The sequence below is a fragment of the Oncorhynchus mykiss genome, chromosome 22 (assembly GCF_013265735.2).
Source record: "Oncorhynchus mykiss isolate Arlee chromosome 22, USDA_OmykA_1.1, whole genome shotgun sequence".
NCBI classification, from domain to species: domain Eukaryota; kingdom Metazoa; phylum Chordata; class Actinopteri; order Salmoniformes; family Salmonidae; genus Oncorhynchus; species Oncorhynchus mykiss.
The window spans coordinates 32,854,294-32,998,472 of record NC_048586.1 but is presented as its reverse complement, the minus strand read 5'-3'; the positions used below and the strand labels follow the sequence as shown (position 1 = coordinate 32,998,472).

The following is a 144,179-nucleotide window of genomic DNA, read 5'->3' as shown; positions in this document are numbered from 1 at the left end:
CTAGCTATATAGAAATACAGGTTGAAATGATTCAAAACAAATCCTACAGTCATTTTTGTATACTATGTGCATTCATCCCATTAACTGGGTGTCACGACTTCTGCCGAAATCAAAGCCTCTTCTTGTTCGGGCGGTGCTCGGCGGTCGATGTCACCGGTGTTCTAGCCATCATTGATCCATTTTTCATTTTCCATTGGTTTTGTCTGGTCTTCCTACACACCTGGTTTCAATCCAATTCATTACCTGTTGTATATTTAACCCTCTGTTTTCCCTCATGTCTCTGTCAGAGATTGTTTTATGTTTTGTATTTGGTGCGTGACGGGTCCGCGTACCCACTTTGTTTCATTGTATCTCATGGTTTTGGAGTTATGTTTTTTAAGTTATTAAAATACTCCATTCCACCTAGTTTTGATTCTCCTGTCTCTGACTTCCCTGCCACCTATACACACACACACACACACACACACACACACGACTGTGACACGGGGAAATGTACAAATATTTAATTGCAATTTAATTCTAAAGAAGAAATGTTTTTACAATTCCAATTCAAAAAGTATTATTCCAATTCAATTAAAATGTCATTATAATTGACCCCAACACTGCAGTGCACTACTTTTGACCAGAGCCCATAGGGAACCTTCAGTTTGTCCTCCTACTGAACAACGTGCAAACACACACACACACACACACACTGGTCCAGAAGTGACCTGCTTTTAACAGACAGCCAGAACCGAGAACAGTGAGCAGAACGGGGCTAGCTCCTCCGCAGCACTTGCTAGACATTTAAAAGAGCTGGAATTCACCTGTGGGTTTTTCATTGCAACATAGCCTTTGCATATTTAACTATGTAAACCATATAACAGACATTACTGTAATACCCCTTTTATTTTACACAACTTAGCCATTTAGCAGACACTCTTATCCAGAGCAACTTACTGTAGTGTGCATACATTTTCATACTGGACCTACATGGGAATTGAACCCACAACCCTGGTGTTGCAAGCACCATGCTCTACCAACTGAGCCACACAGGACCCTCCAAAGCAGATACCATTAACCCTAGTGACCTGGTTCACTAAGTACACAGTCCTTGTGGGCAGAACACATACGATACACACACACACACAATGATTTACATAAGCATGCACATCAAACTAGGTCTATGCAGCTATATATAATCCACAAGTGTGCAACGTGATGCTTCACTTCAGTCCCATTTCTCCTCATGTACCAAAGGGAGAACAAATACGTTCATGTCTTGCCATGGCTGGCCAGTAACAGAGAGATGTTCACACAGACCAAAGGCAGACAGGCTCAAATCCCAGATAAGAGATGTCTATCAGTCAGTAGAGAGCTCAGGCAGAGGAAACCAGCAGGAAGACTATAACATCTAGAGTCTTCAAGAGGTCTCATGACAGAGACAGGACCTGACAATAACAAAGTCTGACTGATCACCAACCACCACTCCCCAGAGTCGAGAGACAGAGAGATACACCGAGAGAGAGACCCGAAGAGACTCCATTCTAATCCTGAAAGATTCAGGCCATTAGTACCTGGACATAAAGACAAGACCATAACCACCATGGAGGAAATAAATCAATATAGCTTTAATATCATGTCAATCTGATTAAACTGGAGAGTATCTACATTCCAATCAATATCTGTTTAGTATTTAAATAAAGTCTCAAGGGTTTACTTTCAGCCTGATATATTGTTGTCACATACAGTACACACACAGTACAGGCCTCTAAAATGGACGATGGCCGCTTCAGCATCTAAAGAGCCCCACAGTATTAGTCAGCAGTGCTCTAATTCTCTCTCAATAAAGGCTTTCGAGATGAACGCAAAGGACACTCCACTCCCAGTACTGTAGCTGTGTTGCAGAGGCAGTGGAAGCACATTCATAGCTAGCCTGGATGCCAGTCTGTTTCTGCTCTCTTGCCAACTCCTTGTCTCTCATTGCCACTGTCATACCTTATTTCCATGAGGAGTTGGCAAGAAAGCAGAAACAGACTGGCATGCAGGCTAACTCATAAGAGCTCTCCTCTGCTCAAGCTACTGTATTGTAAAGGCTGTATGACAAGGTAAGAAATAGATTACATCATATGTCACAATATTCATCCTCTGTTGTCAAGGGGGATTCATTTGAACAATGTTTTCTACAAGAGATTGTACACATGAAATGATCCAGTGTTAAATCAACACAGAGTGTTAAATTGAACACTTACAGAGTTAATGTAACACCTGAATCAACACTAGTAATGTTACTAGGTAACATTGGCCAATTTGCTCTATATGTAATCCCACTGTAACATAGTGATAAGAACATGATAATAACATGCATTTGACTGATCCATAGTGAAGACCTACATGGAGGAAAACAATAAAGCTCCTACATATGAAGTAAGGTAGGTTATTGAAGAATTACCATGAGAATGAACCAATAAATTCTTGTGACTCAGCATCGTGTGTGTGAGAGAGAGGCAGACGGACAAGACGACAGAAATATAGACAGACAAAGAGAGGGGGGGAAATACCAATCTCGCCTAGCCTCAAGAACCTTCTATTGCTTCCACCGTCACGAATCATAGATCGGCTATAGCCTACCTGCTAAGCTCAACTATAGCTCTCCTAGTCTAAAACGATCCAAAAACTGTAGCCTATCCATAGAAAATGAAGATGATATATGTCTAAATCAAACAAGAGGCCCCCTTGTCTTAACAATAGAAACAAGTAACAGTTAGCATAAACCAATTCAAAACATCTCCTGTAGGCTTTTTGAACGAAACTGGGGATAAGGATTTGATAGCTTACAGATTCGGTTATGAGTTAACCGGGACCGCGGATGTTTCAGCACCTTACGTGCTGGACCTAATAGAAGCAGCGCGTCAAATGCACCGGCGTTCTGCAGACCGGCTGGTTGTGACATCGACCGACCGTTCTCTCTGCAGCGCCGACTATGCGTTCACAGCAGATCAGCAATTCACATAAATAGGCTATAACAGCATACAAATTCTATCAATAATATTTTATTTCGTGTAGCCTACCAAGATAAGATGATTGATTGGTTGGTTCAATATGCTACAGCCGCCAACAAACTACCAATAAACAGTTCTAGGTGATCCATTATGGGCAAATTTTGCGAGTCCCCATCTTCAAGTGTGACCTTTTAAATGAAACAAAATGCTAAGATGTAGGTGGCGTTGGAAGTGACCACAAAATATGTCTAGCTGCCCTGCACTATTTAGCAGTTCCAACAGTGGAAATGAACAATGAATCCTTTCTCTTGATCGATTCACTGGGGTAGCTCACATTATTTCTGCTCATGCACTGATGCACACAATTAGATAACTTCATAGAACCAACACGGTGATGTGAATTAATAAAATACTAGAAGATACAGGCAAAAACACCCGACCATTTTCACTTAGTCTACATTCTGTTTTCAATCATTATAAATAGATATGTCATCTTTACCTGTTCGGTGCAGTGTCTGGCTTCGCAGTAGAACTCGCTCTGCCGGAGCGCAGACTGGCAAAGGAATCCTGGGCCCATTTAGCCCCTCCCGCTACTCCCTGACTACCGTAAGTATTTCAACAGGGGCGCTACAGAATTCACACTCAATGATAACAAGTCCATTAATATTTCATAAACCATTCTAACCCTCATTAATTGACTTTAAAAAAAGGAAATTATTATAAAAAGCAAATTAATCACAATGGCAGTTGGTTAGGTGATTATTTAGTTATTAAGGTGCTAGACAGATGCTAGACATTCAAAATAATAGGTGCTAGACTGAGTGGAGTATCAGTTTTGTCCCAAATTGCATCTTATTCCCTTTTTTATTGATTACCGTTATTTTACCAGGTAAGTTGACTGAGAACACGTTCTCATTTGCAGCAACGACCTGGGGAATAGTTACAGGGGAGAGGAGGGGGATGAATGAGCCAATTGTAAACTGTGGATTATCAGGTGACCGTGATGATTTGAGGGCCGGATTGGGAATTTAGTCAGGACACCGGGGTTAACACCCCTACTCTTACAATAAGTGCCATGGGATCTTTAATGACCTCAGAGAGTCAGGACACCCATTTAACGTCCCATCTGAAAGACGGCACCCTACACAGGGCAGTGTCCCCAATCACTGCCCTGGGCCATTGGGATATATTTGTTATAGACCAGAGGAAAGAGTGTCTCAACACCACTTCCAGCAGCATCTGGTCTCCCATCCAGGGACTGACCAGAACCAACCCTGCTTAGCTTCAGAAGCAAGATCTGGTCTCCCATCCAGAGACTGACCAGAACCAACCCTGCTTAGCTTCAGAAGCAAGCCAGCAGTGGTATGCAGGGTGGTATGCTGCAGGGTGGTATGCTCCTTTACAGTGCACTACTTTTGACCAGGGCCCAAGTAAATAAAACAAACTAATTGGGCCATAGGGCTATATAGGGAACAGGGTGCCCTTTGGAATACAACTATGATGTTCGTTATGACTCACTGAAAATACAGTACATTGGAGCCAACAGCTTTTCACATTATGACAGATCAATACCACAACAATGTTTCAGGTCAACCCTCAAACAGCAACACAGCCACACATTGAAAGGAGAGTCAGGGTCACCTACTACTACATACAATAGTTAGGAACCTGGGTGTTTGTCCCAAATGTCACCCTTTTTCCTATATAGTGCACTACATTTGACAAAACTCCAGTGTGCAAAAAGTGAATAGGGTGCCACTTGGGCCGCACCAGGCTGGTTAGGTCATGTTGATGTTTTTTTTGCTGGTCATACTTAGTAGGCCTATTGTTGCAACACTTTAAACCATTGTGCTGTACATATAATAAACTGTAAAAAAATGTGCTGCTGATAGAAGCAGCTCAACACTGAGGAGAAGATCAAAGTTGAACAGTTAAAGAACTGACTGGACACGTGGGTTTAGGAAACTAAGCTCCGAGTGTGAAAGATAAGTTTGACAATGACAGCAAGAAAAATAGTAATTATATGTAGAGTGGAATAATCACCCTATCAGAGGCTAGGCCTATTTAAGAAGCATAACTAAATGCTTGGGACTCCCTCAGGCCTTGGCATGCATTCATACCACATTTTTAGGTCCTCTTACCTAACAAGTATGTGTCTCACTAAATTCTTATTTGCAAATAAAGGACAACAGCCCCACACTGTGTTCAGCGTGGGCCATTCAAACACCAGGTAATGGGTGTTTTTGCAGTGATTACAAAGTAACTGGTTTGACCACTCAATACTATAATAAAAGAACAAGACACATGAATGACAGTCGTGTGCAATAGATCCCCTGCTGGGCGTCAACGAACGGTAGGGATTCAACATGTGGAATCATTGGGCCGATGTTATGTGGTCAGAGGCAATAGAACGACCATCCCGTTACCTTTAACCATTCATCGGCACAGTCTGGTTTGTCCTTAATAATGTGACAGTCAGACAGTGGCCTGAATGATTTTAATGACTTGTGTTCAACAGAGAATACACCGTCAGACGAGAAGTACACCAACTAAAAAAAACAAAACAATGAAAATACTTCACCTGTTTTTTCTCTGTATAAAAATGATCACTTACGGAAAAATACAATCTGTTAACCAAGAGTAAAACTGGCGAAAATCTAAAAATACCTACATACACTTTGCATTTTCAGACACGTCTTGAAACATAAATAAATATCAAACAACAACTACGTACATACAGTGGCTACGATCGGTTGTGCACTAGTACACAGATCTTAAATAAGAATGCAGGTCAGGGTTACTTTTAAAAAAGTACACATTTAAAATGTTGAATATCCAACACAGTCCACACCAATATCTTACAATAGAGGAGAGAAATTTAAGTAAATATAAACACTCTCCTAATTTTGTTTTTTTACCAAATTAAAACATCACTGTATTCAGGAAATGTAGCAAACATTAGGTGTGACATCTCCTCCAGGTAGATCATGCCTCCTCTTGTATCTTTGTCCCTCAGTTCTCCTAATCTTCTGTGGAGACCTGTTGAAGACAGGAAACAGGCACTTAAAAGGCGTGTGGAACACACTTTCCATTTAAGAAATAAACCATTAAGCAATGGGTCAGTGAAAGGTAGTTGGGCATGGCTATGCTCTCCATTACACTACTGCTTTATGACATACCCAGCACACATCAATAGACTGGTTGATACATGCATTCAACAATACAAAATGCACACTTCTATAAGTAACTGTATATGCTACCTGTGCTGTGCAGTGGTAAATCCAAGCCATCTCAGGTGACTCTGCTGTCTGCTGTAAGACTGTTGTTCCCGTCATCTACAGCAGGTGGTGGTGTTGTACTAGACCGGGTTGAGAATGGGTGTGACTGAACAGATACACTGTTCTCGTCTGTGCTGCTGGTGGGCTCTGCCATTGCTCTCTCCTCCCAGCGAGGCACCTCATGCTCCTCTTCGTCACACCTCAGAGCCGCATCCTCATCCTCACACAGCGGGAACACACGACTCTCCCACGGGAAACAGGGCTGGTTAGGGGAGGAAGGAATAATGAGGGCAACATACGAGTACATTACATTTATCACTTTCATCTGTGGGTAACACAGCATGGGCAACTGAATGTCAAAAATGAGATTGAGCTAGTATAAACACACACCGTACATCATTCTCCCGTGATAAAGGGTTAGATTTAAAACCAAAATTCATGCAAGGCGAGTATGGTCCCTGTGACCTTCACACCCACATCCTGCGCATCAGGGAGCCTGCAGCCTTCCCTCAATGTGTGAGAGTGGGCACTCTCCCTACCTCCTGACAGACACCACCACTACTCTATCATTACTAGAAGGGTCGGGGAGTAACGGATAACATGTCATGGATTTTTTTTAAACTGTAACTAATCCATTACCAGCAAAAATAGTGTAATCGGATTACAGATATTGAAAAACTAGATGATTACTTCTAAGATTACTTTTAAATGCAATAAAAAAAAAATATGACACCTTTGTTTTCTCAATGACATTCAAATCAGCATTGAAAAAAAGGCGCAAGTTTAAGTTTGTTCCACCTGAGCGAGTCTGACCACAAGTCAGAGACCACTATGATGACACACCGAATGTGTTTGATGGGTCGCGGGGAAAAGAGCAGGAATAGGTTTTTGTAGGCTACAGTTCAAGCTGTCTTCCAATGGTGAGACTGCTGTCGGCATCCAAAGATTATCCAACTTGAATAAACACTTGGAGGTAAGGATGACAGCAGTGGTGTAGTTCACAGGCTATACAGATATCACCTATTATTGATGTCTACATAGCGCAATGATGTGAATCACACTACTGCTCTCTCATTTAGCTATTTGTACCTTACAGATTGTGGTTGTGTTTTAACAGTAATGGTTGAATTGAAGAAGTTTAAACTGCCTATCAATCATTGATTTTGCAACCAGTGGACAGCCAGTGAAAAATGTGATCTTGGAGCAGCTGCATAGTGCAGATCCCAATCTATGGAATAAAAGTTTGAGGCCTCCCTTCTAAACTCCTCCATGGTATTGTGCTCCATACTGTCAAAAACAAGTTAAAATTAGGAAGACCACGAGTGGGGTTTTAATTGCTCAATCTAATTCATGCTGCACATGACTTTGACAGACTTAAACAGCTGCAAATTATCGAGATAAAGGTGTCTACAATAAAAACATACAGAGCATTCAGAAAGTATTCAGAGCCCTTCCCCTTTTCCACATTTTGTTACGTCACAGCCTTATTCTAAAATGGATTTTAAAAGTATTATCTACACACAATAACCCATAATAGCAAAGCAAAAACTGTTTAGACATTTTTGCAAATGTATGAAAACAAAATATCCCATTTACATCAGTATTCAGACCCTTTAAATCAGTACTTTGTTGAAGCACAATTGGCAGCGATTACAACCTCAAGTCTTCTTGGGTATGACGCTACAAGCCTGGGGAGTTTCTCCCATTCTTCTCTGCAGATCCTCTCAAGCTCTGTCAGGTTGGATGGGGAGCGTCACAACTATTTTCATGTCTATCTAGAGATGTTAGATCGGGTTCAAGTCTGGGCTCTGGCTGGGCCACTCAAGGACATTGAGACTTATCCCGAAGCCATTCCTGCGTTGTCTTGGCTGTGTGCTTAGGGTCATTGTCCTGTTGGGCGGTGAACCTTCGACCCAGTCTGAAGGCCTGAGCGCTCTGGTGCAGGTTTTCGTCAAGGATCTCTCTGTACTTTGCTCCATTCATCTTTCCCTCGATCCCGACTAGTCTCCCAGTGCCTGCCACTGAAAACATCCCCACAATACGATGCTGCTGCCACCACCATGCTTCACCGTAGGGATGGTGCCAGGTTTCTTCCAGACGTGACTATTGGTATTCAGGCCAAAGAGTTCAATCTTGGTTTCATCAGACCAGAGAATCTTGTTTCAGTAGGCAGCTCTCTCATCCATTTATATGCAGATGATACAGTCTCATACTCAAATGGCACCGCCCCAGATTCTGTGTTAAATGCTCTACAACAAAGTTCTTAGTGTCCAACAAGCTTTTTCTGCCCTTAACCTTGTTCTGAACATCTCCAAAACAAACGTAATGTGGTTTGGTAAGAAGAATGCCCCTCTCCCCACAGGTGTGATTACTACCTCTGAGGGTTTAGAGCTTGAGGTAGTCACCTCATACACATACTTGGGAGTATGGCTAGATGGTGCACTGTCCTTCTCTCAGCACACATCAAAGCTGCAGGCTAAAGTTAAATCTAGACTTGGTTTCCTCTATCGTAATCGTTCCTCTTTCACCCCAACTGACAAACTAACTCTGATTCAGATGACCATCCTACCCACACTAGATTACAAAGACATAATTTATAGATCGGCAGGTAAGGGTGCTCTCGAACGGCTAGATGTTCTTTACCATTCGGCCATCAGATTTGCCACCAATGCTCCTTATAGGACACATCACTCTATACTCCTCTGCAAACTGGTCATCTCTGTGTACCCGTCGCAAGACCCAGTGGTTGATGCTTATTTATACTACCTCATCCCCATATTATTACTTACCCTCTTGCTCTTTTGCACCCCAGTATCTCTACTTGCACATCAATCACTCCAGTATTAATGGTAAATTGTAATTACTTTCACCTCTATGGCCTATGTATTGCCTACCTCCCTGCATTTGCGCACACTGTACATAGATCTTTCTATTTTTCCTTTTCTTTTGTGTTATTGACTATATGTTTATGTGTAACTCTGTTGTCACACAGCTTTGCTTTATCTTGGCCAGGTCACAGTTGTAAATGAGAACTTGTTCTCAACTGGCCAACCTGGTTAAACAAAGGTGAAATAAATTAAATGTAAAAAATAAAACCCTCTTAGGCCTCACTCCCCCCTATCTGAGATCTCTACTGCAGCCCTCATCCTCCACATAACACCTGTTCTGCCAGTCACATTCTGCTAAAGGTCCCCAAAGCGCACACATCCCTAGGTTACTCGTCTTTTCAGTTTGCTGCAACTAGCTACTGGAACGAGCTGAAACAAACACTCAAACTGGACAGCTTAATCTCAATCTCTTCAAAGACAGTCTTACTGACACTTGTGGCTGCTTGCGTGATGTATTGTTGTCTCTACCTTCTTGCCCTTTGTGCTGTTGTCTGTGCCCAACAATGTTTGCACCATGTTTTGTGCTGCTACCATGTGTTGCATGTGTTGCTACCATGATGTTGTCGTAACGTTGTGTTGCTACCATGCTGTGTTGCGATGTTTTCCTGCCATACTATGTTGTCGTCTTAGGTCTCTCTTTATGTAGTGTTGTGGTGTCTTGTCCTATATTTGTATTTTATTTTTAATCCCAGCCCCCATCCCCTTTTGGTAGGCCGTCATTGTAAATAAGAATTTGTTCTTAACTGACTTGCCTAGTTAAATAAAGGTTTAATAAAAATCAAATAAAAATGGTCTGAGAGTCCTTTAGGTGCCTTTTGGCAAACTCCAAGCAGGCTGTCATGTGCCTTTTACTGAGGAGTGGCTTCCGTCTGACCACTCTACCATAAAGGCCTGATTGGTGGAGTGCTGCATTGATGGCTGTCCTTCTGGAAGGTTCTCACATCTCTGGAGCTTTGTCAGAGTGACCATCAGCATCTTGGTCACCTCCCTGACCAAGGTCCTTCTCCCCCGAATGCTCAGTTTGGCCGGGCGGCCAGCTCTAGGAAGAGTCTTGGTGGCTCCCAACTTCTTCCATTTAAGAATGATGGAGACCGCTGTGTTCTTGGGGACCTTCAATGCTGCAGACATTTTTTGGTATCCTTCCCCAGATCTGTGCCTCGACACAATCCTGTCTCGGAGCTCTACGGACAATTCCTTCAACCTCATGGCTTGGTTTTTGCTCTGACACGCACTGTCAACCGTGGGACCTTATATAGACAGGTGTGTGCCTTTCCAAATCATGTACAATCAATTAAATTTACCACAGGTGGACTCCAATCAAGTTGTAGAAACATCTCACGGATGATCAATGGAAACAGGATGCATCGGAGCTCAATTTCATAGCAAAGGGTCTGCATACTTATGTAAGAAAGGTATTTAGTTAATTTTTTATAAGCAAAAATGTCTAAAAACCCGTTTTCACTTTGTCATTATGGGGTATTGTGTGTAGATGAGGATTTTTTATTTACTTAATCAATTTTAGAATAAGGCTGTAACGTAACAAAATGTGGAAAAGGGGAAAGGGGTCTGAATACTTTCTGAATGCACTGCAAACAATAGGTCTGTAGCAAATGCAGCATTTGGCATCCATTTTTCACATGCAAATAGCCTTTTTCAGTGGTGCTCAAAGCATGCTATTCCATGACAGCAGCATTTATTTCTCAACTCGAAGCAATGACCCAATCAGTCCATGACAACAAAAATCATAAAGAACAGTAGGCTAAATATGTCCTTACACTTGGGTTATGCTCAGGTAAAATAATTTGGCTAATCTACTGTATATTACCAAGTCCTAGTCTTGAAGATCAAGGGGTATTAAATTAAATGGAATGACTGGGAATCTGTCACACTGATTTTGTATGTAATTAATAGCTTATATCAGATTATTATCTGTGGTAGAAACCAATGGGTTAGAAGAAGCCTACATAACAAACCTATAAAAGTCAAATGCAACATCCATTTATGACCAGCGATGTAAACGCTAACATTGTAGGATAAATCAATCTCTTACATTAAATGCCCAATCTCCATATCTCACCCAAGTTATAGACGGTTTTCTCTGTTACCGCACGGCAAGCGGTACCAGAGCGCCAAGTCTAAGACCGAAAGGCTCCTCAACAGCTTCTACCCCCAAGCCATTAGACTGCTGAACCATTCATTAAAATCACCACCAGACAATTTACATTTTATTTTAACCTACTTGGGCTTGTAAGTAAGCATTTCACAGTAAAGTCTACACCTGTTGTATTCGGCGCAAGTGGCAAATAACGTTTGATTTGATCAGGAAAGTCAGCGAGTCATATTTTAAAAGTAAAACCTCTAATTCAGCTTGATCATTAGAAGACTTGTGTATAACAAACTAGCATTGTTTCTGCTAGCAACTCCTCTGCATTATACTTAATAGCTTATTGATTAGAATGTTCCTCAGTTAGCAGCAGGGTTAATAGATGGTAGTACCAAGACTTCATACTCAGAATGTAACAAAGAGCTGAACCGGGATCCAGACTTTAGGTTGGTAGAGACTAGACAGTGAATGTCCTTTCTTACCACCCACTCCTCTAAGGCTCCGTCCGTGTCCAGATGGCTCCAGTCCACGTGAGTGCTCACGTCACCTCCGGTGTCACCCCTGACAGCACAGTCCCATACAGAAACACCTGCTCCATCGTTCCTACTGCCAGACCTACAGAGAGAGGCGATTCATTTATTTATTTTAAAAAATACTGCAACAGAGCAAGAGAATGTCAGACTTCATTCTCAAAGGAAAAAAAACAGACACTGTGTATTGAATTGAGACCCAGTGAGGTAAGAAGATTTACTGCAGGATCAATCAGCAACAGCAAGGTGATGTGTGGTGTGCCCAGTCCCCACCTGGTGGTGCGTCTATAGTGTCTGGTCTTGTCCCAGGAGGTCCAGCGGAGTTTCTCTCTCTGCTCACACTCCAGGTGCCTCTGGGAAAATGTCTTGTCACACAGCAGCTCCCCTTCCTCCTCCTCCCTCTCCTCCAGGGGTGGGTTATCAACCACTCTCCAGCTACAGGGAAGGAGGGAGGAGCAGAGCAATGTGTAAGGTGACGGAATACACTACATGGTCAAATATATGTGGACACCTGCTCGTCTGACTTCTCATTCCAAAATCATGGGCATTAATATGGAGTTGGTCCCCCTTTGCTGCCTTAACAGCCTCCACTCTTCTGGGAAGGCTTTCCTCTAGATGTTGAAACATTGCTGCAGGGACTTGCTTCCATTCAGCCACAAGAACATTAGTGAGGTCGGGCACTGATGTTTTACGATTAGGCCTGGCTCGCAGTCGGTGTTCCAATTCATCCCAAAGGTGTTCGATGGGCAGTGGTGTAAAGTACTTAAGTAAAAATACTTTAAAGTACTACTTAAGTAGTTTTTTGGGGTATATGTAATTTACTGTTTATATTTTTGAGAACTTTTACTTTACTACATTCCTAAAGAAAATAATGTACCTTTTACTCCATACATTTTCCCTGCCACCCAAAAATATGTTACATTGTGAATGCTTAGCAGGACAGGAACATGGTCCAACTCACACTTATCAAGAGAGCATCCCTGGTCATCCCTACTGCCTCTGATCTGGAGGACTCACTAAACACAAATGCTTTGTTTGTAAATTGTCTGCATGTTGTACTGTGCCCCTGGCCATCGCTAAATAAATAAAAATATAAATAATAAATGTGTGTGATCTGGTTTGCTTAATATTAGCAATTTGAAATGATTTATACTTTTACTTTTGACACTTAAGTATAATTAAAACGAAATACTTTTAGACTTTTACTCAAGTAGTATTTTACTGGGTGACTTTCACTTCATTCATTTTCTATTAAAGGCATCTTTACTTTTACCACCATTGTCGATGGAGTTGAGGTCAGGGCTCTGTGCAGGCCAGTCAAATTCTTCCACACCGATCTCAACAAACCATTTCTGTATGGACCTGAAACAGGAAAGGGCCTTCCCCAAACTTGCCACAAAGTTGAAAGCACAGAATCATCTAGAATGTAATTGTATGCTGTAGCGTTAAGATTTCCCTTCACTAGGACTAAGGGGAATATCCAGAACCATGAAAAACAGCCACAGACAATTATTCCTCCTCCACCAAACTTTACAGTTGGCACTATGCATTCAGGCAAGTAGCTTTCTCCTGGCATCCGCAAAACCCAGATGTGTCCCTCAGACGGAGAAGCGTGATTCATCACTCAAGTGTTTCCACTGTCCAGAGTCCAATGGCGGCGAGCCTTACACCACTCCAGCCGACGCTTGGCATTGCTCATGGTTATCTTAGACTTGTGTGCGGCTGCTCGGCCATGGAAACCCATTTTGTGAAGCTCCCGTCAAACATTTATTGTGCTGATGTTGCTTCCAGAGGCAGTTTGGAACTTGGTAGTGAGTGTTGCAACCGAGTACAGACTATTTTTACACACTACGCGCTTCAGCACTCGGTGGTCTCATTCTGTGTGTCCTACCACTTCGCGGCTGAGCTGCTGTTGCTCCTAGACATTTCCATTTCACAATAACAGAACTTAACAGTTGACCGGGGTAGCTCTAGCAAGGCAGAAATTTGACAGACTTGGTGGAAAGGTGGCATCCTATGATGGTGCCACGTTGAAAGTCACTGAACTCTTCAGTACTGGCCATTCTACTGCCAATGTTTGACTATGGAGATTGCATGGCTGTGAGCTCAATTTTATACATCTGTCAGCAACGGGTGTGGCTGAAATAGTTGAATCCACTAATTTGATGGGGTGTCCTCAGATCATAGGACATCAAAGAACACTCATTTCTTGGGAGGTTTGATCAAACTCAAAATACAGTTAAGCAAAAGCTAAAGCCACCAGTTTTTGCTTGAGAAGTAACTCAAGCCAAAGAACAAGCACCAGAAGCCATACCTGGGCGTTATAATATCTCTGTACTGAAGTCTCTCCACCTTGGTAGTGGCAGCCAGGGACATAGGGATGATGATGTTGTCAATGTTGTAAACACTCTCTCCCTGACGTCTGCGGATTGGGCCCTGAGAATAGAATAGCATAAAAAAAAATACTGTAGCATAGCTCACTAATCAACAAGCGGGCTATATGCCTATAATGCACACCGTTTGTTCTAAACTTCTCCACTAGATGTCAGTATTCATTACAAGGCAATTGTCAAGATATTAGTTGGTTTATCTATCCTTCTATTTCCAACATCCCCATGAGGACAAAGACTATTTTAAATTGAAGGGTTAGGTATAGGGTGAAAATTAGGGATAGAATTAGGGTATGGTTGAGGAGTTATGGTTACGGGTTAAATGGTAAGGGTTCTAGGGAAAATACGATTTTGAATGGAAATCTATTTTAGGTCCCCGCGAGGATAGAAGATCATAACGTGTGTATGGTACCCGTTTGCGTGTGTGTGGGGTCTGGGGTGTAACGGCATCCTCCAGGCTATCCTCAGGACTGTCCTCAGGGTCTGACAGCTGAGACAGGAAGTCCTCCTCATCTAGAGACCAACAACATCTAACTGTTAACGCCATGGGTCGCTCTGTAACAAGCTACATAGCATACATGTAATGACCACACTCGCAGGCTACATGTATGTAATAACTAGTTGGATATGTGTAGGACAACATAGGAAATCAGGATTTGGCTAGAGGTTAGGTCTTTTTCTAATCAAAATTAATGTTGGATAGATCTCAAAACAGCAGGCATTCCTGATTACGGAGTAAAAATCCCATCCCAGGGATCATGCATACCTTCCATGGTCCTGTGGGTATGTCTCCTCTTCCTCCCCCCGCGATAGACTCTCCTGTGTGGGGTCTGAGCAGAGCCCGCCCACCTGATATTTGACACACCCCTGCCCCCTTCCCACAGGTGCCTCCCATGCTGCTTGTGGCGGCAACCTGGAAGCACACAGCACCCATGTTAAAGTGGAACTGACAGCATTCTAGCAACATGAAATCTCATTCAAATACAACCGAAGGAAGAATTACACTTTTTTTTGTATTATTATTGTTATTTTTTTTTACATTTTATGACAAGAGAGCAGATATGGTCATTTTCACGTTTTCATAAATTCATAGTATACGGAATTCCCAAATATTCTAAGGCATTTGTGAAAATTCTATAGCAATATAGAGTGGGAAAGCGGGTGTGCGTTTGGACAATTAACAGACACTGCAGCAAATAAAACCTAAAAAAATCATCTGTCTCATCCAAAGACAAGAGTCTACACAGACAAATTCAATTTCTCTCTGAAACCAAGCCTTAGTGTACGTCATGGAATGTTGAGTCAAATAGAACCTATTTTTAAAACCTCTTATAAAGTTGGTTTTGTAGCATAAACTGGGAATTGTATCTTTTTGACTGATACTATGATTGTCTGTTTCATATCTGCAAACTAGTTAAAATGCTGTCAGTTCCACTTTAACTCAACAGCGAGGGATTCCCCTCGTCTGAAGCCATCCGTCAAACCCCCCCATAAGATTAAAAGGCTTGGTTAGAGAGTTGCCTATAACAACAAGCCAGCATTATGTTTAACTATCAGTCCCATTAGGTTAAATGTATTCCTTCTCAATGCTCTCTCACCAGCTCTACAGACAATCAACGTCTATGTCATGGCCCTGTTTCATTGTTAGAAGAACAAACATGTTGGGGGGCTGATAATTACATAGAGCTTATCGTAATACACAGTGTGAGCTTTAAGGCTGCAGGGCTGAACAGGACAAGTGGTGCTGAATCCAATGGCAAACCTCAAACTTCCACCACTGTGCTTCCTGCCTGTCAGGGCAAGATTAGCAGGACAAAACCTGAAGCTCTCATCTCTCCCTCTCACACACAGTCGCCCCCTCTCTCACACACACACCGTAGCCCCCTCTCTCACACACACACATACCGTAGCCCCCTCTCTCACACACACACACACCGTAGCCCCCTCTCTCACACACATACCGTAGCCCCCTCTCACACACACATACCGTAGCCCCCTCTCTCACACACACATACCGTAGCCCCCTCTCTCACACACACCGTAGCCCCCTCTCTCACACACACATACCGTAGCCCCCTCTCACACACACACATACCGTAGCCCCCTCTCACACACACACACACCGTAGCCCCCTCTCTCAAACACAGTCGCCCCCTCTCACACACACATACCGTAGCCCCCTCTCTCACACACACACACACACCGTAGCCCCCTCTCTCACACACACACACACCGTAGCCCCCTCTCACACACACACACACACACACACACACACAGTCGCCCCCTCACACGCACACAGCATCGCCCCCTCACACGCACACACACACATCGTCGCCCTTCTCTCACACACACAGTCGCCCCTCACACACAGTCGCCCCTTATCTCTCCCTCTCCCACACCACATAGCCCCTCCCTGTCACACACCGTCGCCCCCTCTCTCACACACAGTTGCCCCCCCTCTCTCACACACACCATCGCCCCCTCACACGCACACACACACACATCGTCGCCCCCTCACACGCACACACACACACACCATCGCCCTTCTCTCTCACACACACACCGTCGCCCCCTCTCTCACACACACTTCGTCGCCCTTCTCTCTCACACACACACCGTCGCCCCCTCTCTCACACACACACCGTCGCCCCCTCTCTCACACACACACCGTCGCCCCCTCTATCACACACAGTCGCCCCCTCACACACACACACCGTCGCCCCCTCTCTCACACACACCCACACCGTCGCCCCCTCACACACACACACACACCGTCGCCCCCTCACACACACACACACACACCGTCGCCCCCTCACACACACACCGTCGCCCCCTCACACACACACCGTCGCCCCCTCACACACACACCGTCGCCCCCTCACACACACCGTCGCCCCCTCACACACACCGTCGCCCCCTCACACACACCGTCGCCCCCTCACACACACCGTCGCCCCCTCACACACACACACCGTCGCCCCCTCACACACACACACAGTCGCCCCCTCACACACACACAGTCGCCCCCTCACACACACACAGTCGCCCCCTCTCTCACACACACAGTCACCCCCTCTCACACAGTCACCCTCTCTCACACACCGTCGCCCCCTCTCTCACACACACACCGTCGCCCCCTCACACACACACACACCGTCGCCCCCTCACACACACCGTTGCCCCCACACACACACACACACCGTCGCCCCCTCACACACACACCGTCGCCCCCTCACACACACACACACACCGTCGCCCCCTCACACACACCGTCGCCCCCACACACACACACACCGTCGCCCCCTCTCACACACTGTTGCCCCCTCACACACACACCGTCGCCCCCTCACACACACACACACACACACACACACCGTAGCCCCCTCTCTCACACACACACCGTCGCCCCCTCTCACACACAGTCACCCCCTCTCACAAACACACCGTAGCCCCCTCTCTCACACACAGTCGCCCCCTCTCACACACACATACCGTAGCCCCCTCTCACACACACACACCGTAGCCCCCTCTCTCACACAGTCGCCCCCTCTCACACACACATACCGTAGCCCCCTCTCTCACACACACCGTAGCCCCCTCTCTCACACACACACACACACCGTAGCCCCCTCTCACACACACACACACACACAGTCGCCCCCTCACACGCACACAGCATCGCCCCCTCACACGCACACACACACATCGTCGCCCTTCTCTCACACACACAGTCGCCCCTCACACACAGTCGCCCCTTATCTCTCCCTCTCCCACACCACATAGCCCCTCCCTCTCACACACCGTCTCCCCCTCTCTCACACACAGTTGCCCCCCCTCTCTCACACACACCATCGCCCCCTCACACACACACATCGTCGCCCCCTCACACGCACGCACACACACACACACACACCATCGCCCTTCTCTCTCACACACACACCATCGCCCCCTCTCTCACACACACATCGTCGCCCTTCTCTCTCACACACACACCGTCGCCCCCTCTCTCACACACAGTCGCCCCCTCACACACACACACACCGTCGCCCCCTCTCTCACACACACACCGTCGCCCCCTCACACACACACACACACCGTCGCCCCCTCACACACACACACACACACACACACACACACACACCGTCGCCCCCTCACACACACACCCACACCGTCGCCCCCTCACACACACACCCACACCGTCGCCCCCTCACACACACACCGTCGCCCCCTCACACACACACCGTCGCCCCCTCACACACACACCGTCGCCCCCTCACACACACACCGTCGCCCCCTCACACACACACCGTCGCCCCCTCACACACACACACACACACACACAGTCGCTCCCTCACACACACAGTCGCCCCCTCACACACACACAGTCGCCCCCTCACACACACACAGTCGCCCCCTCTCACACAGTCACCCTCTCTCACACACCGTCGCCCCCTCTCTCACACACACACCGTCGCCCCCTCACACACACACACACACCGTCGCCCCCTCACACACACCGTCGCCCCCACACACACACACACACACACACCGTCGCCCCCTCACACACACCGTCGCCCCCTCACACACACACACACCGTCGCCCCCTCACACACACCGTCGCCCCCACACACACACACACCGTCGCCCCCTCTCACACACTGTCGCCCCCTCACACACCGTCGCCCCCTCACACACAGTCGCCCCCTCACACACAGTCGCCCCCTCACACACAGTCGCCCCCTCACACACAGTCGCCCCCTCACACACAGTCGCCCCCTCACACAGTCGCCCCCTCACACACAGTCCATCGCCCCCTCACACACACACACCGTCGCCCCCTCTCTCACACACAGTCACCCTCTCTCACACACCGTCGCCCCCTCTCTCACACACCGTCGCCCCCTCTCTCACACACACAGTCACCCTCTCTCACACACCGTCGCCCCCTCTCTCACACACACACACACACACCGTCACCCCCTCTCTCACACACACACCACCCCAACACACCACACACCCACCATACCACACCGCCCCACACCACACTGCCCCAACACCACATCGCGCCCACACACCCACAGTCACCCTCTCTCACACACTGTCGCCCCCTCACACACACACAGTCACCCTCTCTCACACACCGTCGCCCCCTCTCTCACACACACACCGGCCCCCTCTCTCACACACACACCGTCACCCTCTCTCACACACACACGCGCACACCACCCCAACACACACACCCACCCACCACCCCAACCACACACAAACCACCCCAACCACACACAAACCACCCCAACACACCGCACACCCACCATACCACACCGTCCCACACCACACTGCCCCAACACCACATCGCCCCCACACACCCACAGTCACCCTCTCTCACACACTGTCGCCCCCTCACACACACACACCACCCCAACACACACACCCATCGCCCCCTCAAACACACCACCCCAACACACACACCCACCACCCCAACACACACCCACCACACACAAACCACCCCAACACACCACACACCCACAAACCACCCCAACACACCACACACCCACCATACCACACCACACTGCCCAAACACCACATCGCCCCCACACACCCACAGTCACCCTCTCTCACACACTGTCGCCCCCTCACACACCATCGCCCCCTCTCTCACACACACAGTCACCCTCTCTCACACACCGTCGCCCCCTCTCTCACACACCGTTGCCCCCTCTCTCACACACACACCGTCACCCTCTCTCACACACACACACACACACACCATCACCCCCTCTCTCACACACACACCACCCCAACACACACACCCACCACACACAAACCACCCCAACACACCCACCATACCACACCACCCCACACCACACTGCCCCAACACCACATCGCCCCCACACACCCACAGTCACCCTCTCTCACACACTGTCGCCCCCTCACACACACACACCGTCGCCCCCTCTCTCACACACAGTCACCCTCTCTCACACACCGTCACCCCTTCTCTCACACACACACACACACACACACACCACCCCAACACACACACCACAACCACCCACCACCCCAACACACCCACCACACACAAACCACCCCAACACACACCCCCCCCACCCCACACCACTCTGCCCCAACATCACATCGCCCCCACATCGCCCCACACACACCCCCACCAGACATCCCTCCCACACCTCACCCCCCCACACACCCATATCACCCCCCCACACACCCACATCGAAGCTACACACACACCCACCACATCGCCCCCATACATTGCCTCCACAAACACCACATCACACACCCCCCCCCCCCCCACACACACACACACACACTAACATCTCTCCCTTACCATCTCCCTCTCTCACAACATCTCCTCCCTTCCCACCTACAGCAAACGAAACCCAAACCCACAGATGGTGGCAAAAGGAGAAATGGCGATCTTCCACATAATAATTGTCAGTAGAATATTCTTATGGTGTTTGTGTTGTTTGTTTTTAGCTCAATCAATGTCCGTGGGGTGATATTCAGGTTGACAGGAAATCGACTGGAGCTGTGTGAGTTACGGCTCTAAGACAGTGCTCTCCTCATCAGCCACAGCCCAGTGCCCACAGCCCCTCTAGCCAGCCCATAGCTCCAGCCACGGCTCACTGCCACAGAACCCCTCCCTTCTGCCCAGCGAGGATCATTGGGATTGTTTAGGATCATTAACCTCCCTGCAGGGAATAGCCAACAGAGCAAGCAGCGAGGAGCAACAGTAGATTAATGATTAGACTGGCTGACTCAGAGCATGCTGCTGTGAAAGTACCCCAGTAAGATGCCAAAGAGAATTACTGTTAAATCATTTCTCAGAATACACTGTTCTGTATTCTATTTTCACACCTATCTTGGTCAATGTAAATGAACAATGAAGTAAAGTATTGTATGGTACCCTTCACCCTCATCTACCTACCATCAGAATATTATAGCCATTTCCAGACAAAAGAGTTGAAGCATACAGCTCAACAGTAATTATAACACAACAGTAATCACTTGCATTAGTTAACCGAAGCAGACATTTCCATAGCTATGCTGTTTTATGAGAGATGTGCCTACCGGAGGGGAGAGAGAACAGGGTGTGGTACAGTAAAGTTAGCTTAACACAATAGCACATACAATATCATAATGTCTGTCCAGCACAGTGAGAGATGTGCCTACCTGGGGTGAGACAGAGAGCAGGGTGTAGTATAGTGTGACTGGTCCTGGAGGTCAGGGAGCTGCTGGAGGAGCAGGCTGGGTCAGAACACAGTGCCAGGGGATCACAGGAGGCACAGGTGAGACAGAGGGAGGCTGGGTCCTACAGGAGAGAGAAAAGTTCTAGAATAACTTACATCCCAAGACCAGGTGTGGATACCACTGATTTAATGCAGGACATTTTTATGAACTCAAACCACCTGTGGCTCTTGAAGATAGTAGCCTATTGCTATCAGAGAGTTACCAACGACCACCACAAACTCATTAGCAAAGAAATGACCCAGGGGAATGTGTGTATATGTTTAAACATACAGACGTGACTTAGCCCCCCCTCAGCTGGTTTCTCAGCTCTGCTAACATTCAGCCTTACTATGCGGTTGCTGTGAGTCACTGTGACCTGGAGGAGCAGCCAGTCGCTCGGCTAAATCACACTAATGAAACTAGTTAAAGTCGTGAACAGCTTTCTTCTCTTTCCTCCATTAAAATCTCAGTAGGCTTGGCACATTGCCTTCCTCTGTAATAACATCAGCTAGAGTGAGGTGTCCCTGGCTGGCTCGCTTTGTGGCTTGGTGGGGAGAAACTGGAGGATTAGTAGCAGGACTGGAGAGATGGATACACTGACTGGATGTGTTCCAAATTGGCACCCTACTCCCTATATAGTGCACTACTTTTGAACAGAGCCTTATAGGCAGTGTGTTGCAGGTTGATATTTAGAAGTCAGAACAGACTAAATCAAGGGTTTGGAATAGCTGTCATGGAGGGTGTCACATTAAAATGAACTGCTCCACTCTGTGTTTTGTTAAACTGCTGGAGAGAGCTCTTCACAGCACCATGATGAGACTATAACATCTCAGACACACAGCACAGGGTCCCTTTCCAAAGACTACAGCTACAATTAATACTCCACTTTAAATAAGCCAGCAGTTCACAGGTTAGTAAACCTTTGTTCTCAAAGAGTTAATATCATCCCTGTTTTTATTTATACATTATTTATACAGACAAAAACACTAATATGCAAGAGTTTCTATAACTCATTCTCCAATGTCAAGATGAGTCCCTCTGCATAAACAAATAAGGCCAGCTTGATTTACTCTCTTATCCTTCTTTAAATGTAGTATACGTCAATCATCTGACATTTCATTATTGGCAGCAGGTGTGTGTGTGTGTGTGTGTGTGCGCATGGTGTTGAGGGATGCTACCTGCTGTCTGTGGCTGGTGTGGGTAGTGTTGAGGGTTGCTACCTGCTGTCTGTGGCTCGTGTGGGTAGTGTTGAGGGTTGCTACCTGCTGTCTGTGGCTCGTGTGGGTAGTGTTGAGGGTTGCTACCTGATGTCTGTGGCTGGTGTGGGGGGTGTTGATGAAGAGTGGTGGTTTGTGATAGATCACCAGGGGTCGGGTGCGGGCTGAGACACAGGTGGCGTCCACTTGGAGGAGGTGTTGTTTTCTGCGGTTCACTCTCCTCCTCTTGGGTGCCTTCTGGGAGAAGGCGTCATATCCTCCCAGGACCAGGCCACTGCAGGGAACAACAGAGGGGACACTTAGTATATGGGCCAAATGGCATGGCACCCAGAGGCTCTGGTCAAAAGTAGTGCACTATAAGGAATAGGGTGCCATTTGAAACTCAACCTAAGTCACTAAACACACAGCACTTTATTCACTCAACACACAAATGCAACAGTTCTATTGATAGAGAGCTGCCCAGATCCCCTTAAAACAACGCAAAACACAAACAATCCAACCCAGTGTTCCAGTCAGATATGATCCGTATTCCATGACATCCATGGCAGCGTGGGAGTCAGATCAGAACAGGGTAGGTGAAGACTTTTTATTGAGAGTAAAAAGGGGGCAAGAGGAAGTAGGAACCTGAGCTTAATGACTGATCCAAATCATAGCTGGACATTGTAAAACCTTTCCAAGGGTTATTTTAAGGATAGCTAGAGCATGTTTAATATCACTAGTGATGGATGGGAGATCTGAGGTCCTCTCTGGGCTGTAGAGTAGGGCTTCAGCACAAATAGCACCCTATATATTTCCTACCCTATGGGCCCTGGTCAAAAGTAGGGAATAGGGTTCCATTTTTGGTACCTAGACTAGCAGATACTGGCTTTAGAACATTGCTAGTCCAACACTCACTGGGGGCCTGTTATTTCCAGCTCTGGTGGGACAGGCTTCCCTTGGTTACAGGAAGTGAAATGATTTTGTTCATTATCCTGCCAGATCACAGTAACCTCCTTGGCCCTCCTAGACCCCACCTCCCTGTCCTCTGAATCAGGCTTTACATTTCTTAGATAAAAACACTATGCTGTGCTGCCTGTGACAGAAATAAAAACAGCAACTCTGTGAAGTCCTACAGTACAGCACCCTTGAGGGTAGTTGGTACCACCCAAAGAACTCCACAACCCTAGCCTGTTAGAGGGAGTGGTTGTGCCTAAAAACAGGGCTGTCCAGGAACCATAATGTCACTCTCATTTAAATTAAAATAAAACAGCCCTGCCTACAGGATCTAGTTTCTGGCATCTCAGTAATCCACAGAACAGTGACTGAAATTCCACAAAGTCCTTCTATTCTTTATAGAAAACCATTTGATCTGGCTTTTGATTGACAACTTATGCCTGATTTCTATTTTCTTTGACCCTCTGACGTGGTAAGCAACAGTGGAACTGGGAGCAGTAGTTATAATTATTACAGGAGAAAAACTGTTTTATTTTTATTTCATTTAACCTTTATTTAACCAGGTAGGCTAGTTGAGAACAAGTTCTCATTTACAACTGCGACCTGGCCAAGATAAAGCAAAGCAGTGCGACACAAACAACAACACAGAGTTACACATGGCATAAACAGACTTTTTCTATTGTATTATTGACTATATACAAAGTGTGCAAATGAGGTAGGACAAGGGAGGTAAGGGAATAAATAGGCCATAGTGGCGAAATAATTACAATATAGCAATTAAACACAGGAGTGATGGATGTGCAGAAGAGGAGTTCATTTTGGATTGGAGATGCTTAATGTGAGTCTGGAAGGAGAGTTTACAGTCTAACCAGACACCTAAGTATTTGTAGTTGTCCACATATTCTAAGTCAGAACCGTCCAGAGTAGTGATGCTGGATGGGCAGGCAGAGATTAGTTAAAGAGCATGCATTTAGTTTTACTTGCATTTGAGAGCAGTTGGAGGCCACGGAAGGAGAGTTGTATGGCGTTGAAGCTCATCTGGAGGTTAGTTAACACAGTGTCCAAAGAAGGGCAAGAGGTATACAGAATGGTGTCGTCTGCGTAGAGGTGGTTCAGAGCATCACCAGCAGCTAGAGCAACATCATTGATGTATACAGAGAAAAGAGTCGGCCCGAGGATTGAACCCTGTGGCACCACCATAGAGACTGCCAGAGGTCTGGACAACAGGCCCTCCGATTTGACACACTGAACTCTATCAGAGAAGTAGTTGGTGAACAAGGCGAGGCAGTCATTTGAGAAACCAAGGTTGTTGAGTCTGCCGATAAGAATGTGGTGATTGACAGTCGAAAGCCTTGGCCAGGTTGATGAATACAGCTGCACAGTATTGCACCGTCGTTAGCAAAGTGTAGCGGACTAATTACAGAAAACTGTTGGAATATCGTTTTTTTTTTTTTTTTTTTACATGATCCTGGGTCAAGGTTACCTTTTTCACACTACCGGGCCAAACCGAGCTGTACTGTACTGGCTGCACTGGCCACGCAACTACCATAGGTGCTGGAACCCAGGAAGAGTAGCTGCTGCATGAGCAACAACTAATAGGGATCCTAATAAACTAAACTGCGCAGGAAATGACAATGTGGGCTGGTGGGGCTCATTGGGTCTACCTGCTGAAGACTCTCTTGTTCTGTCCTTTCCACCTGCAGGAGATGGGAGAGGAGGAAGGAGAGAGGTTCAGAGGAGGCATCAGGCTGTTCACGATTTGGCTCAGCTGGGCACTCTGTGGGGACAAGGACAACAACAGATCATACTCTAAATACAGTATTTACTGAACTGAAACATATAGGCCTATAGATCTACCACCTGCTAAGCAGTATGGTAGATATGTTCCGACTCCCCAGACCTGTAATCTAATGTGAAGTGAGGCTTTCTGGTTGGAGAATGTCCAGTCACAACCCCTTAGAGTCAAGAAGACAAAGGCCAGCAGCACTACAACCAGACTTCCCCCTACATAAAAACCAGAGATGTACTGGGAGTGGAGCTGTCCTATTAACAGCAGCAGGGCTAGACTCTCACAGATTGCAGTGCGTGATTAACCACTAAACCAGGAAACAGCAGTAACGGCTGCTTTAGTCCTTTTGACTAATCAACATTTTGGATTTGATACTTTGCTGGGTTAAAAAGCCCTCCAATCTTTGTGACATAACTAATGCTAAATCATTACATATATCATTGGACCCTTACAGGACTCATTTGAAAAAGAGACTTAAACGCAGCAGAAAAATAAACGTCCCTTTTTCAGGACCTTGTCTTTCAAGATAATTCGGAAAAATCTAAATAACTTCAGATGTTCATTGTAAAGTGTTTAAAATAAACATCCCATGCTTGTCCAATGAACCATAAACAATGAATGAACATGCAGCACCTGTGGAACGGTCGTTAAGACACTAAGAGCTTACAGACGGTAGGAAACTAAGGTCACAGTTATGAAAACATAGGACACTAGAGAGGCCTTTCTACTGACTCTGAAAAACACCAAAAGAAAGATGCCCAGGGTCCCTGCTCATCTGCATGAACGTGCCTTAGGCATGCTGCAAGGAGGCATGAGGACTGCAGATGTGGCCAGGGCAATAAATTGCAATGTCTGTACTGTGAGACGCCTAAGACAGCGCTACAGGAAGACAGGATGGACAGCTAATTATCCTCGTAGTGGCAGACCACGTGTAACAACACCTGCACAGGATCGGTACATCCGAACTTCACACCTGCGGGACAGGTACAGGATGGCAACAACTGCCCGAGTTACACCAGGAACACACAATCCCTCCATCAGTGCTCAGACTGTCCGCAATTGGCTGAGAGAGGCTGAACTGAGGGCTTGTAGGCCTGTTGTAAGGCAGGTCCTCACCAGACATCACCGGCAACAACATCACCTATGGGCACAAGCCCACTGTCGCTGGATCAGACAGGACTGGCAAAATGTGCTCTTCACAGACAAGTCGCAATTCTCTCTCACCAAGGGTGATGGTCGGATTCGCGTTAATCGTAGAAGGAATGAGCGTTACACCAAGGCCTGTACTCTGGAGCGGGATCGATTTGGAGGGTCCGTCATGGTCTGGGGCGGTGTGTCACAGCATCATCGGACTGAGCTGGTTGTCATTGCAGGCAATCTCAACGCTGTGCGTTACAGGGAAGACATCCTCCTCCCTCATGTGGTAACCGTTCCTGCCGGCTCATCATGACATGACCCTCCAGCATGACAATGCCACCAGCCATACTGCTCTTTCTGTGCGTGATTTCCTGCAAGACAGGAATGTCAGTGTTCTGCCATGGCCAGCGAAGAGCCTGGATCTCAATCCCATTGAGCACGTCTGTTGGATCAGAGGGTGAGGGCTAGGGCCATTCCCCCCAGAAATGTCCGGGAACTTGCAGGTGCTTTGGTGGAAGAGTGGGGTAACATCTCACAGCAAGAATGGGCAAATCTGGTGCAGTCCATGAGGAGATGCACTGCAGTACTTAATGCAGCTGGTGGCCACACCAGATACTGACTGTTACTTTTGATTTTGACCCCCCCTTTGTTCAGGGCCACATTATTCCAGTTCTGTCAGTCACATGTCTGTGGAACTTATTCAGTTTGTCTCAGTTGAATCTTGCTATGTTCATACAAATATTTACACATGTTAAGTTTGCTGAAAATAAACGCAGTTGACAGTGAGAGGACGTTTCTTTTTTTGGCTGAGTTTAGGTCTCAATGTTACTGTCGAAGTAAAGGTTAAATAAAAAGTAAAAATGTACCTGTCTCTGTATGTTCCTGAGGAGGCGTGTGGGGCTGCTGGGTTCGTTCTCCGTGTCGGAGGGAGGGTCTCTGCCCCTCGATGTGAACGGCAGCCCTGCCGTCTCCGTTAGTAACGTCTGCTGAATTTGCCCGTCTGTCATCGGCTGGGAATCCGCCAAGACCACACCCCCCTGAGACCACAAACACACTACTATCAACGCCACAAGGGCATATTCATACACCAAATGAAGCTGGTGAGGCGAGGACGGCTCATATGGCTTATGCAAACCATGTGCTTGAAAGCATTCCAGCCATTACTATAAGCCAATGAAGTGCCTCCGGCCCCCACTAATTCACACATGATCATAGGACAGGTCGTGAGGGAGGTCATGGTGTTTACAGCTGTCTGGGGACAGCAGGAGGAGAGGGATGTCATGACTGCTGATGAGAGCTGATTGACAATGAGTGAATTAGATCTGGGAAAACTAATGAGAGATTAAAAACACCACAGGCACTTTACAAGAACAGGTCCACACTGTGATGTCACACACACACAGGCGCATCTAATTATTAAAGGGCAGAGGCTGACTAGAGGAGGAATGCTGCACCTGCTTATCTAAAACACAACCTTTAATTAACTAGTCAAACCTCAGAAGGCTTTGTACAGAAGATAGAAAACAAAGTCAAGTGACAGACAGGCGTATGACAACCTCACCCCCCCTGCCTGGTCTAGAGCCTAGGGGATCGAGTCCTCTCTGTGTGTGTGTGTGTGTGTGTGTGTGTGGGCCAGGGTTCACTAGGGGCCTATGGAACTGGGCCTTACCTTGGTGGAGGTGATCTGTTTGTGCAGGTCCCCCAGTTGTTGGATGCGTCCCTCAAGCTCTGCCACATGCAGCTGTAGCCAGGTCCACCCGCTGCCCACCTCAGCCCTCTCCCTTTGCCACCTCCACTCACACCTACTGGAGAGGGAGACAGACAGACACAAAGAGAGAGGTAGAAAGAGCATATGACCAGACAATCAATTCCATATTTTTCTAGATTCATAATATCTGTAGGTTTTGTATCATTTTTTTCTTATTTCCCATCCATCTATTAAAAAGACAACCTTTTCCTTGAAACAGGTTGAACGGTTGGAGTGTGTGTAGGTTTACTGACCTTTATAACATAAATAGGCCAGCACAACAAGAGTACAGAGGCTGAGGACATATGGTTCATATTTACACAGTACCGTCAACAAATAGCAAACACTATGACCTACATTATAAAGCACTAGATGAAAATGCTACTTTTGCATATCAGCTTTTTCTTATTATATGGCAGATGAGGGGGCTTTATTCTTATTCTGTTGAGTATAAAGTATATCTAGGCCACAAATAAATCATTAGAAAACTGTGTAGGTTTCCATGGAGCTTCTGACTGCGTTCCACTATTACTGTAGTGCAGGCAGTTCCACAGTCCAGTTAGGTTAGTTACCATGGCTCTATGTAGCAACCCTGGGAATGCCAGGAGCAAGCCACTTAGAGTGGACAACTAAAGGGAACATTTTTCATCAGACAGGCTGGGTCGGCTGGTGACTGGTGCGGCATAGACATAAATAGACCCCCACGCGAACAAACACAGGCCCAATGCTGTAACACTGTAGCCTCTCAAAACTAAGAACACTTCAAGTTTGGTTTAATTTTACAGTAAGGAAAGTGACAAAATGACTTTTGACATCCTGAGTTGTAGGCTAGGTGGTGGAACGTATCCACAACGTAAAAGTGTAAAAAGCTGCCACCCCCATCCCCAGTCAAGCCGTCTCCGAGGAGAGGAGAGGCACTTCCTCCCTCCCTCTCGGGTTGCAACATAAACAAACAGCCCACAGGACCTGGGCATTATCTCCATTCTCCAGAGACACTGCTGCCGCCCAATGGAACACACCACCCCCCCCCCAGCCACTCTCTGCCAGGCCAGCTCAACAAAGATAAATACACAGCGGCACTGGAGCGGTTCTATACTGCTGGTGCATTTCTTTACTCTTGCAGTTACACACAGGTTGTTTTCAGCCCTGATCCCAACTGAGGAAAAAGCCAGCCTGTCTGTATTAACTAAGCTCTGCTTTCTTAAACACTTATTTCTCTAGTTGTATGTCTGGGCATAAAGTAAAGCTTACAGCTGGGATGGCCCATGGATCAAACCCCGCAAAATTACTATTTTAAATAATATACACTTCCATTCAAAAGTTTGGGGTCACTTAGAAATGTCCATTAAAGTAACATCACATTGATCAGAAATACAGTGTAGACATTGTTCATGTTGTAAATGACTATTGTAGCTGGAAACGGCTGGTTTTGAATGGAATATCTACATAGGCGTACAGAGGCCCATTATCAGCAACCATCACTCCTTTGTTCCAATGGCACGTTGTGTTAACTAATCCAAGTTTATCACTTTAAAAGACGAATTAATCATTAGAAAACACTTTTTCAATTATGTTAATAACCCAGCTGAAAACTGTTGTTCTGATTAAAGAAGCAATAAAACTGTCCTTCTTTAGACTAGTTGAGTATCTGGAGCATCAGGATTTGTGGGTTCGATTACAGGCTCAAAATGGCCAGGAACAAAGCCCTTTCTTCTGAAACTCGTCAGTCTATTCCTGTTCTGAGAAATGAAGGCTATTCCATGAGAGAAATTGCCAAGAAACTGAAAATCTCATACAACGCTGTGTACTACTCGACTTCACAGAACAGCACAAACGGGCACTAACCAGAATAGAAAGAGGAGTGGGAGAAACAGACACCTCACAAGTCCTCAACTGGCAGCTTCATTAAATAATACCCGTAAATTGTCATTAATTAAAAAAAAATGTTTTACTTCTGCTCTAGTGGGCAGCTACCTAAACTTACAGTAATCATGTTCCAATTATTGACCGGGTTGGCCACCATTGATTTTGTTAGTCACTCTCACTCAGAGTGACTGCAAACATTTCTCACCACCCTATAGATTTATTTTTTAGAATTGCAGACAATGTTGCTTAGGGACCCCAAAAGGCTAGGGCCAGCTCTGACTGCATGTTTGCATGTGGATGTGGGTACACAGACCCATAAGCCACTGCGGCCATGAGGAGTTCAGATTGTTGTGGCCCCCACTCCCATCAAAGTTGCCCATACCTGGTTACAAGGTGTACCCCTCATTTCACTTTAAAATATTTATCCTAGTCTGCCACAGTAACTCCAACATCAAATTATGAACATATGTGAGTGGAACTGAAAGAGGACAGAAATCAAGAGTTTGACTTCCCAATTTTATCCTTGTAACCATCGTTATCACATTTTGCAGGAAGAGGGGCCAAAAATGGCCCCATCCAGTCTCAGAAGAGGAGATATTCCCAGGGGAGGTGCATGCCATAACCTCTCCCCATGAAGGAGCTAATGAAAGGCCACAGAGACAGACCATCCTACCCCATAGAAATAGAATGAATAGAATAGGAACCGTTCTTTGTTCTACCCAGCAGGAGACAGGGGCTCCAACAAAGACAAGACTGCTGCTGCCAGGATGATGCCAGACCCAAACCACCCCTCCGCCCTGTCAAACAAATCATCACCCCCCCCCCCCCCCCTTCCATCTCTTCTCCCCTGTTCCCTGAGCTCATAAACCTGTAACTCTTTCTCATCCCCCCCCCCCCCCGTTTATTAGACAGGGATTCACAAAGGCATCCCCTCCACATTCCCCTTTGGTCCCTTCTGCCCCACGCAAACCCTGTCTCCTTCCTCAGTCACTACATTCCAGACAGGGAGAGCAGGTTACCTGGCGATGTGCTCCCGGCCTGGAACTTAAACACAAACCGGCTCATCTTTGCTACTTACTTAAAAGTTCAAACCTCCCAACAAACTATAATGAGAAACATGAAACCTTCCTAAATGCTGGATGATTCAAATGCTAAGAAACCTGGCGTGATCACAGTATTTGAGTCTCAGAGAGCTGTTACTCCTACCTAGGCAGAGAGACACACCATAGCAGAACCATTATTACATCCTCTTAATTTAGCCCTAAACACTTTCCTCGTCTCATGATCTGGGTCACACAGACTTCAGAGGAGGACTCAAAGGGCTCTTCCACCGAGGCAGTGTATGGGGGTGGATATATGGCCTTACAAAGTCTGTGTTTATGTACCTGGCCTGGATGTGGGTTAGAAGAGGAGAGGGTCTGTTCTGTTCGTACTGTAGTAGAGGGTCAGGTGAATAGTGAAGGAATCTGCTGCCTCTGCCGCAAACTAAAGAGGTTATATGATGTTAACAACCGGTTTTGTGCATTGAATGCGGTCAAGTGAAATGTAATTTCAAGTGTAAGGTCTGTGTTTTTCCATGTATAATTCACTCACTGCCACACATATGGCATGTGTTTCTCATAGCCTACCTCTGCCCTTAACCCTGTTTATTTAGCTGTGATAACCCACTGTGGTATCCAGGAAAACACCACAGCTCTTTAAAATATGCCTGAAATATGAGAAACAGACCCAAGCTCAAACAAAGCTACAGGTTCAACTCACAGCATTTAACAAAACTCATCCAGAAACATAGTTAACTCTGAAAATGCTGTGTTCCTGTTGCACACAGTTAGGACTACAATGTTTTTGCATCCCAGTCGAGCATGAAATACATTTCTCTACCATTCTTATTCAACAGAACAGACTTCCTGTTTCTCATAAGTAATTAACAGGTCTACAACATAATTACAGCACATTACCAGAATGTCTGTACTCACACTGGTTGAGACGTGGTCCCCCATTTCTGCTCAGGCTCCAACTCTTCATCTGAGCTGCTCTCTGTGGCATCAGAGTCTACAGCCTCCTGAACCCCGCGCAGCACGGCCTGGGCATAGCGCGTAAACTCCTGGATGTCTGTGGAGGGGGATGGAGGTAAGGAGGTCTGCAGTAGGGCACGTCCCTGGGTCCTGCGGCTCAGGGTACCTGTCTGTCTCTGCCCCGTGGCTGGATCAAAGGGCTTGGTGTTTGCAGGGGGTGAGAGGGGACCTGGGGTCTCCCTGCCCTGACTCCCCTTCAGACCCTCCAGCTGGAGGCTGCAGTGGCGAGAGGCGTGGTCCCCTAGTAGAGCTTGAAGTCTCCTCTGGAGCCGCCCAGCCCGTCCTAACTGAGACGTTTGTTGGGAGAGATGCCAGTGGGTCTGCTCTCTCAATGCCTCCTCTACCAATGCAGTCACAGGCTGCTCCAGGCCCTGGCTCCTAGCTCCCCTGACCCACAGCTGTGTTGGAGATGTGTCTGTGCTGCTGGAGCCCCCCTCCTCCTGCCTCTCAATGAGGGGTGTGGGGACAGCAGGGTTATACTGGGACATGAGGTCACCCTGACAGTATTTTGAAGGGGACTGGGGGATATCATAGCCATCTGGTCCATGGCCACTGTGTTGACACTGCTGTTGCTGCTGAGCCACAACTTGGCTATTGTGTTCAGGGACAGGAACCAAATACATGTCTTGTGCACCTGGACAGGCAGCCAGGGATTGCTTCAGGTTTTTGTTGAGAGACAGGAAGCTGAGCAGGGAACCAGGGCTGGAGAGAAGCACTGTTTTGTACTGGCCAGCCGAGGCCTGTAGCAGAGGGGACAGGAGCGAATCGGCAAAGTCAAGGGGACTCTTGCTTGAGCAACAAGTGTCCAGAAAGGGCAGAGAGGCGAGGTTGAGCCACACCCTCTGAGCATAGCTGTCCTCCATCAGTTTCAACTGAGGATCACACTCGATGTTGAGCATTGCCCCATCTGCATCCATGTTGCTGGACGCCAGGTGCATTCCGTGGACGTCTTTGGAGAGCTTGGTCAGGGCTGGGGCCATTCCCTCCAACCAATGATGTCACTGTTGTTCTCTGTCACACCAGAGGATGCCAGATCTGCCTCAGACTTTCCCTTGACCAAAAAATAAAACCCTGTCAGCACTTCATCCACCAAGCTGAAAATAAACTGGAAATACTAAAAACTGCAAATTCTGGGTAGGAAAACATCCAGACAGTAGCTACACAGCTAGGTACATTAGCTTAGCTATAGTGATAAAGATGAAGTCAGAAAGAAACCATTAACGTTAGCTAGCGATCATCATGGATGGCTCAAACAAGTCAATGAACTGACGAGGTGGGAACTGTGCTGATATTTATAATTGTCGAACTGCAGTCAGAGACATCAAACGTACTCGACTTACTAACAAGACCGTTTGCAAGAATAAATCAAACACTTTAATCAGCTTGAAAGCTTCCTGGAACACAAAAACGGGCACGGAACGTCAAGTTGAAAATAACGTATCGACCATCTTTTTGCTATTCATCTTGAATGAAAATTGACAGGGTCCACGAAAATAATATTCTTGAAGCCTTGATTTATGTCGTGAAAAGCTAAGCCTTTCCCTCATTTGACATGTTAACCGCAAAAGTCTGGCTAGACAGTTTATCAGAAGATCTTTCGGGTTGACAGTCCCTTCTCCGTGGTCCTATTTATTTCCAACTGCCATGGAACGACGGCGACGGATACTGCTGCTGCTCTGCGTTTGACGCAATGACTGTTCCCGTTGAGGAGCTTTGAGTGAGTGTTAGGGGGCGTGGATTCCTACGTGGGGGCAAGTCTATGCAAATGTATTTCCATTCAGGACCAATAATAGTCAGTCATATGAGAACGTTTAAAACAGTTTTTACTTTCTAGAAAACTAGAATCAATAATCACAATTTATCCTCAAATCCTCGATTATTTCATAGCCTAGCCCAGTGGTTTCCAAACTGTGGGTCGGGATACACTTGTGGGTCGTTGCAGGGGTCCAGGTGGGTCACGGGGTTGAATTCTTTTGAGTGTAGAAAATATAATGGTCCTATATATTGTTTAAATAATAGCTTATAAAAATAAGATAAATTAAAATCACCAAAATAAAGCTAGACAATCAAGCCCCCAATGATTGTGTTATGCTTGAGCATAAGAACACCGCATTAGCCATGTCAAAATCTGTAGAATTGGGGGAAATTAAAGTGAAAACTGCCAAAATTCTCTCTCAGCTCCATTGCAAATGTGCAGAATTGCTGGAAATTGGCATTAAAACTGCAACATTTTCTAGAGGGCCTCAAATTTTCTTGCCCAGGGCCATGACAGAATTGTGCATGCATAGAAAAGTCAGCCCATTGCCAAGCCCTGTGTCAAGCCCACCACCTAGGCCCCTTTCCGATTCAGAAAAAAACCCTGCTCTAATCATCCACAGTTTTATAATCATACCATGTAAAAAAAATCATGACGAAATAGGAAATGCAGACAGATCATTTGTTTGTTTGACATGGTGGGGTCTTTTTTTTGTAGTTAAATCAATTTTGCGAGAAATGGCGGTGGAAACGCCTTTATGTGCTGTTTAACACAGAAGCAAATAGACCTACTGTAAAGTTCTCCATGTCACTAAGATCAATTGTTTGCCTGAAGTCTCCATCAGCCCAAAATGAACATACAGGGGTGTGTATTCATTACACTGATTCTGTTGCGAAACGTTTCTTAAACGGAAGCAAACGGCATGAAACGGGGAGGGACCTAGTGACCTACCTGAATTCGTCCAATAGATTACTCTCGTTTTAGTTGCAAAATGTTCTGTTTTAAAACTGTTCGGACTAATGATTACACCCCTGGCAACATAGCTCTCTTCTATATTATTTATTTATTGAGCACACAAAGTCATACTTCTTTTCACTAAGTTTTTTAAGATACATTTGTTACAAGTTAACCAAAAGAACAATTTCACGCAATAAAAGTCACACAAATACAAGTATTTCTTAACAAGCTAACATGTGTAATCAAACACACAATCATGTATAATATATGAATATATATTATACATGATTGTGCCATGGCAGCAGCTACTCTTCCTGGGGTCCAGCAGAATGAAAGCAGCTATATCATTTAAAAAACAATACAATAAATTCACAACAAATTTAACAACACATTAAGTGTGGGCCCTCAGGCCCCTACTCTACTACCACATATCTACAACACAAAATCCATGTGTACGTGTGTATGTTATCGTGTGTTTGTATGCATGTGTCTGTGCTGCTTCACAGTCCCCATCATTGAAGTTGTGTGGATGTTGTGTGGATAAAACAATAAATCACAGTTGTATATTGACCATTATACGCTGTTCCATGAAGATGTCATGTCATGCTCTGTTCAGATAAATACGGAGTTAAAGAGACGTACACATACTGTAAGTCCATCTATCCCAGGACTCAAATCAAATCAAATGTTATTAGTCACATGTGCCAAATACAACAGGTTTCACCTTACAGTGAAATGCTTACTTACGAGCCCCTAAACGACAGTTCATTTTCAAAAAATATGGATAAGAATAAGAAATAAAAGTAACAAATAATTAAAGAGCAGTAAAAAATAACAATATATACAGGGGGGTGTCGGTACAGAGTCAATGTGAGAGGGGCACCGGTTAGTTGAGGTAGTATGTACATGTAGGTAGAGTTAATTAAAGTGACTATGCATAGATGACAACAGAGAGTGGCAGTGGTGTGGAGAGGGGAGGGGGGCAATGTGAATAGTCTGGGTAGCCATTAAAAATTCCCCCGCTCCTATTGCTTTTTATCGAAACAAGGGCGGGGGGATGGGGAGTATGCTTTGTTATTATTTCAACTAATGAATGCCACTTTAACACAGCATGGCATTACGTCTAATTGTAACAATGTACAAGGGTTAATGTCATATACAACTGTGATTGTTTCGTCCTTCATCCAGACAACGGCAATGTCCTTACAGCCTGCTGGGGGCTTTGAGCCAAATATCAGCTGCCCTCTGTCTGAAGACAAACAGACCAATACCAAGGTTTACAGTAGAAAAAGATGAGTGTGTAGATAATACTGGCATTATTGTCAAGTTCTTTATCAGGTGAACATTTCTGGCTGAAGAAGACAGTGAAGAGCCACATCGCACAAAGGAAGCTGAAAAGTGATGGTGACCATCATCTGACCGTGCAGACGGAGAGGGGAGAAGGGGCTGCCGCTCTCTTTCATGCTCTTCATGTGTCTGTGGCCCAGCTCGACCCCACCATGCCGCAGAAACCAGTGTAATACAGTCCATTTGAGCCAGAAGCAGTGCCATTAGTTGAGGTGTAAGCATGGCCGTGGGAAGACGTTTTGGGTTGGGGGTGCTGTCCACTGGGGGGCTCATACAATACAAGTGTAATAAAGGCCTAGATCAATAATGTTGTGGAAATTGTATTTTTTTCAATACAAATAAATAATAATGATTCATATTTATTTTATTGTGATTTATCTGGGGGTGTTGTAGCACCCTCAACACCCCTACATCCCGTGGCTATGGGTGTAAGTGCTGTTAGTGCTGTTATTTCTGGTTGTTTCAGTTATTGTTATTTCTAGAGCCGTTGTTGAGAAAAACAACTTTCCGTAGGTACTGTATGAAATAGCTCTATTTTCATGTGACCTGCCATATCAGGCATTGGCACTTGGATTGAAAACAGTGCTATGCTCAAATTACATGAAAATACAGCTCTTTGGCCATGCACACCAGTGATCGGTTTGGTGTCGAAAAACGGAAGCATATGCAGAAAAGTACTTCATGCCTACGGGAAAATATGGTCGTGGATCTTTGATGTTATGGGGCTATTTTACTTGCACTGGTCCTGGGGCCTTTGTTAAGGACAACAGCATCATGAACTTAACCAAGTGCCAGGACATTTTAGTAAAAACATGGTTTCCTTTGTCAGGAGGCTTGGTCCAAAGAGTGTCTTCCAGCAAGACAATAATACCTAGCACGAATCAAAATCCACAAAGAAATGGTTAATTGACCACATAATCAACATTTTGCACTGGTCATCTCAGTCTCCTGACTTGAACCCCATTGTGGTGTGAATTGAAGAGGGCCGTCCATAAACACAGATGAAGGATATCAAGGATCTGGAAAGATTCTGCATGGAGGAATGGTCTAAGAACCCTCCCAATCTCATACAACATTTGAGAAAAGGCTGTGTCCTTATCCTTGCAAGGGGAGGGTGCTAGAGGTTTGACCTCTTATCTTTTTTTAGATTTGTTTTATTACTTCATAAATAAAATATTTTTCTCTGAACAATTGTATTAGCATAAAATACTATAATTTCCCAATTTTGTTGAGCAAACAATATAGCTCAGTATTTGCATTACACATTTTATACAGTCTTTTTTGCCCATTTTTATCAAGAGTGCCAATAATTATGGACAGGCTATAATAATAGCCAAGGCTACAGAGGATAATTGGTGGCTCAAGAAATCAATGAAGTTCCACAGAGCACAAAGGAAGTCGAGAAATCCCTGCGGGATTCCCTGTGATGACCCTCATCTGACTGTGTAGTGGATTGGTAGAGGCATGGGCTAGTGGGAATTTTTACACCATATTTCTTATACCAAATCAAATCAAATTGGGACATAGCCCATATCACACTATGAGATGAACAACACATGAAGTCTGTATATATATATATATATATATTCATTATAATCTAAAAGGCAGAACTGATCCTAGATCAGCCCTCCTACTCTCAGATGCTTTACAAATATGGGCCCTGAGCTTGAGTGTGATCATGCAAACATAACTTCCCCCAATGATCACATTTAAAGAGTCAACAGAGAGGCAATTGTACAGAATGTTATTTTATTTATTAAATATGCATGTCTGACTAAAACGCCAGAGGTAATAGACCATTCATATTCGAAGGAAAACAACAAAGATATAAAAGGGTACTCTATCTACAAATATAGTACATCTCTATGCAAACCATAAATGAGAGCTGACACTTAGCATGTTTATTGAACTGAATTAATCCAAGATTCACACACATACACACAGTCTTGTACAACGAACCATGTGAGGACACACAATTCAGTCCCATTCAAAATCCTATTCTCCCTAACCCGTACCCTAATCTTAACCCTAATCTGAAAATCAAACCTTAAACCTTAGCTCCTAATCCTAACCCTAAACCTAATTCTAACCCTAACACTAATTCTAACCTTAACCCTAAACCCCCTTGAAATAGCATTTGACCTTGTTGGGACCAACAAAATATCCCCAGTTAGTCAAATGTGGGTTCCCACAAGTATAGTTAAACACATCCACACATCCACACACGCGTCCACTCACACACACGCACACGCACACACAGCCTTTTGTGTTCCAAACTTCAGATGTTTGTCCCTACAGAACAGGGTGGGGTATGAGTCCCTCTGACAATGCAACATGTTGAAAATGTCTTCATACATTTTTAACTGTTGAAATACATTCAATAAATTACAAAAACTGTTGTACTGTTCCGATCGACAGACAGCAGCTTGACCATCATTCAATGTGTCATAGGAAACCACTTTGGTGCATCGATTCTTCTTCTGACAAATACAGTACATTGATTTTCCATCTGTCATGCCGTTAAATATCTTTACACAATGTAACAATACTTGACACACACAAAACAAGTTTTTGCAGCATTCTCTTTTCAACCTGCTTTTTCAGTACACACACACACACACACACACACACACACACACACACACACACACACACACACACACACACACACACACACACACACACACAGACAGACACACACACATACACACAGACACACACACACTTTGCAGAACAAACAGACATGCATCCACACATTATGAATACATGGTATACAACGTAACTTTTATCATTTATGGATTGCTTTTATTATTGCTTTTGACATACGATCAAATCATATGATCAAATTTGCACTGATCAAATCAGTGTGAAGTGTTTTTGGTGCACTTAATCATGGATGTGGTTGACTGGAGACCAGGCAGTGGTAGCCTGCGTGCCAGTGTGTTTATGCTACCCTGCCAACTCCTTATCACTCATTGCCATGTTTGGCTTGACAAGGACAGCAATGGAGTATGCAAGAGCACAAACAAATCTGGGACCAGGCTAAAGCCTAATTTACACCTTCCACTTCTGAGCTGTCCACTTGGTCCACTCAAACAAAGTTATGCAAAATCGAATGTCCACTCCTGTCCGTTCGGACACTTTGCCAAGGAGGTGCGCAAATGCGGACCTTGTGTGGACGTTGAAGTGAAGTAGAAGGTGTGTAAATTAGGCTTATGGCAATGGTGGAGTTGGCTGGTGAGGCAGCGCCAGAGGTGGAGTTGGCTGGCTAGGCAGGGCAAGAGGCGGAGTTGGCTGGTGAGGCAGGGCAAGAGGCGGAGTTGGCTGGCTAGGCAGGGCCAGAGGCGGAGTTGGCTGGCGAGGCAGGGCCAGAGGCAAAGTTGGCTGGCGAGGCAGGGCCAGATGCAAAGTTGGCTGGTGAGGCAGGACCAGAGGTACAGTTGGCTGGCTAGGCAGGGCCAGAGGTGGGGTTGGCTGGCTAGGCAAGGCCAGAGGCGGAGTTGGCTGGCTAGGCAGGGCCAGAGGTGGGGTTGGCTGGCTAGGCAGGGCCAGAGGCGGGGTTGGCTGGCTAGGCAGGGCCAGAGGTGGGGTTGGCTGGCTAGGCAAGGCCAGAGGCGGAGTTGGCTGGCTAGGCAGGGCCAGAGGTGGGGTTGACTGGCTAGGCAGGGCCAGAGGCGGAGTTGGCTGGCTAGGCAGGGCCAGAGGTGGGGTTGGCTGGCTAGGCAGGGCCAGAGGCGGAGTTGGCTGGCTAGGCAGGGCCAGAGGCGGGGTAGCCGGGCGTCAGAAGTAGTCCCGACGTCGTGAGTCGTCGTTAATGAACGAAGGGTTCCATTGGGCGGGATAGATACAGGAGTGACGGGAGCCTGGCAGGCCAGAGAACGGGTAGAGGCCGTTACGCTCTAGGTCAGAGTTACGTAACGCAGGCTGCAACACAAATATGGGGTGGTCAGTATCAACGGGGAGGGGGGGGGGGAGAAAGAGAGCGGTGTAGGCTAATCCTTACCTGCTATGGTGGACCAAAAATAACAAACATAGTGGCCCTTCTGTCTAATTGGTTTGTCTATTGTCTTCTAGAGAAATGCTATGTTTATGTGTTAACATTGTGTTTTGTTTCTTTATGTACCGCTAGATGTCTGTGCTTATAGAGAATAGATGTTTATACATAGAGTACATAGACGTATACTGTATGTACTGAGTAGTAGTTTCTATATGTACAGTGTAGTAGTTTCTATATGTACAGTGTAGTAGTTTCTATATGTACAGAGTAGTAGTTTCTATACGTACAGAGTAGTAGATTCTATATGTACAGTGTAGTAGTTTCTATATGTACAGAGTAGTAGTTTCTATACGTACAGAGTAGTAGATTCTATATGTACAGTGTAGTAGTTTCTATATGTACAGAGTATAGTTTCTATATGTACAGAGTAGTAGCTTTTATACGTACAGAGTAGTAGATTCTATATGTACAGTGTAGTAGTTTCTATATGTACAGAGTAGTAGTTTCTATATGTACAGAGTAGTAGTTTCTATATGTACAGAGTAGTAGCTTTTATACGTACAGAGTAGTAGATTCTATATGTACAGTGTAGTAGTTTCTATATGTACAGAGTAGTAGTTTCTATATGTACAGTGTAGTAGTTTCTATATGTACAGAGTAGTAGCTTTTATACGTACAGAGTAGTAGATTCTATATGTACAGTGTAGTAGTTTCTATATGTACAGAGTATAGTTTCTATATGTACAGAGTAGTAGTTTCTATACGTACAGAGTAGTAGATTCTATATGTACAGTGTAGTAGTTTCTATATGTACAGAGTAGTAGTTTCTATACGTACAGAGTAGTAGATTCTATATGTACAGTGTAGTAGTTTCTATATGTACAGAGTATAGTTTCTATATGTACAGAGTAGTAGTTTCTATACGTACAGAGTAGTAGATTCTATATGTACAGTGTAGTAGTTTCTATATGTACAGAGTATAGTTTCTATATGTACAGAGTAGTAGCTTTTATACGTACAGAGTAGTAGATTCTATATGTACAGAGTAGTAGTGTCTATACATACAGAGTAGTAGATGTCTGTCATTTGTAGCAGGTTCTTGGTGCTACCGTTCTCCTGCATCTCGATGGCCTCTCTCCCCCACTCCATAGAAACACGGTTACTCTTTGGGAACTCTGCGTACGGCGACATTTGAAAATCGCCACTTTTGAAAATGATCTTGTTGATGTCATTCTTGTCTTTCCTGTAAAGGGATACACAAAATATTATAAGTTCACTCAATTATTTTATAAACACTTATAACAGTTATTACAAAATGTGTGGTCAATTAAATGTTTCCAATATGGCACAACATGGACTGAGAATAAGGAATTAGTGGTTGTCCTCTTACTACTGTGTTATTAAATGGTTATAACTACAGCAATAGTGTCATGGAATCTTACTTGCAGCAGGTGACAATGAGAGCGATGATGAGAACAAGGAGTAGGGCACCCCCTACTGGCGATACCACCACAGCTATCAGCTTGTAGACTAGAAGACAAAATGTTATGATTAAACTGGAGGTCTACGCTGTGACTGTGAGTGCAGAAAGAATAACCATGACAACAACTAAGGAGTTAAGTGACTCAAATGTTGTCTTGATTCTCCATTATATATTTTTCTCACACTTTTTAAATGATCATTTAAGTCATTAAAGTCTCAGACTTACAATTTCCACAGTTGAATCCTCCAAATCCAAATGTGCACCTGAAAGATATAAACAACCAAATATAAGACCAAAAAATCATGAATAACATGTATTAATGGAATGGTCCAGTGGATTAGATGATTAGAGTTGTCACTGCTTACCTGACACAGGTTCCATTGACCCGTTTCAGACCATCACCGCATTCTGTAAGATGTCATTTTACAATAATTTCAAAGCAACAACATTTTTGTTTTATAATACATTTTCTTTTCAAAAAGCTGCCTGCTAAAATGAAAATAAATAAAGTAAATTTGACATAAGATATGTTTGACTGAGGCTGGGTCATATTCACAAGGCACCAAAACGAAGAAAACGCACTGAAACCCCGCCAGGGAATACGTGTTTTTTGTTTTGCATTGCAAAACGTTTTGCTATGGTATGCTTTAACGTCTGCTTGCTCCACCCTTCCAGGCCTCACCTAGACAAGATGTAGGACTACCCTCCACCTTATCCTCGTTTCAGGCCTCACCTAGGCAAGATGTAGGACTTACCCTCCACGTTATCCTTGTTTCAGGCCTCACCTAGGCAAGATGTAGGACTACCCTCCACCTTATCCTCGTTTCAGGCCTCACCTAGGCAAGACGGAAGACTACCCTCCACCTTATCCTCGTTTCAGGCCTCACCTAGGCAAGATGTAGGACTACCCTCCACCTTATCCTCGTTTCAGGCCTCACCTAGACAAGATGGAAGACTACCCTCCACCTTATCCTCGTTTCAGGCCTCACCTAGGCAAGATGTAGGACTACCCTCCAACTTATCCTCGTTTCAGGCCTCACCTAGACAAGATGGAAGACTACCCTCCACCTTATCCTCGTTTCAGGCCTCACCTAGGCAAGATGTAGGACTACCCTCCACCTTATCCTCGTTTCAGGCCTCACCTAGGCAAGATGTAGGACTACCCTCCACCTTATCCTCGTTTCAGGCCTCACCTAGACAAGATGGAAGACTACCCTCCACCTTATCCTCGTTTCAGGCCTCACCTAGGCAAGATGTAGGACTACCCTCCACCTTATCCTCGTTTCAGGCCTCTCCTAGGCAAGATGTAGGACTACCCTCCACCTTATCCTCGTTTCAGGCCTCACCTAAGCAAGATGGAATACTACCCTCCACCTTATCCTCGTTTCAGGCCTCACCTAGGCAAGATGGAAGACTACCCTCCACCTTATCCTCATTTCAGGCCTCACCTAGGCAAGACAGAAGACTACCCTCCACCTTATCCTCGTTTCAGGCCTCACCTAGGCAAGATGTAGGACTTACCCTCCACCTTATCCTTGTTTCAGGCCTCACCTAGGCAAGATGTAGGACTACCCTCCACCTTATCCTTGTTTCAGGCCTCACCTAGGCAAGATGGAAGACTACACTCCATCTTATCCTCGTTTCAGGCCTCACCTAGGCAAACTGTAGGACTACCCTCCACCTTATCCTCGTTTCAGGCCTCACCTAGGCAAGATGTAGGACTACCCTCCACCTTATCCTTGTTTCAGGCCTCACCTAGGCAAGACGGAAGACTACCCTCCACCGTATCCTCGTTTCAGGCCTCACCTAGGCAAGATGGAAGACTACCCTCCACCTTATCCTCGTTTCAGGCCTCACCTAGGCAAGATGTAGGACTACCCTACACCTTATCCTCATTTCAGGCCTCACCTAGGCAAGACAGAAGACTACCCTCCACCTTATCCTCGTTTCAGGCCTCACCTAGGCAGGACTGGTCCTCAGGGTTGAGTTTGAAGTACCCTGGTTGACAATGGCAGTAGGCTGTCCCATTGGAGTCGACACAGAAGGAACGCTCTAGGTGACACTGGGTATTCTGGGCCAGACACAGACTCTCAACTGAGGGGCAGAGAGGGGTAGATTAGGATGGGAGAGGGGTAGATTAGGATGGCTGTAGCAGGGTCAGGTATTAAATGTAAAACATGCTAATGTCATACATTGACGTTCATCGTTTTTTGGGCTAGAAAATGCTAAAGTTAGCAGATGGTGTCAGTGACGGCGTACACAAACCCAATGCATGGATTGAATTCTGCCTTTGTCCCCACAGGCTGCTTACAAGGTAACAAAACAAATATGTAATTTTGAAATTAGGATGAACTAATCCTTTAAGACTGTGATTAGGGGAAAGAGATGAGGATGGGTCATGAAGCTGAGGGTGAAAGAAGGGAAGACGGTGGATGGAGGAAGTTGAGAGAGGAAGATGGAGGTAAGAGAGTGCTGTTACCGTGATAGGAGCACTGGTGAGTGACCACCACTCTGCTGTGTCCAGCAGTGCTGTTACAGTTGTTCAGAGACATCTGTATGCTGACGCCGTTATAGTCATTCAGGGTAAGAGTTAGGGTTAGAGTAAAGAGGAGAGGATTGGTCATGAAGACGAGGGAGGAGGACTGAGGATGATGAATGGAGGAAGACAAGCGGGGCGGCAGGTAGCCTAGTGGTTAAGAGTGCTGGGTAATTAACCGAAAGGTCACTGGTTCAAATCCCTGAGTTGACTAGATAAAAAATAAATGAGAGCACATGACAGAGGGATGTAGAGAGTGCTGTACCTTGATAGGAGAGCTGGTGAGTGACCACCACTCTGCAGTGTCCAGCAGTGCTGTTACAATTGTTCAGAGACATCTGTATGCTGTCATAGACCTCAGAGCTGGTCACGTCAGCAGAGAGGGAGAACATGTTGACAGCAGAGATATGAACTCCGTCTTCCCCTCTGGAACACACACACATGACAGCAAACTTGATTTAGTCCATTTAAATCCCCAAAAGCGTCAAGAGTTGTAAAGTTGTTGTTTTATTGAACATACATTACAATAAAGTCCTTTTAAATGTATCAAGAGTGTATTGGTATTGCTTGATTTTTTATTACACTTTACATGCAATGTTGTCATGCAATGTTGTCATGCATGTTGTGCAAAGACAATCTTATGGGGGAAGAAGAAACTCACTTTTTACTCAAAGTAGAGCGCCGGTAACCATGCAGAATTGATAATGAGGCATTGAGCTGTAAAAAAAAAAAAGCGTGAGGGCTAAATATTATTAGTTGGGCATGATCACATTTAATTATTTATAATACATTATCTATGTCTTCCTTACATTCCTAATACATCTATCAAATTGATTGAACAGGCTTGCTGCACCATTACAACAAATACACAATACACAATGTCAGTGATAGTCATTCCTCTTTCCACACTAGGGTTGCAAAACTCCCGGTAATCTAGCAAACATACCAACATTCTTGAGAGATTCCAAAATTACTAGTTACAGGGAATATTCAGGGATGTATACAGGGAATATTTTGGGATGTATACAGGGAATATTCGGGGATGTATACAGGGAATATTCGGGGATGTAAACAGGGAATATTCTGGGATGTATACAGGGAATATTCAGGGATGTATACAGGGAATATTCAGGAAGGTAAACAGGGAATATTCAGGGATGTATACAGGGAATATTCTGGGATGTATACAGGGAATATTCTGGGATGTAAACAGGGAATATTCTGTGATGTATACAGGGAATATTCAGGGATGTATGCAGGGAATATTCAGGTAGGTATACAGGGAATATTCAGGGATGAATACAGGGAATATTATGGGATGTATACAGGGAATATTCAGGAAGGTATACAGGGAATATTGAGGGATGTATACAGGGAATATTCAGAAAGGTATACAGGGAATATTCCCTCCTTCTGCAACTCCCAGCCTGTCCCTGTCCTTACCAGCTGGTTGATCTCTCTCTGGATCTCATGCAGTGTGGCGCTCCTGGAGAGCAGTGGGTCATAGTGAGAGTTGTTGACACTGAACGTCCCCAAGAAAGTTTTTGCTGTAGAGGTAAACAGACACTGTGGTTAACTAAGGTTCAGGACTGTCTCTAAAGTTTACAGTCATTTCTTTCAACTAATGAAATATAGCTAACCCTTTATTGAGAATGAATACATCAAAAGATTAGTAGTGTCTTATCTTATCATTACCTAATAACATAACCCAGGGTCCCCCAACTGGCAACCCCTGCATCGAATTTGCCCCGTGGGTGGTTTAATTATTTGTTCCAAAATATTCTGACGCATAATAGAGAGAAACGTGATCGTATACAAATGTAAGCAAGGATGGAAATCATGTTTGAGTAAAATATTATATCTGTTTGGGCTAATAGTAGTCAATTTGCAGTCTACAAATGATTTGTAATTATGTTCCACCCCCCAATCATCTTGTTATGAAAAAAAATCTACAATCTAGTTGATGATGGCTGACATAACCTATAACATAACCTGATCAACCACACAAGCCACGGCCTGTTCACCTCGCTATCATCCAGAAGGATCAAAGCTGGGACCGACAGACTGAAAAACAGCTTCTATCTCAAGGCCATCAGACTGTTCAATAGCCATCACTAGCTGGCTTCCACCCGGTTACTCAACCCTGCACCTTAAGAGGCTGCTGCCCCATATACATAGACTTGGAATCACTGGCCACTTTAATAATGGAACAATAGTCACTTTAATAATAATAACATAATAATGTTTAAATACTGCTTTATTCATCTCATACTGTATGTATATACTGTATTCTATTCTACTGTATTTTAGTCATTGCCACTCCGACGTTGCTCGACCTAATATTCATATATTTCTTCATTCCATTCTTTTAGACGTGTGTGTATTGTTATGAATTGTTAGATACTACTGCACTGTTGGAGCTAGGAACACACGCATTTCGCTACACCCACAATTGCATCTGCTAAATATGTGTATGTGACCAATCAAATTTGATTTGATCTAATATAACCTAAACAAGGCCCTACGTATTGTTTATATTGTCATGTGATATGAGACTTGTAAATAAAGCATGTATGTTTAGTTGTATGTAGTGCAACTGGCTTACTTTAACATCACCCCAAAAATAAAGAGCTAAATATTGTTTATATTTTTATCGTCATATGAGACTGTAAACAAAGGCTGTGTGTACTGTTTGTTAAGCCGTACCTCGCGTGCAGTCTCGTCCGTTCTCAATGTCAAGGCCCAGGGGACACTCGCAGCTGAAGGAGCCCCTGGTGTTAACACACGTAGAGTCACTGGGACATGGGCCCGAGGGGCCGGGGCCAATCTCACACTCATCCACATCTGGACACAGCAGAGACAGAGGACAGAGAGGGCAGTGTGAACATAGAGGACAAGATGACTATAGTGAATACAATCAGCAATATAAAGACATTTTCACATCTGGACAAACAAAGCAACACAGATACATAGACAGAGGACAAGGACAGAGGACAGCTGACAGAGGACAGATGACAGAGATCAGTTACATAAAACTGCACAAAACGTGAATCATTAAACCCTCACTAAAACTCTCTCTGGTCCTGGGCCAAGAGACTTGGGGCTCTATAGCTGCTGCATTAGGCATCCATTTCCCTATGGGTTGTATACAGGTTGTTCACACCTCTGTTACTATGCCAGGTTGCTAGGGTCACCTAGACTCAATCATGGACACTCTTACTGACAGTTGTGGTTGCTTTGCGTGATGTATTGTTGTCTCTACCTTCTTGCCCTTTGTGCTGTTGTCTGTGCCCAATAATGTTTGTACCATATTTTGTGCTGCTACCATGTTGTGCTGCTGCCATAGAAAGAGGAGTGAGAGGCCCCGGTGCACAACTGAGCAAGAGGACAAGTACATTAGAGTGTCTATTTTGAGAAACAGACGCCTCACAAGTCCTCAACTGGCAGCTTCGTGAAATAGTACCCGCAAAACACCAGTCTCAACGTCAACAGGGAAGAGGCGACTCCAGGATGCTGGCCTTCTAGGCAGAGTTGCAAAGAAAAAGTCATTCTCAGACTGGCCAATAAAAAGAAAAGATTAAGATGGGCAAAAGAACACAAACACTGGACAGGTGAACTCGGCTGGGAATGATAGGTTGAACTCACCCTCATTGCAGATAGGTCCTGTCCATGCTGACAGACAGTAACAGGTGAATTCCCTCCCTCCATAGGTCTCTCTACACCCACCTCCGTTCAGACAGGGGTTGGGCTCACAGGCACTACCTAAAGAAGAGAGATGGATTCAGACTGATGTACTGCATCTCATATCAATGCAGTTCATAGATTTTCTTCATTGTTCCAAACAACAGACATTAGGATTTGGGAATACACACATCTTAATTCCACGTTTCCAGCTAAATTCAGGGAAAAACTAACTTTAGCAGAATAAAAGTTTTAAAAGATATACTGTTGACAAACCTGGTGTCTGAGGTGTAGATCTGATGTCCATTGGAGCTGTGGTCACTTCTACCTCAGTGGTCCCCCTGTCAGTGTGTTTCCCTGTAGTGTGCAGTTCCACTGTGCTCCTGGTGGTGGTGCTGTGGCTGTAGGAAGAGGAGGCTGTAGTAGTGGTGGTGATGTCCTGGCCGCTGTGGGGCGTGGTGTTCCCCGGTGTGGCCGTGCTGGTCTCCAGGTGCAAGGTGGTTACATCGGTGAAGCTGGTGACGTCGGTGAAGCTCACCCCTGTTGAGGGCTCCTGGGTCTGGGTCTGAAGTGTAGCTGGGCGCTGGGGGGTTGAAGCCGAGGTCTGGAGACCCAGAGTGGTCTCAGTGGTAATGGTGGTAGGGATGGTGGTGGGTTGAGTCTGGGCTTCGACGGAGGTGGTGCTAAGCTGAACCATCCTTGTCGTAACCAGAGGGGGTGTCAGTGTGGTGCTGGTTGCCGTAGTAAATCTGTAGGTCTCCTCCTCAGTGACCTGTGACGTCATCATAACGGTAACAGATGTGGTGGACATCAGGACCTCTGTGGTCACCGCCGGCGATGGCTGCTCTGTCTTGGGGACAAAGGGAGGCTGGCTTGAGATGAACCGGGACAGGGAGTCGTCCAGAGCGGTGGCACTTTCTCGTAGCGTCGGGTGAGCAGTAGTTAGAGCCAGACCTACGATGGTAGGTGTGTCCTCTGTGTGGAGTGATGTGACTCCTTCTGTCTCACCCTGGCTCCCCTGGGTGCTGAGGGCACCTGTGGAGGACTCTGTGGAAGTGCCAGACCCGGTGACCATGATGGAGGGAGTATCTCTATCTCCTTCCTGAGAGGTGTTGGTGCTGGGATGGCTGGGTCCTTCTGAAAACAGGAAGGGGGGCTGTGAAGAATCAGGGACCCCATCTTCTGTCTGGGACGTCCTGCCGCTGGAGGGCTGACTGGAGTCTGTTGTGTCTGTGTCCTGTCTGCTGTGGTTATCAGCCACGCTGAGAGGGGGGGTGGAGTAGGGGGTTCCCTCCGAAATCAGAGAGGTGAGGTCCTGCTGTTGGGTCACATTGGGGGGTTCAGTCAGCGGGTTGGTCCCTCTGGAGGACAAACCACCAGGCCTCTCTGTTTAGAATAAGTAGAAGAAGAGGAAGAGGGAGAAGAAGATTACTTTTTGTCCATTTACAACATGAGAAATGGAAATTAGTATTTTGCATATCCCATTCTCCCCGGTAGACATATACATACTGTATATACATATACACAAAGAGGGAATTTCAGAAGGTTGTTTACCTTGTGAAGAGTTGGTGTTGGAGTGGGGGTGAGAGTCAGACCCAGACGTAGCGTCATGCCCATGGTCAGGTCCAGTGGAGCGGCTGGTCGGGAGGCCCAAGGTGGAGTCCTTAGGGTACATGGAGGTGCTGTTGGAGCTCACAGACAGTAAGGTCCTCTCTCCCGCTCGACTCATAGTGGAGGAGATGTAGGTGCGGTCGGTGTGGACAGGGATAGGGAGAGCCATGGTTCCTAGGTCGGTCCACTGTTCCTGCCTGAGAGTATCTGTTGACTGTCCTTGGCCGAGACCCACGGTGCCTTGGTTTGTGGAGTGGTCCTCTCTGAGACCCATGGTGCCACGGATTGTGGACTGGTCCTCTCTGAGGCCCACAGTGCCTTGGTTTGTGGACTGGTCCTCGCTGAGACCCATGGTGCTTTGGGTTGTGGATTGGTCCTCTCTGAGATCCACAGTACCTCGGTTTGTGGACTGGTCCTCTCTGAGTCCCATGGTGCCTCGGGTTGTGGGCTGGTCCTCGCTGAGACCCACGGTGCCTCGGTTTGTGGACTGGTCCTCTCTGAGACCCACAGTACCTCGGTTTGTGGACTGGTCCTCTCTGAGGCCCTCAGTGCCTTGGTTTGTGGACTGGTCCTCTCTGAGACCCACGGTGCCTCGGTTTGTGGACTGGTCCTCTCTGAGACCCACAGTACCTCGGTTTGTGGACTGGTTCTCTCTGAGGCCCTGAGTGCCTTGGTTTGTGGACTGGTCCTCACTGAGACCCATGGTGCCTCGGATATTGGACTGGTCCTCTCTGAGGCCCTCAGTGCCTCGGTTTGTGGACTGGTCCTCACTGAGACCCATGGTGCCTCGGATATTGGACTGGTCCTCGCTGAGACTCAAGGTGCCCCGGTTTGTGGACTGGTCCTCTCTGAGACCCACAGTACCCCGGTTTGTGGACTGGTCCTCTCTGAGGCCCTCAATGCCTTGGTTTGTGGACTGGTTCTCGCTGAGACCCACGGTGCCTTGGGTTGTGGATTGGTCTTCTCTGAGATCCACAGTACCTCGGTTTGTGGACTGGTCCCCTCTGAGACTGCTGTCAGCATCAGGGCTGTCCTGAGGTGGTCTGGCTTCCGTAACAGACACAGACCTAAGTTCTACTGAGCGTTTTGTTTCAGTCAAAGCCCTGAGCTGTGCTGGGAGCCCAGAGTAGGCCTCTGGTAGGTGGTCTGGTGTTAGTCTGGTCTTGTCCTCCCACTGTGTGGTAGCCTCTGTAGACACTACAATGGTAGAGCTCCTCTGCTCCGTCGACAAACCAAGGTTCCCTTCTGATGTCCAACTGGTTGAGCCCGAGGAGAGACGTATGTTTTGTTCAGTGGCTGAAGAATAAATATATAAATACAATTCAAAAAGGATGACAGGTATGTGTTTTCTGTATTCAAGGAAAGCTATGTGAAACATAGGCCTACATAAAAAGTTGGGAAGAAAGACACCCAAAACAAAACCCTAAATGTCTGGACCACCAGATGGCCCCGGAGAGGTTTTTATCTTGCTTCAAACTCTAAAAGGGAAGATGTCAGGAGTTGCTGCCTGCAGCTGTTCTGATTTTGGGTGGAGAACAATTGGCAGCCAGGCCTGTCTACCCTAACAAAAGCCTGGGCCCTAAATATGGAGGTGACTCTGGCCTTTGGGACTTTGCCATTTCCTTCCTTAAGCTGACATAGCAGAAGCCATAGATGTTATAATACTGTCAAACTGCAGACGTTGTTTGGGTTCATATTGAAGAAGAGTTTGCTCTCTGGCTCACAGTTTTTTGGGGCTTTTTGAAAACAGTCAGTTAAAGACATGCTCCGCTAGTATTTTTTAAACCTCCCGCTTTGTGATGGATGTGTCAATGTGTAGTTCATACATGCATAATCTATAAGCAGAATTACTGTTTTACCTCAATTAGCCACGAAATCCCTAGTTTGAAAGTGACCGTTTTTTGGAAGATGCCATCTTGCCTACATTTACCCCTATTTGGACAGCCCTCTAGCAATTTGAGTTTCAGCCAATGAGCTTCAGCCCTTCGCCATTTAAGTGACAGCTAGCAAGACGCACACACAGTAGAGCGAGAGAGAGAGAGCAATGACAGGGTGCACATATGTGACTCATTTCAGGAAACTGGGCGTATGTCGAGAGTCACTAATTGACAGGAGAGCCATTTGAACGTAAACTATTATTTATTCATCAAAATGTGTTTTTTGGCAGAAATGCCTTCTGGAACATGTGAACTTTCATGTGCCTTAATAACAAACCTGTATGCCATCTGTAAACGAATAAAATGGTTAAATTATGAGCCTAGTTGGTTTAGCCATGGAAAAAGAAAGGAACCTTCCCGCTTGCCATGATTGGCAGAGATAATGGATGGGCTGGACATACTGGCAGATGGGTTCGGAATGGTCTGCCATGTAGCATGCTTCTGTCTATAACATGAGCTGGTCAGTATTTGTAGATAATCCTTTCTAACACTGCTTTTTTTTAAGATATCAAAGTGTTGCTCTCCACTTTCTGGAGGACCGAGTTTTGAAATCAGTGGAAGGCCCGGTGGAATTAGAGTATGATAGCTAAGAAGATGGAGAAAATTCTGGTCATTGATTGCAAATATGCAGTGGGAGTCGAAAAGAGAACACAGAAAGCTGTATAAAACACCTGTCTCCGGATAACATCTTCAAACTAAGGGCAACCATGGCATCCGCGACAGAGAGGGAGAAACGTCCATACATGTATACAGGTAAGACAGTTTAGCTAGCTACATTTTCAGATATTACACATTTCTAATTTTGTCAGAAAATAATTGTAATTTCAAGTTAAAGCATACTGTTAGGTAGCTAGCTAACATCAGCTGTATGGCTCGCTAGCTAACGTTACGTGTATGATCTGTGACAACGCTCTGAGGTTATGAACACCCAGGGTGCACTCTGGCACTCCAGATTGAATTAATTAATACACCTGTAGTATAAACCAGCCTTTAGTCTTGAAATCTTTGGTTGATTATTACATGGCCTCACATGTGAATCCTTAAAGAGATGAGCGGGGCTAAGGCTTAAGAGGGTAAAAACGATGCAAAATGGGTGTAGACAAAGAAGAGCTCTCCAGTAGGTTTACAAAAACATTCAAGTGCCATTTTCTCAAAAGTGAGGTTACAGGTTTATCAACTTTCAAAGCAGAATTACTTTCCCATTGTTCCTCAACTGTAGTGTATGATATGCCATTTTCTAGCTCTGTCTCTACTTTTATCCAATGTAAAACACAAGACCGAATCAAGCCGGTCGGTCACATTTATACACATTTGTTACGTAGTACACAGGTTTTGGGGACTAAAGGCTAAAAAGTATACAAATCTCATTTAAATCTAACAATTAATTGGTATGTTCATTGCTTTATTTTTTTCCAATTAAGTTTCCGTTTGTAAAGATACATGACTAGGCCTCCTACTACTAACATATGTCAGTTCTAAGCCTCCTACTACTAAAATATGGCAGTTGTAGGCCTCTTACTACTAAGATATGTCAGTTCTAGGCCTCCTATTACTAAAATATGGCAGTTCTAGGCCTCCTATTACTAAAATATGGCAGTTCTAGGCCTCCTACTACTAAGATATGGCAGTTCTAAGCCTCCTACTGCTAAGATATGGAGGTTCTAGGCCTCCTACTACTAAAATATGGCAGTTCTAGGCCTCCTACTACTAAGATATGGCAGTTCTAAGCCTCCTACTGCTAAGATGTGGAGGTTCTAGGCCTCCTACTACTAAGATATGGCAGTTCTAGGCCTCCTATTACTAAAATATGGCAGTTCTAGGCCTCCTACTACTAAGATATAGCAGTTCTAGGCCTCCTATTACTAAAATATGGTAGTTCTAGGCCTCATACTACTAAAATATGGTAGTTCTAGACCTCCTACTACTAAGATATGGCAGTTCTAGGCCTCCTATTACTAAAATATTGCAGTTCTAGGCCTCCTATTACTAAAATATGGCAGTTCTAGACCTCATACTACTAAGATATGGTAGTTATAGACCTCCTACTACTAAGATAGGGCAGTAGTTCTTGGCCTACATGTGCAGATGACACATGTAGGCTATTTCATGGTATGAGAACAAAACAGACACCCCGGGTGTGCTGTGTTCCTGTCCGTATCACCACTACTACTAGGGCCTACAAACTCCACCTAGGCCTAAAGCTGGGTTTATAGATGGTCTGGGGCCTGAAATCTCCACCCCTCTACTCTGTGGCAGCCTGCCTGTTTGTCTGCCTGTCTGTCAGCCTGGCACTTCTCCACTAACTCAACACTGCTGCTGGGGAGCTTTGGAACAATAACCTACTGCCACTGCCAAGGAAGAGCGCTGTCTGTGCTAGATAACATCCTGAATGTAACACATAGCAATGACACAGTCAAACAGTCAGGCTGTCAGACAGTATGCAGATAGCGGGAAGAAGAGTACAGCAACGGTACAGTCATTCCACAGAGAGAGAGACCTAGGATGCGTCCCAAATGGCACCGTATTCCCTATATAGTGCACTACTTTTGACCAGAGACGCACAGTGCCATCAGAAAGTATTCATAGCCCTTGACTTATTCCACATTTTGTTGTGTTACATACAGCCTGAATTCAAAAGTCATTAAATATATTTAATCACACATCTACACACAATACCAAATAATGACAAAATTAAAACACGTTTTTAGAAATAAACAATTCACACCCCTGAGTCAAAACATGTTAGAATCACCTTCGGCAGCAATAACAGCTGTGAGTCTTTCTGGGTAAATCTCTAAGACCTTTGCACACCTGGATTGTATAATATTTGCCCATAAAATAAAGGTTAAATAAATTAAATGAATATTATTTTAAAAATTCTTCAAGCCCTGTCAAATTGGTTGTTGATCATTGCTAGAAAAACATTTTCAAGTCTTGCCATAGATTTTCAAGCAGATTTAAGTCAAAACTATAACTCGGCCACTCAGGAACATTCACTGTCTTCTTGTTTTAGTTATTGTCCTGCTGAAAGGTGCATTAATCTCCTAGTGTCTTGTGGAAATCTACAATTTTGCCTTTCAGTTTATTTTTTATCCTGAAAAACTCCCTAGTCCCTAATGATTACAAGCATACCCATAACATCACAAAGCCACCACTATGCTTGAAAATATGGAGAGTAGTACTCAGTAATGTGTTGTATTGGACTTGTCCCAAACATAACACTTTGTATTCAGGACAAAAAGTGAATTGCTTTGAAACATTTATGTTATGGTATTACTTTAGTGCCTTGTCGCAAACAGGATGCATGTTTTGGAATATTTTATTCTGTAGAGGCTTCCTTCTTTTCACTCTGTCAATTAGTTTAGTTTTGTGGAACCTACCTGGTCTTTGTGGTTGAATTTCCATTTGAAATTCACTGCTCGGCTGAGGGACCTTACAAATAATTGTAGGTGTGGGGTACAGAGATGAGGTATTAATTCAAAAATCATGTTAAATACTATTATTGCACACAGTGTGTTCATGCAACTTATTATGTGACTTGTTAAGCAAGTTTTTACTCCTAAAATTATTTAAGATTGCCATAACAAAGGGGTTGAGTACTTATTGACTCAAGACATTTCAGCTTTTCATTTTTAATGAACTTGTAGACATTTCTAAAAACATAATTTCACTTTGACATTATGGGGTATTGTGTCTAGGTGTCAAATGTCTAGGTGATGCGGGTAAGGCGGAGTCAGGTGCAGGACACATAGATGAGTAATAACCGTTACTTTACTCAAAAACAATATTCCATAAAGGAGACAAAATAATCCAGGTCACAAAATGACCCAACTTGACAATAACAAACACGCACAAAACCAAGGGGGAAAACCATAGGGTTAAATAGGGAACAATGATTATGGAATGGAAACCAGGTGTGTATAATGAAGACAAAACAAATCGAAAATGAAACATGGATCGGTGGTGACGAGAAAACCGGTGACATCGACCGCCGAACTCCGCCCGAACAAGGAGAGGGACCAACTTCGGCGGAAGTCGTGACACTTGGCCAGTAACGCAAAAATCTCAATGTAATCCATTTTAAATTCAGGCTGTAACACAACTTAACGTGGAAAAAGGTCAAGGGGTGTGAATACTTTCTGAAGGCACTGTATGGGCCCTGGTCAAAAGTAGTGCAATATATAGGGATTATGGTTTCATTTGTGACACACTCTTAGAGAATTAGGCCATTTTCCTCTAAACTAAAGCTCTCTGGATGGAGTCCACTGGCCTAACTGGCTGGCTTATCCCTGCATTCAGTACACTGTAATCAAAAGCAGACTGGAATGGAGCACTATTGGTGCTGGCAGGACCAAGAAGTTAGCTTTTGTGTGTTTAGTTATTTTTATTTTTTTTACTTCTGTGGCTCCCAGTTCATGATGATGATGAAATGGCTTCTATCCCAAATGGCATCCTATTCTCTTTATAGTGCATATATACCAAATTTCCATGGAGACTTACCGCCACACCAGTGAGTTGCCAGTGTTTAATGTTAATACAAACTCTCGTGTAATTGTGTTTCCATAGCTAGGGCTGACAGTAAAGGCGTCCACATGCTTCCCAGCCGAAAACGGTTTGGAAAAGTTTGTGCATATATTATGATGACATTTTGTGACATTTTTGTTCGTTTTGGACTTCAGAGAGGGTTTTTTTCGGCTGTTCGTGCAGACACATTTTTTTCTGGAGGCAAGCCGAAGTTCGGAGCCAAAGTCTATGTCCCTTCATAGGTAATTGGTCAACATTAGGGATTCTTCAATAAAGTCTTTGTTGTCATTCAATGAGATATGACTCATTTTCATGCACATTTTTTTCATTGCGTAATACTGCACCAAACATTGCGCGATTAAAATCTTCTCGGCAAAAATTCATGACAGATTTCTTGAGTTATCTTAGATTAATTCTGACTATTTTGAGGAAGTGTATACTGGCTATGACGTCCCAAAAGTGACAAACAGTATTATTGCCACTTTTTTCAAATGTTTCAAGTGAAGATCTTTTAAGGGACTATGTGAGCACACTCTTTCGGTTCGGCTAGCCGAGTTTTGTGGAGGCCCAGCTGAACTGATGCATGCAGAATCAACAACCTCTGCATAATCAAAACAAATGCTTTGTGAGAAGGTGTTAAAGGTAACAGTCAGTCAGTGTTGTGTAAATGCTGGCTGAAAAGTATCAGTGGCCTGGCTTTGGCCCCAAGTGAAAGCAGGTCTGCCGGAGCCATGGCCCAGTGAAACAGAGGTGCCGGCCCCCGTAGATGGAAACAGAAAATTCGGAGCCTTCTGGGTAAAACACTGGGGTAAATCCTGTATGGAAATGCATCATAACTTTTGACCGGCCTCTGGTCCTATTCCCTGGTCCCATTCCCTACATAGTGCACTACTTTTGACCAGGGTTTCAGGGCAAGCCATAAAGGTCCAGACTCAGACCTCTTGAGAGTGACTTATAAAGTGGATGTGATAGTTGCCCATAGTATGTTGGCTGGAGTACATCTGTGACATCACACCTTCCCTGATCTAAAGCCAACTGTCACTCACGGAGTGGCTCTTGCTCTGCTGGCTAAAATCGGTTGGCTTTGAGTTCTGTAGGCTTAGTGCATGCTGTTGTGCAGATGATTGCTGGTTTGCGCCCTGTTCGCCACAGAAGAGAATGCACTCTGTTACACTTCTATATGGAGAGATGACACTCTTCACCTTCTGGAAAAGCGGAAAATGTACCTCTCTCACAAACTCCAATGCAGACTGAGGCATTCTTCCGGTAAAGGCCTGAGAGACATTGTGGTTATCCCAGCTGTTGCCACCGATGTAGTGATTGAGAAGGGACAACGAGAACTGGACTTGAGCCAGCAACCCTGCAGTTAATAGGCAAGCACACTGCCCCCTGTGCCATAAAGGTTCAGACGTCTTGGCAGTGGCCGTAGTACGCTTACAAGGAAGCTATAATAACTAATGAACAATTATTCACCGAAAGAGTTAACACTTTCTCCACATGTAGTCACTGGCAATACCTCATAAGAATGTATGGAGGTAGACAACATTTCTAGCAGAGTCCTGAAACATGAGTCAACAAATACATTGATTGGTTTGAAACGTATACCTTGGAAGTTGTTCAATACAAGGTGTATAATTCTAATCGACTTTAGGCTATCAGCTGCCTATGATATTTTAGAATAATGACTCAAATGATCACTATGGTGAATTATACTATTATAAGAAGACCTTATTATGGCTTAGATCAGGCTACATCAAATGTCCATAGGCATATAAATGAATGACAGGGGACAAGGCCAGTTGATTTTCTTTGAGGGGATGCCTGCACTAGATTACAAGAAAATAACCCACCAAAACCATCAAACAGGAGGGGGAAAACATGCTTGTGTCAGTGTGGAAAAACCACCAGGTTCAGGTGGGGAATTCCAAGTACAATTCTGATAGCCCACAGATATGGCCTTATATAACCTAGTCATTTAGTAAGTTAAATGTTGGTTTCTGACTGTCAGCAAATTACGCAATCATTGTATCCATATTTTAAATGTATCCATGTTTTTTCTTATTTTGTTCTGGGGTTATCAGCCTAAATGCCGTTATTTTAAATTAGTCCAAGTGGACCCAAGGAATGTTGATCAAGAATCATATAAACATGTAATAAACCATCCGTTATAGCTTCTACATACAATGATCAAATCATGACTGAGGTGTAAATATTGTCACTCTGCGCGACCCTTGCCACATTACGGGATGGGACAGTGTGTAGAACTCTTGTCCCGTTTTCGAAGCCCAAGGGTGCACTCTTCCATATGTCTGTACCATACTGCACCTTACCTAATTTGTCTTCACTCAACGCCCGTGTCTCACTCTCATCGGAATGCCTGACTCTGTGGTGGAGTTCTGTTCCAGATGATGGTGATGATACCTCCCTAAAGTCCGTAGAAGTTGCCGGAGTAGTAAACAAGTATTTTGGTAAGGCAGTTATGGCAGTTATTTCTTCAGAGTTAGTAACCCGGGGAGAGAAGTATACCCCCGTTACCAGTGCCCTATCCATATCGTTGCTCCTGGAGGTGTAAATCCACGCATTGAGGGGTCTCAGAACGACCAAGAGAACCAACAGAGAAAGACGGGTTAGGACTACGTGACTCAAAAAGCAGGTTTCCATAATCATAACGACCCGTAAACGGCGACGGGTAGGCGTATATTCCAAACAAGTAGCAGCGAAGTGCCCACAGCCACCATCAGAAACTATATTTTTCAAAAATGTATAATTTTAAATACCTTCGGAGACCCTAAACATCATTTGATCCGATGAATTTTAATACGTTTGCAGACCGTGAAGTGGTGCAGTGGTGCTGGAAACAGAAGCCTGTTATCACATCATAGGCACCAAGCTCCTCCCACACACATCAGCGATAGTGGTTTCCACCCAATTCCGCCCTAGCAGGCTGAGGTTCCGCGGGATGTGGGCTATTGTTACACTCAACTAGACTTCAGAATATCAAGAATCTCTGAATCTGGTATTTTGCTGTGATTTCTTCAGTGTAAGATACTATAGTAGACTTTACATACATGCCCACAAGTGTGGAGTGCAGACCTCTCAGATGAAATGTCGACTTGATATTTCTGCAAATGTTACATTGTTGCTAGTGAACAAAGTTCCAAATGGTTACAGTTGCTTGCAATGGGGACATCCCCAAATACACAGCTACATACAAGCAGATGACCTCTAATGAGGTCGAACAGATTGGAAGTAAACATTCCATGGATTGCCTCACTCAGTCACAGAGACCTGTAAAAATCCATATCAATCATATTTATTTAGAAAACCCTTTTTACAAAGTGCTACACAGAAACCCAGCCTAAAACCCCAAACAGCAAGCAATGCAGATGTAGAAGCATGGTGGCTAGGAAAAACTCCCTAGATGACAGTAGAGTAGAATTTCAGCTTTCAGTCTGACTGTTTATAATCTGTCTATAAGGCCTAGAATGAGACATTACCTTAGCCTCGTCCCAGATCTGTCAAGTGCTGTTTTGCCAACTCCTATGGTCATTGTCACGAGTTGTTAAGACAGCCCAACAGATCTTGGACCAGGCTACTATGGTCTGTGATGGGACCAGCCATCCAGAGGTTTGATGATCAGTTGAGTTGTAGGTGTGCCATCTTGTCTGGTTCAATAAAAGAAGACCGGTGGTAGTGGTCCCGAGAGCCAAAGTCCAGGTTTATTCCGTCAGCAGCCTAGTTTCCATGCCGACTCCTGACAGAGAGAGTGTCACGAAAATCTGGTCCTGAGGAAGCTCACCCCTGAAGGAAAGGACATTAGAATAGAATAGAATTAGAAAGCCATCCAGTTAAATACGTCAGTAGCACGTTAATGTAAGTCTTCTAGTAGGCTATGATGCTTTATTATTTGTTCTAAGCATAAATTATGAGCGTTTGTAATGTAGGCAATTGTGCAAGGTACTCATGACACAAACAGTTTACTTAAAGCTTGCAGGTGTGATGCTTTGTTACTACTTTATAATGTATTGGTTCTTTCTACTCATGACCAGCTCAACATAAATGGCAGGCCTATGACGCTTCTACAAACACACTGCACTACAATATGGATGTATCCTAAATGGCACCCCATTCCCTATACAGTACAGTACTTTTGACCATAGCCCTACGGGTCCTGGTCAAAAGTAAGGCTCTATATAGGGAATAGAGTGTCATTTGAGATGCAACCAATGTCAGTAACTCCCTACTCTGAACCCAGAACCAGTGGTAAACAGCTCCAGAGGGTACTGCAGTGAGTACTGTATCACAAGCAAGCAGCTGACCTGACCTTGTGCAGGGAAAGATACTGTTGTTTCAGGGCTCTTGGTTGTTTTTGCTGCTCAGAGCTGATATTGTACGAGCATTTCCTGAGTTCCTGAACATTTCCTGAACTTGGTTACAAAGACGTTGGTTACAAAGATGTATTTCATACATGATTGCATATAGCAATGATCTACATACTTGGTCTTCAAGACATCATGAATAAATATCATACAGTTATAGAGATGAATACATGAGATTACAAGATTTGGAGTGAACCTTTTACCTTCCCAAGCTACTCAGGGTGGTCCTAACCCATCTGAATAAGCTGAAACGAGCTGCAGCTCCTGTAGGTATTCACAAAACATACTGTAATTTAATATATTACTATATTTAATATATTATAAACCATACATGTCAACACTAAACTTGAGTTAAGATGTGTCACTCTTTGCCACTCCAGAATAAAAATCTACTCCTCTGATATACAGTAGGAGATCGTTGTGTGACCTGTAAAATACGAAAACCATCTCACTACCCATGATACCTGTGGTACAAGCGGTGCCCATGTGTGATCTACAGTATGCCTCTGTCACAGTCTTGAGATAGGGAAGTAGCAGGGCATTGTTTGCCTGGCGACCCAGAATCCTTGCTACGGCCAAACGCTAGGCCACGCCGAAGGTTGTTGCATAGACCCACTGAATGACAAACATAATCAGGATGGAACATAATGCCTGGACAGGGGGAAAACATGAGTAAATCAAGAAAATACATTTAGATACAATAGGGCAGAGGTGTGATACACCAATCAGTGTAATCTAGTGGTTGGAGAATTTGGCATAGAAGGAATCAGACATCGGTTGGAGATAGAGAGTGAGAGAAACGTGGGGGGTCGCAAGGTATTCAGACCCCTCGACGTGTTCCACCTTTTGTTAAGTTACATCCTTATTCTAAAATTGAGTAAATCGTTTTTTTCCCTCATCAATCTACCCCATGAAGACAAAAATAAGTTTTAAAGAAGTTTTAAAATATAAAACTGATATATCAAGTATTTTACCCTTTAGTCAGTACTTTGTTGAAGAACCTTTGGCAGCGATTACAGTCTCGAGTCTTCTTGGGTATGACGCTACCAGCTTGTCACACCTGTATTTGAGGAGTTTCTCCCATTCTTCTGTGCAGATCCTCTCAAGTTTTGTCAGGGTGGATGGGGAGCATTGCTGCACAGCTATTTTCAGATTTCTCCAGAGATGCTCGATCGGGTTCAAGTCCAGGCTCTGGCTGGGCCACTCAAGGACATTCAACAGACTTGTCCCAAAGCCACTCCTGCATTGTCTTGGCTGTGTGTGCTTAGGGCCATTGTCATGTTGGAAGGTGAACCTTTGCCCCAGTCTGAGGTCCTGGGCGCTCTGGTTCAGGTTTTCATCAAGGATCTTTCTGTAATTTGCTCCGTTCATCTTTGCCTCGATCCTGATTAGTCTTCCAGTCCCTGCCGCTGAAAACATCCCCACCGCATGTTGCTGCCACCACCATGCTTCAACGTATAGATGGTGCCAGGTTTCCTCCAGACATGACACTTGGCATTCAGGCCAAAGAGTTCAATCTTGGTTTCATCAGACCAGAGAATCTTGTTTCTCATGATCTGAGAGTCTTTAGGTACCTTTTGGCCAACTTCAAGCGAGAGGTCATGTGCCTTTTACCGATGAGTGGCTTCCATCTGGCCACTCTACCATAAAGGCCTAATTGGTGGAGTGCTGCAGAGATGGTTGTCCTTCTGGAAGGTTCTCCCATCTCCATGGAGGGACTCCTCTTGGTCACCTCCCTGACCAAGACCCTTCTCCTCCGATTCTTGGTGGTTCCAAACTTCTTTGATTTAAGAATGACGTAGGCCATTGTGTTCTTGGGGACCTTCGATAATGCAGAATGTTTTGGTACCATTCCCCGGATCTGTGCATCGACACAATCCTGTCTCAGCTCTACGGACAAGTCCTTTGACCTCATGGCTTGGTTCTTGCTCTGACATGCACTGTCAACTGTGGGAACTCATATAAACATGTGTGTGCCTTTCCAAATAATGCCCAATCAATTGAATTTACCACAGGTGGACTCCAGTCAAGTTGTGGAAACATCTCAAGGATAATCAATTGAAACAGGAAACACCTGAGCTCAATTTCGAGTCTCATAGTGAATATTTATGTAAGAAAGGTATTTCTGTTTCATTTGTTTGTAAATTTGCAAACATTTCTAAAAACCTGTTTTTGCTTTGTCATTATGGGGTATTGTGTGTAGATTGCCGAGGAAATTGTTTTATTTAATCCATTTTAGAATAAGGTTGTAACGTAACAAAATGTGGAAAAAGTTAAGGGGTATGAATACTTTCCGAATGCTCTGTACACTTCAACCATCCTGCCTTAACCACCATTGGTACTCTCTGGCGGTGTTCCAGGGTAACCTGGGCCAGCCCCATCCGTCTCCCTTCATCTCCCTTCCTGCATTTGTTCTAAGGCTTTGATTCAGGGCGAGATGTCTAGGGCCTGGTTCCAGCACGAAAACACACACACACACACACACACACACTACTGAGGGGCGTGGGGGCCGAGGAGAGGAAGTGGGGAGTCAGGGGGGTCAGTGTGCTGCGTTTCATAAGACACGACCAACCTTTAGACCGTTACGCTACACTCAATCTGCATCCCAAATGGCACCCTATTCCTTCGTAGTGCACTACTTTTGACCAGAGCCTATAGCATCTCCGTAGGCCAAAAGTAGTGCACTATATAGGAAATTGGGTGCCATTTGGATTTCCCCCTCAGTTCCTTCACTTCACTCTCTCTCTCTGTGAGGTTAGTTTACTCTACTGACCACTCTAAAATTAGGCCATTCTCTCACTGTTTCCCGTGGAACCCACCCATCGTACGGGTACCACACCCTCCCACTCGAGACAGACTACATTGTGTTTGATGGTTCTGATTTATAGCCAAAGAGAAAAACTTCAGTTTAAGTTATGTGACGGGAAACTGTTTGCAGCTAAATGTGTTTTTGCACTTATGTTAGTTATTTATTTAAGTGCTGGAGAGTACTGTAAGTAGGCTGCTGACATGGGGTTTAAGTGGGCTGTTATTTCTGTTCATATAAGAATTACTATCAGGAGCTTTATGTATCAACTGCCTCAGAGTAGGAGTGCTGATATAGGATCAGGTCCCTCTATCTATTTCACTTTATTCATTATATGATCTAAAAGGCTAAACTGATCCTAGATCAGCACTCCTACTCTGAGACGCTTGAAACATAAAGCACCTGATCCATTTATCTTAATATTTTGTGATTCATGGATCATCCATCCAGCCTGCCAGGCTTATCCAACCCTTGTCCAAGGAAGGTCAGGGCTGGGATGACCCTCTCCTTGGCGATGACCTGGAGGATCCTGGGTGCCCTGTAGACCACCCATGCAGGAGGCCAGCGAGGAGATGTAGAGGCCCAGCAAAAACAGGAAATCCACCAAGGAGACCTGGGAGGTTGGAACAAAACCGGGAAAGAGATTAGTAAACTTTTCCCAGCTCAGTTCTGCTCAACCAACCCCTTATGAAAGCAGAACAATGTAGGCATTTTGAAAATTAGAACAACTTCATATATTAATTTGGTAACACATTACTTGCAGGCATTAAATAAAGTGTCACCATGAATTTTATCGTTTTTTTAACACAAAAAAGAAATATGCTTGCATACACCTTGGTGTACAGAATAGTATGATGTATATTTGTGCTGAGCTCTGTATTATTTCTGCTGTAGATAACATGTAGCTACACTTCAGCAGCAGATAGCCCATTCCTCTCAACCCCCCACTACACTACCACCCACTAATCCAACCCCCCACTAATCCGACCCCCCACTACACTACCATCCACTAATCCAACCCCACACTACACTACCACCCACTAATCCAACCCCACACTACACTACCACCCACTAATCCAACCCCCCACTACACTACCACCCACTAATCCGACCCCCCACTACACTAGCACCCACTAATCCGACCCCCCACTACACTACCACCCACTAATCCGACCCCCCACTACACTACCACCCACTAATCCGACCCCCCACTACACTACCACCCACTAATCCAACCCCCCACTACACTACCACCCACTAATCCAACCCCCCAACCTTTCCACAGCTGAGCTGTCACTCCCTGTTTAGTGGATCAACCCCAGAGTGCCCACATCCCCTACTATCCCCTGCTGTATCTGGTGTGTGGACAGCTGTGACTGAGGATAGTGTGATGCTGTGGGTGTGAGGGTATTGACCCTTAGCTGTACAGCAGGGCTGTGCACAGACCTTTGCATGGGCAGGTGCTCAGTAAATTTGTAAAAATCCAACATATTTGTTTAGCATTTATTTCCTGCAAAAACACTCATCCCACTGTAAGCAAGCTACCTAGTGTGACGCAGGAGTCCCAATGTCAGCCCAATGTCCCAACAGACTCCCAGAACTTGTTGCGTCAAAGCTACCTAGCTAGTTTATTGCTCACTGGGACGGCAAATAGATGAGGGCTATCAGCTGATCATAGTGAATGTAAATAAGCTAACTGTAAATAAGCTAAATAACTGCAAGCTATGCTGTTGTAACAATTTAAACTCTTTAACTGTGATTGGAGTTTGTTCTGCTGCACGATCTGCATTGTATGCCCATTTAAAAACAGTTGAATTGAACCCTTCCCTGTCTCTGACCGTGAGAGATGACACAAATGAAAGATATCCAGTGTGCCACTACTCATACTACCGCTAAGCGCCGGTAGCGTCTGCTTTTGCTTCAGCGTTAGTTTAACAGCAGGAGGATGAGTGCAGTTCGCGCGGGGGAGAGAGAATTTTCCAAGATTTTTTATTCTTTTTTAAATTACCTAGTTTGATGGCCAATTTTTTTTAGAGATCAGGAGAGAAAAGAGACCAAACTAAAATAAAAATGTATTAATAAGAAAAATATCATATTTCACAACCATAAATACTTTCAAACAAGCTAGCAAGCACACCAGATTTTCTTCAGAAAATGTACTTTTCTAGTTACAGATGAATTCCCATTATGCCCATCACACAGTTAGGATATAAGGAAGCATACACAGACAATTCTTGTGTAGCCTATGTCTGTGTATATTTTCTATATTTGAAAAATGTGTAGGAAGTATGACCTACATTGGATATGAATACTTCTGAACTTTTTTCAACCATAGGAAAGAGAGTAACCTCTTCGAAAGGAAATAGTCACTATGTTTAACATGAGGAAAGCCCCTTGTAAAAAGGGGGCAGCCCTTTTGTATGGAGGAAGGGAGGATAGACGGAGAGAGTTTACCTTTTCCGCTATTAAGAAGTCATAGCGCAGTGCCTCTCTGGTGCAGATGGCTCCCAGAAGGAACACAAAGATCAGATACAGGAACCACCTGTAGTGGCCAACAATACCAATAGCGGTTTATTATCAGTTAGATGGAAGATCACACACATCACACTATAAATAGAGGATTATGTAACATATTTATATAATGGATATGAATTCAGATGGCTGAAATTCTTAAATATTAAAGCACTGAACCTGTCACTAAAGGCTTCAGTCAAAGTTGTACTTAAATCTGAACTGGTTTCCATCAGATTAGTAAAACCGTCTCACCTTGTTTAAAAATAAATGGCCTTTTCCCATTTAGTCAGATTTCAACTTCTCACTTTTGGTTATTTGAATAAAAAATAAAAAATGTAAACAAGCCATAGAAAGCTGGTTGCAATTTCAGTTTAATCCACCAGAAAAGACAGAACAAATGTTACAACAAATATTGTGGTTAAACAAAAATACACTAATTGATGAAAAATATATGTCTATTTTTGGAAGAAATGCTAAAGAACAGCATAATCATTGTTAATGATATCATAAATAGGACTGGTGCAATTATGTCACACAATGCAGCTAAAATATATACATGGAAATGTCTGCTCTATCCAACATTACAACCAACTGATTGCAGCATTACCGCAAAAATGGAATTATTAAATGGAATTAAACAAAAATTACCGCAAAAAGTGGAAGGGGGAGAAGGTAAGCAACTTGACTTTTGGCTCTACATTAAAGACCAAAAATAAAAATGTGATAAATAAAAAAAGTACAACGTTTCATTTAAGGACAACTAAAAAATGGAAAGCTGCGCCATGCAGGTTGTAAAATAGGTGGGAAGAGATTTTCGATGTGCCTATTTCATGGCATATGGTTTATGAACAAATATAATGTTATGTATGTATAGTATGTATAAGCTGGAGGTAGAAGCCTAAGTATTGTTGTCCATTAGTTTACGGAAGGGTTAGGGGAATATATATATATATATATATATATATATATATAAAAACACAAGGAAGTAACAACAATAGACATGTACGAGGCAGAGACGGCAGCCAGAGATGTTGTGTTCAGGACTCTGCAAATCAGAGCTCATGTTGAAGCCAGCCATCACACCTACACACCAGGGACAGGAGTACTGTTATAATGACATAAATCACAGGTATTCAAACACTGTGGAAGCTCACACCTACCATGAAGGCAATGTGTTCATTGAAATAACCCATTTAAATGAACAGCAGGACACCTTAGAGATTGTGCCTTTACAGTATGGCTTATGGCTTATGGTCCTTTCAACAACTATAATGTTACAAGTGTCAATGAATTCACTGACGGACTGGCTAAGAGTGTCTGCTAAATTACAACATGTCAAAATGAAGGCTGTCAGAGTTAATCAGTTTACTCCATTTAACTTTTTATTTTAGTGCATACTTTTTTATCGTGATTAATTGAATTGTCTGAAAGTGTACAAAATACACCAAAATAAATAAATAAACACACAATCTATATATCTTAAAAACAACAATGCAATGTAAAAACAAGTTGAAATGAAGGTTAAAGAAAGTGTTTTCTTAATTTACCTAATTTTGCCAACTGTTACTTTAGACAAAATCAAAAGGTCAACAGTCTTGTAATGTTTTTGTATGAAAAATTGTAAATTACAGTTTAAATTGAGTGATTTCTGAATTTGCTGTTAATCGCGATTAATCACACAACATCCTGCGATGAACACAATTCCATTTTGTTATCGTTTGATAGCCTTAGTAAAAATGTAAGCAGCTGTAAATATGGCTATACTAATGTAAGATCATAAATTGATCACCCTATTGCAGGATTATTTTATTTGAGGTTTCAAAAGGCTTCTGAAGTTTGTCATTTCAAATTAGAAATTTCTGACTTGATTTTCCCTTATGAAAAATGTATCAACCCAAATATGTCCACTAACTATAATCCACATAATAATTCACATTTCCTGTTGTATCAAACTGGCTCAAATGAAGATCCTACAACTGCAGTAGTTGTAATTCACCTGTAACAGCTGGGAAGAACACTCCAAACACAGTGAAGAATCCTTCTCCTGTCTTATAGTCTGGTAGAGTGGTCTTACGAATCAGCTCCTCTAAATACCCTATGAAACCATGTTCTGAAACCACAAAACATCCACCAAGACTTAGGTTTAACAGAAATATTCAGCATCAAATTATGTCTAATTTGTGAGGATATAGGGATGGAATCTTTACATTCATTACGTTTTCATAATGCGCTCAGGCATTTTAACTCCTGCCTAACTCCGTGATTGGTTCCATAACTCCTGGTAAAAAATGTGTGAAAGCCATTAGATTATTATTAAGGCTCATAAATGGTCATAACAAGTTATAAAGCATCCTTACTGCAAGTTAGGTGTTACCCTAGTATTTTTTCCATTGTCCGGAAGACCAAGGCTGGATTTCGGACTGGACTAATCCTAACTCTGACCCGCAGGGATCAAGTCAGAGTTGTCTGCTCTTATCCTGACAGCCAAAGCCCCTTATATGTATTATTATGGCTCATACATGCTTATAACAACTTTTAAAGCATCATTTCTGCAGATGTCAAGTAAGACTGGATTCCCGGAACTGCCAGAACATCTGGACCAGAACACCGGGACCAAGCCAGAGGTGACTGCTCTGATCCTGACAGACAACCCCAGACCTTTACAACTCTAAACATAACCCAGCCCAATAAGTAACTATCCAGAAGGAGAAGAAGCAAATGGGGCCCCGCCTAGATGCTAGCAATCAGGGGGCCAGATCCTAGTTCACAGTAACACATGCCAAGTTCAATAGCACTAGCAGGCTAGCTGTAACAGCACTGTGGTTCTGACAGAGAGAGAAAGAGAGAGAGAGAGAGAGAGGGAAAGGGGGGGAGAGAGGGGTTATAGAGGGGGCGAGAGAGAGAGAGCGAGACAGACATACACACAGACAGAGAGCGAGAGAGAGTGAAAGAGCTGAGCTGGATTTGCTCACTCACTCACAAACACAAACAGCCTCACACTGGCGCCTGACGAACATTTGCACGAACAGCAAATGGGAGATAAAAGGTTTTGCTCCTATGCAGTCGTTCGGCCAAGACTGATTTGTTCACACCACCTTATGAAATTTAACATGGGGCATCATGTTGAGTATGGATGGCTTAGATTTCAGAGCACATAACTGGTCATGATATGCAGGCAGGCCTGCACGAAGTACAGCTATATCAATAACTGTGGAGTATATGGTCAGCCTACACAAACAATACAATACAAAACAAAACAAACCCTACAAGCAATTAAAAAAACACAGGAAAATATAAAGTCCTGACCATGAATAAAAGCTTGTATGAATCGAGCTCCTCAGCTAAAAGAGACTATTCCTGTAGTCTTTGTACATGGTTCATGTGGTTCTTCCTGAGGTTGAGGTACTGTAAAGTCTGTGCCCCAAATAGCATCCCATTCCCTATATAGTGCACTACTTTTGACCAGGGCACATAGGGTCCAATGTAGTGCACTATATAGGGAATAGGGTGCCATTTAGGACGTAACCTATGTTCTTGTGCGGTTAAAAGGTTTAATCCAGAGGGTCAAATCTGAAGGACCCGCCTATGTTACGATCATGAACCATTTCCCTCTTGGTTATCTTGCGATGGGAAAGAATGTGTTCTCTCAGATTAATGACATGTTTATCCAAAAGGAAGTCGCCACCCTTTTCAGAAGCTCTGCTGGTTCCAAGTCCAAGAGAAAGAAACACAGACAGACAGAGAGAGAGACACAGAGAGAGAGAAACAGAGAGAGAGAAAGAGAGAGAGAGAAACAGAGAGAGAGAGAGAGAAAGAGAGAGAGAGAGAGAGAGAGAGAGAGAGAGAGAGAGAGAGAGAGAGAGAGAGAGAGAGAGAGAGAGAGAGAGCTAAAGAGTGAGAGGAAGAGAGAAACAGAGAGGGCAAGAGAAACAGGGAAAGAAACAGAGAGAACGGCACCTCGTGTACTCTCATTTTAGCTCTGCAGCAACACCACAGAATGAACCAAACACCACCCTCGCTTTTGGCAACTATTATAACAGGGACAAAGGTAAAAACTAAGCTCTCTTGGGTCGTCACTAGTTACCACAGCCACAAAGTCTTTAACCCTGCCTATGGGTGTGAACAAAACCTTTAAACAGGTCAACATTCACAAAGCCACTGGGCCAGACGGATTACCAGGATGTGTACTCAAAGCATGCGCGGACCAACTCTCAAGTGTCTTCACTGACATTTTCAACCTCTCCCTGACTCTGTAATACCTACATGTTTCAAGCAGACCACCATAGTCCCTGTGCCCAAGGAAGCGAAGGTAACCTGCCTAAATGCTTACCGCCCTGTAGCCATGAAGTGCTTTGAAAGGTTGGTCATGGCTCTCATCAACAGCATCCTCCCGGACACCCTAGACCCACTACAATTCACATACCGCCCCAACAGATGACGCCATCTCAATCACACTCCACGCTGTCCTTTCTCACCTGGACTAAAGGAACTCCTATGTGAGAATGCTGTTCATCAACTACAGCTCAGGGTTCAACACCATAGTGCCCATGAAGCTCATCACTAAGCTAAGGACTATGGAACTAAACACCTCCCTCTGCAACTGGATCCTGGACTTCCTGATGGTCCGCCCCCAGGTGGTAAGAGTAGGCAACAACACATCTGCCATGCTGATCCTTAACACTGGGGATCCTTAACACTGGGGCCCCTCAGGGGTGTGTACTTAGTCCCCTCCTGTATTCCCTGTTCACCCACGACTGCGTGGCCAAACACGACTCTACCAACATCATTAAGTTTGCTGACGACACAACAGTGGTAGGCCTGATCACCGACAACGATGAGACAGCCTATAGGGAGGAGGTCAGAGAACTGGCAGTGTGGTGCAAGGACAACAGCCTCTCCCTCATTGTGAGCAAGACAAAGGAGCGGATTGTGGACTACAGGAAAAGGCGGGCCAACAGACCCCCGTTAACATCGACGGGGCTGAAGTGGAGCGGGTCAAGAGTTTCAAGTTCCTTAATGTCCACATCACCAACGAACTATCATGGTCCAAACATACCAAGACAGTCGTGAAGAGGGCACGACAAAACCTTTTCCCCCTCAGGAGACTGATAAGATTTGGCATGGGTCCCCAGATCCTCAAAAGGTTCTATAGCTGCACCATCGAGAGCATCCTAACTGGTTGCATCACCGCCTGGTATGGCAACTGCTCAGCATCTGACCGTAAGGCGGGTAGTGCGAACTGCCCAGTACATCACTGGGGCCAAGCTTCCTGCCATCCAGGACCTATATAATAGGCGGTGTCAGAGGAAAGCCCATAAAATTGTCAGAGACTCCAGTCACCCAAGTTATAGAGTGTTTCTCTGCTACCACACGGCAAGCGGTACAGGAGCACCAAGTCTAGGACCAAAAGGCTCCTCAACAGCTTCTACCCCCAAGACATTAGACTGCTGAACAGTTCATAAAAATCGCCACCGGACAATTTACATTTGTAAAATCGCCCCCCTCTCTCTCCCTTTTGTACACTGCTGCTACTCGCTGTTTGTTTGTGACCTATGCATAGTCACTTCGCCCCCACCTACATGTACATATTACCTCAACAAGCCTGTACCTCTGCACACTGACTCGGTACCAGTGACCCCTGTATATAGCCTCGTTATTGTTATTCTTATTGTGTTACTTTTTATTATGACTTTTTATTTGAGTTTACTTGGTAAATATGTTCTTCTTCTTGAACTGCACTGTTGGTTAAGGGCTTGTAAGTAAGCACAGTAAAGTCTTGTTGTATTCGGTGCATGTGGCAAATCAAGTTTGATTTGATGTATTCTACCTAACCTTAACCACACTGCTAAACTTATGATTAACCTTAAATTAAGACCAAAAAGCACATTTTGTTTTTTATGAATTTATACGATATAGCAAATTTTTACTTTGTGGCTGTGGTAACTAGAGGAAACCGCTTTCTTGCTCTCCAGCAACAATGGCCACAAAATCCTTGTACATTCCATGACCCACTGAGACCTCCCTCTATCCAAACAAAGATAAGGTCACTGAAGTACAAGTGAACAGAGACAGGCCCAGGCAGGGTGTGTCCCAAAGGACACCCTATTCCCTATAGCCCCAGCTCTGGTCAAAAGTTGTGCACTATATAGGGAATAGGGTGCCATTTGGGACACAACCCCAGTGTCCATGAGCTCCACTCTAATGGTGTTCAGACTGACCAAGTTCACCTGACACAGCTCTCCCCACTCCTCTCATTCATCCACACTGACCAAAAGTAAATCAACCTTGTGCGTGAGTGCATGCATGCTGACTGGAGACCATAGAGATCCTATGATTCACTTTTATATATATTTCTGTGTTTATGACCCTTGATAACATGCCTCTCCGAGCACTGAGCAGAGTCATCACAGCCAGGACCTTGTTCATTAGGAGGAGACCCTGCGTTTCTGATTGGAGGACCCTTCGTAGTACAACAGGAAGGGATGGTGTGGTGCTTGGTCTCAAGCACTCTCTCTTTTTGTCATTGTTCAAAAATGTGGGTGAGCCCGGTTAACACCCTACAACCTAAACCAAGAAACACATTATGGAACTTCATGTCTGTTCGATCTGGAAAAGGGTTTAAATGAATATCGGGAGAGACGAGAGAGAGAGAGATAAGAGGAAGAGAGAACGAGAGAGGGAAATGGAGAGAGAAAAAAGGAGAGAGATTGTGTTTTGTGATGAAGTGACAAGACCAGTCTCCAGCGTAATAAATATGAACCAATAGACTAGCTTTGGTTACAGGAATTAGACCATCAAATCCCACTGGTTAAATAAATGAACCCATGCAAGTATGATGCAAATGCTCTACCATGTGAGGACAGAGGTTATTCCTCGTATTAGTTATGAAGAAGATGACTTTATTGTCCAGTTCACATAAACGTCCATTGTAAAATGAATCTTTATCCCACTGCTCTACAACACTGCTTTTTGTTAGTCTCAGTAGTGGGCTATGGATTTCTATTTTACCTGAGAGTCAGACTACACTACTGCAGCCAGGAAGGACTTGTCAGTCTACATCATTAAATAGCTACATGAACTGGGAAAGGAAGTTAAGATCACTTCACAAATCAAAGCGTCTCTGGTTTAAAGGGTTAGGCGTATTCCCATTTGACTCATAATGAGTTTTCCACACAGAACACAGATCAGTGTGGCAGGATAACGACGCAGGAATGTTAAAGAGAGATTTAGAAGAGGTTTCAAAACCTATTCATATTTCACTACAAAGTTATGCCACTAGCTTCTGAATTCTCCCACGAGGAACTGTTAGTTAATCCTTCTTATGCCCTCTCAGATCTCTATACCGCCTCAGGTTGTCTGACATCAAGAGTACAGTCATAGTCAGTAAAGCACTATAGAAGCAGGTTGATGGGGTATAGAAAACTGCAACCATATAGCTGTTATTAGCGTAATAAGCAATAACTAAACCTTTACTACAAAATTTCTGTAACATAGACAACAATTTCATCTACATCATCCATGACCAGGTAACCAGCCAAACCAGGCCATGCGGCGCTCAGTCAAGTGTGTATCCAATATGGCACCCTTTCCCTTATATAGTGCACTACTTTTGACCAGAGCTCTATTGGCCCTGGTAAAAAAGTAGTGCACTATATAGAGAATAGCGTGTCGTTTCAGACACAGTCCTAGTCTCCTACACTGGAGGACCCAGTGGCTCCGTGCCAAAGCATGAGGTCACTTAAAAACACAGCAGCAACTTAATTGGAAAAACCTTGGCAATCCACTGCCTCAGTTTCACTAGGCCACAACCACGAGATGTGGTCCATATGCCAGCTCTGGTGTGTGTCCCAAACGGCACCCTATTCCCTTAGGGACTCTGGTCAAAAGTAGTGCACTATGCAGGGAATAGGGATTAATTTGGGACGCAGACCTGGACTCTGGGTTCTAACTGAGAATGGGGAGAGGATCATTAGGAATGAAAGGTTTGAACTGGAGAGGAGAGACATGGTGGGAAAAAGGCTGGGGTAAGGTTTAAGGTTTCAGCTTCCTGAACTAAACCAACTCCCACCACCACCATTGACTCTAGTCCTTGTGGTTTGTAAAAACATTTTTAAATCCCAGGCCCTACAGGTAAACGGTGTTGTTGCATCCCAAATGGAACCCTATTTCCTAATCAGTGTACTACTTTCGACCATGGGCTCAGGTCAAAAGTAGTGCACTACATAGGGAGTAGGGTGCCATTTGAGATGCATACTGTGCTTTACCCCTGGCCTGGACAGGAAGTGGATAATCAGTGAGAACAGGAAGAGCAGGGATCAACTTCCTGTTGAATGCTGGGGAAAGAATACATACCGTCTAAGCACACCCACCCCTTCCTCATCATGAAAAACCTTCTGGGTAAACATTACACAAGATTTAGTGCTGCCCAAGTCAATTAAACTTACCTCTGGGCTGATTGCGCTCTATGCATTATCTTTGTTCATAAGCTACTACACAGGCATGCACAAACACACATACCACACACACACACACACACACACACACAGTCTTGTTTTAATAACCTTGATTCCCATTCAAAATCCAATTTTTCATAACCCTTAACCTAACCCTAACCTTTAACCTTAACTTCCTTGTGAGGACTGGCAAAATGTCCCCAGTTGTTCTAATTTGTGATTGTTTACTATTCCTGTGGAGATTTCTGGTCCCCACAAGTATAGTTAAACATGTTCACACACACAAATAGTCTGGAAACTTCAAACTGTGATGGGACTAAACAAGGCTCTCTACAAGGTGATTCTATTTGACCAATGGGAAGAACTAGATATGCTTATAAGCTACAGCTACTGCATAAGAGCATGATGTAAGAGGTGCAGTATATTTGCAACAAAGTTAGAGGGCTGAGAGACGGTTTATGAACTCTGAAGTCAGTAAATACAAAGCCTGGAGGATTACCACAGGCTATATTATGCCACAATGACACCTACTGGATAAAACAGTTAATAGATCCTGTAATCTAGGCTACACAAGAACAACTCCACCACTGTGCTACTCCTGGCACTCAACTCTACTCTGTCAGATCTATAGGCAAACAAGAGTTACATGTGATTTTGTGTACTATGTCACGTACACACCTATGTCACGTACACACCTATGTCACGTACACACCTATGTCACGTACACACCTATTTCACGTACACACCTATGTCACGTACACACCTATGTCATGTACACACCTATGTCACGTACACGCCAGTAGTATCAGCTGGAGACGGATGATCCATTTACCCCCGGCGAGGTTAATACCCAGAAAGCAGAGCAGGATAGCCACTGACATAAATTCATTATTGAAATATATTCTGTTCAGATAAACTGAAATTAAGTGGCCTTACAGAAGGTATACTGTATATTATCAACAAGTGGACAACACTACATTCAGCAGCTATATAGCATGACTTTAGAAGAATCTCAGAACTGTTATGTTGACATGGCCTACGGTAACAGGCCCCATATTCATAGGGCCTCAGAGTAAGAGGCTGATCTAGGACCAGCCACCTTGCCTGACGACCCACCCTGAATTTATTTCCGCTGCTCTATCGATCGCTGTCACACCCTAATCAGTTTCACCTGTCCTCGTTATTGTCTCCACCCCCTCCAGGTGTCGCTTGTTTTTCCTAGTGTATTTATCCCTGTGTTTTCTGTCTCTCTCTGACAGTTCGTCTTGTATGTTTCCAAGTCAACCAGCGGTTTTCCCGCTCTCCTGCTTTTTGCATTCTCCTTTTTCTAGTCCTCCCGGTTTTGACCCTTGCCTGTTTCTGGACTTTGTACCCGACTGCCTGACCATTCTGCCTGCCTTGACCATGAGCCTGTCTGTCACTATGTACCTCCTGGACTCTGATCTGGGTTTGACCTTTTTGCCTGTCCACGGCCATTCTCTTGCCTACCCCTTTGGATTAATAAACATTGTAAGACTCCAACCATCTGCATTTGGGTCTTGCCTTGCCTATTGTTACATACATTCTGCCTGAAACTGCCATCCTAGAAGTCTTTTCTGTCTTCAAAATGAGGGGTGTAGAAAACAAAGTCATCAGCGATTGGGTCGTCTAACAAATCAAATCAATCAGAGAATCAAAGTTGATAACGTTGTCGTGTAGGCTGGCTCTAGCCCATCCTATTTGGAAACGACCAAGTCAAGAAGTATTATGCCGAGTTAGTGGTTCAGCCAAACTATTTTTCACTTGCAAAGGTAGCAACAGCCAACATTTCCAGTATGCTAGCAGAGCTTAAATGATCCAAAGCCACAGGCCTGTATAATATTCCTGCAAGGTTTCTTGTAGATTCTGCTGAGCAAATTGCCCTTAGTATTACACATATTGCTAATCTCTCTCTTGAACAAGGCATCTTTCCCATGGACATGAAACACACTACAGTTCTATCTCTGTATAAGAACGGGACAAAGTCTGACCCTTGGAATTATAGGCCTGTATCTATCCTCAGTGTAACATCAAAGATCCTGGAGAGAGTTCTACATGAGCAAATTTATGAATATGGCAATAAACAAAGTCTAATGTATGATTTTCAGTCAGGGTTTAGAAAAACATACTCCACTGATTCATGTCTACTTTACTTGACTGACTTCATCAGGAAAGAGATTGATGAGGGAAATCTGTGTGGAATGGTACTGCTTGACCTACAGAAGGCCTTTGATACAGTTAACCACTGTCTCCTAATCTCCAAACTGGAGGCACTGGGGTTAAGCAGTATCCCTCTAGGCTGGGTAAAGTCCTATTTATCAAGTAAGGAGCAAGTAGTAGAGGCAAGGCCTCCCAGGTGGCGCAGTGGTTAAGGGCGCTGTACTGCAGAGTCAGCTGTGCCATTCAGGGTGGGTCGTCAGGCAATGTGGCTGGTCCTAGATCAGCCTCTTACTCTGAGGCGCGCCCAAGCTCTGTCGTAACCGGCCGCAACCGGGAGGTCCATGGGGCGACGCACAATTGGCCTAGCGTCGTCCGGGTTAGGGAGGGATTGGCCGGTAGGGAAATCCTTGTCTCATCGCGCACCAGCGACTCCTGTGGCGGGCCGGGCGCAGTGCGCGCTAACCAAAGGTTGCCAGGTGCACAGTGTTTCCTCCGACACATTGGTGGCGCTGGCTTCCGGGTTGGATGGCGCTGTGTTAAGAAGCAGTGCGGCTTGGTTGGGTTGTGTATCGGAGGACGCATGACTTTCAACCTTCGTCTCTCCCGAGCCCGTACGGAAGTTGTAGCGATGAGACAAGATAGTAGCTACTAAACAATTGAATACCACAAAATTGGGGAGAAAAAGGGGTAAAATAAATAAATAAATAAATAAAAGTAGTAGAGGCATAATTAGCACAGAGCTTAATTAGCACAGAGCTTAATTAGCACAGAGCTTAATTAGCACAGAGCTTAATTAGCACAGAGCTTAATTAGCACAGAGCTTACTAACATTAGCAAATAGCTTGGAGATAATAAACTATCTCTGCACTTAGGTAAAACTGAGGCAATTATTTTTGGACCCAGACCTAAATTGAGTAGGTCCTCTGAAATCAGAGTGGAGTTAGGGGGTGAGGTGCTGACTACTAAAACCTCTGTTAGGTACCTGGGATGTATCCTTGATGGAAGCTTGGGAGGTGTGAGCATGGCCACTTAAGTGATAGGGAAGGTTAATGGTAGGACTAGAAAGTCCAAGCTGCTTGATAAGGACTCCATGAAAGTGCTAGCCACTGCCCTCTTTCAATGTTATTTTGCCTACGCTAGTACTTACTAGTTTGGGGGCTTATCTAAGCTTATGAAGGGGAAGCTCCAGATAGCCCAGAATAAGCTGATCAGGGTAGTATTGAAGGTGAGGCCACGTACTCACATATACAGGAGCTGCTTTCAGGAACTCAAGTGACTGTCTGTTGAGTTCTAGGGTGTCCCAGATTAGACTGGGTTTGGTTTACAGGAGTATTTATGGTTCTGCACCCAGATATCTAACTGATTACTTTCCCCGTGTTAGGGATGCACATAATCACAGCACCAGATCAGGTGTTGCTAACGTGTGCTTACACAGGTCCAGGAGTAATGCTGGGACAGGTACTTTCTTGTATACTGGAGCCTCAGAATGGAATGACTTTGCCTCTGCCCATAAAAACAACGTCCTCTCTGGGCAGCTTTAAACATAAAGTAAAACACTGTTTGATGTCTTCTGTGCCCATATGAACAACCCCTAGGATGAACCTGCAATGATGAGATTGATGTTCTTCTTCTTTGTTTTTTGTTTTATTATCTCGCGGTGTTCAACCATGTTCGATTTTGTCTAGCACCTTGTTTCAACAGGACCACAATGGAAATAAGTCTCAGACTTTATTGTGTGTTATCCTCAATGATTTTACTCATGCACATGTATGGCTTATTCAAGTTTTATGTGTGCTTGTTTTTTTTTAATGGTCAAATTAATAAATTAAACTAAACAACCCATTGGTTTCTGGGACCAATCAGAATGGTCAGAATGTGTTTGAGTTCTACAAATCATCGGGGGAGGCAGACAAATCCATACTCATTATGGAGAACAAACGTCAGTTGGCCGGAGCAATGTTGATGGGTAGCCAGGCAACCAGCCCCTCCCCCCGTCCATACAGTCTTATTCATTATGATCTCAAAGTAAAAGCTGATCCTAGATCAGCACTACTACTCCCAGATGCTTTATAAATACAGACCCAGATATCTGGTGAGAGTTAAAGCAAGAAAAAGAAAGGTGGAAGAAACATGATTAAAGTCGATTAGAAAATGAAAACAGAGAAATAATCATAATGTAAGAGTTACTATGCAACCAAATCCTTTTCATTACACCTTTGTGGCTTACATTTCTTAATTTACAATCTAATAAACCCCATGAGTGCTTTTCCCCCCGCAACCCAATTACATATGGGAAAGTGCTTCCTATATATATTTTTTATATTTTCATGATTTCCAAAATGGACCATTTTAATCTAACAGAAAAGTATATACGTATATTTGTAAATCACAAATGCTTTGAGCAACAGCCACCTTTGCAGTGTAACCTATTTGGCAGAACAGAGGATATGTATATAAAAGTGATCGCAGAAATTAATAAAATATCCTCTACCAAACGTTTGACTCCTTGTAGCATCAGGGGAAGAGTTCAATTGAGACCTCGTCTCAAGGGAGAATTTAGAGAAGTCTGTCACGTGACTTTGCAAACTGACTTGCCCATTGGCAATAGTAAATTGGGAGGTGATTCCAGAACGTGATGAGGCCTGGAACTGCGACCGGGAAGTTCTGATCGAAGGTGCTGAAAGTCTGATGCAACCAAGAAGACAGAGCAGGACAGCCACAGACATCCCTCTGCAGACCTTGTGATGTAAATAGCTCCAGCCACACACTGTTGAAATCAGAACACACACAGAAGACATGCATAAGACCTTTGAATGTAAACATATTGATTTTTGTTTTTATTTATTTAGCTTAAAGGTGAGTTGACTGAGAATGCATTCTCCTTTACCACAATAACCTTGGGAAGGAAGGGGTTGCAGGGATGTTGAAGACATACACTCCCCTACCTATTTATTTGGACAGTGCAGCTAAAACTTTTATTTTGGCTCTATACTCCATAATTTTGGATTTGCGATTAAATATTTTATATGAGGCGGCAGTACAGAATGTCACCTTTTATTAGAGGGAATGTTCATACATATCTGTGTTACCGTTTAGAAATCAAATCAAATCCAATCTATTTATAAATCCCTTCTTACATCAGCTGGTATCTCAAAGTGCTGTACAGAAACCCAGCCTAAAATCCAAAACAGCAAGCAATGCAGGTGTAGAAGCACAGTGGCTAGGAAAAACTCCCTAGAAAGGTCAGAATTTAGAAAGAAACCTAGAGAAGAACCAGGCTATGAGGGGTGGCCAGTCCTCTTCTGGCTGTGCCGGGTGGAGATTATAACAGAACATGGCCAAGATGTTCAAATGTTAGATAACCAGCAGGGTCAAATAATAATATTCACAGTGGTTGTCGAGGGTGCAACAGGTCAGTACCTCAGCAGTAAATGTCAGTTGGCTTTTCATAGCCGATCATTCAGAGTATCTCTACCACTCCTGCTGTCTCTAGAGAGGTGAAAACAGCAGGTCTGGGACAGGTAGCACGTCCGGTGAACAGGTCAGGGTTCCATAGCCGCAGGCAGAACAGTTGAAACTGGAGCAGCAGCACGGCCAGGTGGACTGGAGACAGCAAGGAGTCATCAGGCCAGGTAGTCCTGAGGTATGGTCCTGGGGCTCAGGTCCTCCGAGAGAGAGAGAAAGAAAGAATGAAAGAAAGAAAGAGAGAATTAGAGAGCATACTTAAATTCACACAGGACACTGGATAAGACAGGAGAAATACTCCAGATATAACAGACTGACCCTAGCCCCCTGACACATAAACTACTGCAGCATAAATACTGGAGGCTGAGACAGGAGGGGTCGGGAGACACTGTGGCCCCATCCGACGATACCCCCGGACAGGGCCAAACAGGCAGGATATAACCCCACACACTTTGCCAAAGCACAGCCCGCACACCACAAGAGGGATATCTTCAACCACCAACTTACCATCCAGAGACAAGGCCGAGTATAGCCCACAAAGATCTCCACCACGGCACAACCCACTCAAGTGACGCACCCCTCCTAGGGATGGCATGGAAGAGCACCAGTAAGCCAGTGACTCAGCACCTGTAATAGGGTTAGAGGCAGAGAATCCCTGTGGAGAGAGGGGAACCGCCAGGCAGAGACAGCAAGGGCGGTTAGTTGCTCCAGTGCTTTCCGTTCACCTTCACACTCCTGGGCCAGACTACACGCAATCATAGGACCTACTGAAGAGATGAGTCTTCAATAAAGACTTAAAGGTTGAGACCGTGCGTCTCTCACATGGGTAGGCAGGCCATTCCATAAAAATTGAGCTCTATAGGAGAAAGCACTGCCTCCAGCTGTTTGCTTAGAAAATCTAGGGACAGTTAGGAGGCCTGTGTCTCGTGACCGTAGCGTATGTGTAGGTATGTACGGCAGGACCAATTCGGAACGATAGGTAGGAGCATGCCCATGTAATGCTTTGTAGGTTATCAGTAAAACCTTGAAGTCAGCCCTTTCCTTAACAGGAAGTAATATGATCAAATGTTTGGGTTCTAGTCAACATTCTAGCAGCCGTGTTCAGCACTAACTGAAGTTTGGTTAGTGCTTTATCCGGGTAGCCGGAAAGTAGAGCATTGCAGTAGTCTAATCAAGAAGTGACAAAAGCATGGATACATTTTTCTGCATCATTTTTGGACAGAAAGTTTCTGATTTTTGCAATGTTACGTAGATGGAAAAAAGCTGTCTGTGAAACAGTCTTGACATGTTCGTCGAAAAAGAGATCAGGGTCCAGAGTAACGCCGAGGTCCTTCACAGTTTTATTTGAGACGACTGTACAACCATCAAGATTAATTGTCAGATTCAACTGAAGATCTCTTTGTTTCTTGGGACCTAGAACAAGCATCTCTGTTTTGTCAGTTTAAAAGTAGAACATTTGCAGCCATCCACTTCCTTATGTCGGAAACACAGGCTTCCAGCGAGGGCAATTTTGGGGCTTCACCATGTTTCATCGAAATGTAGGGCTGTGTGTCATCCGCATAGCAGTGAAAGTTAACATTATGTTTCTGAATGACATCACCAAGAGGTAAAATATATAGTGAAAACAATAGTGGTCCTAAAACTGAACCTTGAGGAACACCAACATTTACAGTTGATTTGTCAGAAGACAAACCATCCACAGAGACAAACTGATAACTTTCCGACAGATAAGATCTAAGCCAGGCCAGAACTTTTCCGTGTAGACCAATTTGGGTTTCCAATCTCTCTAAAATAATGTGGTGATCGATGGTATCAAAAACAGCACTAAGGTCTAGGAGCACGAGGACAGATGCAGAGCCTTGGTCTGATGCCATTAAAAGGTAATTTACCACCTTCATAAGTGCAGTATCAGTGCTACGATGGGGTCTAAAAACCAGACTGAAGCGTTTCGTATACATTGTTTGTCTTCAGGAAGGCAGTGAGTTGCTGCGCAACAGCTTTTTCTAACATTTTCGAGAGGAATGGGAGATTTGAAATAGGCCGATAGTTTTTTATATTTTCTGGGTCAAGGTTTTGACTTTTTCAAGAGAGGCTTTATTACTGCCACTTTTAGTGAGTTTGATACAAAATCCGGTGGATAGAGAGCCGTTTATTATGTTCAACATAGGAGGGCCAAGCACAGGAAGCAGCTCTTTCAGTAGTTTAGTTGGAATAGGGTCCAGTATGCAGCTTCAAGGTTTAGAGGCCATGGTTATTTTCATCATTGTGTCAAGAGATATAGTACTAAAACACTTGAGTGTCTCCCTTGATCCTAGGTCCTGGCAGAGTTGTGCAGACTCAGGACAACTGAGCTTTGGAGGAATACGCAGATTTAAAGAGGAGTCCATTATTATATGAATAATGGATCTTTTCCTCAAAGAAGTTCATGAATTTATCACTGCTGAAGTGAAAGCAATCCTCTCTTGGGGAATGCTGCTTTTTAGTTAGCTTTGAAACAGTATAAAAAATGTATTTAGAATTGTTCTTATTTTCTTCAATTAAGTTGGAAAATAGCGTGATCGAGCAGCAGTGAGGGCTCTTTGATACGGCACAGTACTGTCTTTCCAAGCTAGTCATAAGACTTCCAGTTTGGTGTGGCGCCATTTCCGTTCCAATTTTCTGGAAGAATGCTTCAGAGCTCGGGAATTTTCTGTATACCAGGGAGCTAGTTTCTTATGACAAATGTTTTTGGTTTTTAGGGGTGCGACTGCATCAAGGGTATTGTGCAAGGTTAACTTGAGTTCCTCAGCTAGGTGGTTAACTGATTTTTGTACTCTGACATCCTTGGGTAGGCGGAGGGAGTCTGGAAGGGCATCTAGGAATCTTTGGGTTGTTCGAGAATTTATAGCACGGCATTTGATGATCCTTGGTTGGGGTCTGAACAGATTATTTGTTGCGATTTCAAACGTAATAAAATGGTGGTCTGATAGTTCAGGATTATGAGGAAAAACATTAGGATCCACAACATTTATTCCACGGGACAAAACTAGGTCCAGAGTATGACTGTGGCAGTGAGTAGGTCCGGAGACATGTTGGACAAAACCCACTGAGTCGATGATGGCTCCGAAAGCCTTTTGGAGTGGGTCTGTGGAATTTTTCATGTGAATATTAAAGTCACCAAAAATTTGAATATTATCTGCCATGAGTACAAGGTCCGATAGAAATTCAGGGAACTCAGTGAGGAACGCTGTATATGGCCTGTAAACAGTAGCTATAAAAAGTGATTGAGTAGGCTGCATAGATTTCATGACTAGAAGCTCAAAAGACAAAAACGTCCATTTTTTGGGGGTAAATTTAAATTTGCTATCATGAATGTTAGCAACACCTCAGCCTTTGCAGGATGCACGGGGGATATGGTCACTAGTGTAACCAGGAGGTCAGGACTCAGTAAATTCATCAGGCTTAAGCCATGTTTCAGTCAGGCCAATCACATCAAGATTATGATCAGTGATTAGTTCATTGACTATAACTGCCTTGGAAGTGAGAGATCTAACATTAAGTAGCCCTGTTTTGAGATGTGAGGTATCACAATCTCTTTCAATAATGGCAGGAACGGAGGAGCTTTTTATTACAGTGAGATTGCTAAGGCGAACACCGCCATGTTTAGTTTTGCCTAACCTAGGTCGAGGCACAGACACGGACTCAATGGGGATAGCTGAGCTGACTACACTGACTGTGCTAGTGGCAGACTCCACTAAGCTGGCAGGCTGGCTAACAGCCTGCTGCCTGGCCTGCACCCTATCTCATTGTGGAGCTAGGGGAGTTAGAGCCCAGTCTATGTACGTAGATAAGATGAGAGCACCCCTTCAGCTAGGATGGAGTCCGTCACTCCTCAACAGGCCAGGCTTGGTCCTATTTGTGGGTGAGTCCCAGAAAGAGAGGCAATTATCTACAAAATCTAGCTTTTGGGAGGGACAGAAAACATTTATTTAATAATATTAAAGTCCTTTGTTAGTTTTAACCAACCTTCAAATGGGCAGTTGTCAGCAATTGGGTTTTAATAACATATCAAATTTAGAAGTGTAATTTGTGTATTTTATATGCCTCATGATGGAAAATAACCGAATCAATATCAAAGCATTTTTTCAATAAATAATATATACCTATAAAGAACAATTATTTAATTATTATACTTCCAAGAAACCAGTAGGCCTACTGTATGGATCATTAGTTTTATTTGGAAGGACATGATAAACAAGAAACCAGTAGGCCTACTGTATGGATCATTAGTTTTATTTGGAAGGACATGATAAACAAGAAACCAGTAGGCCTACTGTATGGATCATTAGTTTTATTTGGAAGGACATGATAAACAAGAAACCAGTAGGCCTACTGTATGGATCATTAGTTTTATTTGGAAGGACATGATAAACAAGAAACCAGTAGGCCTACTGTATGGATCATTAGTTTTATTTGGAAGGACATGATAAACAAGAAACCAGTAGGCCTACTGTATGGATCATTAGTTTTATTTGGAAGGACATGATAAAGAATCAAAAACCAACAATTGAAGAATCAGATTTTTCACAAGTCCATATAATATATTGCATAAATCTAATAGAACTTGACTGAAATAAAATAAGCTACAATTAAAGCAGTACATTTACATATAATATCCAGATCAATCGAATCGACAACTAAAAGACCATGCAAATCAACATCTTGCTTTTGATCAACCATCTGTGAAATATAATAATTCATCATAACTTGACTAACAGTGAGTTTACTATCCTTCCTTCTGTAGCTCAATGATTGAACATCTGAGTCAAAATAACTCCGTCTCAAAGGAAGAAGCTCTTGTCCACAACTGCCAAAGAAGCTCAACATATCCAAAATCAAACAATGATCTGATATTAACTGAGGACTGTCTGCAATAATGACTATATGACATACATACTTCAGAGCCTTTTTTACAAGCAACATATTTTTCAAAAATAGAAGAAAGCATCTATCAAAAAGTTTAACATTTATACTTTTCCCCCCAATCTGATGAAACAAGTTTCATTTTTTCCCAGTTTATACAAGGACACTTATGGTCAGTTTATGGATAGGGGGTTACTGTAAGTGGTGGAACTGTCCCAAAAATGGGTTGCTTTTTCACAACCATAAGAGCAATCTTTTCAGTTCCCTCAGGAAAGGAGTAGAAGAAGGAACATTTTGGGTCTCAAACTTATACTGTAAGTTCAAATCTAAGATGGTGGTGGAAAAATACACATACAACTAACTATACACCGTGCTTTTGAAAGTGCTTTCTTTCACCGGTGTACAGTAGGTTTAGTTGAAAACTAAAAATGAAATGAAAAAACAAAACAAAAAAGAAGACATTTTTCACATTTCATGACTGACTACAGGTCAACATTTTAGTTCTATGCCACAACAATGAATAATAATGTTGATGAATTTACGAGGATGATGCCCCAGGTATTCTTCAAACTGACAGTCCAGGCCACACTACAATACTGGAACTATTATTTCATGTAAGGATGGGCGGACTTTAATTACTGCGAGTCAAATCACTAAAGGGGGAAATAAAATGTTAAAAAATAGGTGGAAAATACCTATGGTTTGACAGAACACGAAGTGACAAACATTAAACTGCATGGAAAATCTAATGAAAAGTGGCTCCATAAAACATTGTACACCAGTCCTCACTGTAGCTACAACCACCAGGTTGTCCAGGACTGAAAATACACAAGCCAAAGATATTCTACTTATTTACAGCAGAGATACCAACTATCTATACATTCTACAGAGGGAATGTTTACAGAGTAAAGTTTAGTAGCTGTTGAATCCAGAACGAGGGTATTATTTGTCCCTGATTGTCAGTAGAAATGTAACAAGTGAGAGCTAGCATTTGATGTAAAACACAATGTTGACATAATATAACTAGCTAACTAGGTAGCTATCAATTCTATAAGTAAAACAATTTCACTTTAATAGACATGAACAACAAAGCACAAAAAGAAAGACATCATGCAAGACAAAATAGCAAGACCGAAATGACTAAGGCAATATAACAAGAAAAATCATTTCAAACCATTTCATTTTGTCAAGGTAACTTTCAAAAGTGGCTGTTATTGTGTTTCGCTTCACATGCAACAATTATATCAATCTGTTACAACAAATACCATAGAAACACAACAACGCAAGAGAGACTCAACAAAATATATCTCAAACCTTTTCTGTAACCTCTGCCAAATATGCACAACTATTCAGAAAGTTAGGCAGTGTGTAATACAGTAATAGCTATAAAGAAATAACCATTCACTTAAAATGTCATGTGAACTTTCTTGGCCACTAAAAGCCATCCTACCACTTTTGCTAATGTGAGAGCACACATAAAACACCCTAACAATAGATTACCGGTAGATAAAACATGTATCATATCTGTGCTACAAAAGATAGAAAATCGGAAGAGATGCCAGTGGTCAGTCTTTGCTGTAATAGCAAGAGGGGTAAAACGTTTGAAAGGGACGTCCTTTTAAAGAGCAGAAAGTTCCACTTTCATTGTAAATAACTTTGAATTGGGTTTGTTTCAGAAAGTGCAGATGGGCCAGTATATTTAATTGACAGTCACCAAAAATGACTATGAAACATATGGGGATGGCTGGAAATATTTTTTTTTAAAAGGCACTGATGACAACTAATGAAGATATTTTCCAGGACAGGAGCCTAAATGAAAGACAAACTTGAATCTCTTACAACTATATGTGCAATGTAGGATATAAAGTACTGCAGAATGGGCAATTCTTTTACAACAAAAAAAATCACGTTTCCAGCAACAGTTTTTATGTGAGTAAAGTCAAAACGTATAAAATAATCACGATAGTTGTGATGGAAAGCAGAAGTTTCAGTACAATTCTATTAATGCCCACAGATAATGTTAGTTCAACATGGATCTTTTTGTGTTGGTAAAATATATTAGGCAAGAAATGGCAGTGTAAATGCCCAAATATTGATATAAGAACCATCATTTTGAAGTAAACTTGGAGTCATGGGATGATATGGTGTGTGGTCCTCCCACTTCGACTCGTCGGGAAAGCATGCAGTTTATTAGGCTACAGATGAAATAAGTTATGAACTTCACAGGATGGTGAAAGTGCAAGCTTGACGTTGTTTTCCAATACATATATTGAGTGTCTTATTCTGGTGACATGATGATCTATGCTTGGCTGCCATTTAACAAATATCTATGCTTGGCTGTCATTTAACAAATATTAGCCAACCCGCACTGTGTCTGCGAGCTGTTGGCTATAGAGAACACATGCAAAGACCAGAGTTGGAACTTTCCCTATATAATAACATTTGGGTGGGACAAAACAAACAGTAGAGTTGAAAACGCGATTTTTAATTGAATCTCAAAAGTTATGGGGACGACGTCATCACGCACAGCCTTTTATCCACAACAAGTCAATTAGATGGAAACATCTCTGGTGGGAAAATGTGCATATTGTTTTTATGCAGAGTTTAGAATATTCACATGAAAATCTGTCACCAACTGGATGGAAACCTAGCTACGCTGACATACATTCACCCGTAATAAAGTGTGTACAAAACACAATGATTATTTGATATAACTTTACGGGGTGATTTCCCACTCTACTCATGGATTTTTTCCCCCCTTGCGGTCTTCACCTGCTACTGGGAAAACAGCCGTAAGACTACCAACACCTTCTAGAGAGACTTAAGTCTCCAATGACTGTTTAGATTGATACATCTGCAATGAACCATGATTTGTTTCCCAATAAGTGCATGCAACATAACTGTATAACATTTCGATGACCAATAACAAAGCATTTAGGTTCTCATTTGAACCATGATCTAAACCCTAAAAAGATCATCAATTAACCTCACTTACCTCACATTGTGCAAACATCATTTAATATTCAGACAAATTAAATTGCTTTAGTATCTTTAGATTATTTAGAATGGTCAAGACCAACCTATTTCTATCAAGTACTATTGATTTGGATGAAGAATGACACACACAGAGAGTATGTGGACACCCCTTCAAATTGGTGGATTGGGCTATTTCAGCCACACATGTTGCGGACAAGTGTATAAAATCTAGCACACAGCCATGGAATATCCACAGACAAACATTGACACTCACTACCGAGTTCCAAACTGCCTCTGGAAGAAACATCAGTACAAAAATGGTTTGTTTGTCAGGAGCGTCATGAAATACTTTTCCATGGCCGAGCAGCCGCACACAAGCCTAAGAACATCATACGCAATGCCAAGCGTTGGCTGGAGTGGTGTAAAGCTAGCCGCCATTGGACTCTCGAGCAGTAGAAATGCGTTCTCTAGAGTGATGAATCACGTTTTACCATATGGCAGTCTGACGGACAAATCTGGGTTTGGCTGATACCAGGAGTAGGTCCTTTACTGTAGGGAAAACTTAAGACTACAGCATACAATGTCATTCTAGACAATTCTGTACCTCCACCATTGTGGCAACAGTTTGGGGAAAGCCCTTTCCTGTTTTAGCATAACAATACCCCGTGCACAAAGTGAGGTCCATACAGAAATGGTTTGTCAAGATCGTTGTGGAAGAACTTGACTGGCCTGCAGAGCCCTGACCTCAACCCCATCGCACACCTTTGGGATGAATTGGAAACCCAACTGCGAGTCAGGCCTAATCGCCCAACATCAGTGCCCAACCTCACTGATAGTCGTGGATGAATGGAACCAAGTCCCTGCAGCAATGTTCCAGCATTTAGTAGAAAGCCTTCCCATAAGAGTGTTATAGCAGCAAAGGGGGGACAAATTCCATATTAATGCATAGGATTTTGGAATGAGATGTTTGATGAGCAGGTGTCCACATACTTTTGGTTATGTAGTGTACTTCATTCCACACCAACCACCATACATTTCTTCCAGGGGAGAGCTTTGAATCAAGTGACTTTAAACTAAGACTTATTAAATCAAAAGATCAAATACAAATAAAATCATATTTCAGGCTACACACCATGAAAAAGGAATTTAGCAAGCAACTGAAGAAAACATTCTTTACAAAATTTGAAATGAATTCTGTTCAGATAAACTGAAACGAAAAGGTCTTACTGTACATTATCAACAAGTGGACAAGACTACATTCAGCAGTTATATAGCATGAGAAGAATCTCAGAACTGTTATATTGACATGGCCTACGGTAACAGGCCCCGTATTCATAGGGCCTCAGAGTAAGAGTGCTGATCTAGGACCAGCCACCTTGCCTGACGACTCACCCCGAATGTATTTCCGCTGCCCTATCGATCGCTACATACATTCTGTCTGAAACCTACATCCTAGAAGTTGTTTGTGCGACTTCAAAATGAGGGGAGTTGTACAAAACAAATTCAATGGCGATTGGGTCATCTAACAAATCTAATCAGAGTATCACAGTTGATAATGTCACGTTGGCTGGCCCTAGCACAACTAATTGGTTTCTGGGACGAATTAGATAGGTCAGAATGTGCTTGCATTCTACAAATCATTGGGGGAGGCAAGCGATGTTGATTGGTAGCCAGGCAACCCCCCTATCCATACAGTCTTATTCATTATGATCTCAAAGTAAAAGCTGATCCTAGATCAGCACTACTACTCCCAGATGCTTTATAAATACAGACCCAGATATCTGGTGAGAGTTAAAGCAAGAAAAAGAAAGGTGGAAGAAACATGATTAAAGTCGATTAGAAAATGAAAACAGAGAAATAATTATAATGTAAGAGTTACTATGCAACCAAATCCTTTTCATTACACCTTTGTGGCTTACATTTCTTAATTTACAATCTAATAAACCCCATGAGTGCTTTTCCCCCCACAACCCAATTACATATGGGAAAGTGCTTCTCATACAGATATTCCCCCCCCCCCCCCCCACCCCTATTTTAATGATTACCACAATTGACCATTTTAATCAGAAAAGTATATATATATATATATATTTTTTTTTTTTTAATCACAAATGCTTTGAGCAACAGCCACCTTTGCAGTGTAACCTATTTGGCAGAACAGAGGATATGTATATAAAAGTGCCTTCCAAAATGATCGCAGAAATAAATAAAAATATCCTCAACCAAACGTTTGACTCCTTGTAGCATCAGGGGAAGAGTTCAATTGAGACCTCGTCTCAAGGGAGAATTCAGAGAAGTCTGTTCCATGACTTCGCAGACTGACTTGTCCATTGGCAATAGTAAATTGGGAGGTGATTCCAGAACGTGACGAGGCCTGGAACTGTGACCGGAAGTTCTGATCGAAGGTGCTGATTTGAAAAGTCTGATGCAACCCTTGAGCATCAGTCTTTTTCGAGGATGCAACTTCTTCCAGAAAGTCTTCGGTTGGCGACACAGCTGAGGGGGTCGTTTCGTCCCCTGAAAACGAGAAAGAGTGCTGGGAATCCCCTACAAGTAGTCCAAAATGGGGTTTCTCCAAGGTAGAGCGTAGTGGAGAGTTCATCCCTGACCTACCAGTGGTAAACCTGCTGGGGGAAGGGTTCTGTTTCTCTGTGGAGAACAGAGGCTGGTTGGAGAGACTGGGGCTCTCGGTGACAAAGGTAAGACTCTGGCTGCTCAAGTAGCTATCGTTCTGGCTGGTCCTCTCCAGTGCTTGCTGAAGGAACTTTGAGTACTCATGCAGGAGGCTAGACTTCTCTGCTGGTGGGGCTTGAGGGTTACCTCCCAGGCTCTCTACCGGGCTGGCCTCAGACACATCCGAGGAGTTGATGGAGATGCTGGAGGTCACCTCCGTGTCAGCCACACTGAAAGAGATATCAGGTTGCCCATTGGCCTTGTTTGAGTAGTGGTCCAGGAGAGTCTGGAGAACCTCATCCGGGAGAACGTTCTTGTCGTGGTTGGACTTGCTCTCGACGCTCAACGGCTGGGGTTCCAAGATGGTGGCGGGAACAGTTTCGTCGATGACATTGGCCACTGCGGCTTGTCTAATGGAAGGCTGGGACGTGATGCTGCTTACATTCAGGGCATAATTGCGGTTGTTGGACAAAGTGGCCTGCTGGAGATACCTCTTCTTCTTCAGGAACTGCATTGCATCATCGTAGTTTGTGCTGCTGGATGCTGGTTTCGTCTGCCCTCCTTGGAGAGCATCTACTGGCTCCAGGTCAGAATTGGCCACATCCACATCCAGAAGACCTTGTTTGTCCACAATCTCAAACGTGTACCTGGTGATTTTGCCATCTTCAAAAGAGGACAAAGGGGACAGACTCACAGGTGGTTCGGGTTCAGTTGGTTGCTTCAAACTCCTCTTGGGGACCTTCTTAAGGACCAGCTTGGGAGGATGAATCTCCTCAGAGGAGAGATTCTCCCCACCCAGCCCCAAATGCTGCTCGCCGGACGAGTCTGGAAGCTCCACAGAATAATCTGCCACCACATACTCATCTTTGACCACCTTGGAGGTAACTGCATAGAGAGGTAGACATTCGATTTTGTTCGGTCTTTGCTCCACCTCCTTATCCATGGCGCCAAGAGAAGTGACCGTGGCAACGTCTTCAGTGACAGCAGCTGAGCATTGAGACTTGTCTGATGTCTTCAAGCGTTTCTTCTTGGGCAGCGAGCACTCTTTGGCAGAGAAGGAAAAGCCCAGAGATTCTGTGTTGCGCAGGAGTCCTCCATCTTTCCCCGCTGCTGCAGCCTTGTGGGCTTTCCTCTCCTTCATCTCATGGCACATGCGCCTGTGCTTTAGAACCCGGTCAGTTCTGGAGAAGTACTGTGGAAAACAAACCGAATGGGTTTGTGGCATACATGGATAGTAGTAGAATAAATGTTTTTAAAGAAACATCTGCATGCTATTTAAACCAGTTTTAAACTAGAATTTGAACTAGTGATGTATACTATTTGTGCCATCTTGGTAACTCCTAAGGTCATTGTCTATCATGGCAAACCATAGGAGTTGGCTATACAGCACAAACAGATATGGGACCAGGCCATTGAGATGTGCTTTGATAACATAAATAACCAACCTGGTGGCAGTAGTCACATTGATAGGGCTTCTCTCCACTGTGGGTCCTTCTGTGCCTCTCCATGTGGTATTTCTGAATGAACCTCATGCCACACTCCTCACAGCGGAAGGGCTTCTCACCTGACAAAGTCAAAGGGACAGCTCATTCTGTGGGCTAGTAACATCAACATTCAACAGGTGGGATCTTTGACTAACCATTGGCTAACATAGTTAAATCATAGCTTCGTGGGGCATTATCTTACCAGTGTGGATCTTCTCATGTCTCTGGAGAAGGTACTTCTGTATGAAGCGCATATCACACTGGCTGCACTGAAATGGCTTCTCACCTGAAACCAAGCAAGTTGGTCAGTTAAACCATATTTTTCTTGCTTATATTCAATGGGAAATTGTGTTAGTTACAATTTCTGCATAATGAGTAGGCTTACAGCATAGGGCCTAGATCATAGTTTTGTTAATTTAATGTAAAGCAAGAGGCTTGACTGTCATAAGACATACCAGTGTGGATGAATACATGTCTTTGTAGATGGTAGTTGGTTCGGAAGGCTGCGTTGCAGTGCACACACACATGACACTTTGGACTCTGGAGACCCAATGACCCATCCTCATTGATGGTGAGAATCTAAAAGAGAGATACATGGAAAGACAAGGACAAGAAATGTGTCAATTCACAATTTATTTACAACTGAAGCTGGGTGAGCCTTCACAAAATAGTAATGGTTTTCATGTTGCTAGTCCCAAAATAAATATGTAATCTGCACAGACCATGTGGTTATAACCTGATTTAAATGCCAAATGTATTATACATTTGCACCTTGGCAGGAGAGCGCTGCTTTCGCTTCTTCTTCTTGTGACACTCTGTGAAGTCTCTGGGCTGTTTTCTTTCTTTCTTCCCCAGCATTAGTTGATCAGAAGTCAGCTTCAACTCTTGTTTGATGCTTACCTACAAAACATTGTTTAATGTTTGAATTTCACTGCTTAAAGTCAGTATGATTCTTCGCTCAATGGGTGAATCTCAAAAGTCTTCAAAATGAAGACCGGGAGAAGAGAGGAAGTAAGGAATGCCGAAAGACTTGAGATTCACCCAGTGTCACAATTTACAGCATGCATGGCAAGAAGACTGGCAATAAGAATGTATGCATGACATGGACTCACAGGCAGCTTGTGTGAGAGTCTCTGATTCATTCCCCATTCCCTGCCATTCACAGTCTCCTCATGTACCACCATCTCATCAGTTGGGATCAGGTCATGGGACACCATTGAAACCCCTGTCAGGTCATCATCATCCTCTTCATCATCGTCTGCTAACAGGGGGTGGTGATCTAACCCCCGCTCGCCCAGGGTCATGACGACTGGACCTCCACCCCCTAACCCCACACTCTCATCCACTCCCCCACCACACTTCAGCAGCATCCCCTCCAGCTTGTCATCAATGTTCATCTTAACTTAGAGGGACCTACGTGTCTGTGGGGTCAAATGAGGACAGAAGTATTAGCTAGCTAACGAGTTACTTTAACTTAGTTAAAAGACAACGAAAACATTTAGCTACATTTAAGAGGGGTCATCATTGAGTAATCTCGGGTTTAGCTGACAGTTACCTAGCTGAATAACTAACAAACAAAACATTGTCAGCCAACTGAATAATTACTGTAGTCATCAACAATCCCGTTAAATCAAAATAACACAGCGAGCGTTAGCCTAATAACGTTAGCTAGTTTTAGTACTACGGCTATTGTACATAGTAGTAGCTAGGCTAACAACATATGTCGTTATAAAATAAATTGAGCGGTCAACTAGCTAACTAGCTAGCTAAATGAACTACATTTAGACGTTAGATGTTAAGGTGATTGGTAGCTTTAGCTAGCTAAACAACTGTACCTAAACAAGCAACACAACTAGCCAGCTAACGTTAGATAGCTATCAGTGTTGACAGGCAACGTAGCAGTAGCCTGTTAGCTAGCTTGCTAACTTGGTTAGCTGTGAATAGCAAACGTTAGCTAGCTAGGCCTGATCAGAAACAACAACCCAGAGGATCTGGTACGAACTCAAGTCAAGATTTAGGTTAGCTTCACTCAAGTGAAATCGAGAAGTAGCTAATGCACGGCAGAAAACTGTTCACAACTAGCTAGCTGTCTAGATAACGTTTCTAACCAAATATATGTATTACTAACGTTAGCATTAGCTAAGATAGCTAACGTAACGTATTTAGACTGCTTACCTACTTTGGAGTCTAATAAGGTCGTTTAGCAGTCATGATTAATCTGCAAAACTGTATCCGCTGTGTGATATATGCCGCGAGAGAAAGAAACGTCACCGCATTTGGCACAACTGCAGTGCATGGGGAATGTTCGTTATACTATCTAGTTTGCGTTGTGATGTCGTTTACCTGTAGCAAACATTTTGTAAGTAAACCAAGATAGACCACAACGTGTCGATTCCAATGGGAACAAATGAGTCATAGTGGGCAGAACAAGCAAGAAGATGGGCAGAGCCAAGCATAAGCTAGCGAGATCCTATTGGCGTGTCCTAGCACAAATCTGCATATGTCCATTAGGGAACGCCTACTCTGTAAAGTGCGCGAGTGCAATAACTCAATTGGTCTTCTAAACCTTCTAAACAACGTGATTTTAAAAATCGTTTTCAAATTGTAAAGTCTACAAATCTTAGTCCACTCTTTTCATAACATAAATTAGTTTGGGGAACAGAACACTGTGTTTAGATCAAATGTTTCATCAATGACAACATTTGAAGAATGTCATCCAAAATCCATCTCGTTCCATTTTCTCTCACTACCCGCCTTCAGGTTTTCGCTCACTACCATATTTAGTAGTGAGTGGAAATGCCAAGCGGATGCTTCACATTTATACATCCAGTGAAATATCTGTCTCATTGTTCTATCTGTGCCTGTAGTGACTCGTGGAGCAAGCACTACAGTGTGTGTTCAGCAGACCTTTTCTACATATCTTTAGCGCGCTCGCACGCAGAACTAGAATATGACTACGCTACTATTTGTTCCCAAAACACGATGTTTAATGCATTCAAGAAACAGAATACTGTTTGACAGATAGTCATATCAAAACTTCCTAATTAACAAAAAATAAAACAAAGATTTGTTAAAGAACTTACTATTAAATCAATTAACTAGTACACCAATTAACTCATAGCTACTACATTAATCTGATTAGAGCACAACTGTATCACATAAATCACAGGGCAAACGGGGCCTAAAAATGTAAATTGATTCTAGTGCATTATTACCAAAACACTATTTCAAGTTAACAACAGATGGCAGCATTTACTGAACATTGATTGCTTCTGTCTGATAAACTCATAATGGAACAATTTGTATCTTTCAGTCAGCTTCTTTTCCTTTCCCATAGAAATATATACAATACCAGTCAAAAGTTTGGACACACCTACTCATTCCAGAGTTTTTCTTTATTTTGACTATTTCCTACATTGTAGAATAATAGTGAAGACATCAACACTATGACATAACACATGGAATCATGTAGTAACCAAAAAAGTGTTATACAAATATATTTGAGATTCTTCAAAGTCGCCACCCTTTGCCTTGATGACAGCTTTGCACACTCTTGGCATTCTCTCATCCAGATTCATGAGGTAGTCACCTGGAATGCATTTCAATTAACAGGCGTGTCTTGTTAAAAGTACATTTGTGGCATTTCCTTCCTTCTTAATGCATTTCAGCCAATTATTTAGGTTGTGACAAGGTAGGAATGTTATAAAGAAGATAGCCCTATTTGGTAAAAGACCAAAACCATAGCTCAAATAAGCAAAGAGATTACTTTTTCATTACTTTAAGACATGAAGTTCAGTCAATCTCAATTCAACAAATTTTCAAGTTTCTTCAAGTGCAGTCGCAAAAACAAAGCACTGTGATGAAACTGCCTCTCATGAGGACCGCCACAGGAAAGGAAGACCCAGAGTTACCTCTGCTGCAGAGGATAAGTCAATTAGAGTTACCAGCCTCAGACATTGTAGCCCAAATAAATGTTTCAGAGTTCAAGTAACAGACACATCTCAACATCAACTGTTGAGAAGAGACTGTGTGAATCTGGCCTTCATATTTTAATTGTAGAGTGAAGGAAAAGCTGTAATCAAAGGGTGGCTACTTTGAAGAATATAAAATATATACAGTGCCTTGCGAAAGTATTCGGCCCCCTTGAACTTTGCGACCTTTTGCCACATTTCAGGCTTCAAACATAAAGATATAAAACTGTATTTTTTTGTGAAGAATCAACAACAAGTGGGACACAATCATGAAGTGGAACGACATTTATTGGATATTTCAAACTTTTTTAACAAATCAAAAACTGAAAAATTGGGCGTGCAAAATTATTCAGCCCCCTTAAGTTGATAATTTGTAGCGCCACCTTTTGCTGTGATTACAGCTGTAAGTCGCTTGGGGTATGTCTCTATCAGTTTTGCACATCAAGAGACTGACATTTTTTCCCATTCCTCCTTGCAAAACAGCTCGAGCTCAGTGAGGTTGGATGGAGAGCATTTGTGAACAGCAGTTTTCAGTTCTTTCCACAGATTCTCGATTGGATTCAGGTCTGGACTTTGACTTGGCCATTCTAACACCTGGATATGTTTATTTTTGAACCATTCCATTGTAGATTTTGCTTTATGTTTTGGATCATTGTCTTGTTGGAAGACAAATCTCCGTCCCAGTCTCAGGTCTTTTGCAGACTCCATCAGGTTTTCCAGAATGGTCCTGTATTTGGCTCCATCCATCTTCCCATCAATTTTAACCATCTTCCCTGTCCCTGCTGAAGAAAAGCAGGCCCAAACCATGATGCTGCCACCACCATGTTTGACAGTGGGGATGTTGTGGTCAGGGTGATGAGCTGTGTTGCTTTTACGCCAAACATAAAGTTTTGCATTGTTGCCAAAAAGTTCAATTTTGGTTTCATCTGACCAGAGCACCTTCTTCCACATGTTTGGTGTGTCTCCCAGGTGGCTTGTGGCAAACTTTAAACAACACTTTTTATGGATATCTTTAAGAAATGGCTTTCTTCTTGCCACTCTTCCATAAAGGCCAGATTTGTGCAATATACGACTGATTGTTGTCCTATGGACAGAGTCTCCCACCTCAGCTGTAGATCTCTGCAGTTCATCCAGAGTGATCATGGGCCTCTTGGCTGCATCTCTGATCAGTCTTTATGAGCTGAAATTTTAGAGGGACGGCCAGGTCTTGGTAGATTTGCAGTGGTCTGATACTCCTTCCATTTCAATATTATCGCTTGCACAGTGCTCCTTGGGATGTTTAAAGCTTGGGAAATCTTTTTGTATCCAAATCCGGCTTTAAACTTCTTCACAACAGTATCTCGGACCTGCCTGGTGTGTTCCTTGTTCTTCATGATGCTCTCTGCGCTTTTAACGGACCTCTGAGACTATCACAGTGCAGGTGCATTTATACGGAGACTTGATTACACACAGGTGGATTGTATTTATCATCATTAGTCATTTAGGTCAACATAGGATCATTCAGAGATCCTCACTGAACTTCTGGAGAGAGTTTGCTGCACTGAAAGTAAAGGGGCTGAATAATTTTGCACGCCCAATTTTTCAGTTTTTGATTTGTTAAAAAAGTTTGAAATATCCAATAAATGTCGTTCCACTTCATGATTGTGTCCCACTTGTTGTTGTTTCTTCACAAAAATACAGTTTAAATCTTTATGTTTGAAGCCTGAAATGTGGCAAAAGGTTGCAAAGTTCAAGGGGGCCGAATACTTTCGCAAGGCACTGTATACAGTTGAAGTCGGAAGTTTACATACACCTTAGCCAAATACATTTAAACTCAGTTTTTCACAATTCCTGAAATTTAATCGTAGTAAAAATGTCCCTGTCTTAGGTCAGTTAGGATCACCACTTTATTTTAAGAATGTGAAATGTCAGAATAATAGAAGAGAGAATGATTTAATACAGCTTTTATTTATTTATTTATTCACATTCCCAGTGAGTCAGAAGTTTACATACACTTAATTAGTATTTGGTAGCATTGCCTTTAAATTGTTTAACTTGGGTCAAACATTTCAGGTAGCCTTCCACAAGCTTCCCACAATAAGTTGGGTGAATTTTGGCCCATTCCTCCTGACAGAGCTGGTGTAACTGAGTCAGGTTTGTAGGCCTCATTCCTCCTGACAGAGCTGGTGTAACCGATTCAGGTTTGTAGGCCTCTTTGCTCGCACATGCTTTTTCAGTTCTGCCCACAAGTTTTCTATATGATTGGGGTCAGGGCTTTGTGATGGCCATTCCAATACCTTGACTTTGTTGTCCTTAAGCCATTTTGCCACAACTTCGGAAGTATGCTTGGGGTCATTGTCCATTTGGAAGAGCCATTTGTGACCAAGCTTTAACTTCCTGACTGATGTCATGAGATGTTGCTTCAATATATCCACAAAATGTTCCTCCCTCATGATGCCATCTAGTTTGTGAAGTGCACCAGTCCCTCCCGCAACAAAGCACCCCCACAACATGATGCTGCCACCCCCGTGCTTCACAGTTGGGATGGTGTTCTTCGGCTTGCAAGCGTTCCCCTTTTTCCTTCAAACATGATGGTCATTATGGCCAAACAGTTCTATTTTTGTTTCATCAGACCAGAGGACATTTATACAAAAAGTACGATATTTGTCCCAATGTCCAGTTGCAAACCGTAGTCTGTCTTTTATATGACGGTTTTGGAGCAGTGGCTTCTTCCTTGCTGAGCAGCCTTTCAGGTTATGTTGATATAGGACTCGTTTTACTGTGGATATAGATCATTTTGTACCTGTTTCCTCCAGCATCTTCACAAGGTCATTTGCTGTTATTCTGGGATTGATTTGCACTTTTCGCACCAAAGTACGTTCATCTCTAGGAGATAGAAGGCGTCTCCTTCCTGAGCAGTATGATGGCTGCGTGGTCCGATGGTGTTTATACTTGCGTACTATTGTTAGAAGAGATGAACGTGGTACCTTCAGGCATTTGGAAATTGTTCAAGGATGAACCAGACCTGTCGAGGTCTACAATTTTTTTTCCTGAGGTCTTGGCTGATTTATTTAGACTTTCCCATGATGTCAAGCAAAGAGGCATTGAGTTTGAAGGTAGGCCTTGAAATCATCCACAGGTACACCTCCAATTGACTCAAATGATGTCAATTAGCCTATCAGAAGCGTCTAAAGCCATGACATAATTTTCTGGAATTTTCCAAGCTGTTAAAAAGGCACAGTCAACATAGTGTATGTAAACTTTTGTGAAACAGAATTATAAATTAAATAATCTGTCTGTAAACAATTGTTGGAAAAAAACATTGCTCGTGTCATGCACAATGTAGATGTCCTAACCGACTTGCCAAAACTAGTTTGTAAGCAAGAAATTTGTGGAGTGGTTGAAAAACGAGTTAATGACTCCAACAGAAGTGTTTGTAAACTTCCAACTGTAGATTTGGTTAACAATTATTTGGTTATTACGTGATTCCTTGTGTTATTCATAGTTTAGATGTCTGCACTATTATTCTACAATAGTAAAGTAGAAAATAGTAAAATTAAAGAAATACCCTGGAATGAGTAGGTGTTTCCAAACTTTTGACTGGTAGTGTATATACATATATTACACATTCTCTAAACTTTGTTTTGTCTCGAGTAAAAACATGATTTAAGGACTGACAACTATACTTCATATTTATTAGTGTATTTTTTGGCACAATGATTACAACCTTACAACCGCATAAACAGTATACATTTCCTGCCGGTGCTCTGATCTCATCCCAAATGAATGATTAACATTACACCTCCTCCCCTGGCCCTTAGAGTGAACTAAAATACAAGAGGCCTGGGGTTGTCTCAAATTGCACCCTTCCCTATATATAGTGCACTACATTTGAAAAGTATACACTACATAGGGAATAGGGAGCCATTTGGACCGCCTCCCCAGTACACATTAAGCACCAACATAAGGCAATTATCACATCCTGTTTTTCCTGTGACCTTCCTATTCCTTTGGCTAGATTTATCAAAAGCACTGAACCACCCACTCTTCAGAAATGACAACACTGCCATTCATCATAGTTGCTACTTAAGACCAAGTGCCAGATTACAACCTTGAATGGCAAAGTACAGAAAGGCCTTTAAATATACAAAAACATCCGAAAAGGTTGAACCACTTATTTAGTACACTGGGACAATGCAACGAGAGAGTAGAGAAAACAGAAACGTCAATATACCAACCACATGGTCCACTCAAGAGAGTAAAACATTTACAAAAGCAGAATCAGTAAAGTATGCATGAAAATAACAAAAAAGTAAAGAATATTGTTCTTAAAAAACAAATCTCATTACCTTATTTTTAACATTGTGTAAAAGGCAGCATTGGAAAATTAGCTTCAGTCCACATTTCTTGCCATCGCTATAAACACAGTGAAAGTGCTTAGTGATTTTCCTTACAAAAATCCACGTTTCAGCAAAATTAAATGTGTACGAAAAAACGCATACATTTGAGGAAAAACTGCAATTGCAAGTGGACAAATCTAAGCAGCCAGCAATCAGACATGATAAAGACATAGAAAAGGAATAAACTGATTCTCTTCTTGTGTATAACTGATCAAAACACCTCTCAGTATGCTGCCATGGCTACTTCAGCAGAATGAATGTCCAGGAATGAGTCCCAAAAACAACCCTTATTCCCTATATATAGTGCATAGACTCCACAGAGTTCTGGTCAAAAGTGGTGCAATATATAGGGAAAAGAGTGCCATTTGGGATGCAAGCTCCAGGAGGAGTCCCCTGAAAATAAGCCTGTTCTGGCAGTTTTTTTGAAGGGTCTGCTTTGGCCTTGAAGATCACATCTTGTTGAAACACTCCTTTGCGTTGGTCCACACTTGTATTCCCTGAGAGCGAGAGAGAGCGAGAGAGAGAGCGAGAGAGCGCGAGAGCGAGAGAGAGAGCGAGAGAAAGAGAGCGAGAGAGCGCGAGAGCGAGAGAGCGCGAGAGCGAGAGAAAGAGAGCGAGAGAAAGAGAGCGAGAGAAAGAGAGCGAGAGAAAGAGAGCGAGAGAAAGAGAGCGAGAGAGAGCGAGCGAGCGCGAAACAGAGAGAAAAATAAGTATTTAACAACATATTTGGCATTGATAAAATGACACAAAATAAATATTTCCAGGCAGAATACTCTATATGTTTGAAGTATCTGTGAGGAAGTGTCACCTACCTTTTTGCACATGCTGATCTGCATGACCGCATAGCTAATTAGGGCCTCCTTCAGGTCCCGGTCCTTCTGGTCCTTAAAGCGTTCAATGTCTACCCAGGCAGTCTTCACAAACTCACTGGGGAGACAGACTTGCTTTAGAACCTTCTCAAATAATTGAAATGAAAAAATATGGTCAGCTGTTCAAACTTTCAAAGCAGCTGATTAGAGCAGCAAATTTAGTGATTAAATTATAACATGCTGGACAAATCGACTGACAGAGACAGAGCGAAAAAGATGGAGACAGAGAGAAGAGATTGAGAATGGAGGGTTTCTCACTCGCTCTCGGTGTTCTTCTCTTTAACAGCCTCCTCTCCCTCCTTTAGCTGCTGTTCTAACACTTGTAACTTAGCCTCCCTCTGCTCTGCAGTCTCCTGGCCAAACAGCTTACTGGTCATCCCCTTCAGTGAGAACGTCCGCACAGTCTGAACACAGGGAGGGAAAGAAACATTCCATCTGGCCAGTCGGGTTTGGATAAGCTTAACTTTGATCAAATTCAATGTACGCATTTCTGTGCTTGCTACTGTATGTGATCTATTGTGTCATTATCTTCTGGTGAGTTCCATGGCTCTTTAGAAACTGGGTTCATTCCCAAATGGCAAACTATACCCTACTGTACACTTTGTATTTGGGCCGACCGCAATTAGTCGACTGGTCGTTTGTCTGGTCTTAGGCTATTGGTCAACCGAGATTGTGTGTCTACTCGACTAACACACACACACCAAAAGTTTAGACAACCCTACTTATTCCAGGGTTTCTCGTTATTTAAACAAATGTTGCACTATATTGTACAATAGTGGAGACAAAACTATGACACATATGGAATATTTGAGATTCAACGTAGCCACCCTTTGCCTTGATGAGAGCTTCACACACTTCAGACCCCTTGCCCTTTTTCCACATTTTGTTATGTTACCCACTGTCTACCCTCTGTCTACAAACAAAATGTTTCTACAACTTGTTTGGAGTCCACGTGTGGTAAATTCAATTGATTGGACATGATTTGGAAAGGCAACCACCTGTCTATATAAAGTCCCACAGTTGACAGTGCACATCAGAGCAAAAACCAAGCCATGAGGTCGAAGGAATTGTCCATAGAGCTCAGAGACAGGATTGTGTTTTGGCACAGATCTGGGGAAGGGTACCAAAAAAAGGTTCAAGAAAACAGTGGCCTTCATCATTCTTAAAATGGAAGAAGTTTGAATCCACCAAGATTCTTCCTAGAGCTGGCCGCCCGGCAAAACTGAGCAATCGGGGTAGAAGAAACCAAGAAACTGATGGTCACTCTGACAGTGCTCCAGAGTTCCTCTGTGGAGATGGGAGAAACTTCCAGAAGGACAAACATCTCTGCAGCATTCCACCAATCAGGCCTTTATGGTAGTGTGGCCAGACTGAAGCCACTCCTCAGTAAAAGGCACATGAAAGCCCGCATGGAGTTTGCCAAAAGGCACCTAAAGACTCATCAGAAACAAGATTCTCTGGTTTGATGAAAGCAAAATAAACTCTTTGGCCTGAGTGCCAATAGTAACATCTGGATGAAACCTGGAACCATCCCTACGGTGAAGCATGGTGGTGGCAGCATCACGCTATGGGGGATGTTTTTCAGCGGTAGGGACTGGGAGACTAGTCAGGATCGAGGGAAAGATGAACGGTGCCAAGCACAGAGAGATCTTTGATGAAAACCTGCTCCAGAGTGCTCAGGACCTCGGAAGGTGTACCTTCGCCCCAGTCTAACAGGACCCCCAAACCCAAGAATACAGCAAAGACAACACAGAAGTGGCTTCGGGACAAGTTTCTGAATGTCCTTGAGTGGCCCAGCCAGAGTCCGGACTTGAACAATCTCTGAAGAGACCTGATAATAGTTGTGCAATGACGCTGCCCATCCAACCTGACAGAGCTTGAGAGTATCTGCGTTTTACAAAGCACACCTGTTAATTGAAATGCATTTGAGGTGACTACCTCATGAAGCTGGTTGAGCGAATGCCAAGAGTGTGCAAAGCTGTCATCAAGGCAAAGGGTGGCTACTTTGAAGAATCTAAAATATATTTTGATTTGTTTAACACTTTTTTGGTTACTACATGATTCCATGTGTGTCATTTCATAGTTTGTCTTCACTATCACTATTATTCTACAATGTAGAAAAAAAGAGAAAGAAAAACCCTTGAATGAGTAGCTGTCCAAACGTTTGACTGGTAATGTATATAACAACTCACCCCAGTGACCAGTTCCTCCTTCTGCTGTTTCTTACAGGCTAGGTCCAGTGCAACCATCTCCAGCTCAAACTGTGTCAACTCATGCTTTCTGCATACCGCCCTGCAGAAACAGAGGCCTTTGCTGATCATCATGGCTGCTACTGGATGTACTGATGCCTAGCTGCTTATTGTGGTTGCTACTGTACATGTATGATCATTATGCACCATACACACACAGGGTCAGAGGGCTGTTCTATAGATTCAATGAGGGGGGCTCAGTGAGTACACTATGACTGCCTTGGGAATTTTGTCCACACAGGTCTTCGTCAAGGTAAAGTGAGGATGTGAAGCTACCTACATAACACATACAACCTAGGGCACACTGACTAGTGATTTGGCATGATGATCTTCAGGGGCGTCAAACCTATTTTGCAACGGGGGCCATCTTCAATGAGGTCTGGAGGGCCGCATCAAAATTGGATGTACTGCCTTGCCGACAAAATTTGCTAAAAATAGTCCTCTATCCATCATTATTTAAATGTCGATGCTCCCTAGGACAGTGATTATTAGCAAGATGGACAGACAAGACACTATAATTTCTACACATTCTCAATTTGATTTTAGTCATTATAAAGTATAAGGAGTTTGTGCTCGCACCCCCCCCCCCATTTTTTTATATATATTTTGTTTTAACTCAAACCACCCGTGGGCGAGATTAGACCAATCGCAGGTCATATGTTTGACACCCCTGGTTTATATAGTGATATGTACTTGGCCTACAGAAGCAGTCCCAGTGTAGTAAATACCTTAGTGCATCAGTATAGAACAGGTACTCCTTCAGCTGATCAGCATAGTGCTCCTCCTCCTCCAGAATATCATCTACAGAAGCAGCATACCTGTAGACAAGACAGTAGTCCATATGAATACATTTGCTTTACAACAATCACACCTTTAACAGAGGGATGGGGAACTACATATGCTTTACTCCCCCAGAGTCAGATGAACTCGTGGATACCATTTTTATATCTCTGCGTGCAGTTTGAAGGAAGTGGCTAACTAACACAAATGCTAGTAGACATCACAGACTTCCAGTCATTGCACTAATGCTAGTTAGCATTGGCTCACGAAACTAACACCAACTCCCTTCATAATGGACATGGAGACTGGTATCCATGAGCTCATCTCACTCTGGGAAGTAGTTAACGGGCCTCATTGACAAAATCCTGAGGTATCCCTTTAAAAGCTATAGGTACCTGCATCCCAAATGGCACCCTATATATAGTAGACTACCTTCGACCAGGGCCCAAAGGGAATAAATAGGGAGCCATTTGGGACTCAAACGTTGACAGAAATTCTGCCTTCCTTGATACGCCTCAGTGGCCAAGCGCTGTGACCCTAGACCTCTAGAACCGAGTCCTACAATCTAGTAACTAGTATCTAGTGACGGGGTAGGGGCTAATCATGTTATTACTGAGGTGTGGGTGCGTGTTACTACTCCAAGGACAGGGCCCGAGACCACTCATGTCACTCAAAGAGAACTATACACAGCACCCAAGTTGAAAGTAAAAGCCTCTGGCTATTTGCCAGCCAGTTCTCAGTTTGAACCCAGAACCTTCACAACTCAAGTCACCCCAGTCCTCATGGTCAGCTACCTGCTACAGGAGACTATGCTTCAAATATGAAATGCTTTCAAATCAAAACATGGTAAATGTGTTGTATAGCTTAACTAGGAACCATGTAATATGTACAGCGTTGCTGGGGGGGGGGAATTGGCGTTATGCAACACCTCAACATATCAGCTACTTTAGTGAGTCTGTATGAGATCACGGGTAAGGAAAGAGGTTGGCTAATTCTGAAACGGCAACATTTTCACTATATATTGCATAATTTTTTGACATACAATCCTGTTGTAATCCAATAAAATTGTTATGATTAATATGGTAGATCACTGCATGGTTACAACTAAATTGCCTTAGTGTTAGTGTTTAACCTGAGATTGGGAGTTCGATCCCCGGTCGAATCATACCAAAGACTGTATAACTGGAACCAGATGAGTCTCTGCTTGGGACTCTTATTTTACCGTAATTTAACCAGGTAGTCCAGTTGAGAACAAGATAAAGCAAAGCAGTTTGACAAAAACAACAGAGTTGCACATGGGATAGACAAATGTACAGTCAAAAACACAATAGAAAAATCTATATACAGTGTGTGCAAATGTAGTATGATTAGGGAGGTAAGGCAATAAATAGGCCATAGTGGCAAAATAATTACAATTTAGCATTACCACTGGAGTGATAGATGTGAAGATGATGATGTGCAAGTAGGGATACTGAGGTGCAAAATAGCAAAAATAAATAACAATATGGGGATGAGGTAGTTGGATGGGCTATTTACAGGTGCAATGATCGGTAAGCTGCTCTGACAGCTGATGCTTAAAGTTAGAGAGGGAGATGCAAGACTCCAGCTTCAGTGATTTTTGCAAATCATTACAGTCATTGGCAGCAGAGAACTGGAAGGAAAGGCGGCCAAAGGAGGTGTTGGCTTTGGGGATGAACAGTGAAATATACCTGCTGGAGCACGTGCTACGGATGGGTGTTACTATGGTGACCAATGAGCTGAGATAAGGCAGGGTTTTACCTAGCAAAGACTTATAGATGACCTGGAGCCAGTGGGTTTGGCGACGAATATGAAGCGAGGGCCGGCAAACGGGAGCACACAGGTCGTAGTGGTGGGTAGTATATGGGGCTTTGGTGACAAAACAGATGGCACTGTGATAGACTACGTCCAATTTACTGAGTAGAGTGTTGGAGGCTATTTTGTAAATGAGATTGTTGAAGTCTAGGATAGGTAGGATAGTACATTTTATGAGGGTATGTTTAGCAGCATGAGTGAAGGAGGCTTTGTTGCGAAATAAGAAGCAGATTCTAGATTTAATTTTGGATTGGAGATGCTTTAATGTGAGTCTGGAAGGAGAGTTTACAGTCTAACCAGACACCTAGGTATTTGCAGTTGTCCACATATTCTGTCAGAACCGTCCAAAGTAGTGATGCTAGTCTGGCGGGCAGGTGCGGGCAGCGATCGGTTGAAGAGCATGCATTTAGTTTTACTAGCATTTAAGAGCAGTTGGAGGCCACGAAAGGAGTGTTGTATGGCATTGAAGCTCGTTTGGAGGTTTGTTAACACAGGGTCAAAAGAAGGCCCAGGTGCATACAGAATGGTGTTGTCTGCGTAGAGGTGGATCAGAGAATCACCAGCAACAAGAGCGACATCATTGATGTATACAGAGAAAAGAGTCGGCCTGAGAATTGAACCCTGTGGAACCCCCATAGAGACTGCCAGCGGTCCGGACAACAGGCCCTCCAATTTCACACACTGAACTGTCTGAGAAGTAGTTGGAGAACCAGGCGAGGCAGTCATTTGAGAAACCAAGGCTATTGAGTCTGCCGATAAGAATGAGTCGAAAGCCTTGGCCAGGTCGATGAAGACGGCTGCACAGTACTGTCTTTCATCGACGGCAGTTATGATATCGTTTTTAAGACGTTGAGCATGGCTGAGGTGCACCCATGACCAGCTCGGAAACCTGATTGCATAGCGGAGAAGGTACGGTGGGATTCTAAATGGTTGGTGATCTGTTTGCTTACTTGTATTTCGAAGATTTTAGAAAAGGAAGGGCAGCATAGATATGGGTCTGTAACAGTTTGGGTCTAGAGTGTCTCCCCCTTTGAAGACGGGGATGACCGCGGCAGCTTTTCAATTTTTAGGGATCTCAGATGATACGAAAGCGACTGAACAGGCTAGTAATAGGGGTTGCAACCATTGAGGCGGATCATTTTAGAACGAGGGGGTACAGATTGTCTAGCCCAGCTGATTTGTAGGGGTCCAGATTTTGCAGCTCTTTCAGAACATCTGCTATCAGGATATGGATGAAGGAGAAGCGGAAGGGGGATTGGGCAAGTTGCTGCGGGGGGGGGTGGGGTGGGGGGGTGGGGGGGGGGGTGCTGAGCTGTTGGCTGGGGTAGCCATGTGTAAAGCATGGCCAGCCGTAGAAAAATGCTTATTGAAATTCTCGATTTATCGGTGGTGACAGTGTATCCTAGCCTCAGTGCAGTGGGCAGCTGGGTGGAAATGCTCTTATTCTCCACGGACTTTACAGTCCCCCCCCAAAAAAAATTATGTTTGAAAAAGCTAGCCTTTGCTTTCCTGCTTATTGGTTCCTAACTTCCCTGAAAATGTGCATATCGCGGGGGCTATTCGATGATAATGCAGTATGCCACAGGATGTTTTTGTGCTGGTCAAGGGCAGTAAAGTCTGGAGTGAACCAAGGGCTATATCTGTTCTTAGTTCTACATTTTTTGAATGGGGCATTCTTATTTAAGATGGTGAGGAAAGCACTTTTAAAGAATAACCAGGCATCCGCTACTGACGGGATGTAGTCAATATACTTCAAGGATACCCGGGCCAGGTCGATTAGAAAGGCCTGCTCGCTGAAGTGTTTTAGGGAGCATTTGACAGTGATGAGGGATGGTCGTTTGACTGCGGACCCATTACACACAGGCAATGAGGCAGTGATCGCTGAGATCCTGGTTGAAGACAGCATAGGTGTATTTTGAGGGCAGGTTGGTCAGGATGATCTCTAGGAGGGTGCCCCTGTTTACAGATTTAGGGTTGTACCTGGTAGGTTGCTTGATAATTTGTGTGAGATTGAGGGCATCTAGCTTAGATTGTAGGACGGCCGGGGTGTTAAGCATATCCCAGTTTAGGTCACCTAACAGTACGAACTCTGAGGATAAAATGGGGGGCAGTCAATTCACATATGGTGTCCAGGGCGCAGCTGGGGGCTGAGGGGGGGGGGGGGGGTCTATAACAAGCAGCAACAGTGAGAGACTCATTTCTGGTAAGGTGGATTTCTAGTAGAAGCTCAAACTGTTGGGGCACAGACCTGGATAGTATGACAGAACTCTGCAGGCTAACTCCGCCCCCTTTGGCAGTTCTATCTTGATGGAGAATGTTGTAGTTGGGATGGAAAATGTAGAATTTCAGACACGGCTAGGACAGGGTTGGCAGAGTGTGCGAAAGCAGTGAATAAAACAAACTTAGGGAGGAGGCTTCTGATGTTAACCTGCATGAAACCAAGCCTTTTACGGTTACAGAAGTAAACAAATGAGAGCGCCTGGGGAATAGGTGTGGTACTGGGGGCTACAGGGCCTAGGTTAACCTCTACATCACCAGAGGAACAGAGGAGTAGGATAAGGGTACAGCTAAAGGCTGTTAGAACTAGTCGTCTAGTGTTTTGGGAACAGAGTAAAAGGAGCAGATTTCTGGGCGTGGTAGAATAGATTCAGGGATAATGTACAGACAAGGGTATGGTAGGATGTGAGTACAGTGGAGTTGAGTGACGATGAGAGAGATTGTACCTCTGGAGGCACCAGTTAAGCCAGGTGAGGTCTCTGCATGTGTCGGGGGTGGGACAAAAGAGCCATCTGGGGCATGTTGAGACTGGGGGCTCTACAGGACTGGGGGCTCTACAGTGAAATAAAACAATAAAGTACTAACCGAGACAGTAGTAGACACGGCATATTGACATTCGAGAGGCATAAAGCAATCAAGGGTGTTGATCGGGAGAGCTAAGACAACAACGGGTAAATGGCGATGAATGGGCAGAGAGGGTTAGTTAGGTATGCACATGACCTGAGTTCTAGGTTGGGGCCGACAGGTAAACAAAAAGAGGTACCGCGTTATTGAACAGTCCAGCAGGCATCAGCTTTGTAGCCGAGTGATCATAGGGTCCAAAAAGCAGCAATAGGAGAGTCAGAGAGCCATTCGGTAGTCGCTACTATGTTAGGCGAGCCGGAGACAACGGCGTTCAGAAAGCTAGCGGGCCGGAGCTAGCGGATGGGTCTTCGGCGACAGCACAATGGAAAAGCCTGTTGAAACCACAACGGAAAAGCCTGTTGAAACCACAACAGACGATTACGTTGGCAGACCAGTTGTGTTGGACAGGCAGGGCTCCATGTTGACAATAAAGGGTCCAGGCCAATTGGCAAAAGTGGTATTGTAGCCCAAGAAGATAGCTGGCATACTGGCCTTGCGCGAGGCTAGCTCAAGGCTAACCAGTGCTCGCTTCAGGACAGAGTCGTTAGCTAACAATAGCCACTCAATTGCAGATAGCTAGCGGCAATGATCCGGTGTAATGGTCCAGAGCTTGCGGCAGGAATCCAGTGATGTGGTAGAGAAGCAGTCCGATATGCTCTGGGTTGATATCGCGCTGTGCAGACTGGTAGGTATTATCCGAGCTAAAGCTGGCTGGTGTCCGAGCTAAAGGTTAAGACTGCTAGCCGTGGCTAACGAAGACTGGTAGCTAGTTAGCTGGCTAGCTCCTGAAGGAGGTTCCAGTTATAAGGAATAAAAATAGCAGATCTGTACCTTATTGGGTGTGGCAGTTTGCAGGAAAGTATATTAGTTCGTATATAGAAAGTGAGATTAAAATATATACAAAAAAAAAACGGACTATTTACACGGGATAAGACAAAGCATTGAGTGGACAGATTGGTGGTAAGGCCCTGCAATAGACTATCTTCCTGTCCAGGAGGTGTACTTGTACATCATACTGCCTCAAGCTACAGAAACAGCTTGTATAAGCCAAACTTGTGCAAGGCTACTTACCTACAACTCAGTTTGTTTGTGTATCACTAGGTAGGTTTCCAACCAATTGGTAAGAGATTTTCATGCAAATATTCCAGTAACCGCATAAAATAAATACACATTTATAAATACACCAAATGGACTTGTTCCAGATAAAAATGTGTGTGATGAAGTACAGTAGTGCACACAAAATATACTTTTCGCTGAAGTTTTCCATCACATTTTCAACTCTACCGTCAATTGTGTGGGAGAACCACACACCATATCATCGCATGACTCCAAATTTACTTCGACATGCTGGTTATTATATCAATATTTCCAATAACATTTTCAGCATAATTAATTTTACAGATACAAAAAGATCTCACCATGTCGAACGAACAAATGATCTGTCGGCATTTATAAAAGTACACTGAAACTTCCTGTTTCCATCACAGCTGTCATGATTTTGTTTTGGACGATATGACTTTACTCGCATAAAAACTGTGGAAGGAAATGTGGTTATTGAAAACACTTACGCATCCATGTGATGGCCAGCACTTTGTAGTCCATCTCCCATCTCTTTCTCTATGGCACTCCACTCACTGTCCAACACATGCACAGAGAACATACTTCACAAAAAAACACAAGTATGCATTTGACATGCACTTAAAACATTACATAGTGCATAATGCAACAGCTTTATACACACACACACACACACACACATCACCCTTTCGTCCAACCACACGACTCTTACCTGAAGACTCGTCCATAGTTTCCATGCACTTTGTACACCCCATACAGTCGATCTGCTACCCTCTGAGTGGATGAAGAAGGTCAAGTTCTAGGTTAAATTTCACAGTTTCTTTGATACTGCTGCTTCCATGTTATATTACATATGGTGTTATGAAACAGAGACAATAGTGAGGTAGTGTCGCAGACAGCCGCTTTATTGAGGAGTGTTCTACTTACTATGGACATGTGGTCGTCGTACCTAGCTACCGTAAGTGGAATGCATCATAGCCCCCTTGTTCAGTTATGGTGAAGCAGTATATGTTACTGTTTTCTCAAAACAAGTAGAAATCCACTTCTATCAGATAAAACATACAGCTGGTCTATCTGTGTAATGTATGTGAATTTCCACACTGGAGGGAATAGCGTGACATTTGGGACACAAACCTAGGTTGTATGTTACAACTTGCAGTGTGCTGGATGGTGTAGTCCGTCTAATTGTGGCCCTTTTATGTGTGTTACAACCGGCTGGCAGTATGTCTAGTCATTTAGTTGTGTGTTACAGCAGCAGCCAATCCACTTTTTATCAGACAGACCAGCTGTGCGTTTTATCCTTCTGGTGCATGTCAACTTCCAGCCCAGCTCATGTGCTTTAACGCTAGTTGTAGGTCTAGTCTCGTCAGTAAAATGTATGTTACAGCTGGCAGTATAGTAAACAGACCTGGGTTCAAATACTATTTGAAATAACTTAAAATACTTTGTCTTTGCTCAATTCAGCTTCCCTGCCTCAATGGAACAATTGAATAGTTCCAAAACTCCAAACCTCACCCATCTGGCATTCCAGGCAAGCTAGACCAAACATTCAAAGTATTTGAAAGATCAAATAATAGTTGAACCCAGGTCTGGTTGTCAGTCTAGTCAGTAAGACGTGTGAATATGCCGACAGCTGCCTGTACTTACCGCCCGTACTCTCAGCAGCTGGGAGAGTACAGTCTGTAGCTCGTCACTGTAGTGTTTCAACTCTGTAAACCTTCTGCAGACGCCAGGGCCAGAGAAGAACAAAAATCAACACTTTCTTCCCAGCAAGGCAGAATAACAAGACAATAGTCAATGTTGGAACTGACATTGACCTGCTCCTACTGTACTTCCCACACAGTCCCAGAACAAAGTATGGCAGTACATCAAATAAAAGAGGAATGAGATGGATAGTAGAGACAGAGTCCAAATTATTAATGTTACAACACATTGAGATAGAAGTGCATTGTTGGCTCCACACAAAAGAAAACTGACAAGAAAACAATGGATGGATCCTAAATGGCACCCTATTCTCCCTATAAAGTGTACTACTTTTTACCCGAGTCCAGAGCACTATATACACCAGGGCCAGGACGATACCAGTATCAGGATACTCATTAGTATTGTGGAAAGGTAAAAAAAAACACAAAGCAGATTTAACTTCAGAAAAACAGCCCTAATGTTGAACACAAACATCATTATGGCACACAATATTTTACATACAGCAGGTTTTTAAAGGACCAAAGAGTATGGTCTGCTTCGTGTTGCCCTTTTTGCCAAGGAAAAAATATTGCAATACTGGTATCGTGACAGACCCATCATACAGTTTACCCTTTAGGGTGTCATTTGGGACAGAACATTTCTATGACCTACCCATCTGGATTCTTCACCCTGAATGCTGCATTCACAGCTTTCAACCTGGAATCAGCCTGTATAAAAAAAACTGACAAATTAAATATCAAATGGTTTCCTATGTTTGTTAGTTCAGAAGTTGCTATTGATGACTTGAATAATTTTAGACAACACTGTACCTTTGAGACATATAAAAAAAAATATATATATATATATATAAAACATTTTTTTTATATATATATATAAAAAAAATTATATATACACATTTTTTTTAATATATATATATATATATTTTTTTTATATATATATATATATAAAAAAAATTATATATATACATTTTTTTTTATATATATATATATATATTTTTTATATATGTCTCAAAGGTACAATTGGTGTGTATATATATATATATATATATATATCTCAAAGGTACAATTGGTATATATATATATATATATATATATATATATATATATATATATATATAAAAAATGTACACAGATTACAACCTTTACAATATACCTTTATTACACCGCTATGGTTTGCAAAGTCACATGAGGTCACCCGGTAAGGTATTATCAAAGAAAGTTGACAGGACAATGCAACCACGAAAAGACCATAAAGTGCTGATGGAGTGAGTACCTTTGCTTGAAATCCTGTCTCGTACACCATTTCCTTCCAATCTTTATCCTGCTGGACAGAGAGAGGATGCTGTGTGACTTTGACAAAGACCATTAGAGATAGGAGAGCCTGATGCATGGGGGCACACTGTCACGCTATCAACTCAAAAGGGCGAAGGTGATCCTATCAACTCTCCATGACAGAACGACTACAGCAGCACAGCAAAGAGTTTAGCTTAAGGCCTACTTCATAAGACATTATTTACAAAACTCTCAACCCTTATCAGAGCTAATAGCCTAACTAAGCAACATTACATCGGCGGAAAAGTGTGAATGGAAGAATTGTTCAAATACTGCTGCTGCAGGATTATTTTGCTGCGACAATACTGGTCAAATAAAGATACTACATCTGTAACTGACCTCAGTGAGGAAGATATAGAAGATATTGTCATTGCAGAGAACTGGGTGGGAGGCAACTCGGTGCAGGAAGTTTTCCAGTCCAACCCTTCTCCTCTCCACAAAGTCTGGGTCCATGTTGTCCGCTGACAGCTTGTGCCACACAATCTCTGCCTGTGAGAAACAGACAAATAATTACTACTATATTGATAAGGAGACAAAAAATTAGCTTCAGGAATGTCTTCAACATAAAACTGGATGTTGTACAGAGCATTACAGGTACTGTAGTAAGTACATCATGCTACAAATATCACTTCCTAAACTACACTGCATTCATTTAATCCAAGGCATCCTCCTTGTTCTCACGTACCCTCTTCTCAGGTAATGGGGCAACAACGACAAAGGGATAGGTGACCAACAGGTAGTTTCTGAGAAGCTCAAACTCGCTGTATCTTCGCCATAAGGAGTCTGGGGTTATACCTTCTGTCAGAGCATCAACCGGCCTGTCAGAAGAGAGGGAAGGATTTAAGTCATACAACTGGACTTGACTAAGAGTACCACCTAAACATTTGATACATGTTACAGTATCTAAGCCATCTTTCAAGGTACCAAGTACAGTATTATCCAACATTCTATGAATTCTTGATGCCAACACTTTGACATAAAGCAAGAGAGAGAAACACTACGGACAGAGAAAGAGAGATAAAGGGGAAGAAGGGGAGACTTCAACTTTAGAAGTATATGTGGATCCAGCAGCAAAGACTAGGGAGAAAAGGAAAGGGAAAAGAGCAGGGAAAGAGTTAAATACAGGAAAATAAGTAGCTGGGTGGTAATCTCCAGTCTAACTGTACTGAGTGCCTGGCTCCAATACACTCCTCCAATACACTCCCTTCTCAATGGCCCACTGGTAAACAAAGGCCCAGTGTGTGTGTGTGTGTGTGTACAGTATGTATAGCTTGTGTGCTTACATGATTTCCGTGTGTGCACGTTTATTGTGTGATTGCATGAAATGAAACCAGTACATAGATAGCTAGCTAGAAAAAAGTAAGAAAGAAAGCTGGTGTGATGTGCAGTTCTTGAACAAACCAATCTTATAGAACACATTCTCAATGAATGGAGTGTCTAATTTCAAATGTTTTACCTTTAACCAGGCAAGTCTGTTAAGAACAAATTCATAATAACGGCCTAGGAACAGTGGGTTAACTGCATTGTTCAGGGGCAGAAAAACAGATTTGTTCCTTGTCAGCTCAGGGATTCGATCTAGCAACCTTTCGGTTACTGGCCCAACACTAACCACTAGGCTACCTGCCGCCCACATAATTCTAAGAGTCAGATGTTTGAATCATCATCATCATCATCATCATCATGGCTAGATCACCTGTAATGACAGTGTGGAATTATGAGCAGACAAGGTGGTATAGGTGTGATTGTGGAAGTAGCTGTTCATGGCAGTGTCACAAAATGGTAGTACTGGCCTGGAAGATGTAGGCTATCACAAATAGTTTGAGAGAATTCACACAGATAAGGCATAATTACCGTGTCTCAATTAGATAAACAGTGTATATCTCCTGCATGTTGACTGTATTCTTCCCAGTCCTTTTCTCTGCCTCTGCAACGCTGATCTCCATCTTTCGTAGAAGACTCGTCCCTTTTTCAATCTCAACCATCTAGAATAGGCCAATGCACATCATAACATGGTAACAATAATAATGCAATATAATTTGATGTATGTTTGCAATCATGGGCATCAATAATTGGTCAAGCTGGTTCTAGTACTTGTAACATAAGCCACGTCCCTTTAAACCGCTGGCCCCTCCTTTCAAATTTGCAACTTTGTAGCAGAAAAAAAGTTGTTGGCTAGCAAGCTAGCTAGTTCCTGGTAATGGTCAAGCTAACCATGTTAATAAGAACGATCTAGCTAACTTTACTTTATGTCGACGTGGACATTACAATGAGTTGTTGAACTTTTAGCGGTCATTTCCTGCACATTTCCTACCTACAGCTGCTGCTGGCTCAGTGGAGCTCTCTGCGAAACTCCGTGGATTAATCAGGCCTAGAAAACCCAACTCACTCAAACAGGCTCCCTAACAACTTTGCTACGTCCAAATGCCTCGCTTTTTGACAATACGAATACGTTTGAAGCTATACCGTGTTTTTAATGTTGTTATCTAGTTCTGCCGAGGTGAGCTCGGTGTTCCCGATCACCGCTACTTCCTTGGGTCCGGAGTCTGCCATCATATCTTCCTGAGTTGTGTGTTGTTGTCAGGGGTATAGCAGCCAGACATAACCTCGCATGCGCACTTTTAACCCTTTTATTTTCCCAACCTCAACCAGAGATCTGTGACGAGATGCTAATGTACCCACCCTAACTATGGGAGTCGTTGTGCCAACGGTGGGAAGGCAGGCGACAAGCTTTGGTCCAAATTAAGACCAGATTTTGGACAGATTTTGGCGAAAGTGAATCCTCTCGCTTCATCGCTTCCTCTCTGCCTCAACTCACCTGAGTGTCACGAGAAACATCAGCTGCTGTCCGCCCTGTCCCGTGTCCTTAGCAAAATACATCATCAACTGGAAATACTGGCATTATAACAGTCATGTCAATATTTGACAACAACCAAAATAACAATCACACAAACATTGTGTTATATATCGGTTTATTACAGAATGATATATAAGCTAAAACCCCTTTATAAGCCATGTGTAAGGTGTTAGCAAAATAACAATATGTTGCATCATAATGCACAGTGAACGTGTAAATTAGGCTGTTATTGCTAGCTCAAAGTGAATAGAATATAATAACTTTTCCCGGAATAGTCTTCGGCTGTGAGACAATAAATAGCCTAACGTTGCACAATAAATGAAACACAGCAAAACACACATGGCAGATATAAAGACAGGGCTGAAGCCTACAACATCTAAACACAAAGACAATTGCACAATCAATTTTCAAGAATGATCGTTCTGAGCTATTATTGTTATTATTGGTATTAGGATTACTATTTATATTATCCTACTACACATCCCAGTTCACCCTGTCACCCCACATTCTACAGATTTTGGATCCGATATTCATCAAGTTCAATTCCTGGGCGGGTCCCTTAACACAGCTGGATGAAAAACATCTGGATCTGCCTACACGGAACTCCAGCCAAAAGCCCCAAGCCCAACCAGTTGTTTCACTGAATACAGCTTCAATAAGCTCACTACTCACATTCTCAAATACATAGAAAGATACATTTCGACCACGACGTTTTGACCGGGTTTACATTTTTATGTTAAGATTATGGGGTGCTGGAGATTCTCGGCAGTGAATATTGTTCTTCTGTCTTTCTGTAAGTATTTTTTTATTCGTTACTCACTCCGTATTCACTTTTAAGTGTTCAGTGTCCATTGTTTCTTCAATTTCGTGAAGTTGTGAAGGGGGAGGAGGATCAAATGTTTATTCAAAGGAGGATCTGGCCGTGTAAAACAGACTCTCAAAATTACTCTATTTCTGAAATATGACAAGAATACGTTTCTTCAGTGGAAAAGTGACATAGGTGTTATTTTCTCAATATCAGATATGTGATGGAATAGCGGATTTAATGATAATAAACTGTCACGTTATATATTATTTCTTCCTTTCCCTTTGTTCATTTGTTTAAATCTATTTTTGTATTTACCTTAGCTATGCGATTCATTAAACCAGTAGTTTTACAACATGTAACATAGCATTTGTATGTGCTTTAGCAGTTACTGTCCAACTAAAGGATTTCCTGGCAGTCAACTAAACTAAATCAATAGGAATAGTCCTCGGGAACCTCTGGAGGCATATAATCAAATTGAAATGACTGCATTGTAAAAACCATGATCCAAGTCATCCAATCTGGTGAAAAACATTTATGACACTTTGACAGTCATTTAGCTGTTTACCTGTTTGAATTATTATCAGCAGACTTTGAATGTTTAATAGAATTTCACTTGAAATCATGTATTGTTTACTTCAATGTTCAAAGGTTTGCCAATATTAACAGAATCTGAAGTAAACTAAACTAACTAACATTTGTCTCAAACAATTTCCCGCAATAATTTCAGATTTTATTTGAATATGAAGTCAATAAGTTATAACAACAACTCACAAACATTAGGGTTATTTTATTTAAGAACATAAAAATAAACAACCCTGGCTTGATCACTACCTCCATGTAACTGTGACAAGTTTATTAGACCCGGTCTCAGTAGTTGTGATAGTGAAAAGATGCAATAGAACTGTGATGTGATGCGACCACATCAAAAAATGTTACTGCTGCCATCTGTAATGAACATTTCCAAACAGGAAATTTATTCTGAGACTCAATTATCCCTGCTGCATGCAAATAGGGGCACTTCTCCTCAAGGAATACAAGATTGGAAGCACTGATATAGATTGAGGAGGAGTTTGTAGCTCAAGTACACTCTGTAGGCATTGTTACTGTAGAAGAAGTGGGGAAACTCCTCACTTGACCCATTTTCAGTGTGTCCTTTTGAGGACTTAAAAAGTTGCACACTTACTGCTTACAAGTGATATTGAGAAATCAAAGGGACAAGATGTTGAGGAGGTGTTCGGAGGTCATGTAGCCTACTGTAAGTACTATAGAGGTAATGGTGTTCTACTCGCATCTTATGAAGATTACTCCTGGGCTATAGAAGCAGCTTAAAACTCATTGATATTCATGATACAGAACTTAGTAAGAGTTGAGCAAGTCTTCTTGTGAATGATGTAACTTCTCACATGACCTATTTTCAGGGTTTGCCTTCTTGGGGACATAAGTTGCATACTTACTACTTACAAGTGATATTCAGTGATATGGAGGGAGCAAAGTGACACAGAGCACAATGAGTGCCATGACATGATGAGCTTTGTGTTGTGTTCTCTAGCCTGACCTTCCATCATCCCACATCAGCCCACAATGACAAGATTGTGATGACATAAGCAGGCAAAAATAAGATGCAAAATGCCCCTTCTTCTCCTCCTACCCCCTCCTCCTTCTCTATGTGCCCAGCTTGCGATGGCCACTGGAGACACAAACGGACCCCTGTGTGTTCTGTTAGCCTCTGTATGTGTCCCAAATGGCACCCTATTCCGTATATAGTGCACAACATTTGACCAGAGCGCCATACACCCTGTTCAAAAGCAGTGAACTACATAGTGAATAGGGTGTCATTTAGGACAAAAATATTTTTCTACTTTGGTTGGCAAGGGTGGCATTGCACTCATGGAGGAGCAAAGAACGATTCAACTGATTCACAACAAATACAGTGGCTTTTCATTGTTGAGTATGAGAAAATAGCCTGTAGCTATAACAAGAGAGAATACTATGCCCCCAATTTTACCTCTGGCCACTCCTCTTAATTTAGTGGCTTATTCTCATCCTTTGACTAACCCTTAGGTTACAATAAGATGATTCACTTGGAATCATCTTATGTACAATGCACTCGGAAAGTATTCAGACACCTTTACTTTTTTGTTACGTTACAGCCTTATTCTGGCCTTCTAGGCAGAGTTCCTCTATCCAGTGTTCTTTTGTCCATCTTAATCTTTTCTTTTTATTGGCCAGTCTGAGATATGGATTTTTCTTTGCAACTCTGCCTAGAAGGCCAGCATCCTACCTCTTCACTGTTGACGTTGAGACTGGTGTTTTGCGGGTACTATTTCATGAAGCTGCCAGTTGAGGACTTGTGAGGCGTCTGTTTCTCAAACTAGACATCCTAATATACTTGTCCTCTTGCTCATTTGTGCACCGGGGCCTCCCACTCCTCTTTCTATTCTGGTTAGCGACAGTTTGCGCTGTTCTGTGAAGGGAGTAGTACACAGCGCTGTACGAGATCTTCAGTTTCTTGGATATTTCTCTCATAGAATAGCCTTAATTTCTCAGAACAAGATTAGACTGACGAGTTTCAGAAGAAAGTGCTTTGTTTCTGGCCATTTTGAGCCTGTAATCAAACCCATAAATGCTGATGCTCCATAAATGCTGATGCTCAACTAGTCTAAAGAAGGTCCGTTTTATTGCTTCTTTAATCAGTTTTCAGCTGTGCTAACATAATTGCAAAAGGGTTTTCTAATTATAAATTAGCCTTTTAAAATGATAAACTTGGATTAGCTAACACAACGTGCATTGGAACACAGGAGTGGTAGTTGCTGATAATGGGCCTCTGCACGCCTATGTAGATATTCCATACATTTTTTTATAATCAGCCAGTTCCAGCTACAATAGTCATTAACAACATTAACAATGTCTACACTGTATTTCTGATCAATTTGATATTATTTTAATGGACAACAAAATGCTTTTCTTTCAAAAACAAGGACATTTCTAAGTGACCACAAACTTTTGAATGGTTGTGTATATTATTTACATAAGTATTCAGATCCTTTACACAGTACTTTGTTGAAGCACCTTTGGCAGTGATTACAGCCTTGAGTCGTCTTGGGTATGATGCTACAAGCTTGGCACAACTGGGGAGCTTCTCCCATTTTTCTCTGAAAATCCTCCCAAGCTCTGTCAGGTTGGATGTTCGATGATGTTCGATCAGGTTCAAGTCCGGGCTCTGGCTGAGCCACTCAAGGACATTCAAAGACTTATTCCGAAGCCACTCCTGCATTGTATTGGCTGTGTGCTTCCTTTTGGAAGTTGAATGTTTGCCCCAATCTGAGGTCCTGAGCACTCTGGAGAAGGTTTTCATCAAGGATCTCTCTGTACTTTGCGCCATTTATCTTTCCCTCAATCCTGACTAGTCTCCTAGTTCCTGCCGCTAAAAAACATCCGCACAGCATGATGCTGCCACCACCATGCTTCACCGTAGGGATGGTGCCAGGTTTCCTCCAGACGCGATTCTGGGCATTCAGGCCAAAGAGTTCAATCTTCGTTTCGTTAGACCAGAGAATCTTGTTTCTCATGGTCTGGGAGTCCATTAGGTGCCTTTTGGCAAACTCCAAGCGGGCTGTCATGTGCCTTTTACTGAGGAGTGGCTTCCATCTGGCCCCTCTACCATAAAGGCCTGATTGGTGGAGTGCTGCAGAGATGTTTGTCCTTTTTGAAGGTTCTTCCACCTCCACAAAGGAACTCTGGAGCTCTATCAGAGTCACCTCCCTGACCAAGGCCCTCCAATTGCTCAGTTTGGCCGGGGGGCCAGCTCTAGGAAGAGTCTTGGTGGTTCCAAACTTCTTCCATTTAAGAGTGATGCACTGTCAACTTTGGGACCTCATATAGACAGGTGTGTGCCTTTCCAAATCGTGTCCAATCAATTTAATTTAGCACAGTGGACTCCAATCAAGTTGTAGAAACAGCTCAAGTATGATCAATGGAAACAGGATGCACCTGAGCTCAATTTTGAGTCTCAAAGCAAAGGGTCTGAATGCTTATGTAAATAAGTTATTTCTGTTGTTTTTTAATACATTTGCAAAAATGTCTAAAAACTTGTTTTTGCTCTTTCATTATGGGGGTTTTGTGTGTAGATTGATGAGGGAAAAAAATATGTTATACATTTTCTAATAAGGCTGTAATGTAACAAAATGTGGAAAAATCAAGGGTTCTGAACACTTTCTGAATGCACTGTATCTAATGCAATCTTCATATCTCATGTTTTTTTAATGTTATGAATATTGACACATTGATTGTGTTATGCTTAAGGTCCAGCTTTAAGACTGGACTAAATCACATCATTTGATTGTTAGAACTAATATCTGGTTGCGTAAAGTTTATTTACATTTGTTAAAACATTTATTTTGTCATTTAGTAGGCGCTCTTATCCAGAGCGCCTTACAGGAGCAATTAGGGTTAAGTGTCTTACTCAAAGGCACGTCAACAGATTTTTCACCTAGTCGGCTTGGGGATTCAAACCAACGACCTTTCGGTTACTGGGCCAAAGCTCTTAACCACTAGATTTGTTATTTATTTAACCTTTATTTAACTAGGAAAGTCAGTTAAGAACAAATTCTTATTTACAATGATGGCCTACCAAAAGTCAAAGGCCTCCTGTGGGGACGAGGGCTTGGGATTAAAAATACTAAATAAATACAATATAAATATAGGACAAAACACACATCACAACAAGAGAGACAACACAAAACTACATAAAGAGGGACCTAAGTCAACAACATAGCAAGGCAGCAACACATGACAACACTGCATGGTAGCAAAACAACACAACAACAACATGGTAGCAGCACAAAACATGGTACAAACATTACTAGGCACAAACAACAGCACAAAGGGCAAGACGGTAGAGACAACAATACATCACACAAAGCAGCCACAGCTGTCAGTAAGAGTGTCCATGATTGAGTCTTTAAATGAAGAGATTGAGATTTAACTGTCCAGTTTGAGTGTTTGTTGCAGCTTGTTCCAGTCGCTAGCTGCAGCAAATTGGAAACAGGAGCGACCCGGAAATGTGTGTGCTTTTGGGACCTTTAACAGAGTGTGACTGGCAGAACGGGTGTTGTGTGTGGAGGATGAGGGCTGCAGTAGAGATCTCAGATAGGGGGGAGTGAGGCCTAAGAGGGTTTTATAAATAAGCATCAATCAGTGGGTCTTGCGACAGATACACAGAGATGACCAGTTTACAGAGAAGTATAGAGGTCAGTGATGTGTCCTATAAGGAGCATTGGTGGCAAATCTGATGGCCGAATGGTAAAGAACATCTAGCCGCGCAAGAGCACCCTTACCTACCAATCTATAAATGATGTCTCTGTAATCTAGCGTGGGTAGGATGGTCATCTGAATCAGAGTTAGTTTGGCAGCTGGGGTGAAAGAGGAGCGATTACGATAGAGGAAACCCTATTTATTGTTTAAGACTAGGCGGGATCGCTCAAAGGGATATACAGTGCCTTGCGAAAGTATTCGGCCCCCTTGAACTTTGCGACCTTTTGCCACATTTCAAGCTTCAAACATAAAGATATAAAACTGTATTTTTTTGTGAAGAATCAACAACAAGTGGGACACAATCATGAAGTGGAACGACATTTATTGGATATTTCAAACTTTTTTAACAAATCAAAAACTGAAAAATTGGGCGTGCAAAATTATTCAGCCCCCTTAAGTTAATACTTTGTAGCGCCACCTTTTGCTGCGATTACAGCTGTAAGTCGCTTGGGGTATGTCTCTATCAGTTTTGCACATCGAGAGACTGCATTTTTTGCCCATTCCTCCTTGCAAAACAGCTCGAGCTCAGTGAGGTTGGATGGAGAGCATTTGTGAACAGCAGTTTTCAGTTCTTTCCACAGATTCTCGATTGGATTCAGGTCTGGACTTTGACTTGGCCATTCTAACACCTGGATATGTTTATTTTTGAACCATTCCATTGTAGATTTTGCTTTATGTTTTGGATCATTGTCTTGTTGGAAGACAAATCTCCGTCCCAGTCTCAAGTCTTTTGCAGACTCCATCAGGTTTTCTTCCAGAATGGTCCTGTATTTGGCTCCATCCATCTTCCCATCAATTTTAACCATCTTCCCTGTCCCTGCTGAAGAAAAGCAGGCCCAAACCATGATGCTGCCACCACCATGTTTGACAGTGGGGATGGTGTGTTCAGCTGTGTTGCTTTTACGCCAAACATAACGTTTTGCATTGTTGCCAAAAAGTTCAATTTTGGTTTCATCTGACCAGAACACCTTCTTCCACATGTTTGGTGTGTCTCCCAGGTGGCTTGTGGCAAACTTTAAACGACACTTTTTAGGGATATCTTTAAGAAATGGCTTTCTTCTTGCCACTCTTCCATAAAGGCCAGATTTGTGCAATATACGACTGATTGTTGTCCTATGGACAGAGTCTCCCACCTCAGCTGTAGATCTCTGCAGTTCATCCAGAGTGATCATGGGCCTCTTGGCTGCATCTCTGATCAGTCTTCTCCTTGTATGAGCTGAAAGTTTAGAGGGACGGCCAGGTCTTGGTAGAAAGAGGTCTGGTCTAAAGAAATATCCCAATACCTTAGGGCAGTGATTGGGGACACTGCCCTGTGTAGGGTGCTGTCTTTTGGATGGGACGTTAAATGGGTGTCCTGACTCTCTGAGGTCATTAAAGATCCCATGGCACTTATTGTAAGAGTAGGGGTGTTAACCCCGGTGTCCTGGCTAAATTCCCAATCTGGCCCTCAAACCATCATGGTCACCTAATAATCCCCAGTTTACAATTGGCTCATTAATCCCCCTCCTCTCCCAGGTCGTTGCTGCAAATGAGAATGTGTTCTCAGTCAACTTACCTGGTAAAATAAGGGATAAATAAAGAATATACCGTTTGAACTAAGATTTTTCTAATGTAAAGCTAACTTTGCACAAACATGGACTTTACAACGACACCAGGACGGTTCTCTGTCCAAAAGGACAAAAGGAATGAGAGTGCAGATGAGAAAAATAAGAGATTTGGGAGTTTTCTTGTTTTATTTACCCATATTAGGCAAACTAACTTGAACAATAGCAACATCACCATCAACACATAATGTAGAGGATGTTGCATGTTCTGGTGATGTCTTGAACATATCTTCTAAAAACAAGATCCAGACAGAATTCAATAAACATTTGAACCTACTGAGCTTAGACTACATTACTTTTTTACAGAACTGATTCGATTTAAAGACCTCGCTACTTTCTTAGATTTTTCCTTAAAACCCACATTATTTATTTGAGAGGGAAATATACATGTATTACAGTATGTACTTGATCTTTTTAGAAACATTAACCTTTCAAGCTCTTCTACTGTGATGGTGTTTTTTTGTGTGGTGAGTATAGTCAGTGTAGTTATAAAAATATAATCACAGATCCTACCAATTACGATCTACCCATTTTAGACCAACTTGTATTGGGATGCCATCGTAGTGAATCTATTTCTATGGGTAAGCTGATAGGGAACCAGGGAGAGTTAGTTGAGACTTGAGGCTGAAACTGAAAACCAAATAAATGCAGCCAACATCCCTGGGCCTCCCGGTTTGAAGCATGCAGCAGAGCGGTTGGATTTCCCATAAGACACAAAGGGGCCGAGCTTCAAACTTGGCTCAGGCGAAACTTCTGGCTTCAATTTATTTCTGGAGCAGTCACTGCTGATTTTAATTAGTTGAACGTTTGTGGAGGGTGCTTTTTTTTGTTGCTTACCCAGCCTTTTTAGTTGTATTTTTTTTCTCTATTTTCTCCCCCCTCTCTTCCTTAGTCTTTGTGTGTGTGTGTGTGTGTGTGTGTGTGTGTGTGTGTGTGTGTGTGTGTGTATTTTGATGGTTGGCATTGGCCAACATCTGGAAGCCTTTGTGTAATATGTGTACAGCCTCTTTTAATGTTTGCGTAGTTTTGTTAGATCACCATCCCTCCCGGAGTAATAAAAATCCCTCATCTGGCTTGAATCAGCCATTAATATTGTTGTTATGTGGAAACACAAGCAGGGAGGGAACGGCAGATAAGATGTGTGGGAAGAAACACTCACTATGCCTTCTAGAGCCTGTGTCAAACCACAGCACCACAGCCAAACCATGCCTGAGCCAAATACATATTCACTGTGTTTCATTTACAATCAAAAACGTATTTGAAAAAGGTTTGGAATCTATTATATACTTTGTACATAAGCAAAAATGTATAATAAAACATAAATATTTTGAATAAGAACCAGTTACTAGTAAAGCTTCCCTGTACGTCAATCGTCTCTACCAAGAGGTCTGGACCGTTATGGCAGAGGAATGGGAATGCTCTACTCTGGCTGTTCATGTTAGACCCACTGCTGGCGGGGAATAAATTATGCATTTCAGTGTCATGCAATTTGGTTTGGAAGCACCCTCAAACGCCTACAGTATGAGGCACAGAGTCAAATTGGGCCAATGTCTACAGACCTTCACACATTATGGATATCCTATCCCAGCCCTTTGCTTATCTAGATAAACCAGGGGTGCGTCCCAAATGGAATCCTATTCCATTTATAGTGCACTACTTTTGTCAGGTTTTGATCAGGACCCATAGGGCTGTGGTCAAAAGTAGTGCATTATCCAGAGAATAGGGTGTCATTTGGGATGCACCCCAGAGCTGTGCCTGCAACCTAGCTGATGTGGCTTGTCACAATAAAAAGTGTGTGCTCTAAAATGCAGAACATTTGGCAGATCGGTGTGATAACGATATGGTTTTGGAGATATATCAAAACTTGATTTGAAAGTAAACTTTGTCTTCTGGAGAAAGTTGTGAAAACCTGTTTAGCCTTGGTTTATAGTCACAGAGCCATGTAAAGTTGTATAGCCTGGCCCTTTGGTTCTGTTTTGTGCCAGCAATTCTATACGGAGCCAGAACTGCTTTCCTCTGATTATTGTGCGTGTGTGTATGTGCTTGCCTGCGCATGTGTATGCACTTACATGCGTGCATGTGTGTGTATTCCACAGGCCTTCCCATCCTCTCCTTCACACACATCAAGACCAGCCTGTGTAAGTGGTGTGACTACTCCAGCCCTATCTGTGAGGACAGTGTGTGTTACACCAACTGTTCCCTCTCCTCCTTCTGTAATCTGAGTGAAGAGATCTGCGTTGCTATATGGTAAGTGTGCAGGTTTCCTAAATTCAAGTTTATTTGAAATAGGCTATATAAAGAATGAGCCTCTCACATTAAAAGCAGCAAGAACGTTATAGACAAATACATACAGATATACATACAACAACTAGTAATGTTGATCTGGTTTAGCTTATAAGGGCGGCAGGTAGCCTAGTGGTTAGAGTGTTGGGCCAGTAACCGAAAGGTTGCTGGGTCGAATCCCTGAGTTGACAAGGTAAATGTTTGTTGTTCTCCCCCTGAACATGGCAGTTAACCCACTGTTCCCCGGTAGGCTGTCATTGTAAATAAGAATTTGTTCTTAACTGGCTTGCCTAGTTAAATTTAGAAAAAAACATATATATAGCTTCCCATTCAAGGTATAGTATATTTACACAATAAGGCCTGAGGAGGTGTGGAATATGGCCAATATCCCACAGCTAAGGGCTGTTCTTATGCAACGTGGAGTGCCTACATACAGCCCTTAGCAGTGGTATATTGGTCATATACCACAATCACCCGAGGTGCCTTATTGCTTTTGTAAATGGTTACCAACGTAATTGGAGCAGTAAAAATACATTTTTCGTCAAACCTGTGACATACGGTCTGATATACCACGGCTGTCAGCCAATCAACATTCAGGGCTCGAACCACCCAGTTTGCTTTCCTATGTTTGCAATGAAGCGGACAAAGTCAATTGTGTCTCTATTTGATTGCTACTCTCAGTCTGGTATGCTGGAACCTGGTGGTCAAACCTCTACAGTAATAAAGAAATAGTTTCCTATGGGCCCTGGTCAAAAGTAGTTCATGTTTTAGGGTATGCATACTTGGTCTTAGTTCCTGCCCTCATCGCCCCTCCTAGCCCAGGGTGGTTGTTTCTGTAAAGTCTATTGGGTGCTCCAATGGCACCCTATGGTCACTGGTCAACAGTAGTGCACTACATAGAGAATATGGTGCCATTTGGGATGCATACGGATTAAAAGAGACTGGTGTTATTGAGACTGGTGTTGTTGGCAGGCAAGATACAAAGCAGATTGGATTGACCATTTGTAAAATAAAAACTTCCAGTCCACTCGAACAAATCATGCATAACAATTCCACACAAAACCACAAAAGTAAAAAGGCAACTTCCAGACCCATTTTCCTATTCTAAAATAGTTCAGCTATTTCCGTTTACTAGTTTGATAAATAACTTTTGTGTGTGTGTGTGTGTGCCTGCATGTGTGTGTGCCTGCGCGTATGTGTGGGCCTGCACACGTGTGTGTCCGTCTGCCTGCTCGCCTGCCTGCCTCTCTGCCTGTCTGCTTGCCTGTGTTTGTGGGTTTCCATGTGACCCAGGCGGAAGGACAACCAGAGTACGAGTGTGAAGACGTTATGCCACCAGCCCCAGCAGCCCCTGGAGAACATCATGTTGTCTAACTACTCCTCCAACGAGTGTGTGATGACTCCTCATCCTTCTGAGGACGGGGTCCTGTTCGTCTGTGGCTGCCTGGGAGAACACGAGTGCAACGATAAGCTCATATTCGACAAGGGCTCCAATGGTAAGAAGTATTTTTTTTTACCCTGGAACCAGGCGTGGTATACATGGTGCAACCAGACATTTCTTACATTGAAAAGTATTTTATTAGGATTATTTAAGTATTTGATGATTAATTAGGATTATTTACAATTTAGTCTATCAATAAAAAGAGGAGAAACATGTATAATGTACAGTGCCTTCAGAAAGTGTTCATACCTCTTGACTTATTCCACATTTTGTTACAGCCTGAATTCAAGATGGATTAAATGTGATAATGTTTTCACCCATCTACACACAATTCCCCATAATGACAAAGTGAAAACATGTTTTTAGAAATGTTTGCAAATTTGTTGAAAATTAAATACAGAAATATCTTATTCACATACAGTACCAGTCAAACGTTTGGACACACCTACTCATTCAAGGGTTTTTGTTCATTTTTTCTATTTTGTACATTGTAGAATAATAGCGAAGACATCAAAACTATGAACTAACACATATGGAATCATGTAGTAACCCCCAAAAAAGTGTTAAACAAATCAAAATATATTTTAGATTTGAGATTTTTCAAAGTAGCCACCCTCCTGCCTTGATGACAGCTGTGCACACTCTTGGCATTCTCTCAACCAGCTTCATGAAGTAGTCACCTGGATTGCATTTCAATTAACAGGTGTGCCTGGTTAAACGTTATTTTGTGGAATTTCTTTCCTCCTTAATGCTTTTGAGACAATCAGTTGTATTGTGACAAAGTAGGGGTGGTATACAGAATATAGTCCTATTTGGTAAAAGACCAAGTCCATATTTTGTATATATTTTATTTATTTCACCAGGTCGGCCAGTAGAGAACAAGTTCTCATTTACAACTGCGACCTGGCCTAGATAAAGCAAGCAGTGCGACAAAAGCAACAACACAGAGTTACACATAAACAAACGCACAGTCAATAACACAATAGAAAGATCTATGTACAGTTATGTGCAAATGTAGAAGAGTAGGGAGGTAAGGCAATACGTAGGCCATAGAGGCAAAATAATTACAATTTAGCATTAACACTGGAGTGATAGATGTGCAGATGATGATGTGCAAGTAGAGATACTGGGGTGCAAAAGAGCAAGAGGATAAATAACAATATGGGGATGAGATAGCAGGGTGAGCTATTTACAGATTGGCTGTGTACAGGTACAGTGATCGGTAAGCTGCTCTGACAGCTGATGCTTAAAGTTAGAGAGGGAGATATAAGACTCCAGCTTCAGTGATTTTTGCAATTCGTTACAGTCATTGGCAGCAGAGAACTGGAAGAAAAGGTGACCAAAGGAAGTGTTGGCTTTGGGGATGACCAGTGAAATATGGAGCGCGGGCAATGGGTGGATGTTGCTATGGTGACCTGTGAGCTGAGATAAGGTGGGGCTTTACCTAGCAAAGACTTATAGATGACCTGGAGCCAGTGGGTTTGGCGACGAATATGTAGTGAGGGCCAGCCAACGAGAGCATACAGGTCACAGTGGTGGGTAGAATATGGGGCTTTGGTGACAAAACAGATGGCACTGTGATAGACTACATCCAGTTTGCTGAGTAGAGTGCTGGAGGCTATTTTGTAAATGACATCGCTGAAGTCGAGGATAGGTAGGATAGTCAGTTTTACGAGGGTATGTTTGGAAGCATGAGTGAAGGAGGCTTTGCTGCGAAATAGGAAGCCGATTTTAGATTTAATTTTGGATTGGAGATGCTTAATGTGATTCTAGAAGGAGAGTTTACAGTCTAACCAGACACCTAGGTATTTGTAGTTGTCCACATATTCTGAGTCAGAACCGTCCAGAGTAGTGATGCTATTCGGGCAGGCGGGTGGGGGCAGCAATTGGTTAAAGAGCATGCATTTAGTTTTACTAGCATTTAAAAGCAGTTGGAGGCCACGGAAGTAGAGTTGTATGGCATTGAAGCTCGTTTGGAGGGTTGTTGTCCAAAGAAGGCACCCCATAGAGACTGCCAGAAGTCCGGACAACATGCCCTCCGATTTGACACACTGAACTCTATCTGAGAAGTAGTTGGTGAACCAGGCGAGGCAGTCATTTGAGAAGCCAAGGCTATTGAGTCTGCCGATAAGAATGCGGTGATTGACAGAGTTGAAGGCCTTGTCCAGGTCGATGAAGACGGCTGCACAGTACTGTCTTTTATCGATGGCGGTTATGATATTGTTTAGGACCTTGAGCATGGCTGAGGTGCACCCATGACCAGCTCGGAAACCAGATTGCATAGTGGAGAAGGTACGGTGTGATTTCGAAATGGTCGGTGATCTCTTTGTTAACTTGGCGTTCGAAGATTTTAGAAAGACAGGGTAGGATGGATATAGGTCTATAACAGTTTGAGTCTAGAGTGTCTCCCCCTTTGAAGAAGGAGATGACCGCGGCAGCTTTCCAATCTTTGGGGATCTCAGATGATGCAAAAGAGAGGTTGAACAGGCTGGTTGCAACAATTTTGGCGGATCATTTTAAAAAGAGAGGGTCCAGATTGTCTAGCCCAGCTGATATGTAGGGATCCAGATTTTGCAGCTCTTTCAGAACATCAGCTGTCTGGATTTGGGTGAAGGAGAAGTGTGTGTGGGGGGGGGGGGGGGGGCTTGGACAAGTTGCTGCAGGGGGTGCTGAGCTGTTGGCTGGGGTAGGGGTAGCCAGGTGGAAAGCATGGCCAGCCGTAGAAAAATGCTTATTGAAATGATCGATTATCATAGATTTATCGGTGGTGACAGTGTTACCTAGCCTCAGTGCAGTGGGCAGCTGAGAGGAGGTGCTCTTATTCTCCATGGACTTTACAGTGTCTGTTCTTAGTTCTACATTTTTTGAACGGGGCATGCTTATTTAAGATGGTGAGGAAAGCATTTTTAAAGAGCAACCAGGCATCCTCTATTGACGGGATGAGGTCAATATCCTTCCAGGATACCCGGGGCAGGTCGATTAGAAAGGCCTGCACGCTGAAGTGTTTTAGGGAGCATTTGATAGTGATGAGGGGTGGTCGTTTGACTGCGGACACATTACACACGCAGGCAATGAGGCAGTGATTGCTGAGATCAAATCAAATGTATTTGTCACATATACATGGTTAGCAGATGTTAATGCGAGTATAGCGAAATGCTTGTGCTTCTAGTTCCGACAATGCAGTAATAACCAACGAGTAATCTAACCTAACAATTCCAAAATGAATACCTTATACACACAAGTGTAAAGGGATAAAGAATATGTACATAAAAATATATGAATGAGTGATGGTACAGAACGGCATAGGCAAGATGGAGTAGATGGTATAGAGTAGAGTATATACATATGAGATGAGTAATGTAGGGTATGTAAACAAAGTGGCATAGTTTAAAGTGGCTAGTGATACATGTATTACATAAAGATGCAGTAGATGATATAGAGTACAGTATATACATATGAGATGAGTGATGTAGGGTATGTAAACATTGTATTAAGTAGCATTGTTTAAAAGTGGCTAGTGATATATTTCAATTTCCATCAATTTTCATTATTAAAGTGGCTGGAGTTGAGTCAGTGTGTTGGCAGCAGCCACTCAATGTTAGTGGTGGCTATTTAACAGTCTGATGGCCTTGAAATAGAAGCTGTTTTTCAGTCTATCGGTCCCTGCTTTGATGCACCTGTACTGACCTCACCTTCTGGATGATAGCTGGGTGAACATGCAGTGGCTCGGGTGGTTGTTGTCCTTGATGATCTTTATGGCCTTCCTGTGACATTGGGTGGTGTAGGTGTCCTGGAGGGCAGGTAGTTTGCCCCCTCTGCTGGTTGAAGACAGCAGAGGTGTATTTAGAGGGCAAGTTGGTCATGATATCTATGAGGGTGTTTATGGATTTAGATTTAGGGTTGTACCTGGTAGGTTCCTTGATAATTTGTGTGAGATTGAGGGCATCTAGTTTCGATTGTAGGACGGCTGTGGTGTTAATTAAGCATGTCCCAATTTACGTCACGTAACAGTACGAACTCTGAAGATAAATGGGGGGCAATCAATTCAATCAATTCAATCAATTCAATCAATTCACATATGGTGTCTATAACAAGCGGCAACAGTGAGAGACTTGTTTCTGGAAAGGTGGATTTTTAAAAGTAGAAGCTCGAATAGTTTTGGATAGTATGACAGAACTCTGCAGGCTATCTCTGCAGTAGATTGCAACTCCTCCCCCTTTGGCAGTTATATCATGTCGGAAAATGTTATAGTTAGGGATGGACATTTCTGGATTTTTGGTGGCCTTCCAAAGCCAGGATTCAGACACGGCTAGGACATCTGGGTTGGCAGAGTGTGGTAAAGCAGTGAATAAAACAAACTTCGGGAGGAGGCTTCTAATGTTAACATGCATGAAACCAAGGCTTTTACGGTCACAGAAGTCAACAAATGAGAATGCCTGGGGAATGGGAGTGGTGCTGGGGGCTAGAGGGCCTGGGTTAGACTCTACATCACCAGAGGAACAGAGGAGGAGGAGAATAAGGGTATGGCTAAAGGCTATAAAAACTGGTCGTCTCGTGCGTTCGGAACAGAGAGTAAAAGGAACAGATTTCTGGGCGTGGAAGAATAGATGAAAGAATAGAGGCACCAGTTTAGCCAGGTGAGGTGACCGCATGTATGGGGGGGTGGAACAAAAGGTCTATCCAAGGCATATTGGGGGGGGGGGGGGGGGGGGGCTAGAGGCTCTACTGTGAAATAAGACAATAATCACAGAGACAAAGACAATATTATGGCAAGAACAGCTCAAACAAGCAAAGAGAACTGACAGTCCATCATTACTTTAAGACTTGAAGGTCAGTCCATCCGGAAAATGTCAAGAAATCTGGAATGTTTCTTCAGGCACATTCGCAAAAACCAACAAGCGCTATGATGAAACTGGCTCTCATGAGGACCGCCACAGGAAAGGAAGACCACAGAGTTACCTCTGCTGCAGAGGATACATTTATTAGAGTTACAAGCCTCAGAAATTGCAGCCCAAATAATTGCTTCAGAGAGTTCAAGTTACAGACACATCTCAACATCAACTGTTCAGAAGAGACTGCATGAATCAGTTCTTTTTGGTCTATTTGCTGCAAAGAAACCACTTCTAAAGGACACCAATAATAAGAAGATACTTGCTTGGGCCAAGTAACATAAGCAAGGGACATTAGACCAGTGTAGATCTGTCCCTTGGTTTGAGTCCAAATTTGAGATTTTTGGTTCCAACCGCTGTCTTTGCGAGATGCAAAGTAGGTGAAAGTAGGAAGTGTGATGGTGTGGGGGTGCCTTGCTGTTGACACTGTCTATGATTTATTTAGAATTTGAGGCACACTTAACCAGCATGGCTATCACAGCATTCTGCAGCGATATGCCACCCCTTGTGGTTTGCGCTTAGTGGGACTATAATTTGTTTTTCAACAGGACAATGACCCACAAATTAATGTTTAAAAAGGCACACCTGTTAATTGAAGTGCATTCCAGGTGACTAACTCATGAAACTGGTTGAGAGAATGCCAAGAGTGTGCGAAGCTGTCATCAAGGCAAAGGGTGGCTTTTTTTTAAGAATCTAAAATCTAAAATATATTTTGATTTGTCTAACACTTTTTTGGTCACTACATGATTCCATATGTTTTAGTTCATGGTTTTGATGTCTTCACTATTATTCTACAATGTAGAAAATAGTCAAAATAAAGAGAAACCCTTGAATGAGTAAGTGTGTCCAAACTTCTGATTGGTACTGTAAGTATTCACACCCGTGAGTCAATACAATGTAGAAGCACTTTGGTGGTGATTACAGCTTTGAGCCATGTTATGTATCAGCTTTGCACATCTGGATTTGAGGATTTTCTCCCAATCTTCCTTGAAGATTTTCTGGAGCTCTGTTAAATTAGATGGGGAGCGGCGGTGAACAGCAATCTTCAAGTATTTCCACAGATTTTCAATGGGATTCAAGTTTGGGCTTTGGCTGGACCATCATGGACTTGCACATTCTTGTTCCAAAGTCATTCCAGCATTGCTTTGGCTGTATGCTCGGGGTCCAGTCTAAGGTCGTTTGCATTCTGAAGCAGGTTCTCATCAAGGAGTTGCCTGTATTTGGCTCCATTCATTGTTCCCTCATCCTTACCAGTGTCCCTGCCGCTGAAAAGCATCCCCATAGCATGATACTGCCACAACCATGCTTCACGGTAGGGATGGCGTTAGACAGGTGATGAGCTGTGTCTGGCTTTCTCCAGACATAGTTCCTCATTCAGGCCAAAGTGTTACATTTGTCTCATCAGACCACATAATATTTTGCTCTGAGTCTTTCACGTGTCTTTTTGCAAACTCCAGGCATACTGTCATGTGCCTTTTTCTCAGGAGTGGATTCCATTTGGCCACTCTCCTATAAAGCCAAGATTGGTGAAGTGCTCTAGAGACTTTTGTCCTTCTGGCAGGTTCTGTCATATCAGCTAAGGAACTCTGTTGTTCTGTCAGAGTAGTCATTGGGTTCTTGGTCACCTCCTTGACCAAGGTCCTTCTTGCCTGGTTGCTCAGTTTGGTCAGACGGCCAGCTCTATGCAGAGTGGGTAGTTATATATTTTTTTCCATTTTCCAGTGATGGAGACCATTGTGTTTTTGGAAACTTCACTATTATTGAACTTGTTTTATACCCTTCCCCAGATATATGCCTCACCACAATCCTAACTCGGAGATCTACGGACTGTTCCTTGGACTTCATGGTATAATTTCTGCTTTGACATACACTGTCAACTGTGGGACCCTAAATAGACAGGTGTGTTCTTTTCTAAATCTTGTCCAAACAATTTAATTGGCCACAGGTGGACTCCAATCAAGTTGTAGTGACATCTCAAGGAAGATCAAAGGAAATTGGATGCACCTGAGCTCAATTTTGAGTGTCATAGCAAAGGGGTGTGAATACTTATGTAAATGAGATATTTCTGCATTTAATTTTCAATAAATTTGCACAATTTAAAAAAAAACATGTTTTCGCTTCGTCATTATAGGATATTGTGTGTAGATGGGTGAGAGAAAAAATATATATTTAATCAATTTTGAATTCAGGCTGTTAAACAACAAGATGTGGAATAAGTCAAGGGGTATGAATACTTTCTGAAGGCACTTTAAATACCACAAAATGTAGTAGTAGTAGTAATGTTGTATACTTACCTATGATCAGATTCCATGTTGTCTTCACTGTGTTTTTAACTGTGTCCTCAGGTTTTTCCAAGCTCAAGAGTAAAGATGTGATCCCAGTGGTAGTGATCAGCCTGGTCCCTCCCTTCTTAGTGGCTATCATTGCTTCCATGGCTTTCTACCTGTACCGTACCAAACAGCCCAGCAAGCAGCCCAAAGACTGGGCTCCCAAACGCACACACTACAAGGTGGGTGGAACACTGAAAAATATAATAGCTTCCAATTGGTTATTGTGTTTCCCAACTGGCACCCAACAACATAGTGCACTCCTTTTGACCAGAGCCCATAGGTCCCTGGTCAAAAGTAGTGCACTATATAGGGAATAGGGTGCTATTTGGGACACAACCATAACCAACTGGAAGCAATTTATAAAAAGCTGTCAACTAAAATCCCCTATTGGATGGGTTGCTAAAGGCGACTTGATACATAACTACAAATATAGTTAATTCATTCATTCATTCACCAGGCCTTGGACATCCCGGAGGGACTTAGTGGGGACGTCATCACCAGTGGTGAGGACTGCCATGGCAAGCGGTTAGCCATCAATGGCGACACCACCTCTGACATGTGTCCTGTCCCGGCCTACAACTTCAACCACAACATGGAGCAGCTGCCTATCCAGCTGGAAGCCTTGGTGGGGAAGGGTCGCTTCGCTGAGGTGTGGCGGGCCAAGCTCCACCACCAGGCCGCGGGTTCTCTATACGAGACAGTGGCAGTGAAGGTTCTTACCTCTCCCCTGTTTTGTTTTCCTTCTCCCTAAATGGCACCATATTCCCTATGTAAAACACTGCTTTTGACCAGGGCCCATTGGGCTCTGGTCAAAAGTAGTACACTGTGTAGAAAGTAGGTTGTAATTAGGTACACAACATTTGTTTTCCCTCTCCCATTTAAAAAAAAAATACTATTCTGTAAAGTGTTCTGGATGAATGAATACCTTGTTGTCCATTTAGGGGAAATTTGTCTATACACAAAAACACAAGACATACAACACTTCACTTATGTGCAACACATATCAAAGGACAAACTTCAGACAGACATACACTGTAGATGAATACTGTAAGTGTGGGTTTGCTTTATAGTCCGTCTGTGTTTAGGAATCTGATGCTGTTTGGAATAAAGGATTTGCGTTCCCGGTTTGTTCTGCAGAGAGGGGTTTTGAGTGTTGGCCGGACTGTACCATTTTATATTGGTCGTTCAGAGGGTGTGTGATGTCTTTATTGATGTGATTTTCATGTGATATAACACTTTGAATACATTTTGATTTGATATTTGATTTGAAGATCTTCCCGTCTGTGGAGTACGTGTCCTGGAGTAAGGAGAGGGCCATCTTCTCTGACGCCAACCTGGAGCACGACAATGTGGTTAAATTCCTGACAGCAGAGGAGCGAGGGCCCTCCGGCTCCCCTCAGAGGCAGTACTGGCTGGTCATGGCCTATCACAGCCTTGGGAACCTGCAGGTATGTTTATCTTTGTCAGTGGTGTAAAGTCCTTAAGTAAAAATACTTTAAACTACTACTTAAGTAGTTTTTTAGGGTATCTGTACATTACTTTACTATTTATATTTTTTATAGGGGGTACATATATTTTAGATATTTTTTACTTTACTCCACTACATTCCTAAAGAAAATCATGTACCATACATTTCCCCTGACACCCAAAAGTACTGGTTACAGATTGAATGCTTAGCAGGACAGAAAAATTGTCAATTTCACACACTTATCAAGAGAACATCCCTGGTCATCCCTCCTGCCTCTGATCTGGCGGACTCACTAAACACAAATGCTTAGTTTGTAAATTATGTGCGAGTGTTGGAGTGTGCCCCTGGCTAGCCGTAAATGTAAAAAACGAGAAAATCGTGCTGTCTGGTGTCAGGGAAAAATTACATACTTACCTGATTTGTTTTGATATTAATAGTAAACGGTTATATTTTTAATTAAGAATAAGACTGGCCTGCTAATACTGAGTTTTATGGTGTCTACTCTAGCTTCCTGCAGTTTGGGCGTCTGGTTAAGGAAATGGGTTTTACTAGGGATAGCATTAGCTCACAATAAGTTGGTGATAAAAATCTAAAAGCTGGCATTCTATAGACAAGATGTGGTGTGTGTGACCCGAGATAGCCTGGAAGAATTTAGAATGATGCCTCATTGTCTCATCTTCCTGGCATTTGTGAAACTAAGCCGGGTTGGAAGTAAAACAACATCCTGTGCAGATAACCTGGAGGTGGACCAAGGTGGCTTATGGGAACGGTAGAAATGACTGACTGAGCATTTAGGTCCTATATAAGATCTCTGTTTTTTCATTATCAGTTAAGCTCTTGGCAACACAACTTAGTGTGCGGTCAACGGTTTCATTATTGCAATAATTAATCGGTGTTGAATAAATATGATTGTTTGAATTGTCCAAGTCTCTCTCAGTAGTGAAATTTCCACTACACTGTTTTTTTTTAATATAAGGAATTTCAAATAATTTATACTTTTACTTTTGATACTTATATTTTAGCAATTACATGTACTTTTGATACTTAAGTAGATTTAAAACCAAATACTTTTAGACTTTTACTCAAGTAGGATTTTACTGGGTGACTTTCACTTTTACTTGAATCATTTTCTATTAAGGTATCTTTACTTTTACTCAAGTTTGACAATTGGGTACTTCTTCCACCGCTGGTCTTTGTTTTGGTTATTGCTTAGTTGATTGAGGCCAGGATCCAATCGAAGTGACGTGGTCAACAAGCGTATTGCATTTGACTTCTAAACGTAATTTACGCTTAAACCGATATCCGCAGCGTTTGCCATGAATGTGATCTCTGTAACGTTGGAGAAATTGCCTTTAAAAGGCTAAAGGGCCGCTGTACTGCAGCGCCAGATGTACCATCAGAGTCCCTGGGTTCGCGCGCAGGCTCTGTCGTAACCGGCCGCGACCGGGAGGTCCGTGGGGCGACGCACAATTGGCCTAGCGTCGTCCGGGTTAGGGAGGGCTTGGTCAGTAGGGATGTCCTTGTCTCATCACGCACCAGCGACTCCTGTGGCGGGCCGGGCGCAGTGCGCGCTAGCCAAGGTTGCCGGGTGCACGGTGTTTCCTCCGACACATTGGTGCGGCTGGCTTCCGGGTTGGATGCAGCTGTGTTAAGAAGCAGTGCGGCTGGTTGGGTTGTGTATCGGAGGACGCATGACTTTCAACCTTCGTCTCTCCCGAGCCCGTACGGGAGTTGTAGCGATGAGACAAGATAGTAGCTACTACAACAATTGGATACTACGAAATTGGGGAGAAAAAGGGCTAAAAAAAAAAATAATAAAAAAAAAAAAAAAAGGCTAAAGGGCGACTTGACACAAAAATAGATGTCATTTATTCATCCATCCATTCATTTCAGGACTTCCTGGCGGGCCACGTGTTGAGCTGGGCTGAGCTTTGTGCTATGGCTGGGTCAGTGGCTCAAGGATTGGCCCACCTTCATAGTGATACCACCCCCTGTGGGATCCCCAAGGTGCCTGTGGCCCACCGCGATCTGAAGAGCAGCAACATCGTGGTGAAGAGCAGAAGAGAGTGTGCCCTCTGTGACTTTGGTCTGGCTCTGAGGCTGGACCTCTCCCTCACCGTGGATGACTTTGCCAACAGTGGCCAGGTAAGGTGGAACAGGTGTAATGTTCATTGTAGTCGCTAAGGGAACGCTAAGGGAACGAGGTATCTACTCTAGCTACAGCAACTATAAAGTAGGCCTGCATGCTGCCTTCTGACACAACTACTGTATCTGTGAAAATTCTTACAGAAAATAACAATATATTAAATTGTAGAGTCCTGGTTGAATGCCACCTTAAATAAAAACTACGCTATATGAATTAAATTGTATTATAACGCGGTGATAAAACCAAAATTATGTTTAATGTACAGATGTAGGATCTTAAAGTAAGCCAATTTGTTACAACAGGATAATAATCCTGTAGCAACAGGACATTTGAACTATTATGTGAATTATAAATAATGGACATTTCTGTCGGGGTTGATACATTTTTCAAATGGGAAAATCAAGTCTGAAATTTCACAGAGGAAATTACAAACTTCAGAAGCATTTTTAAACCTCAAATAAACTACAAGTTTAAAATGTCCTGCATTGTAGGACAGTTCTCCTGCAACAGGGTGATCAAATTTATATCTACATCTGTAATGTCCCTTTCCCTTGTTGTCCAGGTGGGGACAGCTCGCTACATGGCCCCTGAGGTGTTGGAGTCTAGGGTGAATCTGGAGGATCTGGAGGCCTTTAAACAGATGGATGTCTACTCCATGGCCCTGGTCCTCTGGGAAATGGTTTCCCGCTGCGAAGTCATAGGGGGTACATTAAGCTATTCTACTACGGTGATTCGGGGGAAACGTTTGTAACTCAGACTTTGATTAAAGTAACATAGACTGTGTAGAATATATGATAAATAACAAAGCGTTTACAGTGTGTTTCCTGTATTTTCATAGAGGTGAAGAGTTATGAGCCGCCCTTTGGCTCTAAGGTGTGTGACCAGCCGTGTGTGGACAGCATGAGGGACCTGGTCCTGAGGGACAGGGGCAGACCTGAGATACCCACCAGCTGGACAACACATCAGGTACACTGTGTTGTGTGTGCATGGTGAGGGAACTGGGAAGTCAGCACTCCTCTGCCCATTGAGGCCGGTATTAAATACGAGCGCTCTCGTCGATAATGCGGCTGTTGAAGGACATGTTACCGTGTTTCCAATTGAGCTGCAGATGTCGGCTCAATTGGAAATGACGTTTAAATATGAAGCGTGCTATAGCGAGGTTTCCAATTGAATCCCGGTCTGCATGATAACCTATGATAACAGTTTACAATCACATCAACTATAATTCACATTGGTTGTCAACAGGTGTGGGGTAAATTATATTCCAATTCACCCAATACAGGAAGTAAACTGATGGAAGTAATATATTACTTCCATCAGTTTACTTCCTGTATAGTACCCATCAAAACACCAGTCTCAACATCAACAGTGAAGAGGCGACTCCGGGATGCTGGCCATCTTGGCAGAGTTTCTCTGTCCAGTGTCTGTGTTCTTTTGCCCATCTTAATCTTTCAATTGGAAAATTATACATTTGGATAACACAACGTGCCATTGGAACACCGGAGTGATGGTTGCTATGTATATATATAAATATATATATATATATACTACCGTTCAAAAGTTTGGGGTCACAGAAATGTCCTTGTTTTTGAAAGAAAATCTATTTTTTGTCCATTAAAATAACATCAAATTGCTCAGAAATACTGTGTCCACATTACTAATGCTGTTAGCATTGTAGCTGGAAACGGCTGATTTTTAATGGAATATCTACATAGGCCCATTATCAGCAACCATCACTCTGGTGTTCCAATGGCACGTTGTGTTAGCTAATCTAAATGTATAATTTTAAAAGGCTAATTGATCATTAGAAAACCCTTTTGCAATTATGTTAATAACACAGCTGAAAACTGTTGTGCTGATTAAAGAAGCAATAAAACTGTCCTTCTTTAGACTTGTTGAGTATCTGGAGCATCAGCATTTGTGGGTTCGATTATAGGCTCAAAATGGCCAGAAACAAAGCATTTTCTTCTGAAACTCGTCAGCAAAAACACCAGTCTCAACGTCACCAGTAAAGAGGCGACTGCAGGATGCTGGCCTTCTAGGCAGAGTTGCAAAAAAAAGCCATATCTCAGACTGGCCAATAAAAAGATTAAGATGGGCAAAATAACAGACACTGGACAGAGGAACTCTGCCTAGATGGCCAGCATCCCGGAGTCGCCTCTTCACTGTTGATGTTGAGACTGGTGTTTTGATGGGTACTATTTAATGAAGCTGGCAGTTGAGGACTTGTGAGGCATCTGTTTCTCAAACTAGACACTCAAATGTACTTTTCCTCTTGCTCAGTTGTGCCACAAGGCCTCCCACTCCTCTTTCTATTCTGGTTAGAGCCAGTTTACACTGTTCTGTGAAGGGAGTAGTACACAGCGTTGTACGAGATCTTCAGTTTCTTGGCAATTTCTCTCATGGAATAGCCTTTATTTCTCAGAACAAGACTGACGAGTTTCAGAAAAGTTATTCTGTTTCTCGCCATTTTGAGCCTGTAATTGAACCCACAAATGCTGACGCTCCAGATACTTAACTAGTCTAAAGACCAGTTTTATTCAGAACAACAGTTTTCAGCTGTGCTAACATAATTGCAAAAGGGTTTTCTAATGATTAATTTGTCTATTAAAATGATAAACTTGGATTAGCTAACACAACGTGCCATTAGAACACAGGACTGATGGTTGCCGATAATGGGCCTCTGTACACCTATGTAGATATTCCATTCAAAATCAGCCGTTTCCAGCTACAATAGTCATTTACAACATTAAACATTGTCTACACTGTATTTCTGATCAATTTGATGTTATTTTAATGGACAAATGTGCTTTTCTTTCAAAAACAGGGACATTTCTATGTGAAAACAAACTTTTGAACGGTTGTATATATATATATTTTTTTACTTTCTGTATTGACTAAATAGCCAATGAATCAAACCTTCCTGGTCCAACTCTTCCCTACTGTAGGGTATGGATCTTCTGTGCGCCACCATCAATGAGTGTTGGGACCACGACCCAGAGGCCAGGCTCACAGCCCACTGTGTGGTGGAGCGCTTTGGAAGTCTAGAAGAGGAGATGGAGCAGAAGGGGTTAGACACTATCAACAGCCAGAACAACCATCAGGGTCCTCCCTCTGGCATCTTCCCTGACTGTGACGTGGACCCTTTGACCCCTGAAACAGACACAGAGGGACCCTCATCCCTGGGCCACTGACCGAGATAATATAAGGATCACCAGAAAGAAACATTTCTATATGTAGATTGATGGCACTCTACCCTAACAACAAAATAAAAGGGACACATTTTTGTATGATATATTGTTTAATTTGAAGGAGCTGGTCTCCTGTTTGATTTGTGTAATATAGCCTTTATGAAGTGTCTTACGAATGCACTTATGAACTTGTGACACTGAAGAGTTCTTTCTGCCCCTTGGAAAGTTTTGTGCACAGGATTCAGGGAAGAGAGCAAACTGGCATACCACTAATTATCATACCAATTTAACATGTACATTTGACCAATAACTAAAAAAGCAGATCAGTTTCCAAATCTGAAGTACATAAATCCTGTAGTGAATGCTGACATGAATGCGTCACTAATGGCACCCTGTTCCTTACTACTGTTGACCAGAGCCCTATTGCTCTGCTATATACAGGGCTAGGGTGCTGTTTGGGAGGCAACAATGGTTGTTATTTGCTACAGTACAGACAGCACTATATTTTGTGACAATCTCCATTGGTGTTCCAGCTATTCAAATTGGTCCTCTTTCCTATTGGAGAGAATTTACCTTACAAGAATGATTCCTTACCACATGTTTTCTTCTTCTCAAATGAACTGTTCCATTGCCTTCTTACAGTGTGTAGCCTCAAAAGCCCTATTTATACCTGCCGCTTACATGCGTTCTTCGTCCTGATCTTCTCCAGTCTTGCCAGTTTACACTTACAAGATCTGATCAAGATCAGTAAACAACGAGTCTTTTAATAATCTACACGTCTAAAAATGTGGGCACAATCTAAATGAGTCAACATTAGGACAAAGGGCGCATGTTAAAACCAGGTATGAAGTGGCTAAAGAGCAGTGTGGTCCTCGTCCTGCCAGTATGTGTCCCAAATGCCACTATAGACTGGCCAAAAGTAGTGCACTATATAGGGATTAGGGTGCCATTTGTGATGCACACTAGAGTTATCTCAGAGCTGACGGGTTTGCATTTTTCTTAACCACAAGCTGCGACTGTGAATGGTGAATGTTATATAGACTAGGGACCACAACACACAAACTAGCATGGAGAAATTTTATTTTTAAGATGAAAGAAAGCCAAAGAGCATTTAATGATTCCTTTGAACTAATAGCTGCACACATACACACGTTTGGGGTCACTTAGAAATGTCCTTGTTTTTGAAAGAAAAGCTATTTTCTGTACATTAAAATAACATCAAATTGATCAGAATTACATTGTAGACGTTGGTAATGTTGTAAATGACTATTGTAGCTGGAAACGGCTGATTTTGAATGGAATATCTACATAGGTGTACAGAGGCCCATTATCAGCAACCATCACTCCTGTGTACCAATGCACGTTGTGTTAGCTAATCTAAGTTTATCATTTTATAGGCTAATTGATCATTAGAAAACCCCTTTGCAATCATGTTAGCACAGCTGAAAACGGTTGTGCTGTTTAAAAAAGCAATAAAACGGGCCTTCTTTAGACTAGTTGAGTATCTGGAGCATCAGCATTTGTGGGTTCGATTACAAGCTCAAAATGTCCAGGAACAACGTACTTTATTCTGAAAGTCTATTCTTGTTCTGAGAAATGAAGGCTATTCTATGCGAGAAATTGCCAAGAAACTGAAGATCTCGTATAACTCTGTGTATTACTCCCTTCACAGAACAGCACAAACTGTCTCAAACCAGCATAGAAAGAGGAGTGGGAGGCCCCGGTGCACAACTGAGCAAGAGAACAAGTACATTAGAGTGTCTAGTTTGAGAAACAGATGCCTCACAAGTCCTCAAATGGCAGCGTCATTAAATAGTACCCGCAAAACACTAGTCTCAACGTCAACAGTGAAGAGCCGACTCCGGGATGCTGGCCTGCTAGGCAGAGTTCCTCTGTCTTAATCTTTTCTTTTTATTGGCCAGTCTGAGATATGGCTTTTTCTTTGCATCTCTGCCTAGCAGGCCAGCATCCCGGAGTCACCTCTTCACTGTTGACGTTGAGACTGGTGTTTTGCGGGTACTATTTAATGAAACTGCCAATTGAGGACTTGTGAGGCATCTGTTTCTCAAACTAGACACTCCAACGTACTTGTCCTCTTACTCAATTGTGCACCGGGGACTCCCACTCCTCTTTCTATTCTGGCTAGAGACAGTTTGCACTGTTCTGTGAAGGGAGTACTACACAGCATTGTTCGATATATTCAATTTCTTGGCAATTTCTCTCATGGAATAGCCTTTATTTCTCAGAACAAGACTGACGAGTTTCAGAAGAAAGTGCTTTGTTTCTGGACAATTTGAGCCTGTAATCAAACCCACAAATGCTGATGCTCCAGATACTCAACTAGTCTAAAGAAGGCCGTTTTATTCTTTAATCAGAACAACCGTTTTCAGATGTGCTAACATGATTGCAAAAGGGTTTTCTAATGATCAATTAGCCTTATAAAATGATAAACTTGGATTAGCTAACACAACGTGTCATTGGAACACCGGAGTGATGATTGCTGATAATGGGCCTCTGAACGCCTATGCAGATATTCCATTAAAAATCTGCCTTTTCCAGCTACAATAGTAATTTACAACATTAACAATGTCTGCACTGAATTTCTGATCAATTTGATGTTATTTTAATGGACAAAAGAAAATAGCTTTTATTTAAAAAACAAGGACATTTCTAAGTGACCCCAAACCTTCAACGGTAATGTATGTATGTATATATATATATATATATATATATATAAAAAATGTAAAGCTATTGCATACAACTGCATTGATTGTCAAGATGTTTTTATGGGGAAGTAGTTGCTGCCTTCATCCATTTACTAAGACAAAATTGTATTTGTTTCAGTCAAATCCTATGTGTGACCATTAATAAGGTGGGTATGACCTATTTTAATGTACAACATTGAACTCACAGTGAGAG

At 43.2% G+C, this 144,179-nt stretch overlaps 6 protein-coding genes and 1 non-coding gene across 33 annotated transcripts in view; 1 reads left to right on the top strand and 6 right to left on the bottom strand.

Annotated features, from left to right (window-relative positions):
- The window catches only part of LOC110501784 (microtubule-associated protein 2), a 176,245-nt gene extending 172,672 nt beyond the window's left edge, over positions 1-3,573 (bottom strand). For 18 of the 20 annotated variants that reach the window (XM_036959146.1, XM_036959147.1, XM_036959150.1 and 15 more), the window contains exon 1: positions 3,481-3,573. The gene's annotated coding sequence lies outside the window, so the exon portion shown is untranslated. The remainder of the gene's footprint in view (positions 1-3,480) is intronic. The other 2 variants (XM_036959158.1, XM_036959159.1) reach the window with 1 other exon arrangement.
- Positions 964-1,039, bottom strand: trnaa-ugc. Its single transcript has one exon. It is a non-coding gene; the product is annotated as a tRNA-Ala (tRNA).
- Positions 3,574-5,462: 1,889 nt separating the features above from the next.
- Positions 5,463-33,866, bottom strand: LOC110501783 (KAT8 regulatory NSL complex subunit 1-like protein). Of its 3 annotated transcripts, none has more exons than XM_036959136.1 (13): positions 32,082-33,866; positions 28,162-28,297; positions 27,359-27,529; positions 25,231-25,343; positions 22,721-22,907; positions 21,360-21,498; positions 14,938-15,084; positions 14,584-14,684; positions 14,096-14,217; positions 12,055-12,216; positions 11,734-11,866; positions 6,242-6,521; positions 5,463-6,020 (listed from the first exon to the last, which is right to left on the bottom strand). In XM_036959136.1, the coding sequence occupies exons 1-12, from the start codon at positions 33,158-33,160 to the stop codon at positions 6,273-6,275; spliced, it is 2,739 nt and encodes a 912-aa protein (XP_036815031.1). In that variant the 5' UTR covers positions 33,161-33,866; the 3' UTR covers positions 5,463-6,020; positions 6,242-6,272. The 3 variants fall into 3 exon arrangements, with proteins under 3 accessions (XP_036815031.1, XP_036815033.1, XP_036815032.1); XM_036959138.1 differs by having other exon boundaries at positions 22,781-22,907; XM_036959137.1 differs by having other exon boundaries at positions 28,162-28,294.
- Positions 33,867-37,972: 4,106 nt separating this feature from the next.
- Positions 37,973-58,896, bottom strand: LOC110501782 (protein HEG). Of its 3 annotated transcripts, none has more exons than XM_036959134.1 (14): positions 58,340-58,895; positions 49,492-50,844; positions 48,214-49,323; positions 47,902-48,018; positions 46,963-47,100; positions 45,700-45,803; positions 44,918-44,973; positions 44,522-44,682; positions 43,680-43,814; positions 42,086-42,128; positions 41,946-41,983; positions 41,680-41,767; positions 41,303-41,480; positions 37,973-40,164 (listed from the first exon to the last, which is right to left on the bottom strand). In XM_036959134.1, exons 1-14 carry the CDS (start codon positions 58,674-58,676, stop codon positions 40,021-40,023), a joined length of 4,002 nt encoding a protein of 1,333 aa, XP_036815029.1. In that variant the 5' UTR covers positions 58,677-58,895; the 3' UTR covers positions 37,973-40,020. The 3 variants fall into 3 exon arrangements, 2 of the variants coding, with proteins under 2 accessions (XP_036815029.1, XP_036815030.1); XM_036959135.1 differs by having other exon boundaries at positions 58,787-58,893; XR_005038823.1 differs by lacking the exon at positions 37,973-40,164 and having other exon boundaries at positions 41,262-41,480; positions 42,086-43,219; positions 58,340-58,896.
- A 30,876-nt stretch (positions 58,897-89,772) lies between these two features.
- Positions 89,773-94,243, bottom strand: LOC110501780 (zinc finger protein 148). Of its 2 annotated transcripts, none has more exons than XM_021579605.2 (7): positions 94,015-94,243; positions 92,952-93,260; positions 92,611-92,739; positions 92,295-92,418; positions 92,042-92,125; positions 91,801-91,919; positions 89,773-91,547 (listed from the first exon to the last, which is right to left on the bottom strand). In XM_021579605.2, the coding sequence occupies exons 2-7, from the start codon at positions 93,234-93,236 to the stop codon at positions 89,901-89,903; spliced, it is 2,388 nt and encodes a 795-aa protein (XP_021435280.1). In that variant the 5' UTR covers positions 93,237-93,260; positions 94,015-94,243; the 3' UTR covers positions 89,773-89,900. The 2 variants fall into 2 exon arrangements, with proteins under 2 accessions (XP_021435280.1, XP_021435281.1); XM_021579606.2 differs by having other exon boundaries at positions 94,019-94,243.
- A 5,211-nt stretch (positions 94,244-99,454) lies between these two features.
- On the bottom strand, positions 99,455-115,558 carry LOC110501779 (sorting nexin-4). Of its 3 annotated transcripts, none has more exons than XM_021579602.2 (14): positions 115,397-115,558; positions 114,785-114,915; positions 113,619-113,751; positions 113,273-113,422; positions 112,875-112,925; positions 112,254-112,309; positions 111,546-111,618; positions 110,611-110,672; positions 110,390-110,455; positions 104,036-104,125; positions 103,251-103,350; positions 101,317-101,462; positions 101,002-101,116; positions 99,455-100,686 (listed from the first exon to the last, which is right to left on the bottom strand). In XM_021579602.2, exons 1-14 carry the CDS (start codon positions 115,484-115,486, stop codon positions 100,639-100,641), a joined length of 1,311 nt encoding a protein of 436 aa, XP_021435277.1. In that variant the 5' UTR covers positions 115,487-115,558; the 3' UTR covers positions 99,455-100,638. The 3 variants fall into 3 exon arrangements, with proteins under 3 accessions (XP_021435277.1, XP_021435278.1, XP_021435279.1); XM_021579603.2 differs by having other exon boundaries at positions 112,875-112,922; positions 115,397-115,553; XM_021579604.2 differs by lacking the exon at positions 115,397-115,558 and adding an exon at positions 115,245-115,387.
- An 810-nt stretch (positions 115,559-116,368) lies between these two features.
- LOC110501778 (TGF-beta receptor type-2) lies at positions 116,369-142,514 on the top strand. Its single transcript, XM_021579601.2, has 10 exons — positions 116,369-116,580; positions 125,609-125,759; positions 127,089-127,291; positions 134,471-134,634; positions 134,913-135,167; positions 135,727-135,903; positions 137,817-138,068; positions 138,632-138,773; positions 138,908-139,035; positions 141,018-142,514. Exons 1-10 carry the CDS (start codon positions 116,532-116,534, stop codon positions 141,261-141,263), a joined length of 1,767 nt encoding a protein of 588 aa, XP_021435276.1. The 5' UTR covers positions 116,369-116,531; the 3' UTR covers positions 141,264-142,514.
- The last annotated feature ends 1,665 nt before the right edge of the window (positions 142,515-144,179 follow it).

Excerpts from the sequence above, each read along its gene's own strand:
- LOC110501783 (XM_036959136.1), bottom strand. The coding sequence starts at position 33,160 with ATGGCCCCAGCCCTGACCAAGCTCTCCAAAGACGTCCACGGAATGCAC. Across the intron at positions 27,530-28,161 it reads AACAGATCACCTCCACCAAG|GGGGGTGTGGTCTTGGCGGA; the intron begins GTAAGGCCCAGT and ends TTGTGGTCTCAG. Across the intron at positions 14,218-14,583 it reads CCCCACACACACGCAAACGG|GGCCCAATCCGCAGACGTCA; the intron begins GTACCATACACA and ends TTCTATTCTCAG.
- LOC110501782 (XM_036959134.1), bottom strand. The coding sequence starts at position 58,676 with ATGATTATGGAAACCTGCTTTTTGAGTCACGTAGTCCTAACCCGTCTT. Across the intron at positions 43,815-44,521 it reads TCACCAGCTCTCCTATCAAG|TTGAGAGTCTGTGTCTGGCC; the intron begins GTACAGCACTCT and ends TCTGCCCCTCAG. Across the intron at positions 41,768-41,945 it reads AGGATTCAACTGTGGAAATT|TCTACAAGCTGATAGCTGTG; the intron begins GTAAGTCTGAGA and ends TTTGTCTTCTAG.
- LOC110501780 (XM_021579605.2), bottom strand. The coding sequence starts at position 93,236 with ATGAACATTGATGACAAGCTGGAGGGGATGCTGCTGAAGTGTGGTGGG. Across the intron at positions 92,740-92,951 it reads GACTCTCACACAAGCTGCCT|GTAAGCATCAAACAAGAGTT; the intron begins GTGAGTCCATGT and ends AATGTTTTGTAG. Across the intron at positions 91,548-91,800 it reads AATGTGACTACTGCCACCAG|TACTTCTCCAGAACTGACCG; the intron begins GTTGGTTATTTA and ends TGTTTTCCACAG.
- LOC110501779 (XM_021579602.2), bottom strand. The coding sequence starts at position 115,486 with ATGATGGCAGACTCCGGACCCAAGGAAGTAGCGGTGATCGGGAACACC. Across the intron at positions 113,423-113,618 it reads CCCCATTACCTGAGAAGAGG|GCAGAGATTGTGTGGCACAA; the intron begins GTACGTGAGAAC and ends TGTTTCTCACAG. Across the intron at positions 112,310-112,874 it reads AGACAGGATTTCAAGCAAAG|GCTGATTCCAGGTTGAAAGC; the intron begins GTACTCACTCCA and ends TTTTTTATACAG.
- LOC110501778 (XM_021579601.2), top strand. The coding sequence starts at position 116,532 with ATGGGGTGCTGGAGATTCTCGGCAGTGAATATTGTTCTTCTGTCTTTC. Across the intron at positions 134,635-134,912 it reads CCAAACGCACACACTACAAG|GCCTTGGACATCCCGGAGGG; the intron begins GTGGGTGGAACA and ends TTCATTCACCAG. Across the intron at positions 138,069-138,631 it reads ACTTTGCCAACAGTGGCCAG|GTGGGGACAGCTCGCTACAT; the intron begins GTAAGGTGGAAC and ends CTTGTTGTCCAG.